At 41.3% G+C, this 128,231-nt stretch overlaps 4 protein-coding genes across 5 annotated transcripts; 3 read left to right on the top strand and 1 right to left on the bottom strand.

The window, feature by feature from the left end:
• Positions 1 to 42,642: 42,642 nt before the first annotated feature.
• Positions 42,643 to 43,111, top strand: LOC308133264 (hepcidin-like; the record flags this gene model as incomplete). Its single annotated transcript, XM_080500567.1, has 3 exons — positions 42,643 to 42,729; positions 42,817 to 42,891; positions 43,016 to 43,111. The coding sequence occupies 3 exons, from the start codon at positions 42,643 to 42,645 to the stop codon at positions 43,109 to 43,111; spliced, it is 258 nt and encodes an 85-aa protein (XP_080356693.1).
• Positions 43,112 to 45,086: 1,975 nt separating this feature from the next.
• On the top strand, positions 45,087 to 45,555 carry LOC308133262 (hepcidin-like; the record flags this gene model as incomplete). The annotated part of the gene is made up of 3 exons (XM_080500563.1): positions 45,087 to 45,173; positions 45,261 to 45,335; positions 45,460 to 45,555. 3 exons carry the CDS (start codon positions 45,087 to 45,089, stop codon positions 45,553 to 45,555), a joined length of 258 nt encoding a protein of 85 aa, XP_080356689.1.
• Positions 45,556 to 48,392: 2,837 nt separating this feature from the next.
• On the top strand, positions 48,393 to 48,863 carry LOC308133261 (hepcidin-like; the record flags this gene model as incomplete). Its single annotated transcript, XM_080500562.1, has 3 exons — positions 48,393 to 48,479; positions 48,569 to 48,643; positions 48,768 to 48,863. 3 exons carry the CDS (start codon positions 48,393 to 48,395, stop codon positions 48,861 to 48,863), a joined length of 258 nt encoding a protein of 85 aa, XP_080356688.1.
• An 11,337-nt stretch (positions 48,864 to 60,200) lies between these two features.
• Positions 60,201 to 125,041, bottom strand: rspo2 (R-spondin 2). Of its 2 annotated transcripts, none has more exons than XM_080501409.1 (5): positions 124,795 to 125,041; positions 98,129 to 98,317; positions 87,852 to 87,995; positions 87,376 to 87,573; positions 60,201 to 60,782 (listed from the first exon to the last, which is right to left on the bottom strand). In XM_080501409.1, the coding sequence occupies exons 1-5, from the start codon at positions 124,892 to 124,894 to the stop codon at positions 60,667 to 60,669; spliced, it is 747 nt and encodes a 248-aa protein (XP_080357535.1). In that variant the 5' UTR covers positions 124,895 to 125,041; the 3' UTR covers positions 60,201 to 60,666. The 2 variants fall into 2 exon arrangements, with proteins under 2 accessions (XP_080357535.1, XP_080357536.1); XM_080501410.1 differs by having other exon boundaries at positions 87,385 to 87,573.
• Between the last annotated feature and the right edge of the window lie 3,190 nt (positions 125,042 to 128,231).

Genomic DNA, 128,231 nt, shown 5'->3' with positions numbered 1-128,231 from the left:
TTTTCTTAAAGTAAACCTGAATAAGCAATGCAAGGTTTCTGTCAAAAAACCACAAGACTCTGCAAAGTCTTTGCAGATTTACCAAAGTGCAGGTAGAGAGTAAATATTCCATCATTCCCGATTAATTTAAAAATGCTCAGTCAATGCTTCCTACCAGACGTAATCTCACATGAATACACCCGCCCTGATCGTGCCGCAGTAACGCGCGCCAGCTGGTAGCTGTTGCGTTTCTGCCCGTCTCAAGAAAGTTGAGGCCTGCGGCGCGATGAATACATTTAAAGCCAGGGCAGACATGTCCTTGACATCCAAAGGGAGCATCAGCAGCCGGGGCAGCCACTGAATATTCAACAACTGCCCCCGACCGGCCGAGCCGGTGACAACCCAGACACAAAGAAATTATAGTTTAGGGGAGGAATTTTTTTTTTAAAGGATTCGGCGTCACATCGAAAAACTTCATTGGATATTTTGAATACGTGTAGCTGCTTGATTGTTGTGTCAATATATAAAAAAAATTGTGCGCTGATTAATAAATCTGCAGAATGTAAATTGATTCGAAGACTCCTGCTGGTTTCAGTGTTAGTCACGTCTAATAACGAAGATGTATTGTGGCCACAGATTGGATTTAGCCAGAATTAAACTATGAGGACAAGCCTCATAAAAAATTATGAGTGAAATGAAGCCATATTGCTCCTGAACCGTTTCCACTCTGCATAGGAGAGTGTTGTAGCCCTGCAGCAGTGATCCGATGTGGGAAAAGGAAAATCCCTGCAGCTTAGCCCTGCTCTCAGACGTTTCTTTGGCTACGGCTGATCTGACACCAGCCAGGACACTTTCCTGAAAGGAAACATGATAAGTCCACTCCAAACTCAATGTTGTTCTGGCTGCTGCAGGAGTGAGTGTGTTCATATCTGCATACTCCCTCCAACAGGAAACTTCAGTAGAAACCATGGCAGATACTAACTCGTGTACTGTAGCTTCTTTATGTGTTCTTAAGAGAGAAGTGCACAAGAAACTTTCCACATAATGTTTGTTTTGTCCAATTTCATTTTAATCTAGTTAACTGAAATACGTGGGGAAAACAACAGTTTTAGATCAAATTATTCTACATTTGCACGGTCAACATTAACTCGAAGCGACAAATCACCAAGTTGCAATTTTGGGATGAAAGCAAAACTGTACAAACAATCTTATTAAAACGAAAAAGCTTGAGATGTTTAAGTTCAAGTAAAAATGAATGTGATAACTTAAAATGTCATGCAGACAGCAAAACAAGAAAAACCTTTTTTTTAAATAAATGTTTTAGGCACACTGACAGCAGAGGCTTTCAAAACCCTGTAATGTTGAGGACCTACAGATCAACAATTGATAATTCCAATTATTAAAAAAAAGAAGAAATATTGCGTGTACCAACTGTACATGAGTTTAGGTGATTCTGCAGAAGTGGAGGTAAACGTACCATCAGGTGATCAGGAGATCACAGAAGAATCAAAAGGATGATTTGAATCAGTTTGATTGTGTAAAGACAGACAGACAGAAAACTGATTTTAGTAAATGGACCGTTGCACCTTTCCAACACGAAAAGATCCAAATAAGAATATGTGGTCAATTTATTTTTAAATTTTTTTGTTAATATTACTTAATTGTTTTGTCTCTTAGTTCAATGGTTCCCAAACTTTTTCTTGAGAGACACACATTTCTACCATCGTAAACTTAAGTGATCCAACCCCCAAATCAAACTCTGTGCAATAACAAATAAAAGTTGAAGGAGCCTCATAGTGTGTGAACAGCTTCGGAGAAATATTTTGTAACGATGAGTTCCTTTTCTTTGAGGATAAGCTTGCAGGTTTTCTTCCTTCACAAAAGAATAATTTAGCTCTATTTTTTATCCGTTGCTTCTATGAAACCATAATATTCCCTCTTTTTTCCCTCTCAGTTCATGTTTTTCTTTAGCCCTTTTTCTTGAGTTTTTTTTTCTTAAATTTTTTCTCCCACTGCTTCTGCTTCTAACGTACACATCAAAAACATTCCATACCCCTTAAAAGCCAGAGGGCTTCGTGACCTCACAATACATCTTTGTCATAACCCCATTGGGCTTGGGAATCACCGCCTTAGAGGACCAATTCTAAGGCAAAATGGTAAAACCCTTAAAATGTTTTCCTTTAGAATTTTTGCAACTTCCAAATTGTCAAATTTGAAAAGGTACATCAATGTTTAATTTGGAAATGGACACTTTTCAAATACAGAAATTCAACCAGTTGGTTACAAATGCTGCAGCCTACATATCAATGAGCATGACTTTCAATTTCACCTTCAATTAAATTCCAGCCACACAGCTGCTTCATCCAACTTTTCTTGGAGCTGTGCGTCAAAATGAAAGGATCTACTATTTTAAAATGTCGTTTATGCCATTACGTGTGTTGGGGAGTGTGACCAGGGAAATCCTGTGACTTGTGATGCCACCAATCTCCACCCTGAGAAACTGATCCCAAAGACGCAACGGTAAAAATGAGTGTGTGACGGCACAGATCCGCCTGCCAAGCCAAGCACTCAGCAGATGGACCGATCTGTGGTCAGCAAAGCCTCTTCCAAAAGGAAGAATTAGACAGCTAAATGTTTACATATCCAGAGAAATAGGGAGAGGCACAACAAGAGGATGACGTCAGCTGGATTCCAAGAGGAACAACTGTGCAGAGATATAAACAGAAGCAAAAAGAAATGGCTGCTTTCAACACAATGACAAGATTAAATAAAGTGGGGTTAACAATGACCATTAATGTGATGTTTCCCTTAAAATAAAACAACTAATTGAAAAAGATTAACGAAGGTCAAAAAGGCCAATTTAAAGATGCTAAATGTTATTGTCACTTCAGCAATTTTACACAGTGGAACTACTCGTAGTGTTTAGTACTAAACTATTAACACATCACTCTCTATTCACAGTTACGGACACCGAATCTCACAGCCTCACAATGTATACACATTGGGGTGACATTTAAACGACTCAGTGGAAACTTGCCGAGTCATTATAGCCGTCTGCCCTCTCCCAAACAGCCGGACGACCATATCTGTTCTTGTGATCTGTTTGTTTAGTTTAACTGTAACTTTGTATGGACCCTGATCTGTGAGTCCCCAAGAAGACTGACTGTTTACTTCTCGGATCTCATTTAACGATATTCAACAGCTGCAATTAGGAGGTTCGAAAGGCATCATTTGACTTCATATATTCTTCTTAGCAGAACCTGCCATCTGCCAATCTTCTGCCAGTGGATTTTGCTCAGTCATAACCAAGAGTTGGATTGAAGAGAGACCTTTTTTTAGTCCTAACTCACGGCTCAGAACTTTCCGCCCACGTCACTGACAAGGGGACAATTCAAACATTCTCACATGCAGCATCAGGTAGCAACAATGATGACTGGAAATAAATGTCCAGCCTTAAGTTTTTATATCTCTAGAATAAATATCTCAATTAAGCATTACTCTCAGGCCCTATTTACACGTTTTCAAGTAAAAAGAGAAACATTTTACACAAGAGTGCCACTCAAAACACAGCTTTTTATACAGGGCTCCCAATATGGAACTTTGGTGAAAACGCAACATTTCTGAAACACTGCTACTGTGCGCCGCGGCCATAGTAAGTAGTCCGTCTGCACATGCTCAGTCGATGGAAAATAACAATGATTTCATAGTCAAGAGTCACCTGTAATAACAAGCCAATTTTGTGGCCAGTCCATGTGAATATCTGTGTAATTCTTAGAGCGTATTGTTCTCTACGGGCATTTCTGTGTGCGGTTTCATTACAAAAATAAACAGCATCAACTTGTAACCTAACAGTTTTCAGCAATTTTACCGTTTCCATAAACTGACATTTTTTAAAACATTGATAAATGCAAAAACGATGCAGTTTCATTTAAAACATCATGTAAACACGGCCTCAATGTCCATAGCCATACTGTCAGGGACTTTTAACGTCACAATACAATCTTTCCATGTTTAAAATTAAAAGCTTCTCACAACAGACATTGGTTGTACCTTTGAACATCAAGAATATTTAAAAAGTGGCCTACATAAGTTTGAGTTACCTTATCCTCCACACTTGGAAGGTTCAATTACAGCTATTCTCGCATCCAATGAGGTCACTTCCTGGTTATGTCGCATTAGCCTGCCAAGTGTGACGAGGCCCTGGGGTCAGCTTGGGACACGATGGAGAGATTGTATCTTTACAGTGGCATGAGAACGCTTTGGGGTTCCCTCAGGATAAGCTTCAGGAAGTTATGGATGACAGAGATGTCTGGACTTTCCTGCGCTCCATTTTGACATTGTCATGTCGATTATCCATTCATCATGTTTAATCGACGTTATCATTTTGATTAAACATGATAACTGGATGGAAAAGTCAAACTGTTACAAAACCATTATTTTGAGTATTTTGCCCCTGAGAATGAGATACCCTCTTCACAAATCATCAAGCTTGCTACTAATAAAAATCTTACTGCTGATGGAAAAAACTAAAATAATATTTAAAAACAATCACTAAGTGTTTTGTGATAGCCGAAGACCACTGACTCAGCCTTGCTACATTTTAAGTTTACTCTGTCAGTAGGCGCTTTTTCTCTTTCCATATGAGCTCATTTATCACACTTGTAGCTATAAATTGCATGTGTATATGATTAATAGCTCTGTAAATGTCTTTGGTTGGGCATGTAAGTTCTCAAAAGCCCCTCCTGCTGAAATATTTCTCAATGCTATTCCTGAAGGACCCCTGCCCTGAATGTTTTAAGTGTCTCCCTACTCTATCATACCTGATTTGAATGAACGGGACATAAACATGCTATGCAAAAGACTGATAACGGCCTATAACAAGCAATGCTGATAAAACCAGTCTAATGCAACACTAAATGTTACATAAGCAGGGAGCTTCTGGTTTCTCAGCGGTGTTTGCACACAAAGTGAGGAGTGTGAAGCAGCAGAGAGAAAAACATTGTCAGAGATGTTGATGATCATCATCATCATCAGGGTTGATGTTTCAATTCCCCCAGAAATAGAGCGATTCCAGTATGGTGCAATCAGACTGCAACAGTGCAGTAATAATACTATTAATGTGAGTGGCAGTCATTCACAGACACACGCCTGGCTCCCTCTTCTGGAAATCCACAACAGAAACAAATCCCCCAGCAGAGCCACTCATTCTGCCGAAGCTGCTGCGGCGTCTCGACACCGTCCGGTCCCGCCACAAACTCTCCATCACGCCACATTCACACAATGTGAAACTGATGGCGAGGACAGGCATTCCATCCCTGAGAGAGCGTGTAATGATAAAGGGCTCAATAGGTTAAAGCTGTAAACGGGGGGGGAATTGTAGGAATAAAGCTGTTCTGTGTGAAGCATCTTCAATGAGCTGAGGAGCTTTTGTCCAGAGAAATAAGGCGCCACTCTGTAACGTCGGGGACACAACTGATACACTGTTGTCAATGCCATCCGAGACGGCTGTGGGAAATGAGACACATTTTCCAGGAGCAAGTGATTACCCTCCAAGAAGCCGGTTTGATATAAAGCGCCACCTGCTGGGAGAGCCGGTTATTGCACCCCGAGGAAAAGCTCACTTGTGCTCACCAGCACAGATAAATCTACACATTCCACATCGAACATTTAAACGTGAACTAACATCAGCCTCATATTGAGGCAGGCAACACAGGTAGTTAATTTATAGACCTGTAAGTGGGAACACTTAGGGGTCAGAGTTTAATTGTTACCTGTAATAAAACTAACCCCGCAGCATTAAAATCTAACATGTCTTTTTTATAACTCAATTTAAATTCAAATCTATTTAAACAGTACAGCTCACCTACACTATATTTTCACAGGTCATCACTAATTATGGCTAAATAATATTTGATAAATGTGCAACAATGCTTTTGAGCATTGTATAGGCACATTATTTGGAATAAACACAAGCTCTTCAGTACATGATGTTAAACTTCACTCTTCTCAAAATCAAAATTACTAAAATTCACTGACCTGGTTAATTTTCGAACAACACAAATTATGTATAAGGTAATAAACAACCAACTTCCTATAAATATTCAAAACTTGTTTTTTCACAGAAAATGTTATAACCATGTAGATTTCACGCGACACTGACGTAATTTAGTCTTACTGTATGTGGAGTGAGAGGGGAAAGGACTGGACATGGGGCTCAGGTAGTGTGTAAGCATGACTCAATTTAAAAAAACTGTACCATAAAATGTTTTTTATTAAGCACATGGAGGAGGATGGGCTGTTGACACGGCTTAAAGAATGATTATGTCGGTACATAAATAACTACAGGAGTGTTAAGTAATGATGGTTGAGGTGGAGAAGGGGTAGGAGGAATTAAGGTTAAGCTTCGTACGACTCCATTTAGGATAAGTTGGGTCATTATATATTTATTTACAAATGTTTGCTTTTGTTTGTTTTCTTGTTTATATTTTGTTGTTGTTGTTTTGAATAATTTCATTGAATAATTTCATTGGTTCCCACAATGTCCAAACTTTTTCAATGACCAAATTTACACCAGGAATGAAAGACTTTAAATTGATTCTTTTATTATTTGCATTAATTTGCAATACTTTTCTAAATCAATTGTGATGATTCACACGCTTTACGATTGTCTTTTTGAATTTGAGCATGAATGTACAGTGCATAAAAACAATTTATTACAGTTTAGTTTTTTGACATGTGTATATTACGCACATTGCCAATGATGATAAATTGCAATATATTGTGCAGCCGACCCACAGCTACTCATACGATGAAACTTAATATATGTTCCACACTGTTAATGTTGTACAGTTTTCATATTTACTTTGTACTTGATAACAATAGTAACAGTAGAGTTTGTATAACTGTAATGTTGTAATTATTTAAAAATACTGATGGTGACTTATTTCTGATTGTAATATAAAGCGGAATCATTTCTGTCCAATATGGAGACTACACTCAGTTTCTCCATACGAAGTAGATTATTAGAGCTCGGAGCTCAACTTTCTTAGCGATCTGCAATCATTATGATTGAAGTGTGGAGATAGAAAAATAAAGGGGGAGAGAAACATCAGCAGCACTACTTTCTCTGTACATATACTGAGATACCTATTGTCTTCCAATAAGCTCATATAGCATTTTAATTCAAAAGAACTTGTAGAAACAAGTTGTGAATTGAAATTGTGGTCGTACTTTCTATCCTTACACCGTTTTGTCTTTGTCCACTGGTCAGCGTTGCAGATATGGAGGATTTATCGATATATTGCTTCAACAAGCAGTCAAAGCATGCAGTAGGTCTATGTCGCCAGCATGGAGCGAAATGCATGATATGTTCATTAAACCGGCTGTGCATATAAAATGCATGAATAGGGAGTTCATAAAGAAAAGCCGGCATCGTATTGACAATTTTCAACCGTGTGGAATATAATTAGAAACACAAGGACGCTTTCATAACTGAATCAGTTCAGCAGTACAAAACAGACATAATAGAACAACATGTCAATGTATTCCGTTCTAATACTTCCATTAATGCTTTTAATGGCACAGTTATGAAAGCTGTCTGAGGGCGAGTGTCTCCCTCTGTCTCTGTGGAGAAACTGTCAGCGACACTACTGCTGCTTTTGTGCAGGTGATGATTTACACTTTCAGGAGGGTCAACGACTGCTCCTGTCACAACGATGAGTCACATCACTGGTGTTGAATAGAAGCACTTTAAGGAGTCTGTTCATGAAGTAATTTCCACTGTAAAACTCCAATGTGGTGTGTTTGTGAGAGCAACAGCCTGAGTGCAACATCCTCTCAGTGACTGATCATAGCTTCTACGTAATGAATAATTAACTAGCTCTCTGCAGGGATAGTTATAGTTTAAGTACTGCTGCAGCTCTTAAAGCAAACGCTGGAACACACAAGAGTCTTGTACTGTGTGGAGTCGGATTAATGTCATATTAGTTTTATGGATTCAGCTAACATGGGTCCTGTGATTCAATTCAATTTTAAGGTGCGTTTAGAGAGAAACATAAAACAGTTTCACTTGAGCAAACACAGGACAAGGTGGAAAGGAAAAACTCCCGTTTGACAGGAAGACATCTGCAGAACCATACTCAGAGGTACAGATTTTCTACTGTTCCAGTTGGAGTTGGGGGATAGAAGGACAGACAGACAATCATCACTTGCATAGTGGAAAATGTACTTTTTAATGATCCACAATTATCTTTTAGTCTCATGAGTAGTACTGCAGCTTTAACTCACAGTAATCTGTGACAGGACCCTTTTGAGTGAGTTTAAAATGAGGAATAATGAGTTCTTCAGGTGCGAGAGGGAGTTAGCAGCTGACCATCCTTCTCATTGTGCTCCTATCTGGTTTCAACCAATAGTAACAGTTTACCTGTTACTGCTTCTGCTGAGAACAGAAGCAGGTTAACAGATATCAATCATGAAACAGATGAGCAATCATTGCTTGACCCAATGGAAGTATAGTTCCAGTTTAAAAACCTGTGTGATAGAAGTATCATGAGCACAGCCTCGTGCAACATGCAACTGAGGACAATAGAAGTTTATGAATTAAACACAATGTGTGAATTCCTGACAAAGATAATAAAGTCTCCCATGCTATTTCTGCATGATATATAGTGAATATCACATGTATGATGCGAGTGTTTCACAATATATTAAGAAAACCTGCTAAAATCAGTCTTCAGGAAATGTATATGCCTTCGAGTAACTTCGTGAAGCCTCAAGTTTCTCACAAATGCACAAAAGATTCTGTACATTCTCCTGCCTTGCATAAGTCACAACCTTTGACCACTTACTCTTCCCCTATACTGACCCCAATGTCCCCCTGTCCACAGTAAATTTTCTTAATGATCTGCCTGACATCTGCCTGACAAAGTAGTGCTGTACTGAATCATTCAGACTTCTGGGAAATACTTAAAAAAAAACAAAAAAAACAAAAAACAAAAGGAAACCCCATTATAAAACAGGATACATAGATAAATCATTCACAAGACTTACCCTGTTCACTTTCTAAACATCCTAATGTTTCGGGGAGGTAATGAGATCCGCTAGAATTGAAGAGAAACTCCCACTTAACACCTGGCTATAAATAGTCTTCCATCTCGTTTTTCAAAGCTTACTCCCACAAGTGATTTGAAAAGTGCCTAAGCTGCTCTAATGTGTGATTATCAAGATGAAGTCATTAAAAAGCTAATTTGCAGATCTGCAAAGTTGAGCATACTTCAGAGACAGCTGACACGACCCAAATAAAGATGTGTCCCGGGGCAGGCAGAGCTTCTCCATGACAAACACATGGGCCAATTCCTACTGAGTGAAAATATGAAGCAATTTTCAATAAAAGTTGGTTTAATTAATGGAGTGTTAGGAACTATAATGTTCATCAACTGAGTTACTGTCTCAGTTTGTGAACCTCCTCTAAGGAACTATATGCAATGAACATCAACAGTGGTGAGTACACGGACATTCGTAAGGAGAGACGATGTAATCGGATTGTTATTACAGACTGTCAACTATAAAACTGGGAATCATGCAACTCTGGAGGCCACCATTGTTGTTATTGCACATCTACGCCGGCATGTGGAGAAGAACTGTGTTTTGCACGGGCGCTGTAGCTGCATTGAGAAAAGCTGCATTTCAACAGAGACAGAGTCGGAGCATTTTGAAAAAGGTCCACCTTGGGAGCAGTTTTGGTTGGGTTTTTTTTTGTTTTGTTTTTGTTTTTTTTGGGGGGGGAGGGGAGCCTCTTGCGATGGGATAACTTATTGTTTCAAAAAAACTTCATACAATAATTGTCATTTAATGCAGCCTCCAAATAAATAAATCCCAAATAGTACATGCTGCAGGTGTACTGGTCTCAAACGAGCAGCTGCCAACGAATACGGTCAGTGAGTATGAGATGACTTTAGATTTTAAAATACATGTGTTTGCTTTGGCCTGGTGGTTAAATAATGGGCATCATTGTGGTGGAGGTATAGATTTTATCAAACCATAAAAACAATCTATTGGCCAAAGGAAATGTACTAAATATCATTAGAAAATCACAACCTGGCTGTAGCCAGTTTCCGATGAACCAATTGGTATTTTTATTACGCATGTACTAATTAAAAAAAAAAAAGCAATCACCGGCTGTGTTTCTTTTCTTTTCTTCTTTTCTTAGCATCAGAAGCTTAACAAGGTCAGTGATTCTGTAAAATGGTAATGTTGCACTTCAGCAAGCAATCATTTGGTAATTAATATGCACAACTGGGAAGGTGGTAACTAAAATGAAACGATAAATGAAAGCAAACAAGGCTGTCCAAGCTGAGTTTTATCATAATATACTCCAAAGTATTTCAGGTTGGGACAAACTACCATTTCAGTCATCGTATTAAAGGTGTGTAAAGATCGATGGCCTTATTTCTACACCTTAAATACAAACGCTTAAAATAATTTAATTTAATTTAATTAAGACGAGTTTATTCAACTTGAATATCTTGTAAGATTCAGTCTGTTTAATCCAATTGATAAGAATTTAAGTGAGCATATGTGGAATGAGTGATAATTTAACGTCATTGTCAGCCCATCGAGAAACAATCTTTTCCTAAATCTGTAGCCTCCCAATGTCCAACATTAACATTTTGTAGTGATAAAAATGTATGTAATCTTCAATCCAATAAAAAAAACATTTTTTCTTGAAATAATCTGTGATGAACTTTGTAAATATGGCTTAGAAATATCATGTGATAAAAGGAATATTTCATGAACTTGTGTAATGAAGTAAGTCTAGAAAGTTAAAATCCTAATATAGTTCTGTTGCACCTAATCAAATAAATAAAAGCACCTTAATTTATAGATGGCAGGTTTTCATGAACAAGAACTGTGGACATCCACACTTGGAATTGTCCTCCAGCACCAGCTGATTTAAATACAGTCAATGATTCAGTCAGCAGAGCCCACAACAAAAGCTCGGCCTCACCCTCGGGTGCTGACACAGCCTGGCCTGGCCTTCTGACAGACAGAGGAAATGCAGTGCAGGATGTGGACCTATTGTAGGTGCTCAAGTTATCTAAACTTCCTCCTGGCCAGAAGTCCGGCCTTCCAAAACAAACTGAATCAAAGACTTATTGTGGTGAAAGAGGCACGCACATCAGAACATCACGTCTGCTGCGACAGACTGAGAAATATACGTTTCAATGCACGGTTGTAATACTGCAGTTAGATGTAAAAGAGATTGTTTTGTCCTTCTACCCCGACTCCTGTGTGAGTAATGACAGCAAAACCACCAGGAGCGCTTCATTAAATATTAATGTAATGCAGTTCTGTTCTCCATACCCGCTTACACTGATGCTAATATATGTAAGACAATTTCAGCTAACAGCAGCATGCTCAATGGGGCTTTTCTATTTGAGATGACTCTTATACAAGTATGGGTGGATAGGCACCACTACTAAAAGATTTATATGATCAATATTACATTTGATGTTTAAATGTATGTAAATACAAGTACTGTACTTGTGAATGACATATAGTAAGTAATGATTAAGACTAGATGTTTCGAATAAACCTCATGATTTATTTTAGTGCTGCAGTTTCCTTCACTGGTAGTTGTTTCCAACACATTTGTCCTTGGGCAATGAAAACATTACAGCGTTCGCACCGTGATCCCCATAATGGCCATAAATAATGCATTTCCAGCATCACTGCACAGAACTTGGACAAATACCTCAGCTATTGTTCAAGCAAAATAACATTGCTTGGAAAATTCTCGTCTCCTGCCATGCTACTTGCGTTAATGTATAACGCGTACGTCCTGTCAAGCCGAGACGAGCCACTACCAGTCTGCAAGGGGAAAAAAACATACTTGTGTACTGTAAGAGCAAAAACTAAACAAAAAAGCTTTGCTGGGTTTCCTGTTAATTCATACACAAGGTTAATGGGTCCTCAATGGCATGACATTTGGCTGTGCACTTGGCAGCTTAAAAGCATGGAAGGGCTGCAAGATGAGCATCACATCCTGGATGGAATTTAATGACATACAAAGCACACAGGAACTTATACATGTCAGGTTAACCTTAATGCGGAGGCAATGGATGCATGTTGATGAGATGAGTGACGTGCTTTTTCCTATCTTTCCAAGGTAACTGCAACTTTCAGTATCAGTGTTTGAGTATCTTGTCTACCTTGTCTGATCTTGACTGGAGGTACAGCTGAAGACTGTTTTTACTGGGAGTGAGCAGGGTGGAAACTATTCAAATAAGTACATTTGAGGGACACCTCATGCTGAACTGTTTGATGGGAAAGCGAGAAAGACAGTTGAAATGGTTTGTAAATGTTTGTAGCAGGTGTGATGGACATATAGGAAACGTAATGCAGTGGGTGGAGCGGTCTGGCAAGAGAAAAGAAAAGACAATGACAAGTTACTGGATTGAGTGAGGATGAAGTCTGTAGGAGACAGACTTCCTCCCTGTGAAGCTTGGCACACACTACAGGATTATCGGGCCCATTTTAGTCCAGATCTCCCCCTCCAGAGAATCAGCAGCAAAGACCCGATTGTCGGATGTTTGCAAACAACATCGTGTCTGAATTTCCTGTAGAGTGAGGGTGTTGGGAGTGATTTTGTCCGGTCCGATCCGCTCAGAAGGTCTCAGAAGGACTGATCGTAAATAATGAACATGGTCAATATTTGTAAATAGAAATCCTGTAGTGTGGTCTGCTCTGAGAGGAGCCGAGCAACATGATGTGCAACGTCATGTGTACCTGTGTAGTTTTGTATAAGGAACCCAGGTCCATTATCCACTGTGGAATATAGACCCCCCCACAAAAATGTGTTTATATTAAATGCTCTGGACTAAGAAATGGACACCTTAGCAGGATTTATCCCGCTAAGAAGTGAATTTGCTTCACAGTACGGGAAAACCCGGGTTAATCCTGAAGTTATCTCGATAAGAGGAAATCCCGTGTCGGTATATGGGCCTGAGGTTGATTTGTGGCAACATGTTTATGTGTACATGCCATGTTTGTTTACGCTAAAGTCACGTTTGACTACACGAGATTTGGAATATTGAGCGTGAAGAGCCTGATACTCTGCTGAATAATTGGTTTGTGTGCAGTGAGCTCTGTAGTTCACACCGTACACTATGAGATCAGAAGAGAGATCTTTACCTGCGGACCTGCACCAGCAGTGTTTAATGTAGGGCTCCATTATCTACTCAACAACTCTAGTTGTGAATAGACCAGAAGAGGACTTTTATTGTGGTTGTAGTCATAAACAAGTAGGGGTTCAAACCAATCATTTAAAGATAAATTCAGTAACGAGAAACATATAAATGACTTAGGTTGCCAGTGGAGTTCATAGAGTTTGATTGTCAACAGACATGTTGAAACTGCAACTATGTCATCACTCCTTTAACTTGAGAAAATAGACGAATCTAACCAGAAGTCTGTTAATAAATAATTAGGAAACATGGGATGAAATATGAGCTCTTTCAATTCTTGAGAAGACAATGTAACTGAAGTAAATCCCAACAGAAAATTTACAGAGCGTTACGAGTGACGAGCGCTGGCATGTTCACTTCCTGCTGCGTTAGGGATTGGCTGGCCAGCCACGGCACTTCATCAGCCAAGACCGTGAGTCATCCACCTGTCAGTGCGCCTCTTGCATCACAAATCCAAGATTTCACTTTCAAGTACATGCAAGTAGCGTCACATTTTTGAGGTTTATGCTGCTGCTGCTGCTGCTGCTGCTGCTGCTGTTGTTTGATGGTCCTACCTGCGATACGGATCACAGCCCTCTCTGCTGGGTCGAGGACCTCTGTGGAGGCCGACTTCGAGCGTTTCACCCTCTGGATTTTGGACAGGTTCCAGGGCAGCGTGTCTCCGGGAACGCTGGGAACGGCGCTCCTCTCGTCATAACTCTCCTCCGGTGGGTTTTTATCCCTCCGTCTGTCTTGACGAGACGCCATCACCTACTTCAAAAAGGAGAGATTCGTGGACTCAGTTTCAGGTTGATCACCTGAACGACAATGTGCGCGCACACACCCACAAATTAAGGAGGTATTTCAGGTAACAGCACCACCCAAGACTTCACGCCTATCATACGAGCGTTAAGGAGGTGGCTGCATTCATGTTGGAAAATGAAACCGAGCATTGAATTAGAAGTGACCCCCCAAAAAAATTAAGTGTGAATATCAGACGATGCTGCAACAACAGTGAAACCTCACAGCCATTACCTGACTTACTATTGAACAGCAAACTGTTTCATCTGGTTATCAAGACCAGAGGTTGTAAAAGAGAGACACAAGCACGGGTCATCTGTTTTCTGATCTCACTCCTCTAATACTTAACTGCTAAAGAGTACAAGGAGATAAACAGAAGGCCGTAAAATGCAAAACGCAGGACCGGACTGAATTATCAGTGGTGTGTGGAGATGCCTACAGGGAGAGGCTCCATGCCGTTGATAGCAGCTTATATGGTACCTTCATCCACCCATGAAGCAAGGGCGAGTGAAGTAACATACGCAAAGTTACATATACGGAATTAACTCAACTCAGCTGCATTCATTATGGTCTTTAACCTTCAGAGTCATGTCTAAAAGCAATAAAACCAAGATGTATTATGATACATATTTTATAATATTATTACCAATTAGCAGCAGGGCATTTTTAAAAGGAATGCGCCATTACAAGTGGATGTTATGTTGAATATTTACTTGAGGTGTGACCTTTGCCTTGAGGGTAAAAATTCACCAGTGAAGTGAACTGTGAGGTAAAAATAGTGACCGAGCAGAACCAACATTAACTATACTATTACTTAATTAGTTACTATACTTTTTTCAGGGCTAAGAGAAAATAAGGAGCCAGTACACAAATACAGATCATGTTTTTTTTTTCTCAGTTTATTTCAGGACTAATGAGCTGATAGAAATGATCATGGTGTGCCAAAGTTAGGAGGAGATACCTGGTTTAAAATATCCCAGTCTAATATACACACCTTGGTACGTGTCACCAAGTGCAGCAGTAAAGATTTCTTGGTTTTATTTGGCTATATATGATGCCAAATAAAACTAAAATCCAGATTCCAAAGGTGACACCACCTTTCACTTTCCACAACCTCACGACACCACTCCTTTGTTGGTGTGGATACTTCATGAGAATTTGATCGCAGCAGCTTGAACTGTACGTGCGACTGCATTTTGTGAGATATGGATGTGTTTCTGAGGCTGATACTGTGGCAATGACACACCCTCTGAAGGAGATAACGCCCTGTAAGGACCTGCAGTCCGGCTCTGATACAGCAGGTGATAGCCACACCGTGACTCAGGGCTCATCTGTGACAGCTGAGCATGAACGCTGAGGTCGGTGTTCTGTGGAGTTATCAGACTGAGTATGTGAGTTTGTCTCCACCCCCATCAACATTGAGACACCATAGTCATCACATGACAGGGGAAGCCCTCACCAGGTTAACACACATAAATGAGCTGGTGTTGTTATGATCAGGACTCTGATAATTCACTAATTTGTTCCCATGAGAACACAATAAACACTGACCGGAGCTTGTAACTGTTTGACATTTGTTCTATGAAAACGTGGCTGAATACTAAATAGCAGCAAAGGGCAATAGGTAGCCATGAAATGGCTTCGGTAAAACAGCACAAGGCGTGTAGAACTGCTTCACAAGCAAAACACTTTCAAGTAACAACCAAAGATAGCAAGAGTCTAAACATGTGGAGCAATGGTTTTCAAACATAAGGCCCCCGGGCCAATACCAGTCAAGGTATATATATTTTTTGCATTTCTTTTTTAAGAGATACGGTCTCAACACAACATTGAAACTTGAGCTTAGATAACGTGAAATCTAGCGACCTCATTGGTCAAATCCATGCAATCAGGGTTTGTAAAAACATGTATTATGCAACAGCCATGTGAGAAATGTTTGACATTTGACTGCATTTTGCACCAGGAGGTTTCAATAAAAATTTGCATCAAGATTGTCGTTATTTTCTGCAAAAGTTCTTTGGTTGTGAATATATAAAACATTTTCGTCACATACTGTATACTTTGCGTCACCAGAGAAAAACTTCAGTTTAAATTTAAAAGTTGTTACAGCATTTCACTGATTTGGCCCACTGAAGATGAAGTTGGGACTGTGTGTTTGACATCGCTTATGTAGCGGTATTAAAATGCTCTGGCGCTGTTTGTCTCTTCTGTGAGAGCTACATCTTAAGTATGGTCCTTTATTTTTACTGGAAACCTGGGAGAAATGCAAGAGGAACTGACCATCTATCCCCAGAGATACTAAAATTAAATAAAATTTGATACACTGTCCTGCCAAGTAAAATCTTACAATGCAATAAAAAAAAAAGATTTATCTTTCCTTTTTGCAAAATACAGGCATTATGGTTATTGTTAGCCATTTTGTGGACAATATAGGGCACATGTATGTACCTAAATGTATTTCCTCATTGCTTTGTTTTAATGCATTTTATTATATTTCTATTAAATTTGCACTGTGAACTACCTTATGTCTTTGCTATATAAATACATCTGCCACACCTAAAAGAAATTCCTGTATAAACGCAATTACATGGTTAGAACTTTAGAATATCAATATGCACTATAACATCCATGTGTAGTGTTTACAGGAGCAATAAAAATAATATAACTGTAATGAACGTATATGATTTTATGTTAATGACAATCATGGACATTTTTCATTAAAGTCTTTGAATATGAATTGTTATACATTTTCAATCAACAGTACAATATGCTCACAGATCTATATAGAAGAATAGAATGTCTGCATTGTGATGGTGTGTCTATTTAAGTTTGACAGTGTATGTGTGCCAGGTCTATTGTAGCACTGCATCACATACCACTCACAAATTAATTCCCTGTGCTGCAGGACTACAGTATAAGTGATTGTGGCCCTAACACCTTGCTACAACTTGTTCTCGTGGCCAGTGGTGTTGTAGGCCCATATGAGAAAAAGATCCTTGCTGTTATTGGCAAGGGCTGTGTTGTCCCTGTAATTGAAAACATGGTTATAATTGAAAAGGGTTGCTCTCTTTCTGGGAAAAGTCATTCAGGGTTACTGCAGGTGTTTATTGGAGCACCCAAATGTGTCCGGAAACCTAAAAAGCTCCTTCCTCTGCTGGCCTGCATGGCGCACCTGCAATCCACAACACTGTCCAACATTACATGACTCAACTGTCACCGTAAGCCAGCCTACCAGTTTTCCCAGAAGTGTTGAGTCAGGAGCTTTGAGATAATGCACCGTTTTTGTTTTTGTTTTGTTTCTTGTTTTTTTTTTACCTTGCTGCTGTGCTGGATCGGTGCGTAAAAAGCCTGTCAAACAGCCATGGACGCCCGGTGCTTCACGCCGCGTCCTGCAGGAAATCTCCGACAAAAACAAACAATAAAGTGTGCGTGATCCCCGCGAGTGTGACAGCGCGTGTGTGCCGGTCACACTTGAAATAGCCACTCCTTTTCCTTTTTTTTTTTTTTTTTCTTCCACTGGAGGAGGCTGTCGGACAGATACGACCTGCCGCGAAGGATCCGCAGTCATCTGCGGTGCTTCTGCGCTCCCGCTCGGTGTTTCCCCGCCGCCAGCAGCAGCAGCAGCAGCATCCCGATCCCCTGCATGGCGACACCTCTGCATTCAGAGGTCGGGTAAAAAAAAAAAAAAAAAAAAAAGGAAACAAAGCTGCAAAATGCAGCCGATTGTCTTTAATCACTGCAAAGAGGAAGCAGGCGTGTTTTCCTCCCCGGAGGGTCGATGCGCGGGTCGGAGCAACTCGAAAGATCCGAGGCAATTAACGGCGCCTCGGCTCCGGCGCTGCGGTGAAAAGCTGCATGACTCACTGATCGATCTGCCTGCCTGCCCCGGCCCGAGCGTGGCTCTGTCTGTCTGCAGGTTTCTGCACACAGAACGCGAGCACGTTCGCTTTTAGAGAAAGAAGGCATATCAGTTGATTACACAGGGGTCCTGCTGTCCCACTGTTTATTATTTTTTATTTGTGCACTCAAGACATGACTGTCTCAGATGAGAAGTTGTTTCCAATCTGCACTTTGTTTTTATGTTCAAACGCACCTTAACATGTGCTTGTGTTGTATTGTATCAAAATGTGTTTTGTGTTTATGTGTTTGAAATTTAAAATTTAATGAAACAATATTTCAGCACAGGTTTAATTTAAGACCTGCTCTTCTGTTGTGTTTATGTCCAATGCTTAAGACTGCACAATTGTGGACTCCCTACTTAAATTGAACATGTTTTAATATGAATACACGTGCATCCCTACTATCTTGTGTTTGTTTTGGTCTTCTTTTTGTATTGTTTTGTTTGTTCTATGTTTTGTTTTTGTTGTATGTAATGTAAAAACGCTCAACATAAAATAAAGACTTCCCCCCAAAATGTTTCTTTTTTAAAAGAATGGAAGCAAGGAATTTCATCTCAGTGAAGATCCCTGCCCTACATGTCACAATGAAGGAATTCTTATTGGACTTATTGGATTTATGATGCCAAAATGTTTTTAAACAGGTGTTGAAGCTGTTATACATCGAGTACATGCAGGGCAGGGGATCTCCAGGACCACCCCTGCACGAGGGTGACCTGTGGTTTCCACAAAACAAAGATAGTCTGGTTTCCAGGTATGTAAATTATGCTAAAGCAAGATCTAAGTGGCATATTGCCAGACTTCCTTTGAATGAAAGCAAGTCATTGCATTTAGTTTGCATTAATATTTAACATGATATCCAAACTTTTGGGGGAATTGGATGTCAGTTCATGAGCCACATTCATCTCGACTGGGCGGGACATCCTACGAACAGAATTTTCACTTATGAACTAACATCATTAGCTTAACCATATAGAATAGAATGAACTCGACAGCAAATATTGTTTTTAAGATTCAAGTGCCTGCTGATGCTATATATATATATAAGTCGTGTTGCGTTCAGGGATCATATCACTCTTTCACCTCTTCTGGCCAAGGAGAATTCAATAATTCTGTCAGTGACAAATGCCCCTCTCTTCCCCTGCTGCCTGATGTGCAGAGAGATCGCTGTAGTGCCTGTATCTAGAAGCAAGGTGAGCTTGAAAAGGTACGAGTCCCAGAACCTTAAATGAAAGAAGATGAAGTCTTTTTTTCCACTTTTATGTCTTCTCTAATGGCTCGTGCAAAAGCAGACTTTTGACCTATAGAATTGATGCAGAAATATAAAAAGAAAATGAGTAAATTGCATGGCACACTTCACCGCAGCTCTTTATTATTTATTTATTTTTTTTAAATGATGTTCTTTTTCAAAAAGCCAACCTTGACTCGCTCACGGCTCACTAGAAACCATCTGCCATATCCCTCATATCAAGCGCTATTAACTACTAAACACCTGAATGGGTTCCATTATGATCAAGAGAGGCAAACCTTGTTTGGCAAGATCGAAGTGGCATATTGACAGACTTCCTTTGAATGAAAGCAAGTCATTGCATTTAGTTTGCATTAATATTTAACATGATATCCAAACTTTTTGGGGAATTGGGGGTCCCATGTATAAAAAGACCTGAAGCCACAAGACTGAGGCTCAGCCTGGAGTCTCTCTGTTGTCCATTAGGATTCCTCTCCTCTTTGCTCAAGGTCTCCTGGATACTGTGTACGTCTCCTCACTCGCATCCTGCCCAGTCTGGAGTACTTGGCCTCTGACTCTGGTCATCCAGCCAAAACAACAGCAGACCCAAATGGCTTACTTTAACTCTTTCTACTGGCTTGTTGTTGTGCCTGTGCATTAATTAATGTGCAAGAGTTGGCCAGCACGAGGTCTCGTATTAAACCAGCTTTACATTTTCTTTGTATTTTTTAAGTGGTTTGATGTTTATTCCAATATGTAAATCACATATTGGAGGGATCTTTCTGTGCTGCAAACAGCCTGACAGCTGATCACTCTGTCCAAATGGCAGAGGCCCAAAATAGCTCAGTGGTCAGGTGTCATTAGGTTTTCTGAGCTGAATCGTCGTATAACAGTGCTGAACAAGGCGTCATGGGACAGCTGGCAGTTCGAGTCGGAACAGAAAAGGGCTGAGTCAAAGTCACCAATTCTCTCCAACATCATGTTGATTGTCATCTGAATGCCCAGCAACGGTTGCCCGGAAACGGTCTCATGACTGTGAGATGGGTCTTCAATGTATCTTGATAGATACACACAAAATACAACTTAAAAGGCAGATTAACTGCACAGTTTTGTGCATTTTTTGCATTCAGGTTTAGTTCAGATTTCGTAATCCAGTTCTCATAATTTTGTGTTGCTGTAATTTTGAGTCTCCTTGCTTTTGTTCTGTTCTTCTCTGCTTCTTTTTGTTGTTGTTGTTTTTTTTATATATATAATTGATGAAGTTGTGCTTATTTGGCAGTTGTTTGGATCTTGTGTCATCATTTTCTGTCTCCTCAATCTCCATTGGTGTCTCTATTTATTTAATCTGTGACGTGTATGGGTCGGTGCGATATTTCAGTATATCCTGTCGCGATTGAGGTCATTTCACATTTTGCTAATCAGTGAATTTTCTGTGCACTGGGTGTATAGCTTGCCTGTTATTTCATCACTATGTGTGAGTCTGTCTCTCCATGCTCTCTTTTACCTTGTTTCATTAAAGCCTCCTTTGCATCCACCTATACATATGGGTCCTTCTCATAGTTTTGTATTGTTTGTGTGGTTGCTTTGTTTTGTGTTGTGTGCATGTTTCTTTTGTGTTGTTGTGTTTGTATTTGTGCGGTTGTGTTGAGCATAATTTCACTCTTCATCAAAGATGACGTTCTCTTGCGCTCTGATTGTCACTGGGTTAGTTTGAAGTGTTACGTTGGCATCAATGAAATTATATTACAGCAATCTTGTCTTGATTATTCATGTCTTCAATGGCTACATTTCTACGGTATTCGTAATTCATCTTCTCATTTTTTTGTGGTTATTTTGCACCTTGCAATACTTCTTCAGTGACCCTTAATTGTCATTTCATTACAGCTTATGCTTGTCTTTGTGTCATATTTAACTCTCTGCAATTGTATGGTGAATTTTGAGCATTTTTCATGTATCTGTGTCATTTTGTACTTTTTGCACTGTTGCCATTGGTGTCATCTTGTAATCATTTCTCGTTGCTTTTGGCTCCATATCTAGCTCTCCTTGAGTTTGACCCTTTGCATTTGTTTGGATTGATTATACTCTTCAAAACTGTATTTGTGCAATCATATACGCAGTAGCCATCATATTCTTGTGTCATGAAAATGTCTGGTTTTCATAATTTTCCGAAGGATTAATGATCATGTGTTTAAAATTATTGATGCAGAACTTTGTTGCATTTGAAATAATCCCCAAGAGGCCGACATGCAGGCAGCTCTATTGTACTGACAAACGGTGGGAGCAGACATTGTGTTTAATCTACCACTATGTCCTTGGTGAGGCTTTTCTTAGCGTACTTTTCTTTAAATGACATTTTACCGGCAGTATAAATGAACACCAATAGTCATTTATAATCATAAATAAACTTTTTGGTACTTTTTTACATTATAAGGCACATTTTAGTCAACTTTACCAGATGAGTGTCAAACATAAGATCTGTGTGCCATAACCAGCCCGCAAGAGACTGCAAACCGGCCGCCAAATCACCAAGCAAATTGAAAACAAAAAAACAAAAACACATTGCTTTTCAAACACATTTCTCTTAAGAGTAACAGGTGTCATATCACACTGAGACCCAAGCTGAGATATCGGTGTGAAAGCAAGCTGCCTTACGGCTCAGAACCAGGCTGACAGGGTGAGCTGGTAAAAAAACTTGCATAATGGAACAGACATAGGAGAAGTTTTTTAGGACATTTCACCAGATGGTATAATTAAAATTTGCTTTATGTTGAGATTGTAGTAATCCTTGGTACAAATTGTTTGGTTTTGTGTAACTATAGATGTTTTCATCATGTATAATCTGCACCACAACAAAGAAAAACTTAAAAGTTTATATTTAAAGGTTCATATGGCACTATTTTACAACTTAAAATGAAAATGAACTTTATGTGGCAACTGAAATCAAATATGTTTGACATCCCAGCTTGAGATCCAAGGTAATGTCTCATAGTTTGGTTTGACATGTCACGACTAGTTTTGAGAGGTACTTTATGATATGATCCGTTGTTCTAATGAGACGCACTCACCCAGCACACGTTATGCGGCTATGAATTCACCTGCAGCAGTGCAACACTGCCTCCCAGTGGACTGTTGTGTACAATAAAAATGCTCCGTAGTATTGAATTTGGGATCACATTCAAGGTAGGCCATGGGTTATTTGACCAACCTCTCATAACAGTCTTATTAAACCCATTTGAAGAAACAGTTTCATCCACAAAGCCTCAGATGTAACATTTGCCACATCAATGAAGATCTTCTTATTTCCCGAGCACTCAACATTCTCCAGGCATCCTTACCCAACGGAAATACCACCTTAGCCACTGTGAGCCTTTTTCTGTTTAAAGCATCATAAGATTTTTACTTTTTATGTGTTTGTGTGATGGAAAGCACATATTTTCAGGGAGTGATCACACCATTTAAGCCATAAAGTAATGATGGAAAAATCTGGAAGGCGATGGCAAAAGTTATGTTCAAGCCTATATGATTTACATAAACAACAAATGGAAAGACTGATCACTTCTCCGCAATGAGTCACCACTGGAGCAGACTGCATCATGGGAAAACTGGTGCAGGCACTTGGAGGTTTGCACAGAGGTCTGAGAGATCCTCCCTGTAAGGTATGACACAGTATCGGCAATATTAAAGTGGATTTATAATGTGATTATTACTCACTGACACACACACACACACACACACACACACACACACACACACACACACACACACACACACACACACACACACACACACACACACACTCACACACACACACACTCGCTGAGTGCGAAACCACATATACACACACAAGAGCGCTGGCTTGCCATAAACCGCATTCATGCACACACGCACACTCCTGCTGCACATACCTCCTCACTACTGGTCCAGACCCAGACACCGCATGCCAGTGCACCTCGCTCCCTGAGCCACAGGCCGCAGGAGGAGAAGAAGAAACAGATGGGTACCAGCTGTTTGGATGAAAGCCCTGGGTACACAGCTACTGTATTGCACCACACACACACACACACACACACACACACACACACACACACACACACACACACACACACACACACACACACACACACACACACACACACACGCATGCATTCATGCATCCACACGAGAACTCCTTCAAGTTGTTTAACTGCAGCCCAGCCTATACAGTATGTTGTATTTAGTCACACAACTTTTACAAGCGATGTATGGCTACTGCTGAGCTAAACTATTCAGAAGTTCCACAACATGTGTGCTGGAACATAAAGTGTTCTGTTTCGTTTGTAAGCGGCTCCTCTGCTGAGTCCAATGTTGTGTGTCTGTTTATGGGGATTGTAAACACGTTTCATGCAATTTGTCTGTAAAAATCGGTAGATTTAGGAATTTAATCTAAATAAGAAGCATTACAATATGAAAATAGAGTCACAAGAAAGAGATATTGGTTTTGATAAAGTTTGATATATGTATATCTATTCAGGGGTTGTCTCAAAGTAGTACACAAGGTTTAAACAGTAAAAATAACTATGAGGTGAAAGCGGTGATTTTGACGATGTTCACATCCATAATAAAGAGCGCCTGAATGACACAAGGGTTTTTAGGCCAAAATGTGGAGTGCTTATGACTGACCAAGTTAGTCACTCCACTGAACATGTGTTCGACTAAATGAAGAAAAGACTGAAGACAAAACGCCCCTAAAACAAGCAAGAAGAAACCACAGACTTCAGCCAGTGACATTCATCCATCCATCTTCTATGGACACAGGCAGGGTGAACCCCAGGCAGGTCCTACAGAAAACATAGTGAGACACACACATGTTCACACCTACAGATAATTTTAGAGACAAAAATTATAATAACATGTGTTTTTGGACTGACTGGAGGTGAGGATATCCTCCCTGTCAGACGGAACTATTGATAAGTGGTGAAGGAATCTTAGAGCTGCACTAATTCATCCTTTAACTTTGATCCATGTTAAATCTTTGATAAATACAGTAAAAAAGTAGAAATAAAATGTCTTCTATCGCTGTTGCATTATGGGTGTTTTTAGAAACTCACACTGACAGCATGGCTTTTAGGCTAGTTTGGTTGCAATGCGGTAACTTGCTTTCATCACCAATATCTCAACTCAGGTCCCAGTGTGGTGTTGGGCCCATACTGTGAAGACATTTGTTGAAAATAAAGATAATAATAAAAATAGAAACAACACAAATCAATGCATTCTTTGAATTTTTTGCAATTGCTTGGTGGTTTGGCTGGATTGGAGCCTCTTGGAGCTCAGCTGTGGCCCACAGGCCTTATGTTTGAAACATCTGCTGTGGACACACACATGGTCACTGCATCTGCTGTGTAAAACTTTCACAAAATAATCGACCTCAAAAGTTGTTATTGTGGTATTTGTACTTATGTCAAACTGCTTATAACAGAACTGCTTTATGCCATCAATGTTTGGTCCAGAAAGACTCAAACTGAAACTCAGCCATATGAAAGATGTGGTGGTTGTTGCAATACATAGATTAGATTTTGCCTTACTGCTCAAACTCAAGTGGTTTCAGCAATTTATATTGAAGAAAAGTAGATCCAGGCCATGCAGCAGTAAACATTTTTCAGCAGTATAACCTGCGTTCATTACCAGGCTGGAGTTAGTTTGATTTGCAGTTTGTTTGATTGGTTGTTATTTATTTTCAGGCAAACCTGTACCCTTTCTGTCACTGCCAGCAAATCAAACATATTAAATGGATTCTCTCTCAAGTTGCTTGTTTAGCACCAAATGCAAGATTACATATTACATATTGCTCAGACTCTCAACATCTCACTTCCACTATATGTTCATCAAAATGACACACAGCCTTATGCATCAAGCCTGGAAAAAAAAAGATTTTAACATCCATCCATCCTTCTTGTTTTACTGTTTTATCCTCTTGAGGGTCAGGTGACATTGGAATATGGTGTTCTGAAAGACAGAAGAAACAGCACAGACATTTACACAAGGTTATCAAATGGATTTTTCTGTACTTGTTTGTTTTCTCATCATCTGTGACAGCTGGTCCCTGAATAAAAGTCAAGCTAATTCTCCACAACATAACAAGGGGCAGTGAATGTTGTTGATAATTCCTGACTCTCGCCTTCTTTCATCCCTCCCTCATCTCTTTGCGTTTCCTCCATGAACCCAGTAATTTCGGATCCAACCTCAGCTATCAACTTTCTTCCTATGAGTCAACTGAAGTGGTGACTCCTTCAGCTCATTACAACATGACTACCCCAAACCCGAGCGCTCTTTCTTGCTGCCGGAGAAGCATGTTTCCCCAGCCTGAATGCCATTAGTTATAGCCAGTGGTTGTTCCTTCCTATTGCGCTGACTTTGAACACAACCTGTCTCATTAAATAAAAATACAGCATTGTGTCAAGTGTGGCAAAGTTGGAGCATAAGCCACGAGTTTTTGAGGCCGCTGTGACAATCCTGCCACTGCAAACCTCCATTAAACATCACAGAAAGCCATCTGCTTGGCTTACCGGCAGCCCCGAGCAACAGTGCACCAGCTATTGAGCACCATGCAAGGGGAAAAAAAAAAAAAAAAAAATGACAAATGGAAATGGTATTGTGTGTTTGGTTGACCACGGCCGTTCTGTGATTTCCAGCCTTGGTTGCTGATGTGGTCTGGCTGGTGTGGGTTTAGAGGGCAGACCCGAGTAACAGTCGGCTGATTTCGAGTCGTTTTCCTTCTCCAAGCCAACAGGATGTCTTTAATGAACCACAGTGTATGTTTGAACTGTCGCATCCCGTCACACCAGCAGTCCGGGCCTCGTCGCTGGCGTGCACGACATGAAAAGGGAGGCACGGTGAGATGGGAAACGTGGTGCAAAGTTAGAAGATGTATCTAAATCCAGGAAATGCCGCCTTCGAGACAAAGACCACAAATCAAAAGTTGGCCATAATGGAGGGGGAGCGTCTTTGTAATGTATCTTGGAGACTTTCGAGAGACTGAGGCAGCCCTGTTCTTCTCGTCCTCTGACAAGTGTTCTTTTTTTTTTTGTTCCCAGTTGCAAAAGTCAAGTTTGATCCGACCTCAGAATGAGATCGCAGCCAACGTTTTCAGGATGGCTGTAGCTGCTTGGGGATTTATTCTGGGGATTTTAAGGTTGTTGTTTTCCTCAAGGTCCCTTCATAATGGGACCAGCTTGGCCCTGGTGGCTGAGTTTACCCATCACGTCCACAAGATGGTGTTGATGGAGTACCATACGGCCGCAGAGCCAGGATGCCAGTCATTGTGGCAGCAACAAAGGGAAAACAAGCTTCCATCATTTTCAGGATAACTGCAAACTGAGGTGATGGTTCAGTAACTGAGTGTTGATATGAAGCACATTGTTTCAATTACACCAAACTGTTGTTCCAGTCCCTGCCATAGGAGAATGCTCAAAATACTCGGTGTTTGATCTTGTGGGCTCTTGTGAAACTGGAAATGAATGGTGATTAACTATAATGATGATCATCATGGTGAAAGGTTTTGTGCCACAGGTTATTTGACTTTGTGAGCTGGTTTATGAAGAGAGGTCCTGCAAATAGAAGCGTTATCATTTTTAGCAGGATTGTTGAACATGGAGGAGTCTCACTTTCTTTGATATAACAAATACAAAGAGGTTTGCATATGAACTTGTCATCACTTCAATAAAAGAAGTCACACGGTTTTTGTCCGCGGCTTATTACGGTCTGAGACACATAAAGTTTCTTTTTTATTTGTGTGCAAACATGTGCATGTGTGCCGTTGTAGCGGGAGGCTTTGTAGTGCTGGGTGAGGAAGAAGGATATGACTATGATTAAAGCAGGCACTAAAGCAAAGGTGGTAATTGAGATCATAAACACTCACTTTTCCATTTACCCCTCTAATGAAGCGTTCCTGCTTATTCCGAGCGACTGATGAATCAGAGAAATGCAGAATCCACTCTGACTCAGATGAAGACTTTAATGGCCTTCAGATCTGTTTCTATTATTCCAGTGACACGATGAAGAATGTCGACGCATACAGTCGGGTGGATGACACATTGCGAACGGGCAGGAAACATTTGAGTGCAAAAGGATTTGTTGCTTCTCAGGGACGACGAGTTTGGTAATCGCTCGAGCGGACCAAGGCTTGAATACAATGTGACAGTGCGCGCTGCTGAAAGGATCCTCTGGCAAGCCTTTGCCTGATTTCCTGGACACTTGAGGTTGCACATCTATCAAATGATTTCGGGCACTTTTAACTGATGGCTCCAAAGTGGTCCCATACACTGCAATCACACCCAGATAGAATACCCAATGAGAGCAGCTTCCTCTGGGCTGCTGAGGACCTGGTGTCACTGCCATTAGTGTTTTAGTGTTCACTACATCACTATTATGGAGTGTTATTATGGTTGGACCACAACAGGGGGCAAGCTTGTAAATACGGATCTATAAACCTCTAATTGATGCTGATTGAATTAAAAAAGAAAGATTAACCAGTTGGAATTTCTGAGGTGCTGCGAAGTATCGTGGATAACTTCTCATATGGCAAACCACACATGGAATAATGTTTAATTACACATCAGTAATTTGACATAATATCAAATAAAATCAAGAAGAATCCACACGCATCTACAATTATTAGATGCCTCAATCATATGCTGTCCTAATGTTGTCCAGATGAATTGGAAGAGAACTGGACAACAGAGAATGTTTTAAGTAATGGCTTGGTCTAAGTTATAGTCCAAGTATAGTGAAATGCTAGAAGAAAAAAAACCTTGTTGACACAGGGAAATTGTGCACAGAAATGACTCCGGCTTGAAAACCAAATGCAAAATTGAGATGGATTGGTCTTGTTGACAACAAAAGTCCCCAATTAATTAAGATAAGAAATATTGAGAGTAATTACTTTATGGCAGGGTACCACATTGGAACACCTGTTCTGAAAAATGCCAGCCAAATTGAATGTTAGTCCTTGTAGATCATACTTATGTGTTCAGGGACTACATAACAGACGTGTATCAAAAACATACCTGAAAATTGGAATATTTGATATTATCTGTTATAGTCATACACGACTGTGTTATAATAATAACAATACTCATGTTGATACAGTTCATCTCCCGTCATGTCAGATGGTACATTTTCAATATTGTCCAAAAAGTCATATAGTCATACAACTGAGTCCTGCCTAGTGAAAGACCTACCGATGAGTGCAAGTTGAGACTGAGCTCCAGTTTAGATGAGTTTGGTTAAAGATTTCTAAACTCACAGGGAAAGTATCTCAAACAACAGGCCGTTTGGATTTAAGTACTAAAGAACAGATCAGATTTAGATAAAGATCATCTTTTTTCATCTGCAATTTGTATTTTCTTCTTTGCCGTCTGCCTGTTTTAATGATTATGACCTCGAGATCAGGGCCTCGCAACCTGAGGTCATGGACCCCCTTTGGGGAGTGTCAGAGGTCACAGCAGGGGGCCTTAAGCTGTGCTTGCTTAGAGGTTGTCAAAATGTCAATGGAATCTAGAATAAGACACTTTCTACAATCTATAGCAGACCTGTGCTTTTATAACGGAGGCTCCTGCTTTTGTATGCAGATGAGACTGGCGGTGTCCAATAGCATTTCGAGTCAATGGGGTTCATAGGAACATTAACAGAAATTTAAAAGTTACAGAAAAAGAAAAAGATTATAAACTAGTTGAGTGGGTGCTAACCCTACCTCATGTCAATGGGAGGGATTCATTCTATCCAGTTTAAGTGAAAATATCTGAATTATTGGTTCTTCCAGATCGTGAAGCTATAGAGCCAAAACAACTGATAGATCATCAAAATTTCAAGGCATTAGAAGGGAAATTCACTGTTTCCTTTGTGTATGAGTGCATTTAAAATGTTTTCCAACACGTTAAGTGAGTTTTGTCCTCCCACTTCAATATCAGATGGCCCTAAATCCTAAAGAGCTCATCAGCTCTGGATGTATTTTCACTGCTTTGACAGATGTTTTATGATGACTGGAAGTGTTTAACTAAATATTACGCCTGGCCTCTGGCTGCCGAGATTAGGATCAGTTTAACATTAGTCCCTTTCCCTTTCAAGCAGCGACATATATCTATTAGGTCATCTGCGTTTCCAGTTCAAGCCCGCGCTTATTCGTGATTCTTTCTGACTTTGCCCTTCAACCAGCACGAGGAACGCTAAATCAGCCTAATCCTTTGAAGAGTGGACCTGGAGGAAGCTCACCCAGTCAGCGTGCTCTCCAAGTCTAAATGCCGTGTGGCATGTTTGACATAGTGAGTGAAAGGGATAACACAGGTTGTCAGGTAGGAAGGAGCCAGGCAGCGAGGCCGCAGCAATCAGGAAAACTTGGTCCGGCAGAAGGCATGACTTCAATAAAATACCTCCAGTCCTGCTTTTAAAAGCATTAGTCCAGGGCAAATTAAAAAGTAGAGTGCAATTAAAAGAAATCACTGTGTAAATGTTAGCATGTGGAAGTTTTTCTTTTCCTTTCCTACCCAACCCCCCCCCCCCCCCACCACCACCACCACCACCCCCCCACCTCTTCCTCCTAGCTGAACAAAGAATGCCCCGGAGGCAGAGCGCTGCAGCTGCTGAATATTACTACATCCATGTGTTTTAAATAAGACCCCATTATAATCAAAATCATAAAAAAAGAAGTAATGTGGCTCTCCAAAACATTTAAATTTAACTTAACCAATGTAGAGCTGAAGCCTCTGAGGCCGTTTTAGATTTCTTTATTGAATGAATCTCTGGAAGAAACATATTAAGGAACCATCAAAGGAGCCATTATTTGTAGGAAATACACTGCTGCTGAAGTTTTGGAATAAATAGTGCAAGAGACTGGCGGCTATTTGGTAGCAGTTTTTTTTTTCTTTCTTTTTTTTTTATATGTTGTGTTTGCTTTCTGACCAGTGGATTCAGCCAGGGGAACGCCTGCGTTACGCAAGGTTACATGACCGAGTTTACGGAGTGTATTGACTGATACAATCAGCCACAGCACACTGAAAACACGGGGAAATACGTGTGAGGCACTGTGGCTTGTGTTCTCCAACAAACTAACAGGCTTTGTATTTGCCTAATGTAACATGAGAATCATGCGGTACAGTCTGGTGGTCTGGTCCTGTAGTTTCTGTCACCCTAAGAAATTGTGAAGGGAAAGCAATTTCGTGCAAAAACTTCAAATGTAAAGAAAAAAAAGCTAAAAAACTAAAACCAAAAAAACTAAAGAAAAATACTCTTTAATCTCTGAATCTTATGGAAAGTGATAGGAACCCAAGAGAAAAGGGTGAACATGCGAACTGCATTTGCTTTTCTCCTCACTGCGAGATGAGAAAGCAACACATGGGCTTTTTTACTCCCTTTTCTAATGGAATTTAAATGTAAATAATGAGATTAATAAATACTTAAGTTTAATTTGTAGTCTATCAGAGATTATAAAAACCTGGTTGCTGAGCTGTACTTGCTGGGCCCTTCATAGCAGTGATTTCCAACCTGAGCCCGACCCCCAAAGAAGATTCATGAGGTGGTGTGAAACCCTCTTGATTTTAAAGGGGTATAACATTTTCTTATGTCTTGAAAATAAGTGAGTCACATTATTCATTAATGTCGCAAAAAGTAGGGGTTTTTTTTGCCTCTCATTCATGCAAATTAATAATTAATCTCTCAAGGAACATATTTAAGCATGAGGCAGAGGGAGATGTCGGGGCATTGTAAGTAGCCCTTTATGTATAGAGCGAGATTATACAATATAACATAAATGATAAAGCAAAGACAATATAAAAAAAAACACTTCTGGGTTAGGTTAATTGTAATTAACTGTATTATATGAATGTGTGGAGAAAAGCTGTTTTCTTGGTGTGGGCAGGGTCTCACATGGGCAACAAGTCAATTCAATTCAATTCAACTTTATTTAAAGATCACCAAATACATTCCTCGGTGCTTTTAACAGAGAAAATAGAAAAACCCAACAAATCACCAGAGAGCTTTAGGGTAAGTGCAGCTGTAGCAAAAACATGGGGTCAGGTTCACGCATTTTCCAAACAAGGTCATTTTCTTTACATTTTTAAACAGAATTATATTAAAACTAAATAAGTAAATCTAATAGCAAGACATTATATATCATATAATTTATAGCTACATTTTAAGATATTGTGAATTAATTATGTGGGCTAAATATCAGCTTTTATCAAATGTGCACGGCAGATACTTTGTTTTCCAGCCTGGAGAAAATATATTAAAATATTTAATAGCAAATAAATTCACCTGCAGTTTTGCTAATATGTGCTTATGACCAAATACTGGGGGATTTTGTGCCCACATAAAGAAAATAAATATGTTTTCATGTTAAATTCACTTAAATTCATTGACATAATCCACATAACTATAAAGAATATAGTATTGTCAGAGTGTTCACTTTAGAACTCAAATGCACTTCACAAGTTAAAGTTCTGGTGACATAATATCAAGTCATAATTACTTATGGAGCTCATTTTAACTATTTAGTAACCATGGTATTGAGGCATGAGTTGAAAAAGTATAAACGTGCAAATAAATAGTTCCTAAGTCAGTGCTGATTAGACAAATGCCTCACTCCGCGGAGATGTTCTAACCACCACCTTGTTTTGTCCAACCGAGGAAGTGAGAGGCCGAGGGCAAAACCTAACGATGTGTTGTGGTCCGATGACTCATTAGTAAATACACTTTTTTTTTTTCTTTCCTCCCTTTGATTTCTTTTTTTGCTTCATTTTCGGTGAAGTGGCTGACATTATAATAATTTCTCAGCCCAAACTGTCATGGATTTGAACTTGAGAGGCAACAGTAATTTGCAATCAGACTCGGAGTTTCCAACAGAGGAAAAACATAATCAAAAACAAGGGGAAAAAAATGTAAATTCAAGATGACAGACAAAAAGAAGAGTGCAATGAGTACACATTCAAAAGTTAATAACACATGTTTGAATTAAAAAAAACAAAAAAAAACGGCTTTAAGGATCTTCTAACCTGAGATAGTTTAGAGTAAATAGAAGAGAAGGAAACTGGTTCTTAGGCTGTGTTTACGCAACAAGTGAAAACAGAAAAGTGTTGTTGCATGTTGGCTGTCCAGAGGGAGCCACTGAAAACACAAGTTTTGGAAATCAACTTTTTATAGTTTGAGAGTCATGAGTAACAGAGATCCAACTTGGTTCTCTATCCATATGAATGTCGGTGTACTGGCCATTGTTAATATTTATAGCATATTTTCCTCTACAGGCATGTGTGTGTGTGTGTGTGTGTCTCATTGCAAAAACCGCACCCACTATTGGCCCTACATGAAAACTACATCATTTTCAGCATTTCTGCCTTTTGAACATTGTTTTCTAAACGTTGCCATGTAAATGCACAAACTTTCTGAAGCAAAAATGACGAACTTTCACTTGAAACGCTGTCCTGTAAAAGGGGCCTAACCCTGTTGAACTTATTTTGTTGTCCTCTCATAATCCAAAGACATACTAATTAGGTTAATTGGTGACTCTGTGTTGTGTGTATCAAGCAAGTGTAAAGATGGGTGGTTGGAAATTATTTCACTTAGGTGAAGGGTCTGAATACCGTCCAGTTGACAGATGATGTTTTCCAGAGCAACTGATGTTTTCCAGAGCAACAATCAGAAAAGTTCTGAAGATCGGCAAATCAGCTATATAGATCAGAAGTAGTGGAAGCCATGACTAACATTTCTCAAAGGATAGGTCGTGAAAAACCTGAAAAGAAATCACAGGGAAAATATCAAATGGTTTGATTTGAAACCAGCTGACCTTCAGGAGTGTGCAGAATTAATATAAAGTGGATTTAAAATGAATTCATTTCTACAAACCAGAAGACCATGTCACAGATGCCTTTGGAGGGGCCTGCTGGTCTGTAGACGTCTGCTGCGCTCAGCCTTCAAAAGTCGCTGAGGGTGTCGCCTCACACCAGGACAGATGAGTTTCCATGGGAGGAACGAAGATGTCTGGCCAAATCCACTTTTCCCCCTTATTAAAATGGATATTTCCGAGCTGTCAGAGGGTGAAGTCTGGGTTTGCCGAGACTCGTGCTGACTTCTCGCTGACATTGAGCTTCCTTTCCCTCCATACGTTCGGTATCTCCTGTGGCTGGCCCGTCCTCCCTCCCACCCACCCTCCCACCCACCACGCAGTGTAGTGGCTTCTCTACGGGACCCTGAGCCAGGCTCTGGCAAGCTGTTCGCTTTTTGCTTAAGCGGCGTGCGCTAATTTACCGAGACTCGACACTGTTTTCGGGTCCGCGGTGCAATTCTCACGTTCCAGCTGAGAAAATATATCATTAGTCCCTCATCGTGTAATGCTTGCCACGTTACGTTATAAAAGCTGGGTGTAAAGCGACATGGATAAAACAGGAGCAATTTCCAGTGAGCCTCATTTCGACCGCCTGCTTGGAATAAGTGGTGGGCGTTAGGATTTTCAGAAAAAGGGACAAGATGCGGTGTTGAAAAGACCATTTTGCTTACTAAATGCTCCTGGGTGGCTGGAAAACTAAGCATTTCCACTGCAAATGTCTCCTGTAACGTATTCCAGCCATATGAGTTCAGGTCTTTACGAGTCTGCCTTGAAGGTTATATGGATTAATTAACTTTGCGGGCCAATTAAGATTCCCGGTTAATTACAGTCTTGGTCATTTTAATTGGATCTGCAGCGAAGATGGGTAATTCTCCAATGAGTTTGTTCCCCCTGCTGATGTTTACTCTCTGCTAAGGTTAATAAAGAATGAAAACAAGTTAGTTTACCGCTGAGAGTACAGGCTGACATTCGCGGGGCCCGTCGCCGGGAGAAGCTCTGTCATTACAGAGCCAGTGAAGACCCTTTTTTGGCACAAGACCACAGTTTTCTGGGTTTTCTTTCACTTTACAAACATTTTTACAGGCCTGACAAGGCTGTGACCTGGCAGGCTGCGGGAGACAGCCCTCGTCACCTGAAAACAACCACGGCTCGCGTGGGCCACACGAGACAGCTAAATATATCGCCTCCCAAGTGCCAGGAAGTGGCGAAGACGAGAACAATGGCGTCCGTCCATCTCACGGCTTAATTAACAAGCGCAGGTCGCAACCATAGCAAATTACAGGCCCTCCCGAAGACTCCTCCTGCTGCTGCTCTTTTGTAGGCATCATGTCACTTGTCGAGAGCTTACTGCACACCCATGCTGCCTCGTTCTGTGTTTACTCTCTGTTTACCCATCTGCTTAGAGCTCCTACCTATCCATGCCGCTCGCAAGCCGTCCGCTGCCTCTCTTTCCCTTTAGTTTCCTGATCACAAGCGCACAAGTCATTCATGTGGCAGCAATTTGGTTTGGCCGACACCCAGTGGCGAATGTGCCTGACCCCCTCTCTGCCCCCTCGAACCTGCACAGCACCCCTCCTTCTCCTGCCCCAACACCCTCCGGAAAGCCACATCTATCGCTGGAGCTTTCAGGGCCCTGACTGAAAGCTTCAGACCATTAAAGCCAGGCTTGTTGGGATTGTGAGCGAAGGTATTACAAGTTCGAAAACGCTGCCGCTTCAAGGCTACGTGTGATCTAACTCCGTAATGAGCATCTCCTCTACTGCGTTAAATGCTTAAAATGGCTTCAGAAACTCTGTAATCCCATTTAAAGAGCCTCGCCAAGCAATTTTTATAGATGTTTCCAAGCATCCGGGCTATGTCGCAGATTTTAATGAAAGTTATAGGCAACCATGTTACTTAGCAGATGATTAAAACAAATTAAAAGAGCATGCCATGGCACAGGTATCAGTTATTTATATTCTTTATAAGTGGAAAGTGATACAAAGAGCTTAAGTTCAACCACCATTCATAGATGAGTTTATTCCATCCTTGTATTAGGAAACAGAACAGCTATTTTTTTGTTTTTTTTGTTTTTAGTATCTACAGTAGTAGAAAACAGATTTTGTTGGTGCGAGGGCTCCTGTTAAATTGTTTCATAGCCGCAGAAAAGCAGCGCCCTTTGACTCCATGCAGAAGACATCATCCGCTTACAAGCTCTCACAATAAAAAAACACCCTTGTGCCGTAATAAGCCCCACTTTGTTTCTAATACATGCAAGTGAAAACATTTATTGAACTAATTACAACAGCCTCGCGTAGGATTTTCTTCCTGTGTTACACATGCTTTGGCTGAGTTCCCTGTATTGTGTAAAAAAAAAAAAAAAAAAAGTCTCACCACCCCAAAGACCGCCAGTGCCAGGCGCATAAAGGAGGAGAGAAAAGCAAGAGAGTGAAACTAATCTGGAGTCAGGGATTAAGTGTTTGCTCAGTTGAAAATAGTCAAAACATCCCTCCTTCATACACCAGCTTCATTGCCAGTGGAAAGTGAACAAATTAAATATGTTTACAGAGCTGCAGTCTGCTAACTCAAAGTCCACGGCCTATACAAGCCTGAAAAGCACAGTCTGTCAGATGCAATTTACACTTAGAGCACAGGATCGATTGTGTGTGTGTGTGTGTGTGTGTGTGTGTGTGTGTGTGTGTGTGTGTGTGTGTGTGTGTGTGTGTGTGTGTGTGTGTGTGTGTGTGTGTGTGTGTGTGTGTGTGTGTGTGTGTGTGTGTGTGTGTGTGTGTGTGTGTGTGTGTGTGTGTGTGTGTGTGTGTGCGCGTGCGTGCAGAGAAAGGGAAGACAAAACATGACCAGTACTGCTGCCAGGGCCTGATTTTCTGAAGAGACTGAAAACCCTGTGGCCGAGGTTGTGGTGTAAAGAAATGCAGCAGGAGAGGAGGAGGACGGACAGCGGGTGTTTAATGCAATGGGTTTGGTTGCAATTAAGCTGTTGTGCATTTCCTTTCCTCTTTTTTTTTTAAAAGTAATGAATAAAAGCTGTTTGAAATAGAATGAGTGAGTTAAAGTGGAGGACGTTTTATACAGTCATGCATGCATGATGAATCAGAAACGGATAGGGGGACGTGTCAAGTCTTTTGGACGCTCCCTTAGTCTCCATGATTCACTATCACATGTCACAATCATTATGTCTTTCTCCTATAACACTTTCAAAATCATCTGGTCTTATATTTTACAAATGAGAGTATTATCTGGTCATGGGAAAATGAAAGCTAAAATACCTGTGTAATAGTAATGAAGAAAAGAACAAGCCGCATTCCTTACACAATTTGAATAAAATCTATGATTTACCTGGCCTGGTGGCCCAGAGAAGACTGAGGCCTCGTTTACGTAATGCTTTCAAGTGAAAATGTACAGTTGAATTTCAGGGGTCTGATGAAAGCAACTTTTTGAAAATGGCTCCCAAAGTGGAACTTGTTTTGTGGTCTGGTCACATCTAAAGGTTCAGGTAAATTTTTTGTGTATTGGTTGATTTCATATTCCACGTCTCCTTTGTTTGTTCATGTTATATTCGGGTGTTTTGTCATTTCTTCACCCTCCCCCCATGCGTCCTACCTTAACTACTCACCTTGAATGCATCAAGGTTCCCTCTCCATTATGTGTTTAAAGATCTCAAACACTGTTTATATAAGATGGTTTCAAGTGAAAGCAGTTCACTTTGTTGTGTTTAGGTTGTTTGTTTGGTTTTTTGGAGGATCTGAAATTGGCACTTTCAGAAAAATGGTTTCAAAGTGAAAAAACAAAATAAAAAACTGCACTGTTTCTGTCACCATGTAAACAGGGGGAAAACATTGGATACTATTCACACTATTGTTGTGGTCAACAGTGTATCCAGAAATTTGCAAGTGAACTACATTGTCAGAGTGTTTGTGAATTTAATTCCACTGCTTAAACAAAGTCTATATTTACTACGTTTTAATACACCATCATCTGGATTAGTGCAGACGCATACTTCCAGATATACATACAGTATATGGCCTATGCATTGTCCAAGGACAGGTTTGAATGTGCACGCATGTGTCGTTGCATCACCAAAACACGCCACCAAACAGTAACTTGGCATGCATACTGCTGCGTTTTCAAAATTTCCATCATTCCTATGTGTACAATGGTTGTGATGGACACATTGCTGTCTGCAGATGCAACTTTTCTGAAACAAGAACTGAAAACAATTTTCTGCAGATTATTCTCAGTAGCGCGGTCTATCCCCCTGATTGTCTGTTCAGTGCTTCATGTTTCATCCTGATGAGTGTCCAGACCGTGTTCCCTGTCCTATATTTTCCTTAGACTCTTACTGTTCCTTGAGCTTGTTTTGGTATGTTGATTTAAGTCAGTTTTCTTGTTGACATACATGGGAAGATCAGTTTTTTTTTCTCAGAAGCTAATTTCTGTCCCGACACAATGTCACTTTGTAGAAGCAACTATGAACATTTTGATTTCAAAAACATTTTGGAGATGTGTAGAGATCATTTTCATTAAAATTAGTTGCCACAGGCAGGTAGTGTTGGAGTCCTCCGGAACAAAGGCTTCCAGCTCAACCCGGTCTCTGCCTCTTGGTTATGCCTTGATCGTGAGCAGCTCTGGACTTGGTCTGGATTCTGTTTTGGGATAGGTGGTCTTGACCACAATACTTGACCACAGGTATGATAAACGTTTTTTTTTTTAGCACACTTAATAGATCTTCATACAGCCAAAAGGCAGCGTGGATGGAGAATTTCCTTGTGTCAACATCTCTGCTGATCTAACTCAGATTGCAAACATTTCCTCTGAGATGAAGTGACTGAAAGAGGCTGAATCATTTTTTGCCACTTTCATGACCCACTAATTCATTTCAGTTGCTCTGCTACAGAAAACCTCCTGCTCCAGTGCATGTTCTTCAAATGAACAGTAGAAAGCAGGAACTACCCACAGCTGGGGGGAAAGTTTTGCACTGCATACCATCAACAGACCACTAACACCCCTCAGAGACATTCACACTGACAGAAAAATCAACCTCCTCTATCAATATCATAAGCAGAAACACTTTATAAAACCAGAAGACATTCTCATATCTTCACATCTTCATAATGTCCTCTGCTTCTGTGAAAACAACAAAAAATAGATGTTGTCAATGATTGATCAAATTGAACTCCCATTCCCAGCAATACACTGTGAGGGGTGCCAGTCTGTTCCCAGCAATACTACATATTCTGCCAGCCATGAGGCAACAGTGTACCGAGTGAGTATAAATGTCAGCACATCTTGCAGATAAAAACATCGGGCAGGAAAAACTAAAAGGAGCTGAGTAATATTACCAAAAGATCAGAAGATATTGATGAATTTCCATACCTTCCAAACATGAGGCCATTCAGTGTTGCAACTGCTGTAGTGCTTTTGCTTGCATTTCCCTGTTGTATTATGCAACAAAGCTCAGCTACCCCAACCATTCAGGTAAGGGCTTGAGCTAATGTCATGTTTTTTACAAAGGATTTATTAAAAATATAAATTGATCATGTTCATATTAACATCTAATTCACAGGAGCATGACCTGGGAGAAAAACCAGAGAGTCCAGTTGCTGCTCATGAGGAGACCTTCATGAGCCCTGGACAGGTATGTAACTTCACCTGAATGGCTGGCTGAGCACCCAAAAATACATGCTGCTCTGCACTCTATGGTCTGGAGTAGAGAGCATCATCTGAGAGAGTGGTCGTGCTCAATGACAATGCTGAACAACTCATGTCTCTTGGTTTTTACCCAGACGCCGTCTCATAGCAGACAGAAGCGTGGCATGGATTGTCGCTTTTGCTGCAAACCACGTGATTGTTCTGGTGTGTTCTGCACTCCTGGGTTTTGTGGAGTTTGCTGTAGGTTTTGAGGATTTCACCTCAGACTAAAATCATTGCTTCCACTTTTTGTCTCTAATAAAATTGACACCCAGTAAGCTCAAGTTTGCAGTTTGTGGTTTTTGTAGCAACTTGTTTCTTCTGTATTACAAGAAAAGGTACATGTGAAAAATGTAACGACAAATCAGAGTACCAATTGAGAAAGAGAAAAATAAGCTTGATGTCCTGCATTAAAATGGCATCCTGATAAATTGATTTGATTTACACAGGCAATAATTTGATCTACAATTAAAACATTGAAACTGTAATTTTTTTTTTATCTTTAACCTCAACAAAGTACTTTGAATAAATGTTAAAATGTTCTCTTCTCATGAATATAGCAGAAGTAGGATCTGTTATGCCATGTAACTGTACATTTAGATACTAATAATAAAAAAAACCTGCTCAATATGTGAGAAAAATAAACTGTTCAAGGTCACTGTATGACTCCTAATACTTCAGGTTAAGCAAAAGTTCACATTCATGTTTTGAGGGAAACGCTGTAGTGAAAAACACACTGAAAGTTGAACATTCCTCAGGAATTGTTTGCTTTAAGTTGGTTTCTTGCATGATGACACAAGAGTAGGACAGCAGCTCTGACTCAACCAAGCAACACAGATTCAGAAATACATATGAAGAAAGACATATCTTCTGAAAGTGATTTTTTTTGCTGAAAGTACGGGGAAATGACAAGTGTTTCAGAGTAAATGACTCTCTTATAATTATATTTGCTTAACTCTTTCAGTCATTTCTTCCAGGGCATCTAGATAGAAATTCAAATCATCATTAATGCCAGTGTCTAACAAACAAAGTACTGCAACAACTGTTCACCTTTAAAGCCACATGGTGGAAGAGTGATTAGCAGTCAGTGAGAAGATCTGGGTTCAAATAGCTTTATTGGTGACCCTACATTGCCTATAGGTGTGAGAGTGTGTGGTTGTCTCTCTCGCTATTTGCCCGGTGATGTACTGGCGACCTCTTCAGCGTGTACCCCATATCTCCAATTAGCTGGAGTCAGCTCCAGGATCCTGCGACCCTGCACAAGATGAAGTAGTATTGAAGATGGAAGGATGGATGCTCACCCTGAGCTGAAGATAGCTCATGGCAGACTGCTGTTGTTGAACAGATGCTCATCTTCATTCCCAACAAGTAAACAAAAAAAATCCAAATGTCCAAAATAAAGTACAAATGTTCACAGAAGATGACAAATGAGGCACTGGGAGCAGCAAGAACACATGCCCAACTGATGTCACCAAGTGATGTCACGAGATAACCCTAACCCAAACTCAAAACAATCATTTACTTAATAGAAAAACACAAGAAAAGCCATCTCATTTGGTCCCAGAAGCCGTACCGCATCCCAAGTCTGAACAATGTTTTATTTTGAAAAATGACCGAATTCTCTCCGTTACATACGTCTATGACTCACGCTTGTCTCGGTCACGTGATACATTAGCGCGAATATTAAACCGACAAGCGAGCAAAATGAGTAACAAACAGACATCTTTGGAAAGTTTCTTTTCAAAGGGGAAAGGGCCCAGTGAGGAGATAAAAGAATAACCACAGTTTTTGTGTTGGTCATATAATTTTATTTTGTTGTATTTATCCGCCACACCAAAAGGCCGGTCTGTGAAAATATTGTATGAGATTAAGCCGGTCCATGGCGCAAATAAGGTTGTGGTCTGCTGAAGCAGTGTACAACTATGTTGTTTAGTTCAGATATTAGAAATTGCTCCATTTCCAGTTGGCTCAAAAACAAAAGCTGCAGCTCAACTCATTAACAACGCCAGGAACAAACGAGACCAGTAGATGCCTCTGTACATTCTAATACACAACCTGGAGTCTCCTCATTGAATTGGGTGGGATAGTTTTGGTTCACGACACAGAAAAGCAGAAAAAGTAGGTAAAAGCAATAAGCTAAATATAGCAATGTGCCACTTACTGACATGGAGTTTTTTGTTGTTGTTGGTTGTGGGTTTTGTTTTCAATATGAGATGCAACATTGATTTTGTGAGGAACCGATCAGCAATTGCTGATAATGAGTGAGTAAAAATGAAGCGCACAACAAGAAATGTTCCCATTCCCAAGGAATTTCACACCAGGATAATATGAATGTGATTAGAATATTGAGTGTTGCAAGAACAAAACTCAAAATAAGTGCAATTGATGTAATAATTTAATGTTTAGAAGCTGCAATGTTGTTCACATTAAAATCATTTGATTGGCAGGAGCAAAAGCTGGAGGAGCCAATCAGTAGTGAAGTTCAAGCTGCAGCTGAGGAGACATCAGTGGACTCATGGAAGGTGAGGAACTTTAAGAAATGAGTTTGATCAAATAGTCCAAGCTGATTCTTCACCCCATATAATTGCTACAAGTTATTTTCAACAATGAGATGTGCTCTGCTAATGTCTCTCCTCTTTCACACAGACTCTGTACAACACGAGGCAGAAACGTGGCGTCAAGTGTCGTATTTGCTGTGGCTGCTGCACGCCGGGCGTCTGTGGAGTTTACTGTAAATTCTGAGGATTTCTGTTCCAACAACCACTTGAAATTATTGTGATTACTTCAATTGTGGAGTGAAATTTTGCCATTTGAAGTGTGTTGACTGGTTGTGAAATTGAACGTCAATTGTATTGATTGGTTTTAAAATGTACAGTTTGCTCATGCTGGATTTTCTTATCTGTGTCCATCTAATTGTCTTGATACCTGCAATGCATTATAAATAAATGTTAGTAGCAAAAAATAATTGTTTGTTCAAAATTATTTGAGTTTTTATGATCAATTATATTTTCTGTCCATAATGGAATTATCAGCTAGATTTAGTTTTCAGTTGAGGAAGTGGAAAAGTAGATAAACCTAAATCAATCAAATATCTACAAAAAAAACAAAGCACTGACTGTCTTCTTTTTGAGATAAAACAGTCTAATGTAGTTTAATGTGATCAAATGCAGCAACTGTCATGGATTCAACAACAACGAAACTCGACATATTTTATTCAGTGTTAACACTGTTACAGCAGTTCTCTAATCAAAACCAACACTGCCAAATTTTTCCAACTCACAACCAAAATAAGTCAACAAAGCACATGTTGGGCAGCTGTTGTGACAAATTATCTGCATCATAACTTTCACAACATCAAGTGTGTGGGACTCAAAGCAACATAGTGCATGAGAGATATATTGTCAGAGTTACTCATGAGGCATTGTTTGCTGCTGTCATAAGCAACACAGATATTTTTGTATTTGTATATTTTTCACAAAATTCAATATCATTTTGTCACTTTATACTGTCTGGAGACCTGGGCAGAAAAAAGGAATTACTTTTTTCCAAATCCTGGAGCACATAGCAGTGATTGGAAAACAAATTGTTCCAAGGATATTTCGTAGCCAGGTCCAAAAGACATTGGGGTTTTTCTGAATGGGTGTCATCATGAAGTTTGCATTGCATGTTGATTTTTTGGAAGAACTGATCCGTACATATTTACATTGAGGAAATGTTTGAAAAATGTGTGTGCCAATAAAAATGCACAATTAGAACATTATCCAGTCCTTGGGAATTTCCCACCTGGAGCACATAGCAGTGATTGGAATATCGAGTGTTGCAAGGATATTCCTGTAAGCAGGTACAGTGACTGATGAAGCAAGAGTGTCTCAAAGTGTGTATAAATACCAGCAGCGTCTGCTCACTGCAACATCTGACAGAAGATCTCCACAAAGTGAAACCAGTCGTCTCGATCAGAAGAATTCTACTTGCTTCAGGATGAAGACATTCAGTGTTGCAGTTGCAGTGGCAGTCGTGCTCACATTTATTTGTGTTCAACAAACCTCTTCTGTCCAATTCACAGAGGTAAGCAGATGATGTTAACCAATTTTCAAGTAATAACTGAATATTTGAGCTGTGATGTTGTTCATATTATAATCATTTGATTGGCAGGAGCAAGAGCTGGAGGAGCCAATCAGTAGTGAAGTTCAAGCTGCAGCTGAGGAGACATCAGTAGACTCATGGAAGGTGAGGAACTTGGAGAAATGAGTTTGATCAAATAGTTCAAGCTGATTCGTCACACCGTTGAAGTGATATGAGTTATTTTCCTCCATGAGATGTGCTCTGCTAATGTCTCTCCTCTTTCACACAGACTCTGTACAACACGAGGCAGAAACGTGGCGCCAGGTGTCGTATTTGCTGTGGCTGCTGCACGCCGGGCGTCTGTGGACTTTGCTGTAGATTCTGAGGATTTCTGCTCCAACAACAACTGAATATTTACTGTGATTACTTAAATTGTGAAGTGAAATTTAACAGTATGAATTGTATTGACTGGCTACCAAATGTGTGAATTTGCATCATGCTGATTCTGTTGAGCTTTTGATCCATTCTTGCAATGTATAATAATAAATATGAGTAGCAGCAATATATTCGAGTTTGTGTTTTTCAGAAAAAAAGAAAACTTTTTCAAACACCATGACATTTCATCAACCTCAGCATTCTCAAATAATAAATTCCTCAAGATTGAAGAGAAACATCAGTCAAGTTAAACCTAAATCAAACATCTGCAATCCACCAAAAACTCATTGTCTTCTTCATTAGTTACATGTAATCCAATGTGATCAAATATTTCTCTCATTGATTCAACATCAAAGAAAACTGAACTATTTATTCCAAGGTGTTTAATAATCCAATCCAACTCTCTCACAGGGAAATGTTGAACTTCAGACTAAAATATACAAATAAAACCCATGAAGAGCAGCTACTGTCATGTACATTGTGCAACATTACTTCTTCAACAATTCCTACTGATTCAGTCAAATCTTTCTGGGATTTAACCCCATAAGGATATATTTATCCATCTTGCGATATTAGCATCTAACATGTGATTTCTGGTTCAATTTATAGATATCATTTAAAGTGGAGGCCTACAATTGATGAGTGTAATCTTTACAGTCTGATAAGAGATTGATCATTGCTGGCTGTTAGTGCATCACCATTCATCCACCAACCATGATCTAATCTGATGTTGTTCAGCAAATGTAAACACTCTGCAGCCCTGATATGCTCTGTTTGATTGAACCCTGTGGTGTAACAGCAAAAAACTGGAGAAGGTATTCATTTCAATCCAAAAGTCAAATTTTCAGTGCTTGATATTAATGTTTGGGAGCGTCGATGGAGTGGAATGTACATTTTATTTTCACTATTTAGCAGAGTCAGCCAGTCTTGACTTTACATTTTTGTTGAGTCAATAGAGAAATTAGTCACAAGAAATGAGTTGTCGGTTAAAAAAAAAGCCACCAATGTGACCATTAACACATAAAGAGCTGAGTAGGAAATACTTGAACCCTCGGGGGCTCAGGGAAGATGTCAGACCTCAGCAACAACTTAAAAACACAACATGAAACATGAACAAGTACGAAGGAGCAGCCTTACAAAACATGAAACGTGACCAAACAAAGAACAAGGACAGAATCAGACATGAAATCACAACACAACAGGAAAAAAATAAGCAAGTCATAATATACAGAAAGAAACTGCAACTATCTTTTATTAATTACTTGCTATAGGCCACATTTCATAAGCTTAAAACTTCAATTTGAGAATTAATGGGAATTTTATGTTGTGTTCGATGACAGCAAGAGGGTAAAAAATGCTGAAGTGTCTCATGTGGCAAAATACTAAAAATGAAAGTTTTAAAACCAGGGAAAATAAGCCTCTGAAGATATTGTGGGGTTTTACGCTCATTGTCCTGTGATGGACTTGTGAGCGGTTCAGGACGTATCTTGTGATTCACTCCACGGCCCTCAACTGGATAAAGCATCATGAAAAACGTATGGTGGCTGTTTTAATTGTGATGGTAAATAATCTATATTATGAGGAACTGATCACTCATCGCAAATAAAATTATATGTCATGATAAAGTCATAAATCTAAACAATACCAAGGTTAATTCTCAGTTAATGTTTGAAAACTGTGATGAACATGCACACAACAAAGAAAGGCCTCTTCACCGGGGAATTTCCCACCTGGAGCAGATAGCAGTGATTGGAATACCGAGTGTTGCAAGGATATTCCTGTAAGCAGGTACAGTGACTGATGAAGCAAGAGTGTCTCAAAGTGTGTATAAATACCAGCAGCTTCTGCTCACTGCAACATCTGACAGAAGATCTCCACAAAGTGAAACCAGTCGTCTCGATCAGGAGAATTCTACTTGCTTCAGGATGAAGACATTCAGTGTTGCAGTTGCAGTGGCAGTCGTGCTCACATTTATTTGTGTTCAACAAACCTCTTCTTTCCAATTCACAGAGGTAAGCAGTTGAATTTAACCCATTTTGATACAATAATTGAATATTTGAGCTGTGATGTTGTTCATATTATAATCATTTGATTGACAGGAGCAAGAGCTGGAGGAGCCAATCAGTAGTGAAGTTCAAGCTGCAGCTGAGGAGACATCAGTAGACTCATGGAAGGTGAGGAACTTGGAGAAATGAGTTTGATCAAATAGTTCAAGCTGATTCTTCACACCGTTGAAGTGATATGAGTTATTTTCCTCCATGAGATGTGCTCTGCTAATGTCTCTCCTCTTTCACACAGACTCTGTATAACACGAGGCAGAAACGTGGCGCCAGGTGTCGTATTTGCTGTGGCTGCTGCACGCCGGGCGTTTGTGGACTTTGCTGTAGATTCTGAGGATTTCTGCTCCAACAACCACTGAATATTTACTGTGATTACTTAAATTGTGAAGTGAAATTTAACAGTTTGAATTGTATTGACTGGCTATGAAATGTGTGAATTTGCATCATGCTCACTGTTGAGCTTTTGATCCATTCTTGCAATGTATAATAATAAATATGAGTAGCAGCAATATATTCGAGTTTGTGTTTTTCAGAAAAAAAGATATTTTTTTCAAACACCATGATATTTCATCAAACTCAGTATTCTCAGATAATAAATTCCTCAAGATTGAAGAGAAACATCAGTCAAGTTAAACCTAAATCAAACATCTGCAATCCACCAAAAACTCAGTCTTCTTCATTAGTTACATGTAATCCAATGTGATAAAATATTTCTCTCATTGATTCAACCTCAAAGAAAACTGAACTATTTATTTCAAGGTGTTTAATAATCCAATCCAACTCTCTCAGGGGAACATTTAGTCACGGATAGCAGACAGGGCCCAAGTGCAGGACTCTGGAGGCAGGCTGAGTTCAATCAAGTCTTTTATTCACAAGGACAGCACAGACTGACGAATAGCACATTGCTCCTCGACCTGAGGAGCAGAGCAGACCTGACTCCAAAACACTGGACAGGACAGACGAGACATGGATGACTAACAAACCAACAATGAACAAACACAGACAGGACATATATAGGGCAGGGTGATTGCAGAAAGTGGCCACAGGTGTGGTGCTGGACAGCCCAGACCTATGGCCGGCCCACTCTTAAAGTAGACCTCAGCCTACCTCCAGACACATTTTGAACTTCAGACCAAAGTATACAAATAAAACCCATGAAGAGCAGCTACTGTCATGTACATTGTGCAACATTACTTCTTCAACCAATTCCTACTGATTCAGTAACATCTTTCTTCAATGTAATCCCATAAGGATATATTTATCCATTTTGCAATATACACATCTAACATGTGATGTCTGGTTCAATTTATAGATATCATTTAAAGTGGAGGCCTACAATTAATGAGTGTAATCTTTACTGTCTGATAAGAGATTGATCATTGCTGGCTGTTAGTGCATCACCATTCATCCACCAAGCATGATCTAATCTGATGTTGTTCAGCAAATGTAAACACTCTGCAGCCCTGATATGCTCTGTTTGATTGAACCCTGTGGTGTAACAGCAAAAAACTGGAGAAGGTATTCATTTCAAAAGTCTAATTTTCAGTGCTTGATATTAATGTTTGGGAGCGTCGATGGAGTGGAATGTACATTTTATTTTCACTATTTAGCAGAGTCAGCCAGTCTTGACTTTACATTTTTGTTGAGTCAACAGAGAAATTAGTCACAAGAAATGAGTTGTCGGTTAAAAAAAAAAGCCACCAATGTGACTATTTACACATAAAGAGCTGAGTAGGAAATACTTGAACCCTCGGGGGCTCAGGGAAGATGTCAGACCTCAGCAACAACTTAAAAACACAACATGAAGCATGAACAAGGACAAAGGAGCAGCCTTACAAAACATGAAACGTGACCAAACAAAGAACCAGGACAAAATCAGACATGAAATCAAAACACAACAGGAAAAAAAAATAAGCAAGTCATAATACACAAAAAGAAACTGCAACTATCTTTTATTAAGTACTTGCTATAGGCCACATTTCATAAGCTTAAAACTTCAATTTGAGAATTAATGGAAATTTAATTTTGTGTTCAATGACAGCAGGAGAGTAACAAATGCTGAAGTGTCTCATGTGGCAAAAAACAAAAAATGAAAGTTTTAAAACCAGGGAAAATAAGTCTCTGAAGATATTGTGGGGTTTTACGCTCATTTACCTGTGATGAACTTGTGAGCGGTTCAGGACGTATCTTGTGATTCACTCCACGGCCCTCAACTGGATAAAGCATCATGAACAACGTATGGTGGCTGTTTTAATTGTGATGGTAAATTATCTATATTATGAGGAACTGATCATAGCAAATACAATTGTATGTCATGATAAAGTCATAAATATAAACAATACCAAGGTTCATTCTCAGTTAATGTTTAAAAACTGTGATGAACATGCACACAACAAAGAAAGGCCTCTTCCCCGGGGAATTTCCCACCTGGAGCAGATAGCAGTGATTGGAATACCGAGTGTTGCAACGATATTCCCGTAAGCAGAAACCGTGACTCTCTTTTATTAATTACTTGCTATAGGCCACATTTCATAAGCTGAAAACTTCAATTTGAGAATTAATGGGAATTTTGTTTTGTGTTCGATGACAGCAAGAGGGTAAAAAATGCTGAAGTGTCTCATGTGGCAAGATACTAAAAATGAAAGTTTTAAAATCAGGGAAAATAAGCCTCTGAAGATATTGTGGGGTTTTACGCTCATTGTCCTGTGATGGACTTGTGAGCGGTTCAGGGTGTATCTTGTGATTCACTCCACGGCCCTCAACTGGATAAAGCATCATGAAAAACATATGGGGGCTGTTTTATTTGTGATGGCAAATAATCTGTATTATGAGGAACTGATCATAGCAAATACAATTGTATGTCATGATAAAGTCATAAATCTAAACAATACCAAGGTTCATTCTCAGTTAATGTTTGAAAACTGTGATGAACATGCACACAACAAAGAAAGGCCTCTTCCCCGGGGAATTTCCCACCTGGAGCAGATAGCAGTGATTGGAATACCGAGTGTTGCAAGGATATTCCTGTAAGCAGGTACAGTGACTGATGAAGCAAGAGTGTCTCAAAGTGTGTATAAATACCAGCAGCTTCTGCTCACTGCAACATCTGACAGAAGATCTCCACAAAGTGAAACCAGTCGTCTCGATCAGGAGAATTCTACTTGCTTCAGGATGAAGACATTCAGTGTTGCAGTTGCAGTGGCAGTCGTGCTCACATTTATTTGTGTTCAACAAACCTCTTCTGTCCAATTCACAGAGGTAAGCAGTTGAATTTAACCCATTTTGATACAATAATTGAATGTTTGAAAGCTGCAATGTTGTTCATATTATAATCATTTGATTGGCAGGAGCAAGAGCTGGAGGAGCCAATCAGTAGTGAAGTTCAAGCTGCAGCTGAGGAAACATCAGTAGACTCATGGAAGGTGAGGAACTTGGAGAAATGAGTTTGATCAAATAGTTCAAGCTGATTCGTCACACCGTTGAAGTGATATGAGTTATTTTCCTCCATGAGATGTGCTCTGCTAATGTCTCTCCTCTTTCACACAGACTCTGTACAACACGAGGCAGAAACGTGGCGCCAGGTGTCGTATTTGCTGTGGCTGCTGCACGCCGGGCGTCTGTGGACTTTGCTGTAGATTCTGAGATCAAATGCTTAAGATTTCATCATGCAGGGTTGTTTGTTTTTTAGTTTTTTTGATCCATTTGTTTGTCTCGATACTTGCAGTGCATTGGAAACTAATGTGAGTCGCAAACACAATTTGTTGGTTTAACACGTTTTTTTTTTTTAAATTCATTGTATTTTTTAGTTGGAAAGGTAAAACAATTGACTTTTTTTTTTTACTGATTTAAAAACAAGATTTTCTTTTATCTGACAATGTTGTGACTGTATCATACATTTGTACTTCAAATACCTGCAGTGTATGCTGAATAAATGTTTAAAATGAAAGTTTTTAGAGCACCCATTTTCAATTCCTTATGAAGGAATCAAAAAAGCATCAGGGATTCATTTGCAGTTATCATGGGAGGCGACACAAATGCACCTCACCAGTGTAGCAATCATATGAGGATTATTTTTAATCAGACCAAATGTGAAAGTGTGAACACATCCTCTGTTTTTGTTAATGACAATCAGCTGGTTGAAACAGTCAGAACCAACAAAACCACTTATTTAGTGAAGACTAAACTGAATGCAGGGACTTTGTATTTGATTTGATTTTTTTTTTTTTTTTTTTTTTTAACAGACATAGGGCTACAAATGATTATTTTCGTTGGATGTCTGAGAAAAAGAGAGTGATAGAGGTCTATATTTCATCATTTTAACCTTCAAATCACTGACTGGTCGTGCAAACTTATGACCAAATGGGATGTACGTAAATGCTGCAGAAGTAAAAACAAACTAGTAGAAACAATTTTGATTTTCTTCTGAGTTACAGAAAACCAAAGAGGAGAGAAACAACATTTGAAAAGATTGTTTTGATAACTCATTTCATACTGCAACAGAAAAGAAGAACAAGTCATTGAGCTGATATCATTTCATAAAAACTATGATATTAGAATATATTTCCACTGCCAGCCGGGAAGGCTAGATAATAATGTGATTGGAGAATAATGAATACATCTGCACAAAACACACACAATTCAGGACTACCTGAAAACATGCCGTCTGCCTTGTAGCAATGCAATTCATTGGATATAGTGTTATATATGTACTTTTTACATTGTACATGAGGTTGCAGCCACATGGGAGTCATGCACTCAAGGAACATTTTGAACACCCTCTGGAGCTGGTAAGGCCCATGATCTGATTAATTGGTCAACTTTATGATTGGCAAGCACCCCAACCCCCACTCACGAGTTGAAAGTATGGTGGTGACAACAATTTTCTGTCAGGTTTCTAAACTGTCAACACTGTCAAATGTACAGTAAAAAGATAAAATGGGCTTGGATAAGACATTCTTTATCACTCCCACAGACGGTAAATTCCAAATTATTCAGAAGCAAAGAGAAATAGTGCCAAAAAAATACGATGGTCAAGAAAAAAAAGTAGTATCAAGATATGTACACAATTAAGACTGTATATACATAATATAAGATTAAAAACGTTTTTTTTAAATACATCAAATTGCTGTACCCACCACACACACACACACACACACACACACACACGTAATATGACACAAGTATAGAATATCATTTAGATATCTTCACAACTTTAGATAATAACAATCATCATCATCATCATCATCATCATCATCATCATCATTATCATCAATTATATTTGTTTCATCTTTCAGGATGCCAAAAGTCAATGAACATGCACATATAGTATTTAAAAAAGTAAAACAACTAACTAACCAACTAAATAAATAAATACATACATAAATAAACAGTAAAAACATATGGATAATTGCAGTAGAAGTGAGTTTTAAGATAAGATCTACGAGACTCCAGGGATTTAATGTATCTGATGTTGGGTGGGAGTGAGTGCCAGAGGTTGGGCCTGAGTGGCTGAAGGTTTGAGACCCTATGGTGGTCACGCAGACTGGAGGGTACAGAATATATAGTACAAACATTGTATAAACATGATGTAGAAATGTAGTGACAAATGTCATCATAATGGACAACATAATGTATTATTATTGTTGTTGAGTATATTATTGTTCCTATTGTTGCCTTGTGAAATAACTTCATATTTGTTACCATGGAGACCCTTATACTGTGGTGTTTAGGAAGTAAAACCTTCCAAGAAATAACACTTTCATAGGCTGCTTTATGCCAGGGGTGGTCTTTTGTGCAAGTGCAAAACAGGCCCGGCTCTGAGGTGGCTTGTTTTGCACTACAGTACTGTACAGGGAGGTATGGCATCTGGCCATGGTGGTGTGCTTGCTATTGTGTTACTTTCAGCATGGCTGGATCGCGCCTTGCAATTATAATGACCACAAAGGTTGAATACACGGTCTGGCGTAAAATCAGCAAAGGAATGAGAAGGGTGTACACAGCCTCAGATAGACCATGTGATAGAAATGTGAATGATGAAGCAACATACAGAGGGGTCAACATATTGCAAGTGACAGGCGGAACAATGGCCAACCTGTGGTTGCCGTTTAAGCTTGTGTGATTGTAGTTCAGCTATCACGTCACACACAGAAGCTCTTGCACATGCAGAAACACACGTATTCTCTCCCGGTCATACACGCTAAGACTAGTCTGGTGGAGCCTGGCAGACTCCAACACTGATCCCACCCTCATGCAGCCTTGCAGGGGGCTGAGTGCCATGCCAGGCCTGCCTCACGTCCAGACGGATGCCCGTTGAACGCCCCCATGCAACAGAGCCGCTGCCAAACCACACAGGGAGATAGTAAATGAGTGTGCGCGTGCACACACACACACACACACACACACACACACACACACACACACACACACACACACACACACACACCATGTGGTTTACTTTATCTGACTCATAGCCACATACAAAACACAATGCAGGCGGGCAGGCAGGCAGCAATTAGGGGCCTGTTCATCGGTGAACTGCAGTATACTTGCTCTATAAATGTTCACGCTAGTGTTTTTAAGAACAAACCGGAGTTCTCGGGTGGTGAGATGAAGGAATTCACAGGAAGTTGCTGCCGTTGGTCGTTTTTTTTATTAACAGACACTCAGAGCGGATAGCATTGAAGAGGAATAGCCACGACAAGCTTTGAATCTCGGATGAACGACTGAAACGCAAACTCAGGCTAAACCAAATGGTATTGTCAGGGGAGGGGGTTAAGTGATCATCGTTTTCAATTAACACAGCAACATAAAACACGTATGAGTAGAAATGTTGAATTCAAATTATATCATGATGATAGCAGTATATCAGCTGTCATCAAAACTCATCATGACCTAATTGTCAGGATGTTACTGGCGATGTCATCTGTGGATATGACTGTGCCGACATTCATGCATGATGTTTTTACCCCCCCTCAACCCTAACCCTTTAAAAAACAAAAACAAAAATCATGTTTGTATATATGTCTTGACAACAGGGTTTGAAAACTCTTTAGATCACATCTTTGGGTGACCATATATATATATATATATATATATATGCACACACACACACACACACACACACACACACACACACACACACACACACACACACACACATATATATATATATATATATATATATATATATATATATATATATATATATATATATATATATATATATATATATATATACCACATTAAGCTGAACGGTGACACTTGAGCCAAAATTCAGTAGAAATGTCAGAGTACTCCTGCATTATTCAGCTGAAATGGTGTGTTGGTTTGTTTGGTATATATAATTTTGGAAGCAAGTGAAAACTGTACAACTCCTTTATTCATTTATATGTAAACTAGGGTTGTGGGGGGTGGAGCCTTTAAATAGGATGGCGTATAAAGCAGTGTCTCATGGGTGAACAGGTGAATGCAGCTGATCCACAAAATGACACAGCTCTTGTAAGGTTTTAGGTTTTTCAGAATCACAGTGGAGAACAGCCAAAAAAATGAAAGACTGTTATACCATTAAAAAACACAAACAACAGAACTGTCTTTAAACGAAGCACAATTACAGACACACTAATAGCTCACGTGAGGCAATGCTATTGTGTTGCCGGAAACCTACAAAACATTTTAACACACTTGTGTATCGAGAATCAATTACAGTCGGACCGGTGAGTAATACTGTCTTTGGCTTCCTGTTAATGTTCCCGCTGGATTAGATCCAGACAGTAAGATTACAGGAGATAATTTCAGTAATATGTCACTCAACTGCAATTGTTTCAGACTGTTGAAGATTAGTCATCACTTTCTACAGTTAATCACTTAAACCGGCAACAGTAGCGAGCGGACTGTGAACTCAAGGCTTCACCGCAGGTCACACTCCACAGCAAAGGCTGTGAGCCATTCACTCACTACACACACACACACACACACACACACACACACACACACACACACACACACACACACACACACACACACACACACACACACACACACACACACACACACACACACACACACACACACACATTGCTGGGAACCACCACCATGAGGTCAAGACCTCCCCTATAGCTGGGTTGATTAAACACGTTTCTACAACCCACACACTGCTCAGTAAAATCTGCTGCTGTGAGGATGATGTCGGTAGGAGTGTGGCGCTCTCACTGGGAGCATCACTCCCCCCACCCCTGCCCGCAGCAGCTCCACCTCCACCAACCCCCACTCCCACTCCCCATGCCTGCAGGGAGCAATCACACTGGCTTCTTATTAGGAGGATACCGACTGTTTGTACATGTGTATAGATGTATGAATGAATATTTCTTCCACGCAGACCCTCCAAGTGGAGGCAAAGGTTGCTTCTGGAGCATGCTGCTGCATAATCCGTTCCCTGAATGAATGCGGAGTGGGGGGGATAAACATTCCTGGACAATGAAACCCTCCTTTACCCCCTGCTGAATTCATACCCACTTAAAATCTGCTTACCCACAATGCAGCACTTGGCTGAAGCGAATGGCCCCCACTGCCCCGGAAGCGAGTGCAGTGCCACTGCAGAACAAATGTATCCCCACTTGTAGAAGCCTCAAATGTCAGCTATGGCTCAGATACAACCCTTCTGGGCCCTTACTGAGCGTATTACATCCAATTCAAATGGTCTTAATATACTTTAATAAGCCCTGTTTTTGATTAATTCTCCCTTGAAACCAGTAGTAATGCGGCTACTAGGCAGTGGGCACATATAAAAATCGAATGAATGGAGCAGGGCTGCCAAAGAGTCAGGAGGAGGAGGAGGGGGGGAGGGAATCCGTGTGGATTTGTCCTCACCAGCTGGCTCTTGAGCCCAATAATAATGGCTGTGCCCATGGCTCTCGGAGCACTGGTGAGAGGAAACATTTGCCGAGGCTGTAATGTGTTTAAGGTATACCATGTGATTTGTTTTCAGGGGCGGGGGGGGGGGGGGGGGGGGGGGGGGGGTGGGTGGTCATAAAGCCCTTGCGTGTCACATCCTGAGTGCAAGGATAGAACGACTCTGCCTATATTTCCCCTCAAGTGGACAGGGACAATGGCTGTGTGTTGTGTTTGGATCCCTGCAAACCGAGAACCCAAAGCTGAAAAGAAAGGTTCAAAAATGCTAACAGCACTCTGAGGAAATACCAGAGCAGGTCTGTATAGAACAGTCTGCCTGTTGCATGTTATGGATGGTGATTAGGAAAAGGAAAAAAAAACAACATCCTTAACTGCACCTGCTTCAGCGAGACCGAGCTGAAACACAAGCACAGCAAGTGTCTCATAAATATTTTCCATTTGTCATCCAGGAATTGAAATTATGCATTTAATGGAAGCGTGAACGTAGCAATATGAGTGTGCTAAGTCAGCATTCCAGTTCCAGATCTAACCTTCCTGGCCAGCAGGAGAGACGGATGAAAAGGTAAAAATAAGAAAGGAAAAGAAAAGCTCATCATCCAGTGTGTCGACAGTCCAGCTCTGAATCTTTAACAGTTTCCTGTTTCAAAAGTTTCTGCAGCGAAGCGAACGACTGTCACAGACAATTAGGTTTTATTGAAGAATGTATTTATTTTAGGGATTAACTTGTTACCTAGGAACTCCCGATGCAGCCAAATCCAGCACGGAGAGCTGCCTTTGGATGGCATTCTTGCAATTAGGAACCAGTTCAGTAATAAAAGTCACCCGTTAATGCCACCATTTAGCGGGCCTTCGACACGCCATGATGTCTAACATATGGCAAACACCCCCCCCCCTCACCTCAAAAAAAAAAAAAAAAGATCTGCTTGTCCTTTGACACTGCTGTGGTCGTGCCCGGCGCTGTTTCTGCACTCGCCAAAATGCCAGCGCGAATGAAGATTAATGATTCCAGATTTCCCACAACTCAAAAGGGCAGGCAATGGCTCATTATAACAGTTATTAAAAACAGCAAATTATTGCAATTTATTATCCCAGGCAAACTTATGGCCCCACCAATGCCATAACTTCCACTCCCGTGTTGGAACAAATGTGTCAAATGTGCCACAGCAGCACACTCACTCCAGGCCACAGTGTGGAAATGTAGAGCAGAGGTCCCAGTGTCCCTCCTCTAATCCTCACAACTGTCCTGCGAGGTATATACAATATATACTCTCACACGTTTTACCAACCTGCTTTAGGAGCACAGATTGCTATCACTGATCCGACCAGTTTCAAGCCCACTGGGTCATTTCCTGCTGGTGGTTTCACTTGTTGTGCCTTTGAAGCGGGCTTTAATAATAGGACCCAACAGAACTAATGAAAATGCTCTCTGTCAGATTAAAAGGGAGCTTCAGTCTCAGCCACCTAACCACATTCAGCACAAACATTAAAACACGCACACACAAACACACACACAGAGGCAAGCAGGCATACACACAGTTTACAGAAGTGGTTTACACTGGGAGGACCGTTCCTTCTGATGTGTGCATGACTGTTAACCCTCTTAACAACACTGAGAATACCATCAGTGTCTTGTTTCTCACAGTGGTGGGTTGGGGGGGGGGGGGGGCATAAAGCAGCAAAGGGAAAAGATGAATGTGCAAGAAGATGTCTCTTCATCCGAAAATGCGCAACACAATTCTTTGCGCGCCTTCCTTTTATTCTGTTTTAAACACTGGAATGAACGCTTTGGTGGTGGTCTTAATGAATCCACTTCAGTTGAGTTCCTCTCCATAAGCCTTTAGGTTTAATCCTTCAGTCTGGAGCAATGATAGTCTGGCCCAGGGGATGACATCTGTGAATCGTTCATTAACTTGTAACCAGCAGCAGATGTCTTTCGAAACAACATTTACGCCTTCTTCCATCCTCTGCAACAATTCTTTTTACCAGGCTTCGCTAGCCTGAGCGAGCGAAGCCTATAGAAATGGAGCGTTTGTTTTACCATACTCTGGAATTGAGCGTTTGTTTTACCATACTCTCAACGCCAAGTTTTAGAGCTGACAGCTGTCATCCACGGCCTATGCTGAGACAAGTTCTTACAACTGTAGCATGGATGAAGCAGGTCGAGGGATGGATAGGGGGATGAACAGATTGTCTATGTATCCAATCTGATTGGACTGTTGTAATTAGATGCTCTCTTGACTGGACAAACCCTGGTGGTATATGGTGCAAATAAAAACTTGGGATTATTTTGGTTGCTTGGGGATTGAAAACTATTATTTAGTCTATTTGGTGATGTTTTGAAGAGTCTTTTTATCCTCTGTGATTACGTTACAGGTAAGAGCTAAATCACTAGTTTGGGGTTAGCCTTGTTTCGTAGTGGGTAATGGTCTTTGAAGGGAGAGGGTGGTTTGTTTATGATGTGTCTGACTGCCACCCTCACCACTTGCCGCAGGTCCTTCCTGGTCACCGCACAGTGCAGCTGTAGCTCAGGAGGCTCTCTCTGGCCCCACAGTCAGCAAGGGAAGACGCTTGATTAATTTTCTTGAGGAGGTACAGTCTGCTGGGTAAAGACAACAAGATACAAAACTAAAATCAGATAAGGAGTTCATGAATTAGATTTGAAAGATTTTAATACAAAAAGAAGCCTATTGGAGCATGTTACCCTTTTGTGATTTTTGCATAACCTTCTGGTTTACTTCAGACAAACGATTATAATAATTTATATATTTATATAAAATTATGAAATTGTTCTGCTCAACAATTTAGATAGGCCGCTGTTTATGAGTTCATGTTCTCGGCTATGACAAGCGTCCAGGGCGAAGTATGTCCATGCCGAACTGCCGAAAATGTGTCATTGCCGTATGGTGCACAAACGCGTTCCGGCTCACTAATGATTGTGTCAGTCATATTTGAATCATGTTCAGCATGTAGCCTCACGACTGTATGCGCCCTGCAGCTGCCATTACCATGTAGCAAATGTTGGAGTTCCATGATGCACCTGAATGCATCGCTGAGGGCCCTCAGCTCCTGCAGTTAAAACCTGCAATTAAAACCAGGCCTCCCATTTTGCCTGTCGCCTTCAGGCACAATGGGAGATAATAAAACTGTATACAAAAAACGTTAAACAATACAAGCAATTTCCTAATACTTCTGGTTGTAAACACTGCAAATTCAAATACAATAGATCAATTATTATATGCATTAAAAAACCCTTCACCAATTGGCCCCATGACCCCTAAAGATGTATCACCATAAATGCTTTTGAAAATGAAAAAAAGAAGAGGCTACAATTTCTAGAAGCTGATTGAAACACATTTGTTTAGAAAAGAAATCTGCTCTGGAAGAACTATTTAGATTAATTCAAACTATAAAATCAGCACAATGGAAGAGAGTAAGAGTTATAATTGTAAGCTTCAAATTGCTATGTCCACAAAAACAAACAAATCCTATACTTATCTACAAACCACAAATGCTGAGAATACTATCATTCAGCTTGACTGTTGCTTCAACTCTAATAGGAAGACTTGCAATCTACAAAAACTTACCCATTACTTTGTTTGAGAAAAAAAGGCTTGGATCAAACTTACCTGTAATTACTGAAACACTGCAGCTCTGTTGGGTATGATACATGTCATATGCACTTTGACCAAACAAAATCTAATGCTGCTTTTTGTAGTGTAAACAGTATCAATAATGGTTAATGTCAATCTGTGACTACTAGCATTTTTTATTTTCTATTGGCCCAATTAAAAAAGAAAAATCATGAACTAAATCATGTATAATTTAATCAAAGAAATTATATTCATCAGTGCACAGAAAAGCACTGAGAGTCTGTGATTATTATTACCAGGGCACGAACAGGAAACAAATCAATTATGGTCCATGATCTCAATATTTTGATTCTGAAGTCAACAGGTTGACTCATAATCCTAATTTCTGGACATATTTTTATGGTCTAGTAATTGCTTTGCATTCATACATACATAATGATCCACAGAAGACACGAGTAGTGCATGTATCATGTTGTCATGAAAGTAGACAATGGAAATTTTGAGTTTCTACTTATGATCTCTACTCTTACTGAAACAGTGTGACCACAGTAAACTATCGTTTATTGAAGATTAAAGTAGGTCAGACTCCGAGCTGATGGACTCCTCTTCAGTGCTGAGTGTGGTCAGCAGGCCATATGTTTGACATCCCTTTGTCATACAATGAAAATAAATAGCCTATTGAACAAGTGTGAGGGAAAACTTCAGTGAAACAAAAAAAAGGATCTCCTGTGCAACTCTGAACACTCATGAAAGATGTTCAGGCACTTAAAAGCTGCAGCATGAGGCCTCAGCGATGGACATGAAGCACATAAAGAGTGTGGTATTTCAACACTGACAGCCTCCCTATGGAAATATCATGTGTGATTTCAGTGGGGGGGGTGGGGTTGACCAGAGCAGGAAGGCTGTGGTCTGTTTCTCCCAGGATGATATATAAATGTGACACTGTGTGATTCATCCGCTACTGTGCACCCATAAGCTCTCTGGCAGATTTGGGATTTTTTTTTTTCTTCCCCTCGTCTTTTGGGACAGTGATTGCACCGTGTGGATGTTGGGTTAAATTAGCCATGACTTGTCATTAAAACATTCCCCCCGTTGCATATAAAACAGAAAGCTGTAGCATCAACATAAAAGAAAATGTGTTTATTTGATGTTTTGAAGATCAGATATTGGGATTGATTTTGGACTGCGTGAATGGCAAATATGTTGTCTCATAGACGCTGTTGTGGCATTTGAAGTACAATGGTGCCAAGCGATGACGCGCTGCTTTTGTGTCATTCATGAGGACACGTCATAGTTAATTACAAACCCTTAATGCCGTCATGCTGCTAAGGCCCAATTGACCATAACCAATCGTTTGGCAGGAGGCAGCACTTGTGTCACACAGCGCGACATGATGGATTTCACAAATGTTTTTTAAATCACAAAACTGCGATCAGGAGCGAAACAAGGAAACGAACTTAGCCGCATGTATTAAAGCCACATATAATGACAAAAGGCTTCGGCGTACAGTCACATGAAATGTATTTTAATAAAACACAATGTACACATATGCAGTCCTATGACCATACATTTGCTGGAATCTAATTAATAAACCTAGAATATGTCAAAGCATAGTTTTATTTGTTGTGTTTTTCTTCTTTAAAACATCAAAATCAGTAGATGAGGTCAAATGAATGTAATACAACACTTTGCGTGACAGACAAAAACCTTTTCCACGTGTTAAAGATATGCACTGTTATAAAGAAACTCAAAGAATATTCAGCATATAAGAGTAACAGTATGAGGCAAAAGAAAGAATCTCACCGAACAAAAAAGTACAAAACATAATTAATAAATAAATCAAATATATACCATATAAATGAAATAGCTATGTGGTGGCTATGGGTATTATCTGTTTTTTGATCATTTTATTCTGTAGCTTGTATTACAACCTTGTTTGTAATCTCTAAAACATTTATAACGATGAACGAGTCAATACTGAAAATACAGTAATAAGCTTTTCATAATTAGATCAACTATGTACACGAGTCTGTTGCCATGCTAGTCAAACAACTAAATTTCTTCTTTTTTTTTATCCACACTATACAGTTAGAGCATAAAGCGGTCTGAAACGTAAACAGTTTGTGCTGAGAATAAAATATTTTGCAACTATGCATGGTAATTTCTTTTAATATTACTCTCAAAAATGTACATAACATAAAGGCCACGCATGGGAAACGTCTCCATTCAGAAGGGAAGGTGAGGGTAGTGTTGACATAAATATAGGAACAAAAAAACAGTCTCTCTTGGTTCAAGATGCCATTTTCTTGTCCATCAGCATCATTTGCCCCAACCGAACCGCCTCACTTTGCTTCTCCGTCCTCAGTGTTCATTCCATCCTTTCACAACACCCCCCCCACCCCACCCCCCGAGCAGTTCAGCATGCCAACTCCCCTCATTACCTCACCTATCCGTCCCCCCCCTTGCTCTCTCCAGTGCACTCCGCCCCACCACGGTCTCTGGTTTCCCCTCCTCTGGTCTTCCGTCACCCTGGTCGGGAGTGACATAGCTCATGATTGGAAGTGATGACTTCAGTGATATCAGCTGTGAAGGTCCAATGAGGCAACGCAAAGGGATGGGGGTTGTTGGGTGGGTGGGTAGGGAGGAGAGGGTGGAGTTACCTGGCTGGTCAGTGCGGCAAGAGGGCGGAGACTTGTGTTTAGCATATTGGTGCTAACAATGCACGTTGTAGAGCATATTTTCTTTTCGTCTTTTGACTGTTGTGTTTTTTTTCCTTTGGACCGTGAGTTGTGGCTGTGTCCTGAAGGGTCGAGGCTGACGTCAAGGGAGGGCCAGGAGGCAATTGGGGGAGGGTGGAGAGATTGGTGATAGTCGTCAGTCAGAATGTGGGTGCAGCAGCGGCTAGCAGCTTCGCGTTGGTTCTTTGTTTAAATGGATAGTTTCAGTTCTCACTGGCTGGAGCGCGCGGAGGCCAAGTGGTCGCTGTGCTGGTTCTGGGCCCGAAACCGCAGCCTTTGCTTGTTCTTCTTCTTTGGTTCTTTGGTTCGGTGTTTCCCTGAACCACCTAGGTACAAAAAGAGAGAAACAAAAAAAAACTGCTTAGTCCGATTGATAATTACTACCTATAGCTGTAATATTGTTCAAGTAACAGCTATCTTGTGTTTCAGGTGACTTTGTGCCAAAGACTTGCACCATGGTTTCTTTTTGCAGCTCATATTTCCAGGCCTGAAAGAGCATCGAACATTTCTGCAAACCACAGATATATTGAGTAGTGGTCTTTAGGGAACGACAATCCATTTATATTAATAAGAAAGTGGAGTTGCCCTCTGGTGGCCTTACTAAACACAATAGGACCAATGAAGAAATTGAGACTTGGGGTATTATAAAGTCGTCACACAGCAGCTGTTTGTTGGACATAAAACCACAGAATATTTTTACATGAAGTTGCTCTGTCTATCTTAAGAACATGTACATGTCAAGTAACTTTAGTGACTTATATTGTGTTACTCTGACCATTAAAGGTATGGTACGTCAGGCACTTTTAAAAGCGTAGCTATCAAATGTAGGTCTTGGCTCCGAATCATTACGTTCAACATATCCACACTTTGCAAAAGCCCAACATTCCCACTGGAGGCTGACTTGGTTTAGTTTGCAGGTCTCACACGAAGGCCGGATTACCCGCTGAGCAACACATCATTCGCCCTGAGACACCCAACCCTCAAGCGGCCAAAAGCTCATTTGAGCATCAATTACTTTTTTTGGTAACTTGCTTTGCAAGTGATTTACTTTGGAAGAACGTGTTACTGAAATATTAAAAGCTGAATGGCAAATATGCTTAAAAGTCCCTCTGTATTTTCAGTTTAAGATGTTGTGCCTCAGTAGTTAGGGTGTACATCTCTTTTTCTTTGAATCAGCACAAGTCTGGTTCATTTCTACCTTGGGGCCAAACACAACCTGATTGCGGTCCTGCTTTTGATCAAGAAAAGTACATTTTCTGCAAATATGTAAACTCCTCATTATAGCCTGTTCAAAAAAAACTCGAAGGAGTTACTGGAAATAGAGTCAAAAAGGAACAATGTATCAGAGTTTTTTTGTTTGACATGGGAAAAATACATGAAATTCATCAATATATTCTTTCTATCTCTTAGGTAATGTACTTGGTGTTTTCTCCATTTGTATACAGTAACTTTAAGTTCCCCAGTCACTCACTGAATATTCATTGAAACTCAATATCAGGATGATTTCTTTTATTGGGTTTGTGAAGTTCATCTGTTTGGAGTATCACAGTTTTTCCAGCACATTGTACGTTGGAGCAGCATTTAGTTGGTGTGGACTAAAGATTAAGCACCAGATTGCAAATTGAATGGAATCTGTTTATTCTGGGCTTGAGATGACAGTCAACAGGATTACATTAGGTAACTCAAATTGTACTGAATGATTAAGATTTTTAAAATCTACTGATATCTTACACTCCACATCTGTGCAATAATGAAATAACAACATTTGGCTGCTCTGTTCTTGGGTTGCACAAGAGCACAACAATGCCCTTCCTGACACTATCCTCAGTAGTATAACCCCACCTTCCACTGGTCTAACCTTGAGGCTGCTTGTTCCAGTGAAGTGATATTTGATTTATAAAAAGTAAATCTTTAGTGAGATGGCATTCCATATCTGGTCTTAGCTCACCACAATCCTCAGAACTGAAGCCCGGTTATAAACAGATCAACACAATGATTTTTACTATTTTTACTGTCACTGCAAACGCGAGGGGGAGATAAGTATGGGGAGCTGCATAACCATCTTTCCAAGTTGGAAAGGTCCCCCTGCCCAGGGTTAATCCATCCCAGGTTTCACTGGGATGGGGCAAGGCATGCTGGGAGCTGACTTCCTGCTCTCGTGGAGGCTTGTGTGGTAGAGACTCTGCACCCACGGCTCTCTGTGACAGAGAAAACTCAGGCTACCGAACCACAAGGCAACAATCCGGCTGCCAAGGCCACAAATAAGATAACGAGGTGTGTGTGCGAGATGTATGTGCGCGAGGGGGGAGTGAGTGTGAGGGAATTTAAGGGAAAAGAAAATCTAATGGGGGGAAAAGTGGAGTAAGGCTTGGATGATGAGACCCTATCTGAAGCCTGATCTAGCGCACAAAGGACCAAGCCAGGCTATGGTTCGCTGAGGGGGGAAGCACAGGAAAGCGCTGCAGAAAAACACGTTTTTTCAGTGCAAAACTTCACTACCTCTTTCTGAGCTTTATTAATGCACTTGTCCAAGCCATTTTTCTCTCCCAAAGAAATAGGTAACAGTGTGTAAAATGCAGCCTTGTCTCTAATTGCCTTCTCATATTTGCTTGAATTGCGGTGGCCTTTCCGCTACCCCAGCGAAGGACCTTTCCCACTCTCATGACTGCACCGTGAGGTAGATTTCAAAATATTCACTCGTTTAAGCTGACACGCATGAGGAAGCAAGACATTGCTGTGCTAATAGGGTCTCCCAATGAATAATACAGATGCATGCAAACATCAAACATCTCGGAGGTATTTCCTGCAATTAATCTAATCTTGGTATTTTGAGTCACATTGCCAATTCTGGGCCATGGCAATAAAGTTTCTCGCAGACAGCTCCTAGTTAAAATATCCCTTTGAAAACAGCTTTCACATCTCTTCCATCATACTCTCATGCCCTTCACTTTAAAAATATTGGACTTTATACACTTGCTTAGCTGATGCCACTTTAGATTTCTTTGTATGGCTTACTGTACAATAATGTTTGTAAAAGTCACTCTGGAGCTCAAAGGCATTTGGCCTATAGGTTCATTTTCCTAATTGCTTTTAAAGGGGTAATTTTCATTCAAAACAGCGTTGCTAGGTGCCTGATAAACACGGCTTTCGCTGCAATCAACTCAAGATGAATTACATTTGACGGCAATAAAGCACACGGTGCAGCATTAAACTCCCTCTATAATGGGCAAAGCCCTCTTGGGCCATTCCTTGGACGCAAGGCTGCATTTAAAGTGAAAAAGCCTGCATTTACAGCAATTGCTTGAAACACAAATAAATATGTGAGAGTTGAGTTTAAAAAGTATTTTTCCTGGCTGGTTCAGAGCTGGGCATGAGATCTGTACTCTGAAGAGTTTTACACATTCACACGATCACAAGTATCCAGCCACGCTTTTGCAAACCAAGTAACCAAAGTATGAACAAAACAAATGTATTTCACTGGTTCAAAGACCAATGATGTTTGCGTGATAAGTTGCATTTTTATTAGCGTTCTGACTGAAATTTGGCTTTTATGTGCCTTCTTTCCTTCCTTTTACAAGATTTAGTGGTAAAATGTGTAAACACAAATGTATATAATCTACAGAGGCAAAAATACTGTGAAAACAAGCAATTTTTTCCCTCCAATATCTTAGATAGTCTATTTGACGTGTTTTTGACTGCATTCATCCATCTATTGACTTTCTTTGATGGCTTAACGCTAAAAGGTGGGGTACACTCCGGACAGAACAAAAACAAAGAATACTAATGCTAATACTGCTCCTAAGTGAAAATAAAAGAAGAAGGGAAAAATCCACGCAAAATGTCCAATGCCTCAGTCATTTATTTATTTGTTTATGTGTTTGTTTGTTTGTTTGTTTGTTGTGTTTTAAGTGTGACATTCTTCAGTCCATTTGTTATCAAATATGTTTGTTGATTTGGGAAAAAAACCCAAAACAACAACTGTATTTTCAAAGTATTTTAAGGCATATTCCATGAATTTTTAATGATACTCCGAAGACTGTATTATATGGGTAAAGTATCAATGTCTATTCTCTTCATCGTTACTGCCCTCATTGTGGAGCAGGATTTCTTTTCACAAGTTCTTCAGTGGTTTTGTCTCTCATTGTAGGATGTTGATGCCTGTCAACACAGAGCACTGAGCCAGAATCATCTTACACATGTTATAAACAAAACACTGAGGGTACAATGTCTATATTTAGAACAGACTCTGAAAGCTGATACATGCTTTTCAGAGTTCCCAATCAAAACTGTAGCGGTCTAAAAACACATTTAGAGCATACAGTGATGGATTTTACTGCAGCAATGCTGAGCAGAAAGCATTAAACCTGTACCAGTCATGATGGCTTGGAACATATAGTTATGTTTAACAAATATTATCAAACTGACTTTTCTGAGCCATTTTATGGAGAGTTGCATCTCTCTTCAACCCTGTTATCAAACGGCTCACTCAAAATGAACTCATGGAACTTTATGAAGTCAATACTGATGCAAATGAAGACAATATTTCATAACCAAGTCTCAATGCTGACAGCTAGAGGGCAACCAATCCCCACAGAAGCCCCTTCCCCCTGTATCTGTCTGTATCAGCCTGTATGAGAGGGTTCATCATATCTACCCAAGAACTCCTATTTAGCCTTTCCTCAGGGCACAACGCAGTCTCAGCTCTGAGCTTTCATCATCTCATATTTACGACCAATGTAATCACTTAAGCTGATTACCAGGGTTCACGGAGGAAACAGTTTAATTTGCTTCAATTGCTTTCAAAACCAAGAACAAATTCATAAATCTTGGGGCATGTAAAGATAATTTTGTCTTGGAAGGCACAGCAGGTTTCAAATCGTTTTCTGTTTTTGTTTAGCGACGCAACTGGCAAATGAAGGACCAAATCAAATGAGGCCAACTCTTTATCAGGAAACTAGAATTCCCATGTCTCCTTTACTTTCCGTTCTGGCTCCCTCTCACGATCACTCCAGCAAAACCACAGTTTCACCAATGTTTGGTTTTCCTCCATAGATACGATCTTTTCCTGCCAGCTTGACGTTTGCCTTTGAGTTTGAACTGAGAAGTTAATCAAACAAACAAACAAGCAAAACAAAACAAAAATCTCGAGAGCGAATCAAAAAGTTTTGTGTGTCACAATCAGAAGCAGAAGCCTGTGGTGGTTCTTGTTGTTTACCGCTGTCAAAACTGACCTTTGTGGAATTCTTTCACGCATTTGAGCGTGTGCGAGTGCATGTGCGAGTGATAAACGTGCCCTTTGTGTCTGTGTGCCAGGCATTGTGAACTGCCGTATCACCTATGTAAGCTTGAGAAGTACTTAGCGTCATGTCCAATCCTTTCAGCTGCCAAACCAGCAAGCAGAGAAATACTAAACTCCTCCACACGCACACTGTGGTGGAGGTTCCTCAATGACCTCTTGAAGAGATTCCGGATATACTGCCTTTTCTTTTCTTTCCCCGTCTCCCCCACCCCTCTCCACGTCCCATCGTTCCTCATTTGAGGCCCTCAGCTACAACTGGGACGACGGCATGGTAAAGGTCCAACTAAGAGCGAAGCGACATTGGACATATCATATTATTAGGCTTGCACTCCAGAATAATATCTCCTTGTGAAATGGCAATATGACTACTTGTCCAACTGATGCACTGAGAGATAATCAGTCAATTCTATATCCAAAGGGAGCAAGAAGCCAAAGCCAGAGCGTTCTTCATCTGTATCAGAGCTAATATCTTTGTTTTGGAAAGGAGAATCAAATTTAAGAATATGTATGAGTTTACATGAGGAAATGCCTGCATCATGCAACAGGATTGTATTTCTCCAAACTTGTGCTTTTCTTTGCTTTTTATCACCAGACAGTGTTTCTGAGATGCTAATAACTCAGTTAAAAAGGAATTGGATTTTCTCTTTGCAGGATCTCAGGCTACAGTGAGGGGCATCTTAAGCATTACCCTATAATCACAGGAGGCCATGACCCGCTAAAAAAGAGCAATGCACCGACTCTTGGCACATGTCAAGTGACTTCATCCACTAACGGCTCCAGCGGCAGCATAGGAATCGAAGGCCTAATCTTATCTCCATTGCTTTGCGGTTTGAGAAAAATCAATGGCTGACCTCGAGAAGGCATTAGGACATACAGTAAATGGGATCCTATGCTCACTGAAGACTCAGCCCCTGCTCTTGTTTTACCCCCCCACCCCTCCACTCGACGCAGGCAGTCAATTAATAACTTTTCTAAGAAACAGAGGTGGGATGACAGAGACCAAACCATGGGAAAAATTAATATCCAAACAATTTTGAAGAAGATATGTGTGGCCTGAGAAGGTAAATCTGGAATTTTTCGGCACCTCGTCTTTTTCATAAATAGGCCAAAGCAGAGGCCATTATTTGTGAAGGAAGGAGAGAACTACTGGCGCCAGTAAGATTTGATTTCAGTGGCAGAAATTGGATTAGCAGCCATTAAGGGCCTCCTCACACATACATTTATAATGCTGTGAAGGGGAAAGGATCTGTACCCAGCCTGTGATCTCCTTACTCACACGCCGACAACTCCTCTGTCTGGGAAAAGGTTATGAACGCTGACACTGCCCTGTACTGCCGCTGAACTTAGTTTGCAGTTGATTTATAGGTGGGACACAGCAGCATGACCTGAAGCGACCCATCGTTCATTAAGGCGTGGGCCGGCGGTAACGTTTTAATGTCGTTTTGTCTTCTTGTCAGAGTCCAGGGTCGATTTGACCTTTGAGCCAAAAGAAAGCACAGTTGTGATGAAAACAGGCAGAAATGTTTAACAGATACAAATGTAGAAAGCTGCAAGATTTGAGAGGAAACTTCTGCAGCTGAGACAAATAGAGAGAAAAAAAAAAAAGAAATCAGTCTTTTGACAGAGAGGACAATCATTTACAAGAAGCTCGTCTTGCCAACCAACTGACAAGAGGCTTTCTGCACAGCGTCACTTAGTCCTAACAAGGTTACTCTGGATCACACTCTTTCATTCACTCTTTCGTTTTGTCCTTCCCTTTCCCCCCATGCTCTGCTTCCTATCACCGTGCTGCTCGGCGAGAATGATTTAAAACATACGCATTCCGATTTAAAAAGCTAATGTTGGGATTAGGTCGCTCATTATTTTCTCATCTGTGACCCAGTGGAGGATCTGTGAGGAGATTTAAAAAAAAAATAGCAGGTTAGCTCGGCTCTTTGATGCCTCGTTTCACTGACAGTAACTTAAAGGGAAAACCCGACTCGGAGATTAACGTCTCAAAGCAGAGAAGTACCAGCAAAAAAACATGCATGACTGACATGGTGATTAATACACCCGACGGTCAGTGCGGACAGCGTGTTTTTTCCCCTTCGGAGAAGGTCGATCACACCAGCAAGAAGCCGACACAAACCTGCCCTGAGAAGGCTACAGAACCGACAATGACCTCGAGCATTAAAGTTCCTCTCCATCAGTCCTCTCAGAGTTCAGTCATGCTCCACTGCTTTGCACAATATGGTAACAGTTCCCTTGTGCTCTTTGGGTTACCACCGCTGGCTCAAGCACGTGGAGGTAGGTTATCAAGTTGAAGCCTTCCATGACAGATGTTAAATTAGGCCAGCTTCCAAAAAGCTCAAAAGTGAGTTTTTGCTTTCCAGAGCTATTTCCTCCTCTAAACCATCATTTAAACACTTACGACGTGTTTCAGAAATGTTGGAAAGTTAGAAATCTCCTCCACTGGGGAAAAACACAGTGGACTGATTTGCTGGGTCAGATTTCCAAGTTGTTAACTTGGAAATGTATTTCGTCAAGTTTCGTAAACTTGCTTAACATGACAGCATAATTGAAAAATGACATTGTTTTATTAATATAAAAAAAAACCACAAATCATGCACTATAATATCTTACAACAGCCACAATGTCGATGCTGCATTTTAGGATGTACATAGAGTATGGTACATATGAATCACTTTAAGAAAAGATTTGCAATCAAATTGATGATTCAGCCTATTTATAGCATAAGAAACCAAGTTAATATAATAATATTAAACCCTCCTCCTGGACAAACACACTACTGAAACAGATAACTATAAACAAAGCGTCTATGTCATGTGACATTAAAGATTATGTGGACAGGAGCCTGCTGACGCTTGTAAAAGCAAAGGTAAACATAATGACGTTCAAACTTATTGAAACTAGTAAATAAGTGCTGAACATCAAAACCAGACTGATAGACGAGAGCATAATTTGCAAGACAATGTTTTCAATTAAAAACTGAAAAATGTATTGCGTAGTGGGTGTGCGTTTACACAATAGCGGTGCTGGGGGCTACTGAAAATGGCTCCCTAGGTGGACCTTTTGGATAACGATCCGACTCTCTCTGTGTAGATGGAGGAAAATGTATCTTTTTTTTAAACCCTGATGCTGCACATGGGCATCACGGCCGTGGTAAATAGTTTTGCTCCGCATGCAAACAATAACACCAACGTTTGCCTCCAGAGTGTCATGACTCTCAGTCCATATTCTCCTGGGACTTGGTAGTTTTATAGAGAATCACCTGTAATAACAATCCAACTTGGTCGTCTTTCAATATGGATGTCTGTGGACTCCCATTGTTAATGTTCTCTGCTGCATGTGTGTGTGGTTTCAATACAAACCCAAACAACAGCAACAACTCGTGGCCCAACATGCTCACTACCTTTTTGTCTAGTAAATGGGGCCTAGATGCGATATTTACCACCAAATCCATTAAAAGTGGCAGATACTGGGTCTGGCTCCCATTTTTTTCTGTGATTCTTCAAAGGTTTTCCAATGCATCACGACGGAATCATTCAGAGGCATTTTTATAATCTTTGTGGAGCAAATTTATGGTCTTCAACCTTGAAAAGAATGCAGTTTTCTGATCTTGCTATGGGGCTTAACAAAAGCAGACATAGGTATGGCGGACCAAGTTGACTGATACGATCAGTCATCAGGAATTCCAATTCAAAACAGGTTAAAATGAAATATGAAAAGTGCAGTGAGCTGCCATGCGAACCCTTCTTGCACTTTAAACATTGTGCCTACTGGGGCACAAACGCTTAAGACTGAGTACTTGTACAGAGGACCAGATGGTGTTTTACCAAACCAAGTAGCATTTAGCTGGTTAAAGCAGCAGTCAGAGGAAACACACCTGGCTTCTAAGGCTGTATTAATAACACAAATTCTTAACTGGTGGTATCCTATCAAAGCGTGAGATTATCAGGCTGAGATCAACTTTACATCAGTAGCACTTACCATACACAGAAACGGCTTTCTTTTTATAGCCTTGCAAAAACTGAAATTCTAAACTGTAATAATGAGCAAATACCTCATTTGAAGACAACTGGACACAGTAACAGAGGCAAGATTTCCTCATCCTGAGCAGTAAAACTGAGGTAAAGTGGTTCAGTCATTATTTCTAATCATTTGGTGGAGGTACCAGACACAAAAAAGAAGAAATTAGGGCTGAGGAGTTAAATCACATGACGTAATCTGGTTTTTGGTCTATGACATCCTGCCAACTGTTACGGTTTTCCCACTTCCACTTGAAGCTGCCAAAACATAAAAAAAAAAAAAAAGAAATTGAAAAAAAGAAATCTGTTGCACTGTCGCCACCTGCAGCAAACAGAGGCAATCTGAATGAAACACATTGGTTTTTGTGACTCAACTTACTATTTTTTTTTTTGTGACAATAAAATAGCAAGTGATGAACAACACTCACACTTGATATTTTAGCTTTGATGTTCAGTGTTTGCTTCAGAAGGACACCGGTATCATAAACGTAAGCATCCAGGCAGCAAGCAGGCATCATGACCCCACCACTGCCCCAACCCCCAACCCCCAACCCCACCCCCCCCCACCCTGAGCCTGATGCGCCTCAAAACCACAGAACTCCGAGAGAACTGAACAGCCTCCTCTGTGGTCTGCTATCTCCACACTGACTCATCGACACATCTGGGCCTAAGTATACGGGGGCTCTCCTGCCCCATAGGCACTTGGGCAAATGAAGGATAATTAGCTTTAGTTGACTTTAATGAATGGCTTAATGTTGTGTTTCATTTCTGACAAGAAAAAATATAAAGATCAGGATTATAAGGGGGGGGGTCGGCCCTGCACCAGTGGACTTGAAGGCTCGCCGCAGGCATGGGTTTGTTTGTCTTTGCATTCGTTGTGCACTCGGGGGAAAAGCACATGGAGCTGAAGATAGCTGTAGCGTATGAGTGTGACCACAAATCCAAAGATCAGGAAACCTGCTGGCATACGCAGTAGCAAATTCAGCCTGCGAGCTAGTAAGTTACTACAGATGTGAACTGTGTTTGTCTCTAGTCAAATACAGACGAAACCATAGCACTCCACTTTATTTCCATGTCTTCTCCATCAAGACAAGATTTCTATAAAGCATTTGATCCGTCATATAATTCCCACATGCCGTGATATAAAGCAGGATATGTCCTGCAGAGTTACGATAGTCATCCATCTTACTTTCCAATAAGTGCACTGCATTGCATTGATCAAATGGACACGAGATCCACTCCGTATTTATTTGCTCCATTCGGTCCTTGAAAACAACCTTGCATGATATTACTCTCTTTATACTCGCGTACACATTTTACAAAGCCATTTGATACCGTAGCTCAGTAGAGTCCATTATCTTTGCTGTGCCATTAGGGAGTAAAAGCTAATAAAAGCTGGACTTGGCAGCTCACTTTAGTGTTCCTTCACACACTGTACCTTCTTTCTTTTTACAACAGATCAGGGTTGGCATCTATTGACTAAAAGAATGAAACATGCTCATTCCAGAGGACCTCACCCATCGTGCTCTCCATCTGCATTTAGCAGCCGCCAGTATTTCGTGTGAACTTTTAAAAGCACCGTCATACTGATGCTGGATTACAGCAAGAAAAGCTCATCCCACTGATATTACACAAATATTTAGAACATATATTGTTTGTCTGAGGAGGGAGAAATCAGAATTTCTAGGATCTTGAGTATAATCTACACCTGGAGCAACATGGTAGACCCCCAATGGATGGCGTGTGGATTTTCCTGGCTCAGCCACTTCCCATGAACCTCTAAGCATCCACCAAGAATCTCTCCGCGTAACAGCACTCTGGCCTACTTTATGGAGACAAATAACATAGTTGTTAACACAAACATGTGGAGGCAAGCAATAAGGTGTACCAAGACTAGGGAGCTTTCTTCTCCCTGATGGGGCTCAATGTGTAAGTCAGAATAATGCAGGAGGGTTTTGCTGCTCATCAAAGCATGGTAGGCTGTACCTCAATGTGTAACTGGATACACGTGCAGATTTATACAATTGATTATGTGCTCAGCATAAGTGAACTGATCAGTCGTTGAGCAATCATGAGTCGGAATGGCAGGTCCATCAATAGTGAGCCAGAGGCTAATAAATTGTTAGCACAGTAGCTACAGTGTAAGGAGACTTCAGTCAATAGTATGGCCAGCTCATGGACCTAGTGCTCTACAGCATTAGGACCTGTGCATATTGAAGGCTCAACACAAAAAATACTATTCTAAATAAGGAAAATATACAACAAAAAGAGTGGAGACTGTTAATGTAACCTCATCGCTCTCATAGAATAATGCTTGTTATGCTTGCCCCATTTTTTGGCAATCTGATTTAATTGTGTCTATTTGACAGATCAGATTGCCCCATTTACATGAACACTGAATAAAGCGATCAGATTAATATCCCAGTTTGTATGAACTAAGACTATTATCTGATTCGGTAAGTAGATCAATCTCATAATGCTTTGGATGGTGACATCCACTTTTACTTGCATGCCAGGCAGTATTGAAGACAGATTTGTCAGATTGACAAAGCAATCTTTTGAAAATGCAACAGGAAAGGGCGATCATACTTCTTCAGAGGGGATCAGAAAAAGATGATTATATGTCGGAAAGCATCGCTGTCATCCAGTCATGCTTTAAAAGTGAAATTTTTCTTTAGCATGCATGAAACATCACATGGTGAGATTCATAACAAACATGGGCAGGATGGATAATTCAACCCCAACAAGCGAGGCATGATCATTACGAGTGCATACATGGACTTGATTCGAATTAAACACCTTGTCTTTCGGAAATACATCTCTTTCCGAATGCACCGTCAGATCACAATGTCCAATTTACATATTCACATGAAGCATTTTCAGTCTGATCACTTATGTCTGGGAAACACATAGTGACTGACCGTTTATCTCATTGTCATCTTCTAAAAGATAAAGACATTTTGGTTACAATAAATGGTAATCCATCCATTGATGCACACAATCACACATCGATGGTCAAGATGCTTGACCTCACTTAGGAACAACGTGGTGTTCTTTATTTTGGCCAAGGACAATTGAAAAGAGAAATTAAACCACTGACAGTTCAAAAATTCAAAAATGACAAGCCTGCAATCTGCTTTTTACTTAGTATAACACACTTCTGGAGAGGTGAGTCCTTTCCGTTCAAGACTATATTTTCATTGAATGATTCCTTACTTATTGACTACAGCTCTTTTTATGCTGAGCAGATCCACTGTGAGGATGCTCAGAGATAATTTGGTTAAGTCTAAAAAAAACATCAAGTATGGAAAGTGTAAATGTCTAAATATGAAACTCAAGATGACTTTTCACTTTTCTACAATGTACAGTCATAGTACACAAATTACTTCACCGCTCATTTTGGTTTCACATTGAGATAACCCACCACAGTGGAAGTACTGATCAAGATAGGGATTCCTAAGACATTACCTCTGCTGCAGGTGGCTAACATCTTATTCAGATACAAAAAACAGATATTCAAAATGATTCACTCAAAAAATTGTGAGGCATGATAAAGTATAGGATCTTTTTAAGTCTCATCAACCTGAAAAGAATAGGAGTAAATAACTTTATATGGCAATTCAAGGTGCAAACATGGATCACTGTCTGCCACTACTATCATTGTAAACTGTTTTCTATTGTCGAAAGAACAGAACGTTTGCAGGTATTGCAACAGCAAGTTCAAAGCCATGGCTATATTGAGATATAAGGTGACCAAATCTGAAACAACATAGTTGCCACCTCCACTACGTGAGCAAGTAACTATGTGTTTTTGAGCCTCTGTGTTCACATGAATTCTCTAATTCCACCTGGCCTGTATCCTCCCGCTCTCAGTGGGTTTGTGAGGGAATGGAGGAGGATATAGGAGGAAATTGTCCAGCATGATTCCCTCTTTATATCTCATTTCTGCACAAGTCCTTTCATCCCCTCGTCTCTCTACTGGGAAACTCCGGGAGGAAATCCCTCACATGTTTGGACGCCGCGCACAACTGTCCCAAAACGGGACCAGACCTTAACGAGTGGGGAGCCAAGCTAAGTCAGACGGGCTTAGTCACTAAAACAGAGACAGGGGCCATCAGGATCATGCCGCAATCCCCATGCAATGGCCGGTGATGAGCGAATCAAGCCTGGCTGGCGCTTTTTTGTTTTCTTTGATTGTCCTGCTAACTCTCGAAGGGTGCTGTTGTTCAGCCTCCTCTGATGATCCAACAGACAGCGCATAGTTCTTGATAAAAATAGTTCATTAGTTCACAGCGGAGGAGAGGGAGGGGAAATATGTTTGATGTGTTCACAGGGCTCCTGTTGCACAGGGGAGAGAGGTAAAGCCAATTCAGGAAGGACTTGATCCTCTAAGGCCTGTGCTGCATCAAACACTTGTCAAACACCACGCAGACGGACAGCTGAGTGGCTCTGACAGATCTGATCACAGACACGGGCAATAAGAGCCACCACTCGCTCAGCTCCTCCGGCCAGGCACCGCTCACGCTCTTGTCAATAATCCCCCTTCAACTCACGGGAACACAAACAGAGGGCTTTGAGGCATATGGCAGACATTTTCTTGTTGTTTTTAGCTGCGTATGATTACAGTGCAATTTCAACGGTCATTTCAGGGTCTCACCTCGCCGACGAGAGGAGGTTTGTGTACTCCAGAAGGCAGCGGCATCTGTCAGAGATGCATCAGGCAGAAGGAGAATGAAATCAAATCAAAGGGAGACTTAAGCTCCCGCTAATCCGAAAGAACTGTCTCAAGGCCTGTTGGGATCACGGTCCTGAACCTTGCCACCCAGTAGGAAGGAACGTTTACGTTCGAGGGGATTTGATATGGTACCTGCAGTGGGTTGAGTTTCGTGACACCGACCACTCAATCATGCCTGGAGATTTTCCTTGAAGAGTCATCATGCGCTGGGCTCTGGGAAGGCCAATGTAGGGGGATGTCTTGCATGACAAGATATTCAAAATGATTTAATCCTTAGACATGATTTATTTAATATAGTGGCTTATATAAGATATTTTACATAGATTGTGAGGAGGCCAAAAGCAAATGTTGAACATTAGAATGTTGGCTACCGTTGTAAGAAGAAAAAAACAACAAAAAAAATCTGTATTTCTATGATTTAACTTCGTTACATCAAAGTGTGTGCTACTTTTTTTTTTTTTTTTTTATCCCAAAAGCATTTCGCATCACTGTATTTACAACTGATTTCTGGTTTAAATGTGTTAAAAATGACTTCCTTCCTCCAATCATCTGTATTTATTTTAGTAAATTGGCCTGTGGGCCACAGAAACAGTGATGGGGGCCACATGTGGCCCGCAAACCAAAAGTTTCCTCAATCTGCTGGAGACAGTGCAAATGTTGTTACAATTCAGAATGGCATATTTTTTACAAATTACATTATAAGAAATTTGTGAAACAATTCATGGGCTATACACAACAACAAATACACCTAAAGCGGTGTATATACTATGAATTTTCTACATTAGTGTCAACATGTGAATATGCGATCTGGCTGCACTTAATAGCAGCTGCAGAACCGGAAAGAGCTTGTGTTTATTGGGCGATGAAATACTAAAGTCTGGATGGAAGGAAATGTTGCTTGAATTGCAGGCTAACACAGTAGCCAATTCCACTTTAATGGGGTAACAATAAGTCTGTGTTTTGCTCACAGCTTGATTTAGTGTCGCCCAAGTGGCGTAAAATAATAAAAAATTCCATAGAGCACATCAAATTGTTTCAGCATGAAAACTGTCATTCGCTTTAAACCATTTTGTTTTGTTTTGTTTTTCCTACAGCTCACTCATGGTTACTTTCTGACCTCAAGCAGCCATACGAAACCTAGTTGTGCTGATAAAAAACAAACCCTGGTCACTTGTGTGCTGATATATTTGCTCATGTAAAGGGAATCCAATTGCTTGTTTCAAAAACACATCATACATAATGAAAATAACTGCTGAAAGCCTTTAAAAAGAGGAAACTATGTGGTCCCAAAATCTGGAAACCTTTGAACAGCTTTTTGTGTTCAGCATTGAGGCAGAACGACAGAGACTGAAGAAGGTCTTTACCCTTGTATGACGAGCATGGCTCTATTTAATGCCTTGCACCTCGACATTAGTAACCTTATATTACCTGATACTTCCAAATGAACAGTGTCATCATGTTTTTTATCATCCATAGCAAGTGACCAACAATTATTTCATATTCCTGCATGTGCTGATGGTATATTTACAGTTACTAAGCCCATTACAAACTGAGTAAGTCTTTTCATTGACTTCCAGTAAAATCTACAATGGATTTAAAATGATTTACTCAAATCTTATCCTCCATACCATTGAATCAGAAAATGTGGTGCTAAAGTGCTACTTAATGACAGTTCCGAGAGTTTTCAGTTATCACACTCCTTTCTTGTACAAGCAACGTCCATGAAATCTCAAGCTTAAACTTTTCCTATTTGATAAAAACATATTGTTCATGCAAGCTTATGTCGCCCTGAACGTTTGCCCATGAGAAAACTTTGTAGTTTTCTCTTGTCTTCAACCCCGATTACATTCACATACACATACATTCATTATACATGTCATTGACTTTTTATGTCCACACTGTAACTTCCTGTAGGGTGTCTGACGGTGAGGCTGGACTTGCGTGATGTGTGCCTCCTACTCCCATCAGTTTGCAATGTGTGAATCGCCTTGCTGTCTGATGTTTGTGTGATGATTCTCCTCTCACCCCAACCGGTGCGAACAGAAAACCACCACATCTGTGTCTGGATCTGCTGGAACATTTTTCTTGGTGAATGAGAGCTTTTCCTTTCTATGTTTGACTATGCTTGCTTCTGCAGAATTATTGGCCTTTTCATGTACAGTTCATGGCTCAGTTGGTAGGCTTGCGTAGCCTCAGCCTCCATTGGTGCGTAAATGTGTGTGCGAATGGGTGAATGTTATTAACAGTGCAAAGCGGTTTGGGACAGCTCACACAGTTGAAAAGGGCTATATAAGTGAAGTCCATTTACCAAAGTTTATCTGAAAGTGATATGCCAGGAGATTCATTTAAATTAATGAATGCCTAAACAAAAATCTAGTGTTTCAATTATATATGACCAAATATTTTGGGGGAAAAAGTGGCTCAAATGAGTTTCTGGTTTTCAGACCATAATATTTAATATTCAATGGAAGCACTACATTCCCAGTTCTGTAACTATTGAAATAGTCTGTTCTTCATTGTCCGTAAAGTGCCAATTCCCAAACACATATTTATAAGTGGTTTCCGCACACTGTAAGATGACACCACTAACCTGTGACATCACCTTGGAGTTGTGCTTTTCAACCTTGATCTGTTGGCTCTTGGCTTCTACTTACCATTGTAATGGCTGCGCTTTTATGTCTGTGCCTCCTCCCGTTTGTCCCTCCTGTATTTGCCACAGTTTGTTCACATGCAGAAACGCCTCGTTGTACACACAGCCCAGCGATGGCAGACCTGTACTTAGGACTGCGCGTCTTTGTTGTGTCTACATGTCTATGCACTGGGTCCTCGCTCGCGGGCATGAGTGGGTCTGAAACCCCAGCCTCTTTCTGAAAAACCAGCTCTAATTAAAAGCTATGATGCCTCTGTGAAGACACCCGCCAGAGAGGCATTTGGGAGAAGGACACGAGAGGCAAGGAAGGGAGAGGAGAGGGGGTCCTGGTGGTTGAGGCGGTGCAACTGTGCACCAGATGTTCTCAGGCTCCCCCCCGTTCGACTCCTCGCCTTCCTTCTTTTCTCCAGACCACTCAAGAGGGAGGACTGCAGCACACACGGCGCTCCTCAGAAACAATGCGCCACGCGAACCCATCCTCCACTGTGACATGCACATTGTTCCCAGAGCCAGTCACTGAGATATGCGATACACCAGCGAGAGCGTGTCATTCGAGTGCGAGACAGGAACAGAGAATGGAAACAGGGACGAGGAAAATAGTAGATAATGCGGTGACTTGTTCTGCCTGTGAGGTCTGTTTTACTGTTTGTCGGTGTCTATTACATGTTTCTCACACTCTGCCATTGCAAACTGCATCTGTGTGTGCGTGTGTGTGTGTGTGTGTGTGTGTGTGTGTGTGTGTGTGTGTGTGTGTGTGTGTGTGTGTGTGTGTGTGTGTGTGTGTGTGTGTGTGTGTGTGTGTGTGTGTGTGTGTTTGCATCCTCATGGTGTGTTAGAGATGAAAGAGTTTTCAGGCCCCCCGGGGAGCTGGCAGCGACAGTAGGCTAGCAGACAGAGGAGGAGGTGAGTGGCAGATCCCACTCTGACCAGCTTGGTTAAATGTTGGCTGACAAACTCAAAAGCTGAGGTCTGCTTTATATTATCAAAAAAAGAAAAAGAAAATGCCAATAGATGTAAAAACAAGTGTATATGTTTGTTGATCTTTGGTCCTGTTTATATAATATTTTCAATTGAGAACAGATCTTTCTTTTTTTGCATTTTTGGTGTCTGTTAACACCACGATGGTGCTCAGGACCACTGAAAATGCAACTTTTAGAAAATTTGCCCTGAGTGGGGAACACTACGTCCTTTTCAGCGTTTTCTGCCATTTCCATGGAAACAGACATTGTTTTAAAAATGTTGCCATGTAAACACAAATCTTTTCTAAAATGAAAACGCAAAAATGGACATTTGTTTATCTGTAGTTTATTCCTTCTATAAAACCAGTTTAGTAGATAGAGCCACTTAAAATGGTATTTTGGATCACTGTGAAACACTGCAAGTCCATTATAAATTGCTTTAAACAGGGTTAGGAAGTTTTATCACCAGTTTTATAGATTGCCACCCTTGAAACAGTTCTGTAAAATGCTTGTTATATTTTTCCATGATCAGCAATGTGAAAATGTTCATCACATTAAAATCCTATATCAAGAAATCACATCTGTCCTCACTTGTTTTATAAAACGCCATGAAAGAAGAGTATGAGTTGAGCCCAACATCAAAGATCTCATCCCAAGCTGTTGCCATCCATCCTTGTAAAGACTATGTCTCGACAGCTGTAAAAAAATCACAGGGTGTAACAGCAACAACTGCCCCATCCAAAGGGAGCGTTCACCGAGGAGTTCGCTTTACGACCCCCGACTGTGTCATGGGCAATATCAGCCAATATACTGCACAGTGGGGGGAAATAGCTCCCGTTTGTGGGGCATGAGAACATAAAAATATTCCACTTCTGTACAGTATCTCACTCTTTTCCTCCTTCTCCTCCTCTCCTCTTCCTCTTTCCCCCCCTTACCACTTGCTGCCACTTTGTTTGTTTGTGTACGTCTGTTTTTGATGGGGCTGTTCATGTCGGCCCCATATGCCTCACTTCTTCCATCAGGAGACGACAACGGAAGCCTCCCCACTGGGTCGCCTCGAAACGCACACTTGGATCTACACATATTTCAGAGATTGATTTAGTCTCTGATTTCAATCAAATGTGGATCACAGTCACAGTCACAGAGGAGCTAAAAAGGTTTGTACATTACCTAGCTTGGACAGAAACACAAATGCACACCTCCAAGCGAGGCAAGTCTTACTGCTAAAGGGTACGACTGTGTATCTAATGTGTGTACACGAGCCTACAAAAGGCAGTTTACCAGAAACCACAATTCAACTGGGCCAAAAAGTGTGAAAAAAAAAAAAAACATGAACCCTACACTCACACCCCTCCTCTTTCTTCCTGCTTGGAAAAGACCAGATGACAATAATGTGGAGTATGGAGCCCCAGTCAGTGCTGCCGCTGACCCCTCCTCTTCTACCGCTCTCCCTCCATCCCTCCACCCCCTGGTCTTTGAAAGGCCTCCACATGTTTATGGCTCATGCCTGTGGTATGACGATGGATTCTCCATATAAAAGCCAGCAGGATCATGGGGTGTTTCAAATATTGCTCTCTGAAGACAGTTGCTGACAAAAAGACAGCAGCCATATTTATTTTGGTCAGAGAGTAGGGGCACTTAGTGGGGAGTTAATCAGAGACACCCCCCTCCTCCCTTCTACTTCCCCAACAGCTTCCAGCATCACCAACTGCCCTCCTCCTCCCCCGTCAAATAAAGAATGTACCCAGGCCAGAGAAGTCCCAGACTACTGGAAATGACTTTCTCCCGCAATGGAAGATTTAACACTGCTAAACTGCACAAGTGATAGAAAAATAAACTCAAAAGCTTGGTTTGAGATCACTGACATAAAGTACGTGTTGATTGCCCGTCTAGACTTGCGACTATATAATTAATTTTAGAGAGATATGAAACATGAGCTTTGTGAGTGAGGCAGACATCAAGTAATTATCTATGACAGAGATGTTCGGATACGAGATAGCTGAAGCAGGACTTATGTTAATTTTGAGTGTGACCACAGGGGTGACCATAACTGGAATTGGCACAGTGAAGGTGGAGGCCCGGCCAAGTTAGTGACAGGTTGATGTGTCTATCCTCTTCACCCATGCTCTTATTCACAGCACAGTGTAAAGCTCCCAAAATCCCCTCCGGCATCTCAGCGCCTTAGCCATGTGTACGGTGCAAGAAAACCATCAATGAGTTATTCCATTTGTTTTTGCAGTTTTGGCACAATTTAATAAAATCAATGAATGATGTGAGTTTTGTGTGGTGGCTGGTTGGAGGAGGGCCATCTGCCCAGTGAGACACCAACCCAGACCTTGTGTCCGGAGCCAAAGCCATCAATACCCTCCAAAGGAGACAGAGGGCTATCAAAGCCTCCTCACCCGCTACTGTGTCAGCCCCCGTGGAGCGGTCTTATTAAATGAAGATTAAGCCATGGCTCCACCAGTCACAACAGGCTACACTGTGAGGCACAAATACTAACTATGACAGGATGGCTGCCAATTAGTGCTCTCCTTCTGTCCTGGGAAAGCGTTCCTCACCCCACTCCCGCTGGCGGGAAGAATTGATCTGGATTGTCTGTAATATCACAAGGCCAGAGATCAACACTGATCATCACCTGGCCTTTCTGCAGCTTCAGTAATCAGAGCATGATTTGTCATCCAACTCTCTCGTCCAAATGTCAAGACTTCCTGTAGAGCACGCCCGGCGAACATTAATTGGAGTAATGAGTTAAGCACACAATAGAGCTGAAGTGCAAACCTGGATTCTCAAAGACTTTAGAGTGGTTGCATGAGGAGAGCGCTGTCGCCGCTTGATTAGGACAAACTGTGAAGAAGAACATGCACCATCAATTAGGGCCATGTTGAAGGTGTGCATCTGTTTCAGAAAGCAACAGCTGGCCTGCTAGAAGAGGGCTGCATTTGACAAAAACATCCAGAAATGTGTTTGGATATTTGGTTTCCAAGTGAAATACAGGCCAGGCTTAGATGTGATCATGCTGAGTGTGTAACTAAGTGTTCAGAAGTGAATGGCAACTTTTGCCAGGTTCAACCCCTTGGCACAGTGAGTGTAAACACAAAAATTGTGTGTCACCCGCCTAAATGCATGCATGTGCGTTAAATGCTCCTTTGCACAAAACTACTGCCAGGAACCAGAACAGTTTTGGTGGTTCGTGCACTGATATAGCAATTGAGCTTCCTCCAGCAGGGATTTGGGGCAATCACCGGTGCTTGGTGCATCGTTTTACATGAGCAGGGACTTTGGAGCAGATGGCTCACAGACAGTGAGGACTTGGAGGTCTATGGCACAGTGGGTTCACCACAGAATGACACAAAACCTGGAATGAATGTCACGAGTCAACCAAATCCTCTTGGGATCTGCTCGATTTGGGGTAGAGCTGGGTTCATTTGGGTCCCCTGTACCAGACTGTAGGTGTCTTTGTGGTAGTGTAAACAAATGCCCGCCATCCTGTCATGTACAGTGACCTCAAATACCAACAAAGCCATTGTGGTCCTTTAGTAGTCACTCAGTTGAGGAGTGATGAGGTGGTAGACTGGGTTTAGGTAGGTTTATCCTCTTCTGCACCCCACCATTAGTGATGAGAAACCCGACTTCTTGAACGGACTCACGGGTTTTTGAGTCGTTCATCCAAGTGAACCGGTTGTCTGAGTCATTTGAGTTTATTTGATTTATTTGCGCATGCGCACTATTTCCACACGCTCCTGGACCTGGAGGCTCAGCCGAACTACGACATGAACCACGGGGGAGCATCATGTATTCATCGTAAAATGCTGAAACACTTCTGAGAAAAATAAAAAATAAGTACACATTAGTTTTTAGTGGCCCTGGTCTCCTTATTCTCGATATACAGTATATATTAATATATACATATGATTTTACTTTTTTTTTCCTTCCAACGTTCTAGTTTTCTTTTTTTCTTAGTATCAATAAATAACGTGACGTTCATAGGGCAGAACTTAGTATAGGGGACAATATTAAATGTAACACAATATCTGCTACAGTTGTATCTTAACATTGTTTATTGTGTATTTATTCATGTATTTATCTCTACAAGCTTTGTGAAACAAACAACATGTGTTTTTTTTTCTCCGCCATCACTCAGAAACTTTCTGAGCGGAGCGCAGCTGCAGATTTTCAAGGGAGGGAGGGGCGGAGGGCTCACCGCTCACCGCTCATGAGGTGAATGACAGTGGAAGTGCTACTGACCGATTCATTGCAAGACTCTTTCGAGTTTCGAGGTGACTCGCACATTGGAGCTGAACGACTGAAGCGAGCTGACTCGGGCATGTGAGCTGAACGATTGAAGCGAGCTGACTCGGGCATGTGAGCTAAACGACGGAAACGAGGTGAGTCGGTCATTCGTGCTGAACTACACCTACAAGCTGACTCGAGCGTGCTGAAAGCCTAATGTGAATGTAAGGAGCCGGAAGCTGCTGTGCTTAGCAGCTAGCATTAGCGGCTCAGCTACAAGCTGCTTTTAGCAGCTCTTTTAGCATTACAGCTGCTTTTCTCACAGGGCGACTAAAGTGAGTAATGGAGTTAGACGAGCTGCAGAACAATAACATTTATATTTTCCTCTCTGCGGCTGGAGGCTGTAGCAAGAATGACTCAGTGAAGGAGTTAATGAATGTGATAACTCGTGAGTCACCGTTCAGTAAGTGACTCGTGGGTTTTGAGCGATTCGTTCAAATTCGATCATCGCTACCCACCATAGAATGCAAAACCGAACTCCCAAAGTTCAAATTGATGACATTGAGATGAAACTGAGCAGATGAAGAAGTCATCACAGTTACAGTATAAATATAAACTGCTCTGAGAGGTTATGTCAGACAGTAGAAGTGGTGGCTATCCAGGCAGTCGAATGACTGATGGAATGGATGGCTTGGCCTCAATTGAGCGCGACAGCAGAAAATGTTTCCATGGTTTCGGACACAGAAGATCAATATACTCCCAGAAAGACCTCTAGCTCACTATAATACAGGTACATAACCCAATGGCCAAATATTATCATTATATGCTCCTTCTCTCGTAATCTCTCTCTGTCTGTAACCCCCCCCCCCCCCCCCCCCCATTTGTTTCCATGAAGTCAGCTCAAGGAATAGCAGTTAGAAGCAGTTTCAGTAATTGAACTGCACTGTTCTGGAAGGCAAAGTCTAATGAGGTCCAAAATTTGGTATGCTCTAAGTTTTTAGTGTTCCATAACTTGTTATAGCAAAACAGCTCTTGTTATTGCATTAACTTTGGTTTTAGTTGCCTCCTTATACTAACAAATCCAATCCATCGAAATTACCTTCACCAACAAATAGCGCAAGCACGGCTGCAGAAATGTCACTCCTGCTGGCTCCCTTTAAGACTTTGTGCTGTCTGAGATTCTGAAAGCCGATTTGGAGGGACTGTGGACAATTAGCCGACCAGTTGCAAGGGTGTGTTTTTGTTGGACTTTAGTCCGTCGTAATCCCAAATCAGGGATTACCTTATGATCCTTATTTGGGAGTTTGAAAGTTGTTTACACAACATCTAATATTACTGACACGGCAGACATAGCCATTGCTTTAAGATAATTGAAAGTATAGAAAATAAAAAGGTGCATCAATGAGGGTCATGTCATACGTCTGTTCGTGCGCCAGTAAATCTCGTGAGAGGGCCTGTAGGGAATTCCTTGAAGGCATCAATACCAAACAGCCGGGAAGCCACGATGGTGTTATCACTCTGCTCAATACAGTACAGGGGAGGAGAGAAGGGGAGGGACCGGTTCTGTCAATGAAGAGGACTGGGGAAAGCTATTAATAAAGCATCTTCATTGTTTGGAGGCTGTTAGGAACACCACTCTGCTGACCCAGAGGATGGTCCCCAGAGTGGTACAGCGCATGCATTTCATCTCATTGGTACAGTGTATACATTCAGTTTGCAGGTTAGCCAATAAGCCATGAGACCAGACCTCTGTATTCTTCCGGGGAATGTCTTGCATTGTCTCTGTAATGTAAAAAATGTTTCTATGAAATTAAAATTAATATTTAGAAGGAAAAAAAATTCTAGTTACATGGAACCCAATTCCGTATAAGCTGCTATATTGTGTAAAATATCCACAATGCAATGGTGTGTGAACCATTGTGGACTGGAAAAATAGAGTCATATTGCTGCATCCTGAGCGTCTTTGCTTTTTTATGGTCAGAGTTATATTTCTTGTGCAATCATTTGAGCACACACTACTTCATAGAGAGATAAACCTCTTTCCATCTAAACTTTGGAAACACTCAGCTTTTGTGGAATTTCCTTTTTATGAGCAGTTATGTTATTGAATTATAGCTAACTGAACTCAAATGTGTTCAAATTTTTAAGTAGTTGTTTTGGGATTTTCCTGTCCAAACCAAACACGTCTCTGGAGATTGTTGATGAAAAACTACATCCCATTTTCACTATATTGTAAAACAATCACACAATATTTAGTTATTCAGATCGTCTCAATAAATTTTTGTTATGTCTTTATATTCTATATTGCCATGCAGTACATATACTTTAACTGTGCAGCAATGACAGCTATCAATCATTTAAAAGTCACTGCAGTTCATTGGAAACCAGTAACAATGCTGATATATTTCTGTCAACTTTCAAAAGTTTCCTTAAAATGTTCTTTTCAGCTCAACCAAAATATTGTTGTTGGGTTGTTTTTTTTTACAGCAAACAAGCGCACATTTGCACACACCAAACAATTGCTCCCCCATGGCATTTTGTAAGATGATAACACAGTGTGTTATCAAGACACCGCTGTTCTGGAAAAACACCGATGGAGATCAGCAAATTAAGCCAAGCAATACAAGTGATATATGGTGTTTACTCTGATCAGCAAGTTGCAGGGAACAAATTAAACACGGTTTATCCAAATCGTCATGTCGGCTGTGAAAATGCCTCGCCTCTTGACAACTTCTGGGCTTTACTTTCGCTGCCCAAGTGGATGTTTAACAGAGGGATTAAACCGTCTCAGACACAGAAGGACAAGAAGAAGATCATTGTCTTCATGCTAAGCTGAGAGACAAGGATATGTCAATGACGTCCACTGTAATTTAAATACATAGATATGTAGAAATGCAAGCCAGGGTGATCAGATAAGCATTGCCATAAATAGTGTATAGATACATTCTGCTCCTCTTATTTCCTGTCTCCATTTAATCCACAGCATCTTTACGGCCTGCGGTTACATAATCCTGAGCTTATCCTAAACATTGGTGTCTGGTATCGAGTGAGTGGAGCTGATAAAAAAAAAAAAAAATTCATTTTTAGATTGCCTTAAGCTCTAAATGATTATTCAGAAGACTGGACATTTTATTTTCAATTTAATAGCCACATATGGAGGTTATAGGTTTCCTAATTCAGTTTAAGCCCCAACAAAAACTAATACCACTGTGCAGCTCTCGTGATTTTTAAGTACCTCTTGAGGCCTATAGCTTCCACAGTGTTTAAGGTCACCAAGCAAAGCACTTGATAATGAACACAGCAATTCTTCCACGAGTCTGAGACCACTCTCACCTCACCTGTGTTTCAGAGCGCGGCCTCTCATCACGCCAGGGCATGCTTTATTATCACTCGTGGAAAGTGATTATTTTACAATGTCAGACGGCCGAGCTCCTATCCGACAGCACTGGTGTTTCTCCTCCAATTCGACTTGAGCCGTTTACAATTTTTACATTGTATTTATTTGAACTTTGGAGTGTTGCATTTCACTGCTTTTTGCCAAGTGGGGACTTTTCACTAGCAGTGGGGAATTAACAACACATGCCCAAGGCTGAAATTTGCCTTTATTAAACTGGCCACCGCAGCACTTCACGAGCCCGGAGAGCCCTAAGATGCACACGTGGTGACACTTTTACGTGCCCTTTGTAAACCACCAGAGACGTAACTCAGTTGCTGGAGAAGGGCCTGCACTGAGAGGTTTACAATGACCACATTGCTGGGGACCACTAGCTTCGAGTATGACGAACTTGGGAGGGGGGGGGCTGAAGGACTTAAGAAAAAAAACGGCCTCTGCTGGGCACTTAGTTTCTACTTCACAACAACTTCTCAGCAGTGACTTCACGGATAGTTGACAGCCGTAACCATGGTCAGCAATGCCAAATTTTAATTAAAGAAGGCCATAAAGTTTGGAAAAGGTCAAGCAGGCAAGATGGAGTCACCCAGAGGTATGTGGGGGTTGGGGAGAAATTTCCCCAACAAACAGGATGAGGGTTCAGGAACTAAATGTGTCACAGAATCACAGTTTCCAACCCAAACAGAAGCCCCTGCTTTGGAAGTGATGAAATATGAGGAACTATCAGGGTTTATTTCAAGTTTATTTACTCTTTCACCACTTCACTCAAGGACTCTCCTATTCAGCACTCCAGGCCAAAAATGGAGAAAAATCCTCGAGGTTAGAATATTTCCTTCTTTCTGTTAAACAATGTTTTTCTTTTTTTTTTGACAGGCTAAATGATATTTGCCACTGTAATTGCTTCCTTATTTGGAGAATTAAATATTTACACTTGCCCTATCCTAATCCAAAGTTTATGAGAGAAGTAAAAGTGCATTAGGGAAAAGACATTTATTTTAAAAGCACTGCTAACTGAGGCCGTCACCCCAAATGGTGTGTTTGGATGGTCTGAGAGAAAATGGTTTACTCTGAAAAAAAACATTTCCCTTAGCTGCATTCGCGCACGGAGAAATTCCAGATTTGACTTCTCATTTAATGGGCTGACATACATGCTGTGCGCACCGCAAATATCTCTCAAGTTGACAGGAGGAAACAGAGACAGCCATTGAGGAAAACCTGCAGCTAGCACTTTGAAGAATTCCACTGAGGAGACCAAGAGGGGATTGAAGAGAAGGGGCAAGGAAGGACTGGGGTGGTGGGAGGAAATATATCTCAGAAAAGGAGCTGGCTGGAACAAGGCTGCCATGGAAAAATACTGATATTTCATGCAAGGAAACGCCATCGTGCACCTCGAAAACACAGACGGTGTAAAAACAAGGCCGAGTGCGAGGTACAAGGGTTACATGAGACAGGTGGAACACTGGGAGGGGGAGAAGGGGGGGCAGTTTTCCTGAGGGATACAGGGGCTGTTTTCTTTAATATTTTCCAGAGCAGCGCAGTGTAAACTTTAAAGTGAATGTGAATGGACTTCAGACTGACTGACAGAGGGTCTCTCTCTCACACAACTCAGCATATGGTGACATACCATCCTTACCTCTCCTGCAGTGCCTCATGGCCATCTTGCACATCCTGGACTCGGCAATGGTTGGACAGGGTATCGTGTCTTTAGGTGGTTTCTTTACAATGTGCCGCGTCCGGGTTTCCAGACCCCACTTATAGCCACAGGTTTTGTTTCTCCTGGTGCATGCTCCCCATTCGCTCCACTGACCCACCTCACAGCCCTCTGCAAAGAAGTAGAGAGAGACCAAAATGGCAGTGGTGCTGTGAAAAGGTAGAGCAGTAACATTTAGGGGTAACACAAAGACCTCAGATGAAGCTTCAATAAAGGTTGAAGGAGCTTTACTGGGATGCTGTAACTTCTCTGTGTGTGGTCGAGTATGAGTGTCTTGTTTTTAACCCAAATGAGAAGTTATTGAGGTAAAAGTTGGTGTGAAAAAAAAAGAAGAAAAAGACAGGTGATTTACATGCATTTTACTTACATATTTGTTTTGTTTCACATACCTCCACACTCCATGGTGTCTTCCAGTGGGGCAAAGCCCTCGGGGCACTTGTCAAAGCAGCGCCCTTTGTGTAGGTAAAAACCTGACTTGCACTTGGTACAGAAGTCTTTACTGAAGCAGGACTCGCAGTTTTCTATCCTGCACCCTGGAGGAGAGAGCAGAGAAAGAGAAGAGTCATCCGGGTCTGAACAACCCTCTCATCTGGAGTTGATTGAGGTCTAAGGAGTTTGGGGATGGGGTTCTTGAAAGGATTACACTGTCTTCCACCAAAAAAAAAGAAAGAAAAAAAAGAGTTGATGATGCCCTGCAAATCGTTTCTCTTTGGGGACTCAAGTGCATTTCAGAAAAGCTGCTTTTTTTCTGACAGCAGTTTTTCCTTTTCATCATTCTCATGTTCTGAGTGAGAAAATCAACACAGCAGACATGGTGGGGAATTATTCTCCCCTGACCTCTTTCAACAGACTGAACCAACATCCAGTGATCTGGATGCAAACACAGGCTCACATGTTTTCAACTAAGTGGTGCGCTGCAACAGGAAGAAAACATCCCACTGGAGCACTTAATAGTGTCCTTAATATGCCGTCATATCACTCCGCAGTGCTCCGAACGGTGTCTGTTTCCATAAGTGCAGATTATTGGGGAGTCAGGTTTTCATTAAAGTGTGAATGATGGCTCACGATCACAAAGCTTGGCCAGCTGCGTGGAACCTGAAAATGTTGGCGATGATCTAGCAAAGGGGGGAGGTGGGTTGGCGAGGAGGAAGACAGGAGAGTGACGACGACATTTAGCACGGCCACGCCAGATAATATGCCAAAGGTTTTTGTCAGCACGTACACACACACACACACACACACACACACACACACACACACACACACACACACACACACACACACACACACACACACACACACACACACACACACACACACACACACACACACACACACACAAAATGGTGCACTTATCCTCCCACGGCACACCCCAACTGCCTCTACTTGACACAGAACATGCTGCTTACAAAAAGAAAGGCATGGCAATGTGTCATCAAGCTCACTGCAAATAGCACGTCAGGCAAGGCAAAATTACAACAACTACACCAACGGGGCGACGCACAGGCCCACATGATTAAAAGGAGCCTCCCAACGCTGTCTAATTTACGTTGTTCCTCTGAAACTCTCTGTAGCCCCGTTGTTCAATAAGCTTCAACTACCGCGGAACCGCAATCTATAAGCTGCAGCCACTGTCGCAGGTAGGTCAGCGTCCCACCCCCCTGTGTGTGTCTTGCACTTGGGGATAGCATTTGTGCGTACGTCTGTGGCATGCTTCGCTCATTTGTCGCCTTGATATCCACATGTGAGAAAAACGGAGGCCAAGGGCTGCTGTTTTATCTGTGACCCTTGCAGGGCCTGGGGAAGGGAAGGTTCTCACAATCACACCCCTTAATTACCCCATCTCCAGCTAACCATCAGGCCTCCTCCTCGACATTCCTTCAAAACAAGGGGGTCCCTCCCCGCTTCACTTTGAACCCTAAAGTATGGCCTCTGCCCACTCACTCTGGTCTCACGCTTCCCCGACCAGTCTAAACAAACCACACACACGCACACACAAATATGCACAAGCATGCACAGATATGATTTGCGATAGACCCAGTCCACAATAAAAGCTGTATAGTGCTGTAATCTACATGCATGGGCAATCATAAAATCTTAATTTCCCTAGTTATTTCCCATGATCTCACATAAGATATCCGTAATCAGTTTAATGATTTGATTTTATGACTTTATCTATCCTTCCCCTGTCTTCATTTCCCTCTTCCCCAACCTGCAAAGAAACTAATGCATCATATAAATGTATTTTGCAATGCTTTTCCATTTATTTGAGTCTCTTCCAGTCCAGACAGCATGAAAATACCTCAGCACAGCTTGATTTTGATGCAGAACAAGCCCAATACAGGGAGCAAGCTAATAAATCACAAAACTAATTGGAAAGCACAAAGCTGTCTTTTACCATGTGCACTTCCCAGGCCTGTCATCACCTGAGAGAATTTTAGTTCTCAAACAAAACAACGAAAAAAATTAAGTGAGAGGAGAAACAAGAACATCTGGCGGCACTCTCCAGCACTGAGCTCTTGTGCAATATTTGGTTATTGACAGTAAATATGAGCAACACAGATGTGCCGGACTATTGTGTCCTTGCAGCACCAGTAGCACTTGACTAGATTTCTGATTAAAACATCAGTCTTGATTTCAGTTTCAGGAGTGGCTGGGCCATGGCATAAATGGCAGAAAATCTTGTTTTCCAAGTAGAAGATAAGCAATAATGGCATCCCAAGAGATGGATGAGGTGGATGAGCAATAAATGTGGCACCATGGGAGTTACAGAATGTGGGGAGGCAGGGGTCATAGGTCATCAGCGAGCTGGGGTAGGTAGGAAGGGATTATACTCAGTGTAGCTATCAGCCAAAAGACTATCTGGGACAGCGAGAGCTATCTGTGACACTAAAGGAGCTTCTGCATTGACCGCTGGCCAAGTCAACAGTCAGTCCAGCAGTTCCAGAAACAGATACGGGGGAGCGGGTTCATTCTCCTTCTGGGATTAACCTCTGGACCACCTTTAAAGTCTTCTTGTAGGTGCCTCAGGGAGACTAATGAGGAATAATGAGGTCATCAGATCCCATTGAAGGCCTGGTGTTCCTGGGACTTAAACGTATTATCATCATTATCTCCCGGCCTGCCTCTGACCATGAGTTATAGTTTGAACACAACAGGGAAAAGGCATTCAGCTCTGAGCGGAACTGCAAAACCAGTGAGAAAAGGGGGTTGAAAGAGATGTCATCAGTGACCATCTCGCTGTTACATATTTTGGGGGGTGGTGGTTATTTTGCACTTAGAGTTTATGTGGTTTGCGTGTCAAGTGCATTTGAAGTAAAGAGATGAGTCACCAAGTGTCACTTGTGATCTAATAGCACACGCTTGGCAGAAGTCAGCCCCTCAGCTGTGGTCTGGATGGGGAACCCGCTGATTTTATCACGGACACTCAAAGCCTCATGTCAAGTGCTGTTCCTGGTCCTTCGCAGGCTGTGATGCGCAAATAAGCCGTTCATTGATGTGAATATTAAAAGGGGGTAAGAAGGTTTTGGAATCATTCGGCATGGACCAATTATTTTTGTTTGTTCTGAGTCTTAAATGCTATCGGGGCGGGAGTTCTCCGACAACTCATCAGTCCACCAACAGAGCCTCATCCACAAAGCAGACTTGATGCAGTGCAGCAGGAGTGTCCATGTCGTAAAAAGGCCTGGCAGTGCTCGGGGGAAAATAAGCCCCATTTTTCCATTCTTTTCCTCCAAGCTTAGTCGAACAGCTCTGACCTACTCTCGAGGCCCCAAGTTTGGCTGACATGGAAGCTTTGGCTTGCTCGTTGCTACCCAGCCATGTCGTTCAGGGGTTGCGGATGGCAGGAGTTCATGGTGACGACCGGAACAGCTGCCATGTTCTTCTCCGACTCCCTCCATACTGTTTTTTCCACATGGGTGCTCTTCCACACGCTGGCATGGAGCAAGGTGAAGCCGAGGTGGTGTTCCCGTCAATCAGCATCCCCCAGAGAGCAATAGAAGATGACAGATGTGGCAGTGGCTGTCCTAGCTTCTTCACTCCAGGAAACACAGCGTGTGATACTATAGGATCTGTTATTGTACTCTGCTCAAGCAAGCTCCAGCATACACACAGCCACACACACAGCAAAAGCTTCAGGCTGTGGCCCTGCACAGACAGCTTTTCCACTTAAACTATAGTATCCACAATTACAGCATTTCAAGAAAAAAAAAAGTTAACTCTGCATCTGGCTGCAAAGTATCGGGAGCAGTTCTTGGTTTGGTGGGTCCATTGTATTTTGTCTGGCAAATCTGAGAATGTGGTTTGTAAATCTGTGATGTTTAAAGTTCCCTTGGTGAAGTTTAAAGGCCAAAAGCAACTGGTCTATTTGTTAGTTAGACTGTACAGTGGAAATACCAGGCAGCTCAGGATTATAGTGAGAAATGGGGAGTTTGAGAGCTGCCAGTGCCACCAAGTGTGGGTTGCAAAATCCGTCTTAGCGCCTTTACACAGCCCTGGTACCCTTTTGGGTGAGGTCCACGGTGCAAGGTTCTTATCCGCCTTAAAAAAAAGTCTCCAGTGATGTTCAACCCATGCATTGAGCCTTAATTAGATGTGGCAAAGAGACAATGGGATTTGGTAACTATTTTTTTTCTCAGGCAAGAAACCCTGGACAGACAGAGTCTCTCAGGACACAGTGGGTTGGCATTGAAAGAGTTATGATATTTAAAACCTGCTTTCAGGGTATTGGCAATCACAGGCCCTGATCAGAATCCTTCTGGCTGGCAGTGAATTCAGCTGTGGTTGTAAAGTCACTGCAGTGGGCTAAGGCAATATGGTTGGTGGCAAGAGTGTATGTATGAATGCCTAGCAGTGGGGGGTCCGTAAAACACCCCAAGGGAGGATGTCATGAATGCAGCCTTGCTCTCATGCTGACCTTCTCAACGCTTGGTCTCTTACAGAAGACAGCTCTGATAGTCGCCTTTCAGCCCATAATTCTTTCAGCCAGGGAGCTCATTTGTGATACAAAGTGACAGAATATGCTTTGGCTTGGGAATGTACTGTATGTTAAAAACCAAAGTATTATGAAATGTGACTTAGACGAGAGCATGACCGCACCGCATTCACGCAGATTTGGCTGTACATAAAGCAACACACTGTGTGACCATTGCTACAAATCTTGCTTGTGGGGCAGTGGGTTGACACCCACAGACACTGGTGTGGGGCCTCTTCTGGGCAGCTGATAAGAACCCCTGTGGATAGCAGTGGAGTGACTGCTTATAGTTTATGGCTGCTATCAACCCATCCATTAGCTGCTGAAAGGAGTTCCAGCAAAGAGGCCTGGGAACATAATATATGGTCATCCAGAAAGGTATTATGCAACAAAAAGGCATTGCTAATGAACCACCTACATCTCAATACTGGCATTTAACATTGTGGCTGACATGTCTCGAGCCTCTTTGGAATGCAGCTGAAGGGTATCTCTGAAGGGGCTTACAATTGTGTTATGTTGTTCTGTGTAGTTTCCGAGCTGTGTCTGAGCATGACCATGGTGTTTGTACATCTGCAATGACATGGAACGCCATGGCATCTTTTTTTAAGTAGTCCAGAGAAATTATTCTTTGTCTATCGTGTACCTAATGATTTAAAATACCAAATACCAAACATGTTAACCATCCAACAATATAAAGGATATATATTAGTCATTTTATTCATTTAAAGTTAATTCATCAAACAAATTACCACCATATGCTGGCGACTACTACAAGGTGGCATGTACCTGTTGATGCCAGATATTTTTCATGTCTTCATTAGCGATAACACTAATCTAAATGGTAAATGGATTTAGACCCAAAGCGCCCTTTCACACATACTTTCACACATCAGCAGAGGCTGCTGCCGTGGCTGCTGAGAATCACTCGTAATAGCTATCCAACTTTGTCGTCTGTCTGTACAAATGTCTGTGTAATCTATTGTTAATGTTTATAATGTATTGTTCTGCATATGTGTGGTTTCAGTACAAAAACAAACAGCACATACTAGTAGCCCAACATTAAAACTACATAATTTGTGCTGTTTCTGTGTAAATGTTAAATGCAAAACTTCTCTGAAATAAAACTGAAAAAACAAAGCATTTTCATTTGAAACATCATGTAAACGGGGCCTTAAAATCATATGTGTAATATTTAGACAAGATGTACCTAGTTGAAACAAGAAAATATTACGACAAATTATAATAAAGGGCGGGCGAAGCTTTGTTGGTAGAGAAATTGTCTCACAATGAGAAGGTTGCAGGTTTGATTCCTTATTCCATATGTGGAATAGAGCAAAGCACAGAATACCAAACTAATCCCAATAGATCGATGAAGCACCTTGAATGCCAGCCGCCTTTAATAGTGTGTGAATGTGTGTGTGAATGGATGAATGTGATTCAGCAATGTAAAGCACTTTGGAGCTGCAGTGAAACAAAGTCATCACAATAATTCAAGAATTATATCCTCTGAAAAGTGTGACCCATTAATGTTGACCTTAAGAGAAACAGAAGCTCACCATCACCCACTGCATTAACAGTCTTCATCCACCAACAGCCATCAGTGCACAGTTCTAAGTAGGAACTCTCAAACTTTAACATCTTTCTGCTTCTTAAATCATTGTAGAACATAAAGTCATGTGTGCTGGACAAGTGCTCTTTTATCATTTCAGCTTTAATATGTGTAGATTTCCTTGCTTCGTATTGCATCACGTTGTTAGCCCACACAGTAGAAGTTGGATCTACTCCCTTCTCTCCAGCCGCACTTCTTTGTGTCACATGGTTGTGAATTGTCCAGGGCGCTTTCAGGAAAACTAGACGTGAGGTTTCAGCTAGCAAGTGGCCAAGTATACAAGTCTCTTACTTGTCTAGCTCTTGTTTTCCTTCACCCAAGCAATCCACAAAAAAAAAGAAAAAAAAAATCTTGAATGAGATAAGATCACAGAGACAAACTCTGGTGTAATAATAAGCAGCTGTTCCCTAAGTGATTTCAGAGGCTGTTTAAAAAGCTCATGATAACAGAGACATAATGCCACATTCCCGACCCCTTTGGAAAGCCAAGAGCCCCCTGACCACAGTGAAGAACCCTCCGCTGTCATTTGTCCGCCGCGCCCTTGCTTATACCAGTCGCCGTATCAGCTCACAAATATCAACTTCCAACCCAATAAAATTCCCATTTACTCAGGTTGGATGTGACCTGTTTAGTGAAAATGGCACGCGGAGCACAGCTGAGAATGAGGGTCAAATAGGAAACTGGATTAGAAAGCCATGACTGAAGCGGCGATCAGATCAAAGGGGGTCCGACTCTGAGACGTGATACTACGTGACAATACGAGATGTTGCTCTACGAGCACTTTGTACGGAGAGCGATTCAGATTAACTTGCCACATATCAGGATCAGTTAAAGTCAAAACTCACCCACTTTGGGGATACAGCGGTTAGGTTAGCAAGGGTTGAAGTAAAAAAAAAAAAAAAAAAAAAAGGGGAAAAATAGTCTTTATCCCCAGAAAACAACATGTCTTTCTCTTCCAATTTGTCTGAGTTATGAAAATAGGGTGAAATGACTGAGTCTTTAAGACTTTGTCTCTAATGTGGGAAGATTTGACGAACGAGCATGTGTGGGTGTATATGAGCATGCGGAGAGCGAGTGTGTTTTGTTTTGAGGTATCCAATCGATACCAGCAGTACACTGACAGTTTCAATGTCTGAAACAGCAGCAGATAAGACATTTCTCTGCAAAACTGCTATGATCTCATCGCCCTAAATAACAGAGAGACGCTGCAATAACCTCATCTTGACAAAAAGCATTTTAAATCGTGCTTGTTTGCTAAAAGTAAATCATCTGGTATTGAGTGATAGTGGCACTCTTTCAAATGCAAAACAAAGCCATAATTCAGATTCAGTGTAATCGTCCCCATTTGTGTACAAAGAAGTTACTGAATTAATCGTCACTGTTTACCATTATTCGAAGGAAAATATTTTCACTTGTATTTCTGTAATGACTAAGATACTGAGCCCATGTTTTGACTTGCTGATGGATAATTTCCCAGATTGTCATTTTTATTTTATTTTATTTCCAAATTTGGATTTATTTATTGCAACACTGTGGTGTGTTTGATAAATTTTTCCACCAACAAGTCCAACTCCATGGTATCACAGTACTTTCTTTTCTCGTGAGACTCAGCACTCCAGCCAATTACGGGCGATTACAACCTATGAAACTATACCACTCCCAGCAGATCGAGCTCATGTAACCAAGGTTGAAACCCTCATTTAAATACTCCTGTTTGTGTGTGATGTCACTCACGCTACTTTTGTGAATATGCAATTTAGCAATCGGCTTAGTAAATTGGCCACTAACTGTTTTGTCTGGAGGTGGACTAAAAGCATTTAGTTGAAGTTTGTTGCCTAAAGCGTAGTGATAATCACGACCCTCTCATATGACCGGTCGGGTCTTTTTTAAATAACGTACCCACACTCCAACCACAAGTTGTTGTTTTTTTGTTGTTGTTGTTGTTATATTTGTATCTAGCAGTACCATGGCAGTGTTTTTGTTCTCAGAAGTAAATGGTGTGAGAGTAGATACAGTTTATGACATTTCCAAGTTCTGTAAGTCTTAATGACCTATTTGAAGATGCTACTAAATACTAACCGTCTATCAGGACTAATTGTTTTGATACATTCACGGTATTACTAAAGCATCCTGAAATGTCAATGAAGGTTCATATACAATATACTGCTTATACATGTAAAGTAGTCAGGCTACAGCATGATATTATTACCGAAAGACATATCTCATGTTGTGCTTGGGAGGACTGCATTGCTTGAGTTTAATAAAGAAGGAGCGAGCCATTGAGCTAGGAGTTTATTGAAAGTGTGAGTATTATTAAGAGCAAACAGAATATACTACTAGAAGAAGCATTGCATTGGGCATTAGATTGTATTTACTTTATGAAGCTTTGTTCCAAATGCTGGTATTACATTAATATGCAGTCTCAATAACCTAGAAATAGAATTTTTTGAATATTAGGCCTATCCAGAGTATAGAGCATTTTCCTCAACTGATCAGTCACCAGACTGACCTGCACAGAGGCGACTGATCAGCTAATGTGTAAAAACAAAGCTAAGAAGACATACAGAGAGGCCCAATTGTCCTAATCAGAGGTATAATGGGAATTTGTAAAATAGCTCCACTCCATTGTGAAGACAAAAACACACAGAGTAATACTATCGTAAATAACCTGCAAAGCACTGCTTTAGAGAAATGAAAACTACTAATCAATTATCTTTGATGAAAAACAGGCCATATTCAGATTTTTCTGAATGATTTTTGAACATTGATCTTGTGTTTTTCTACAAACAACAACTACTGTTGAAGCTTTTTCATTTCCATAATCAAAAAGAGCCAGGGGATTGGATTTGCATCTCCGTCTGCAGTGACTGTGTGAACAGAACATAGGTCCTTTTCTCTTCTTGCGGTTGGTGTATGTTCATATGATTGGGTCCGAACACCCTCCTCTGGGACTTCATTTTAGTGCGTCTGTCAGGAGCTTGGCTTGGAGAACCGAACGGGTTCAAGTTCCTCTCTGTTTTTATATGAAACACTCAGCCAACACCTCAGGCTCCATGTAAACCCATAAAAACCCACATTCGCATATTCAATGTTAAAATAAGGTGAGGCGATCAGGGTACTACATAGGAAGGAAAAAGAGGAAACATTGCAGTAATTATATTTAAATGTGATCTTTTTTCATAATCAGAACTATATGATTATCTATCACTATTATATGGTTATAAGTAGCTCTAAACATGCGCCTGGCCAAAGGTCATCTTGAGTTTGAAGAAACATGAGTAAGAACAAAGGGACTCTTTGCATCATTGATCCCTCCCCTCTTGATTACAATGACGATTATCTTAAAAAGTTGAAGCTGCTTTCAATGTTGACTTTCTCTTAATCAAACTTCTATCAACGTGCAGTTCTTACTGGAGGATCTGGACAATTCAGTTGGAGCTGGCTCTCTGTTCAAAGGCAACAACAAAAAAATAAATTTGCTTCAGCTGCCAAAAAATTACACTGTCTGGTGAAAGTCTCAATCCACAAGGCCCTGCACACAGCCGATTGTCTCCAATATATAATCATCTTTGTAGCAGATATTGAATGACATCTCCAAAAGGAGTTTTTTTTTTGTTTTTTTTAACTGCCGCTAATGTGACGTCGGAGCAGTTTGTTTGCGCCGCCGCCGCATCTTGGTTGCATTTGCACCTGGATTTCATGCCTTCAGACATCCTCATGACTACAGGATGTTTGGTAATGCAGGTGTAAAAGGGAGTGTTAAAGAGAAATGAAAACCAGCGCACATCCTATGGCCACGGTTCATCGTTTAAATCCCGAGGGACGACGCTGCGAAGACGAGGCCTCGCTACACACATCCACCTGTGTGAATAGATGAGGCGTTCAAATCGCGAGGTATGTGTGTCTCCTCTGGATAACTGACGATAAATCATGTGCTGTGGGAACATGGGAAGTCAAAGACGCATGAGGGTGTGTGTGTGTGTGTGTGTGTGTGTGTGTGTGTGTGTCGGGAGAAAAAAAAACCACGGTGGTGGGGGAGTTTGAGCAGTAAAGGTGGAGTAGTGGGGGGTAGGAGGACTCACTGGAGCACATGTTGAGATCGGGGCTGCGCATGCCGTAGTATCCGGCCGGACAGTCGTGAAGACACTCCCCGTACTGCCTCATCCTCTCCCGCCGCAGGAACAGGAAGAGCTTGGGCTGGCAGTTTACACAGCCATTATCTCTGGAGCACACCGAGCAGCCTTTACAGATGGGGTACGCCCCATAGCTAGCTGCAGGATAAACACAAGAGGAGAGGAAATGGTGATCAGTCAGATGCATGAAACACAAGTGTCAGCATAGATCTGTCGGTGAGGTTGCAGGATGACTTCAGCCAGTTATACTTCGGTTTTTAAAATCTGTCTTTGAATTTCTAACCTCTAATGAATGTGTTGTTAAAAAGCTGAGTGCAGGTTACTATGTTGAGAGTACAGAGTTGTGGCTTGGGCATGTGACAACTTTAAGTTGCACAAATATACATGTAACGGCTGATTTAGTAACTAGATACATTGGGCATTAAGTCAGACAGGTAATCCATTATCCATTATCCATTTATATTTTCCTTCATGAATATGGAGTATCGGGAGTGTATTCCAGATCATGAAAAGTTCTGGGAGGAGTTTCTATTGACATTCAGTCAAAATCTGCGTTAACTTACTCAAAATGAATGGTGTTACTGTGCTAAAAGGCATTTACTCAGTTACTTTAATTTAACATTATTCCTGTGCTCTACTCATTTTTAAGTGTTTCAATTGTTTGTGAATCTCAACTATTTTTTTTGTTCTTCCCACAGCTCTGAGTTGAGACATAATAACACCTCTAGTATTATGTTTCCCCCCCTCAAATTCAGATTAATTGGGCTGTACCACTATGATTGATAACTTAACCAACACATTCAAATCAATCAAGCAATCAATCAATCAATCAACTTTGTTCATAGAGCACTTTTTATACACTCAATGTAATGCAAAGTGCTTAACATGATATAAAAACAGTTCAAAGACAGAATACATATAAAGAAGCAAATACACACACACACACACACACCCTTTTGCAGACATGCCTGGTGGTATGAAATCAATGGCATCTCATTTATTGTGTGCTTGTTTTCTTGTGTACTCATTGGTGAATGCAGGTTAGGGTTTACGATGCAATTTCCAGCAGATCATTCCGTTAAGGCACACTAAATTTTAATTTGAAAGTTCTTCGTGTCATGTATGGTGTTTTTTTGACCATTTGCAAAAATCAATGAGGTCCTAAGTGTAGCGCTACAGGTTTTATTAAAGTGTCCTCAAAGATGAGCTGGAACAAGTAGCTGCTGTTGTCAAGTGTTGTTAAAAACTGTTTTTACTGACAAGTTTGAGCATAAATCCACTCCATAAGAAAAAACAAAACAAAGCAAAAAAACAAAAACATTCATTACCTGTTATTGACTCTCAACCAAGCATCAAATGTTTCTGCTGGCAGGTTTTTTGCTTATATAACCTGAAGCATTTATAAACTTGTTGTTAGCCAATAGTTGACCATTTGTTAAGGTATGTAGCTGTTAATATTAATGGCCGTCTGAAAAAGCACTCCTGGTGAAACCGGGCCTTTCCTGAAAGACAGTCCATGAGTTTTCCGCTACGCCAGACAAAATGCTATGAGGACACGAGACCCTATTAATCACTGGAATGGATGATTATTGTCAATGCCTCCTTATGAATGTAGCATTGTTTAAGTCTGGGGTTGGCGCAGCTGTTAGCTTTTGCTACAGCGGCATTGGAAGACGCGTCTACAATGGTGGCTCAGACGGCTGTTTATTCTGTACGAGAACCAGGTATTTTCCTTCTGATCGGTGTGCCATTACTCTTCTGTGGATGCCCCAAAATTCACCCAATGACAAGGACAAAGCTAAAGGCTGGACTGCGGGAGGGCTGACCAGTAGAATACAATCCAAGTACAAGAATGAAACCAAAACAGACATAATAGATATATCAGTAGGATATTCTTTAATTCATCCTAAATATGTCCAATTCTCCAATTTGTCATTCATGCAATTCCTGGTTCCCCTCTCGCCATTCAAACACTGATTGGTTATGAATGTGAATATTACATTAATTCTGGTCAGAGCTGGCCTCCTAAACGATTGTGTTGAGACAGCCGATGAAAGCCCCCAAAAACCACAGTGACTCTGGCCTCGGCTCCAGTTGCCTGAGGAAAACAAAGGAGCCAGTAACAAGACAGTCTGTTCCACAATAAGTGACTTTCAATGTAAACTCCTTAGCGTCCCGTTTACAGGAAAATGTCCTTGGGCGAATCCAAATGCGAGACACTTCAGTTGATCTTAGCCAAGTCTTAAATATCATAAGCAGCGACCGGGTAACAACGGCGCTCGTACTGAACGACCTACCACAACACTTAGTAAAACACTGTGCGGCAAGATGTACAAAGCCTGAGAGACAGAGCAGAGCATGCCTGCGTTACTGGCCATAGATCTGTGTATTAGATTTCTCTGAACAGATTCACCCAGACAAAAGTGAGCGCTAAGTGGGTCCCGTGCAAGCATCGGTTTGTAATCATGTGAAAATCAGTCAGCGGATGTCAGTGGCTGCCTTGGACTCATCTTTTTTTTTTTGTTTTCTTTTGTTGGAGCATTGGGAGAGAACGTATTCAGAGAGGTGCGTCGCCTCTGCCAAACTGAATTCATTCTCCTGAAGCTGGGGTGGATGGAAGTAAGATTAAGTGCTAATCAGAATGTGTCTCTGCTGGTCTTTCGGGATGAGGTTTAGAGCGACACCCCATCGATCAGAGCTGCGCCGGGACGTGCGCTCCAAGCCTATTCATCACGCACACTAGTGATGGTTGATCTCCAGTCGGTGCTTACTCGGTAAGATATAGAGAAGGAACGAAAACCCCAAATTATAACTAGTTTCAGCTCTTCCGATTCTCAGATGGAAAATTGCATCTTGTGCTGAACTGTTAATCCGAGGAATTATAAGCTCGTATTTCAGTTGGACAATGCAGGTTGTTCTCGGTTTGTGTAAAATGATTGTATAGGGGTTAGCACTCTCACCTCACAGTGAGAATGCTTGTTTCAGGGAATTTCTGTGCAGGGTTTGCATGTTCTGCCTGGCAATGTGTTTTCACTTAGTATTAGAAGTCAGCAGGAAGGAAGATGGATAGATGCCTCATGCAATGGTATGGCTGTATGAATCACTGAAACAGACATAGCTTCTCACAAATGGCAACAGTTGCCAAATTGCCAAGAGCTGAAAAAGTGCTAATAGTTCTATGAGCGACTTTATTGTATTTTATCTGTCCTACCTGACACAGATCTATTCTTTAGTCTGGAGTAATTTCCATGAATACACAGGTGCTGAAATATCACATATAAGAACTATAAGGGTCAATTCTGTAAAAAACTCAAGTGACAAACACACTTTATCTATTTTGGAACCCATACTTGAAATTTACACAAACTTTTCTCAGGTATTTTCCTGATGGTGGGTTGTAGTTTACTCTATGCCGCAGAGGAAGAAGTAAAATAGCAAGCATGTATTAAAATCTTGATAGGCTGTCACAATTTTACATTTTTACATGCATGCAAGTAAAAGTCCCTATGTTAAATAAAACAAAACAAGAAAAGAGACCCAAATCATAGTAATTGTCAGCTTTATTTTTAAAGAAAATTGTTGCAGCTGTAATATAAGTTTGTCTACTTCCCATCAGGTAACGCCACAGTCCTATTTTCTCACATATATCTCAGATTTCATTCTGTCAATCCTTCCATTCTGTAAAACTAAACTGCAACATTAAACCGAACCTCAATACTCAACCATATATTTCTGTAGAATACACAGTCTGGCTGTGTTTACAGCAAACTGACATTCACATTAACTTGGTCAAATTTACTCCCGCCGCCCACGCCAAAACTTGAACACAACACTGACAGAAATCGAAAGCCAACTTGGCAAAAGTGACGAACTACGAGGCTGGGAAGCGTATTTCCTCAGCCCACTTTGAGAAGACTCAGCTCTGAAACTATTAATGGCGTGCTAACGACAGTATCCTAACAAGAAGGCAAGAAAAACACCATCGAGGCCTGTGGTTGTCTTAGATCACTGGTCAGTCAATCAGCAGGCAAATTAGAGTCACTGAAAAGGCTCTTTAAGATCGTGGCTCGAAGATCCCACTCACTCTTTGTTGTCAAACCTTTGTTTTGCTGGTTGCTAATCTCGCAATGTACACTGATTGAGGATAATATAACCGCACGCCATTGAACGCAGCACATCCCACATCCTGGAATTACAAGCACACGGGGGGAAAGAGAAGAGAAAAGGAGGCTGTGTATGGTGAAGAGAGACTCTTTTGGTGCTGATCTTGGGAGATTAGCTTGTGTGTCTATGGAAAGGTTTGGAGGTTCAGGCCACAGGTATGTCAGGAAAGAGGCCACAATTCACAACGTCTAGAGCGGCGCTGTCCAACTCACGTCCCACACTACCAGCATAATGGCCAACGCGCTTTACATCAATCTGTCGACTGCCAGCAGGTCTCAGCCATTCTTAACGAAAACACTCATTTATATGAATCTGAATATATTTTTTTCAGAGCAAGAAAGCGAGGAGGATGAATTGAAGCCTATATATCGCTGCATCTTAACCTGATTTGGCAGGAACATAAAACTGTATGTTTAGTACGTCGGGGAATGTGTTCCCAGTTATGGATGTGGTCTTTGTTTTTGCATACTGTGTCTCAGACTGCAGGTCCACTCCAAGCCAGTCTATCTGAACGCCGTGTGTTTTGACACATGTTTAATGGCTCTCTACGCCTTCTTTTTCCCCCCACAAATCATGTCATGCCTCGGCTCTTCTAGCGTTTCTTCCGTCAATCACGGTAAAACCGAGGTGACCCAGACATATAGCAAAAAAAAAACACACAGAGAGTAACCATTGTAAAATTATGGATACCAGGCTTGACATGCATGTATTTCCAGACTGAAAATTATTCGAGGTGCCACTCTTAGTGTGTGATGAACTGATGTCGTAGTATAGTTTCAACCACAGGGCACATATTACGTAAAACAAAACAAATCCACAGTTCCCACTTCTGATAGCCGAGCGAAAATCCTTCTGGGTTTTGAGTATTAGATTTACAAAAGCCAGAGTCCTTCTGAACATGACTGAGGAAAACCTCCAAAAGGAGATTTTAATCCAAAGACTTAATAGGAGCCTCAGTGTGTCATGTCTACAAGACAGAGAGCTGGTAAAGAGCTGCTTCACTTCAACAGGAACCACATGAAGGATCCTTCACATATCCTCTTCCTCAGCAATATGCTGCCACAGCTGGTGACACCAAACAGAAAAGCACACTGTATTCATTAGCGTTTATGTAGGAAAATCTACATAAACTGTAAGTTTGAAAGAGGAATTTGGTATTTTAATGAGATGAAAGTGTCTCTGTATTTGTTGATAATGCTGAAGAGTTAGTGGCTTACAGTGGCTTAGTTTAGGTTAACCTAACTACAAAGACACTGAGTCCAGATTTTTTTTATTGTTTTAGCTCAGTGGTAGTATTTTGATAAGCTACTTGGTGAACGTACCAATACAACAATGGGGGGAGGGGGGGGGATCCCTATTTGCACATTTTTCAGGAGAAAATGGATAAACTTTCACTGTGTTTAAAAACTACACAGCTCCATTTCCAAGTAGACAGAAGAAAATGCAACATTTCTAAAATGCCAGCTACTAGATGGACAATAACAACAATGGTGGCCTCTAAAGTCTCATGACTCCCAGCCCGTATTCTCCTGAGACTTGGTGGTTTTATAGCTGAGAGTCAAATGGAGTAGCAAACCAACCTTACTGTCCATACGAATGTTCATGCACTAGCCATTGTTGATATTTATTTATAGCAAATTGGTCTCTGCATGCATGTGTGTAGTTTCAATTACAAAAACAAATAACACCCACTAGTGGCACGACATGCAAACTACATTGCTTTTGACATTTCTACCAATTCCATAAACGTTTTCAAAACATTTCCATGGAAACATGAAACTTTTCTGATAGGAAAATACAAACACTATGTGTTTTCATTTGAAACTCGATCTCGGTTACGAGTAAAAGTAGGCTCCCTAGTAACCGTATAATAAAACATATTTTATTCAATGGATGCATGTTAGCTAGTTTTCTAAAATACAGAGGTGCCCAAACTACAACCTAATCATGGTGCATGCAGACAATCCTAAAACCTGGCTCAAAAATGAAAACTGCACTTGACTTTGTTGCACTATTGAGTTTTAGCACCATGCAGAATAATGGTGCTCTGCAATAAAATGGGGCTAATTGGAAAACGTTGTCGGTGTTGGTGACCAAAAATGGCAAAACCAAGGTGATGCAAGATTGCGGAGCTGTTAACAACTTGTAGCCACATGACGTCTCTTGACTGAATACTGCTTTTAAAAGAAGTAGTATAATGTGTTTCACAATTTCATATTATTTCAAAGCTTTACTTATGAAAATAAATGTCACTTCTCACCCCTGGTATCGATTAAATGTGTCGATGTGTGGATTTTAAAGGTGGTAATAGGCAAAATGTGTTAACTTTGGACAGACTCATGCACTTCAATTCTGTGCCAAAGTAAGCAAACTTGATCCAAGCCCCAACTCCATATTTATAGCTGTATAGTAATCTTATCTACTTCTTCATAAGAGGGGTGTTGAGAAAGGGGTGACACAACCGTGGTGTCTAAAGTGACCTGGACACATAAGAATATGCTTAAACCAACCGTGGTGTAGTTCATCCCTTTGCTGAATACAGATACAATTAGTTGCTCATTAATTTTAAAATATAGCCAAGACAAATAGAATGGCATATTGGGCAGGTTTGACTCCAGTAAAGTTTCTTGTGACAAGACAGCCCAGTTCCAGTGGTGCGCGAGGACCTGGCCTCATACCATTGCTTGGCAGAGCATGTGAAGTTCTATATAAAATTCCCAAATCATGCAGAACAATTATTACCCAGATGAAAAAAAAACCCAACAAAAATGGCATCCCTGGAAATGTTCTTCCTTCATTCATATGAGAATGTCACAGGAACACGATAAGGAATGGCAGCATGTTTGAAGTGCTGCAGCTTCAGTTGTACCACAATGTCCTCGCTGGGAGGTTTACTCTGAGTACAACTCACAAATAATTAGGCCACAGCGAGATCAGGCAGAAACTCAAGCTCTGTCTCAGGTAGGATTTTATGAGCCCAAAGGCAGTGTGACAGACTGCTCTCGGTGTTGCCAAAACCAGCCACATACACATGAGCTTCCACCCACGACTGGCTAACTTCCTGCCGTCCACTCACCTACCGTTACCCATGAGATCCTTCACTTTGACCCATTCCAACTCTCTGCAATCTGAAACCCTAACAAGGCAAATTGCACATAATTTTTGTGTTTCTTTTAGAGCCCCGAGCCAAATGTTGAGAACAAGAGGGCAATCTTGTGCGCAGGGTGTATTGATGTGGGTCTTTTTGCGGGTCGACTTTGATAGAAACGCAGAAAACCGAGACTCGCTAATCATTTTCAGGCCTTTATATTTGACAAATTTCCCGGTAATGCTTACCAAAATAGATAAAACAGAGATGGACAATACAGAGTAGACTTTGTATGATTTCTACTGTTTTATTTTTATCTTACAAGCAGACGTAATAATTTCTGTAGTCTGCCACAGCTGCATAAAAAGACTTTCAACGAGACGGTTTCATGCCTGTTTCCCATCTTTTGGCTGCTCCTTCCAATCAGAGAATTGCTTCAACAAGCAGGGATGATTATTTTCTTTAAAAGCAAACACCACTGTCATCTTTCTGACATTAAAACACTACATTTAAGGGGTTACTGACTTTTTAGGCCCCTGTCACTCATTGTTAAATTTCACGCTCAAAAAGTGAATTAGGAGCTGATGACGTCGGGCACCAAGCTACACAACGGGGACTCATTGGGATGCTGTTTTGATTGGACCCTTGTCCAACCCGATGTTAAACCAACAGCGGCAGCATCGGATGGCTGCGATTAACTGCGGAGGTGATGTAGAAACACAGCAGACTTGTGTCAATATCATAACGTGGCAGCAAATTCCAAAACGCAGCAAATAGAAAGAAGAGAGGAGCTTATATTAAAACACAACTGTTCCTATTCTAACAGTTCACCGCCATTTCTCCGAGGGCCCCTGGTATGTAAATCTAATAACGCAGGCTGTGAATGTGACTATCCAGCGGCTATGCTGTCCATTGTTTGGAAAAAGGCTTTTACAGTACGGTACCCACCAGAAATGTTAGGCGTCATCAAGTAACACAACAAAAAAGTAATTCACTCGATCTATATTGTCCATAAATGTTGTACGGTGAAGAGAAAACCTCAGGTTGTGGAGCAGCTGCAGGTCAGGAAGGCTTGTGCTCTCATGTGGAAAGCATCACACTCACCAGCAGAATTATACGCTTTCCTCGTGGCACTGAGACAATTATTGTTTATTGTCCACCTCACTTGTTCCCCTCAAATGATGGTATAAGCTTACCGCTGCTCCACTTAAGAGGAAGAAGAGAAAGCTTGAAGAGAGAAGGAGAGAGAGGGGGCAGATACAGGACAGCACCGCACTGCAGCCTCCGGCCTAATGGAAGAAGCAAAACAGCCGTCTTCTGGATCTCCTCAAACCACCGAACCAGCCGGGCTAAAGCTGCGAGTGTCGCTCGTCACACCCAAAGTTCGCCAGCCACTGTCCCGTCTCAAATGTACACAGCATCAAACCAGCTGTGACTTTATTTGTCGTAGACCTGGAAGTCGCATTCGGCTTTCAAGTATTACAGAGAAAAAGCAGAAAGGGTAAGAGAGGGGGTTGCATTGTGTCTGTGTGCTGAAGGCACCTTTCTCCGCCAATTCAGCAGAAAATGTGTTGGGCTTGTCTACAGCTTTTTTCCAGCTGGAAATAGTCAGTTTGAAAGATCTATGTTGTTGTTTGTTTTGTTTTTTTTTTGTTTTTTTAATCCTCCCAGAGTTTAAGACTTTAACAGATCTTACTGTAAGCACATGTTTATGATTTAGGACAGTCCTGCTTCTGCACCAAGAGACCGAGCAAACACATTTGCTGTCAGACGTCTGAGTTCAGCCAAAGTGATACACAGGACAAGCCGGGCCTGGTGGGTCTGAGCACTCGCTTGAAAGGGCGGCAGTTATTGTAGCGATGAATGAATGGGTAAAACAGGCAGCGACTTTTCAAACGGGCAACTGGAAAATGGCAACACCAAAGCAACCCTTTTTTAGTGCACAATAAAACGAGTTGAGCTAATTTCATTTGGTGTGACTCAACAGGTTGCACCGAGCCGCCATGCAGGTGACAAAAACTAGACCTGAGGCTTTGCATGATCACGGAGCTCTCGTATAAAGTAAATGTCATTCATGCAATAAATTGAAATTTTAGCATTTTCGGAAATACGCTCATCGATTTTTATTTTATTTTTTTCCCCTTCTTTTTGAAGCTCAATGAGGAGATTGGGACAACTTTCACACTATTGAGCTCAATAAGTAAAGTGGCAATAAGATTTTGGAAAGCTTCTGCCAAGTGAGTGGGTGGGGTTTAGATGGAATAGAGGGAACTGTAAGGCAGCCAGCCACCAGGAGGCGACTTCATTCTGTGTAGCTTAGACCCGTTAATTTACCTGTATCATATTCTGAAGCCACTGGCTGGCGTACACATCTATTCTGACTAACATACAACAGTGTTTGCAATCTTTACAACCGCAAAGCCTCTTCCTGTGATCTCTGGCACCATTCCCAGTTTAAAAACCACTGATCTAAGCACTCCAGTAATGTTTTTCTGTCATTACAATTAGAATAATAATGTTGTTTGCTCACATTGTGTATGCATGAAAATATGTATGCATTTGTATGTATTGTGTATGCATTGTGAAAGAAAGGGATCAACCACATTTTAAATAACGTCTCCAAATTTAAGGCCAGTGTCAAATGACATGGATTTCTTAAAGAATCACGTAAAGATGTAACCCTAGCCCTACAAAAACAACCAACAGCACCCACTCGTGGTCCAACATAAAAACTACTTTGCTGTTTCGGTGTCGATGGACATATTTTTGGCACTTTTCAGAAACAAAAAGGCAGAAATGTTGCGTTTTCACAAGAAACGTCATGTAAATGATACCTTAATGGCACTTCTCAGTTTCATATTGATAATTTGATAATTGTGATGCAAAGCTGAGACATAAGACTGCTAGTGTTGGGTAAAAATGATAAGCTAATCCAACAGAATAATTTATTGCAAGTGATCATCTAAAGAAGTCTTTGAATCCTTAATTGAACTGTTTCAAAGAGCAGTTCACATAGAACAATAGGATTTAACAAAACAGGTTTTAACCATAAAAAATGTGAGTAATGGTGCAACTGCATGAGAAACAAAAAGCTATTATTCTTTTAAAATAGCAATGTCATCTCTTGACACCTTTCATTTTTATTGCCAAAGCAACATTTTAAAGCCATTCCAACACACGCGGAACATCAACCTGTGAAAGATAGAGATAACCGTGTTTCTTCCCGTGCAGCTGGTCAGATGGAGACATCGACAAGAGTCGGGGTTGATCTGGAAACACTCTCTGCACCTTTTGCCCATCTGTCCAGCTGATGTCAGCACGGCATGCAGGTTGCCCCTCAGGTCAATACAGAGTAATTCATCGAATTGCACCCTTGCACTCTTCCAAAGCCTTTACTTCCTTATTAATATCTTTACAATGGAATATGGCTTAAGACTGATGTCCCGGTTCGAACCCGACATCTGGATGCATTGATGTCGGAGAGGCCTCGTGATTCCTTTTTGGAAAGTTCATGGTAAAATGTGACCTCGCTCACCTGATCCCACAGCGTTGTGCTGCAGAGTTTAAACCCCGCTGCAACGCCGATGGACACTCAAACCAGTGATCCATAGTCGCCACGTCACTGTCATGGAAAGCTCTGGAGTCATCCACGAAGGGGGAAAAAAAAAAGAAAAAAGATTGACCTTGATGTGGTGGTCAAGTGACAGCATCGCCTCTTCATTGTGGGTTGTGGTCCCATAAAATATTTTACAGTTTGTCCAACCCTCGAAAACAACAGGATATCTGTCCACAGTCAGTGTCAAGATTATTAAAACACTGCAGTGAAACAATGCAAACCTCTAATCTGATTCAACTTCAGTTCCAGTGGGGGGAAAAAACATAAAAAGAGGTTTGACACATCAAAAATTAGCTGTCAGGGATAATACTTTTCTGAGTGGGTTTTATTTTTGGTGGATGTATATTTACAGCACGGCTTTAAAGTGGTTTCAACCAAGAATAGTGCAATTTGCACCACTTGTGTTCATGGAACATATTTCAGGTCTTCCTTGACGCAGAAACCAAAGGACGTGTCTTCTATTTGCATTGGCCTTTTAAAGGAAAATCAAAGTGGCAGCTCCCACTGAGTGTCACAGTTCATCACTCAGCATCTGCCTCTCGTTCTCTTGACGGCGATACCCCCTTTATACGCCACGGTGGGTGAAAGCAGGTGCAGAGGGACTTTATGACGCCGAGCACCGTGGGGCTTTATCGATGACTCACGAAGATTGACTTTATCACCCTCTGGAAAGGCACCAGAGGACGAGCATGTGGTTCTTGTTTCTTTCCAGCTCTTCTTGTTCTTCGCCATTTTTATTCACTCCTCCTTCCAGAGGAAGTACGAGCTTGATGTGAAACGGGCCTGTAATTTCAAGTAATTTCCACCGCATTGATAGTGTTGCGCCACAGATGTATGATCTATGATCTGTATCGGCAAAGATGGAACATTTATGGCCCTGCTGGTTAAAAAAAATATAGGATGAAAATTTGCTCAGATGATGGATTGTGAAACTTTGCAGTATTTCTGAAGACAGAATAAAATTAATTACATCTCTCGTTGCTTATTTGAGCCAAGAACTCTTTGGCCTTTAGTTACAAAATTATATGGATGGCAATAAATACTTTTATAGCTTTCATTTCGCTAAGTCCAGGAGGTGGTGCATGTCACTTTTGGGGCTGATTAATGGTCCAACAGGTGCAAAATGAAAGATAGACAGTATTTGAGGAACCGAGCATAGAAATCCAGGATTCAAACATGTCCACAATGAAACAACAGGTGTTGTTTATGTTCTAAACATTGATGCAATAGCAATAAGATGATAAATGATCTGAGACAGATACGGCTGCAAAAATGAGGGGCTCTCAGTGAAAATTATGACAGGAAAACCAATAAATTAAGAAAGAGGTTCAGACGATTTCCCATATAAATGCAGTACAAACTGTAGATGAAAAACAAGCGGCGCATGGTAAGAAATGAGCCATAAGAAGAAGTGCGGCTGTTTCGAATTTGAATATTTCAATATTTACACTCCTTCAAATTCACTCAAGCTGTGGGAGAAATGTGTTGTCGAAGGAAAAAACGGCTAAGAGGAAAGGGGTGGGCGGAGGAAGAAAAAAAAAGGTGGCGTGGCTCTGATTAGCCCACATGTTGGTAATTTATCACACATAAACCTCACACCTAATTTTCACACCTGTAGCTCAATGTGAGGCGAGACTAGTAATTCATTCACTCTCTCTCTCTCTCTCACACACACACACACAAACTCATATATATACACACACACATGTGCTGCTAACTGGGAATCCGATGTGGGTTTTTTTCTTGTCTTGCCATATGAAGGGATTGAAGACATCGCAGAGGAGGAGGAATAGGAGGAGACGGCTGGCATGCCTGCCATATTTGCACCCCATGCGGCACCGCAGCGTCTCTCCCGCCCTAACCCGGGTTTGCCCCGATCGCCCGGATTGTCATCACTTGACCAAACTTATCCCCACTTCCAGCTCACACATCTGAAAAGCAAGAGGAGTTGGATGTGGGGGTTTTTTTCCCACTTGCCAAAGAGCACAGCATATCTGAAAATCCAGATGGGGTAGATAGTCATCTTTTCGCTGAGGTGTCACGCAAAAGCAGATTGTAAACTCTGCAACACGAAACAATGTTTTGTTTCTGCTTATCCCCAACGACAACACTGGGGAAAAGACAGCAAATCTTCTACATAGACAAAGCTGGATGGATCGTTGAAGTGAAAACGAAGAAACGAAAACAGTGAGAAATGTCACTCACTAAAAGACCTGAAGCGCCATGAACTTGCTCGCCTTCGAGACTGGATGCAACAGTTGTGTGTGCTTTTTTCCCCCCTTTCAAAGTGCGCATGTGATTTTGTCGTTCCCCACGTGCTTTTCATCGGTCACGGGTGTAGAAAACGATGGCATCGTCCAAAACGTGCTCGTGTCCCATCCAGCTTTGGAAAAGAGAACCGCTGCAGGTCGTTCCAGGATTTTTACTTCACATCACCTCATTCAGCTGCCGTATATATATTTAGCCCACACTCACATTGTTAGTAGCAGTATTTAGATGGGTTAAAATGTTGATTGTGAGAGCTGCGGAATCACCCAAGTGTCAAGAGTGTTGCTCTCATTATGCATTACGTTCAAATATTTCTTAAACCACTATCACTGCTGGATAATTCTGTATTTATTGAGCAGGATTTATAATATAAGCCTCTGATAATGTTGCAACTGATCCTGCTTTATGTATTAAATATTAAATATTTTGCTGTTGTTCCCTTTTTATACAATTCATAACCCATTCGTTTTTATTGGTTTTGTATTGGTGTTAATACTAATCTAAGAGTTTGGGTCAAGAAAAGTGATGCAGAAAAGGGCAGATTAGCACAGAATGAAGTATTGTAAAGATAAATCCACTCTCTCAGGTCACCCATTTACTCATTGAATTTTGAAAGCAAAAGTTTTTCCTACATTTTGTCACTGTGGAAATAAGATTGTTGTTTTTACAGCTTAATGCTAACTGTGCGTACACTTTTTATATAAGCTTTTTTTTTCTTCAATTGAGATAAAATGATCCAGTTTAGACAATAAAGTAATCAGACTGATGTGTGGGGATATAATTCCATCTGATTCAGTCAGTGTATCTATGCCATAATGCCTTGCACTTTTACATCTGTAATACATGCACATGACCTCACACTCTGTTTTGCCTATACATTGGCCAGTATGGATTTGTTCAGTCAATTAAATGAAGTTGTTACTTCTTTGCAGAAAAAACTCTGTCATTTGAGTGGGTGAGGCATCACTTTGTGAATTATATAACAGACACGTATCACTGGGAACGAATCTGATGCTTTTTTTTTTATATGGAGCATGACTGAATCATAACCAGACACCTCCTTCAATCCCATCGTCATTTCAATTTGGTATGGTCAACCTTATTGCATTTACATGATGACATTTTAATTAAATAGGTGTTTAATCTGATTACTTGTGGTCCAAAATAACTACAGCAAGCCATAATCTTATGTACCCAGTGTATTTATGACACAGAGTGACCTAAGGCTCCGAAGAAATTCACAGAAATATAATGAACTGAAATTCTCATCTTTGTTTTGTTGACTCGAGTGAAAGTTGAAAATAGAAAGTGAAAGGAACATGGAGGGAAATGCAGCAGTCAGTAAAAGTGGGTCTGAGGTTGAGGAGATGAGTGAACTCACTTTACACATTACTTTCAACTGCTGCCTGCCAATCGCAGGAACTCAAATGATTCATGTAGTAACGAAAAGATTTAACATTTGCAGCACTCAATGCCTCGCAGACTGGTAAGCTCAGCCTATGCTGACGTTTTCCTTTTTAAAAAAGGGTAGCAAGGTAGCAAGGCAGTTAATTTAGATTTCACCGGAGGGGTATAGAACACAGTATATAATGAAGACCAAACTCAAAAGAAAAACAAAAACTCAATACCTTTTTCTTAAAAAAAACAAAGCCACCGTGCTCTCACACTTCATACCGATCTCCACGTCTGTTGCTGAGTTCTACCTCATTAACCTTTTAACAAGATACAACCTTGCGCCTCCTCGTCACCCGCTGAGGCCAGTGGGGAGATCTGAGGTGATCACCAGGGTCAAAAGTGGAGTGCACCACGGGGGACAGATGGCAAAGACCTGGTCTCGCTTTCAATTCTGGTGCCTGACACTGAAAACCAAAAAAACCTCCTAAACATCAAAGCTTCATTCCTCCTCCCCCCCCCCCTCCAAAAAAAGAAAAGGAAAAAAAAAAAAAAAACTGGGCTGGATCCAATATCGACATCACGTCTTTCACGGGAAAATCCCATAACCTTGCCTGTTTTCTCGCCTCACTGAAGTCTGCTTCTTAGTGTGGAAACGGCAACACCATTATTTGATCTTTTTTTTTTTTTTTTTTTCCTTCAAATGAAGCTGCCAGAAGCCAGTGTGTTGCGAACTTGTCATGATTAACAACTGAAGTGGCGGCGCACACACAAAGACGACTTTAAAGAGAAGTTCATCTGAGGTATTTCGTGGCCCCTGTTTGTTTAGACGTTTCCAGCCGCCTCTTCCTGCAGCAGGTGCCTGGGTTACATCTGGCCACATGTTCTCACACCGCCACAAAGCTGCACCTGAATGGTTGGCACCGCACAGGCCTCTTAACAGGAACCGGCTCGCGGTGGCTCTCAGAGGCCAGGCTCAGCCCTCGGGAGGGCATGTTTCATTTCGACGGTGCCCTTTGAGAGAAACTTGGAATAAACGCTCCCATAAAATACAAGCCATGAGCATAATTCACCAAAATAGGGTGCATACGTAAAGCAAAATGAATAAAATTAATTTCCTTTTAGCACAAGATGTGCTTCTGTGAGGTTGAAACCCGCCAAAATAATAAAGGGAGCCTGTAATGAAAGCGCTACAATGAATATGGGGGGGGGGGGTTCACATCCAAAATCCCTGGGTGGCATGAGGTCGTCGAATGTATCATTACATGGAGGCAGCAGAGGCGGACGCATGGAGACAGTAGCGCTCATGTGCCAACACGCCGCCCTGTTGACAGCAGAGCAGCCAGATCCGGTGGTCGTGTATTGGATGCTGTTACAACAATGCTCCGAGGTGCAGTCGTGCCAACGAACCCACCGTAGGAGAAGTCTCCTCTTGTCAGTAAAAAAATAAATGTCTGAGATGCGATCCCTAACAACCCCTTCAACTTTGGCGCTCTTATTTTCAGAACAACCCCCTCCGGGCGCTCGTATGCGAACACATGCATGTTTAGTCGCTGGTGCTGGCCAGTCCCGTTCCTTGCCACGCCGAGGCCGTGCCATCTCTGAGACCATTGGCCGGTAAACATGTAAACTACACGTGACCCCTGTCTACAGATACCTATTAGTTATGACTCCTGCTGGTGACAGATGTTTACACAGCGAAGGCCGCCGCTCCTGAGACATGGCCCCAGTCCAAATAAAATAATATCCAGTTAAGGAGAAGTCAGCCAAGCTGTAACACAAGTGTATAACTAGAGGGGGAGAAAAAGAGTGAAGGAATCTGAGAAATGTAAATGGGTTTCTTTTTTTTTTTCTTTCTTTCTTTTTTTCTTTTAAAGCTTTATGCTTCTCGGGCGAGTATTTGTCTCTACCGCAGCATTGTTTTGTTGTCTGGATCCCAGCGCAAAATCAGCAAGAGACACTAATGGATAAAGGGAAGGCCTTTAATGCAATTGCTCAAAAGGTCTACAAAAGAAGGTCCAGTTAAAATCTTAACATGGAGTGCTGCTTTTCAACATAAATAGACTTTAGCCTGTTCTTTTTACAGTCTGTGTGAGTGTGAAGCCAGTGTGACATATACAAACATAGATTATTGATGCTCAGTTATTGGCCCCGTCTTCACAATGTTTCAAGTGAAAATGCATCGTTTTTCTATTTTCAATTCAGAAAAATGTTATGTTTACATGGCAAGGTTTTCAACATTTACACAGCAACAGCAAAAAACACTGAAAACAATGGAGTTTTCATTTTCGGGCACGGGAAGGTGCTCTTGGTTATATTTTTGTAATGAAACCATACGTGTGAAACAACACACTGAAATCATTAACAATGGCAAATACACAACTATTGTTGGAGCTGGAGCATTTTAAAAAGTTCCACCTTGGGAGCCATTTTCAAAAAATTGCATTCTCAGTGACTCCAATTACCATTGTCACAGAACCCCCAAAACATAACAAAGTTTTGCATTTTGAGTTGAAAATGTTGTGTCTTCGAGTGAACAACAGTGAACACAGCTGGAGAGAAAAGTTCAGAAACTGAAACACTTTCTCCCGCTATTTTTCATCGTGTAAAGTACTGATATGGTGGTAGTTAGTGGCACTATTTATTCCTTTTCTCAAATTCCTGGAGTGGATGTATGATGTATGAAATGGTCATTTTCAATCATACTTGAACTGTACAATTTTTTTGTAGCCTTCTCTGGTTGAACCTAACAAAACTCAAAGTGAACAGCACCAGTGATTATTAAGATATCAATCTTACGTACGATACATACAGGCTGATTATGAGAAATGTCGGAAAGGAAGTCATTCGATCCAGACTCATTTTAAACAAAATATAATCAAATAATAATCCGACAGGCGGATTCAAAGATTCAACATATAACAGTACTAATTTTAGGAAACCCTTTAGTCAAAACAATGTATCATTATCTACATGTAACTTGACGAAGAGTTTCTTGGAGTGTTGAAGCCATAGCGAATCAGCCAAATCCCAGAGCTGGGTGTTGTTAGAAATGAACTTTCTCACTGAAGATTTGCCTCAACTCTCATTCTTTGGTATCTGTGGTATTAAACCAGTGGCACAGGGTCTGACGGGATAATTATGATAGACATTTACATGACACAAAATTGCTTGTTCTATATATATTAGCATGGCTGTAACCCCAGGAACAGTTTTATTAGCCAACATTTTCATATACAGGCAAATAATCTGATACCCTTACACTCATCTACATCGTTTCTTCTTTTGTCTGGTCTGTCTTTTCCATACATTTTCAGCTGTATATTTATTGTATAAACAAGAGAAAAAGAAGACTGAGATTGTGAGGTTTCCCTTTGCCCATGTTGAAAGATGTGAGTAAAAAATATCAAACGTTTGCTGCACCAGACGGACTATTTAAGTATGTATTTCCTGTTCTTAAATGTTGACAATGAATGAAAGATAGAGGTCAATTTCGTAAAAAGGGAAAAAAGAAATTCAGAACAGTTAATTTGCATAAATTGCATCAAAAACATGAATAAAAATAAAGTATCATGTCTGTCACATGGCCAGAATCTTAACTATGGGTAGTTGCTCATGCTACTTTTTAAACTGTTGATATGCAGCATTGTTAATTCTTCAGTTAAGGGACATGCCCGGAACACCTCCCTGGGGAGGCTTCCATCCGAAACAGATGCCCGAGCCACCTCAGCTGGTTCCTCTCGCTGTGGAGGAGCAGTGGCTCTACTCCGAGCTCCTCCCTGGTGGCTGAGCTCCTCACCCTATCTCTAAGGGTGCGCCCAGACACCCTACGGACGAAGCTCATTTCAGCCACTTGTATCCGGGATCTTGTTCTTTCGTGGTCATGGTCATGACCCAGAGCCCATGACCATAGGTGAGGGTAGGAACGAAGATCAACCGGTAAATCGAGAGCTTCGCCTTTTGGCTCAGCTCCTTCTTCACCACGACGGACCGATACGACATCCGCATACTTGGGACAAGAGCTCTTCACCGACCTGAAGGGGGCAAGCCACCTTTTTCCGGGTTACTGTGTTATTACAAATTGTGTAATTAACTAAAAAAAAAAAAAAAACTGATTGTTATTTGGAAGAAGAAATAATGAAGCAGAGACATTAACAACATCTTTTAAGTGTGTTTACATTCAGAACAACTGATATTGTTATTAAGTGTTTATCGCAGAAATATGCGATGCCTCAAAAAGAATTAACTATTTATCTCATAATCTAAATGTAAATGGTATGTCATTGTTGGAAGCAAATCTAATTACAAAATCAATGAATTCATGACTTCCTCCATTTGATTGGTTGAGGAAGTGAAACTAAACAAGGACCGGAAAGAGCCGAGAAAGAGTTAATAAAGAGTTAATATGCACACAGCTTGACAAGTAAGATACTAAACAGTCGGCTGTGGTTTGAAAGTAGGCGGAGGTGCTCTATCATCTCAGAGGTAATTACAAAACTCCATCAAAGTGAGCGGCAGGTATGGGGGGGGGGGGGGTGCAGGACTGGAACAGCCTGTGTCCTGGGGGAGGGAATTCCAGTGCTCCCTTCAGGCCAAATATCATGCGATGCTGCTTTACGTTACAAGATTGATCTTCAATCCCACTGCTCTGCTCTGATAACAGACAGATGCATGTCTCATTCAATCACTCCTCTGTGTCCTCTCTGTTCCTTCCTCTCTGCTTCTTCTATTCTGACCTCCTAAGTTCACAGTGGATAACCCCCGAAGACCTCTTTAAATCTGACATGCACGCTACGTTGCCCTCACTGTACACCCCCCCCCTTCTCCCCACTCTCTCCACAAAGAAGGACTCACAGAGACAATGAGCTAAGCATCAAGGCCCACTAATGACTCCCAGCCTTACTCCTGATTAAAAACACACCGGGTGCTTCTGCACTCCGCAGGCCGCCATGAGGCCTTTCCCTCCTCACACCACAGAGCTTGAGCTCCTGGAGATAGTGGCTCAGCCCCGACACAGGAAAAAAAAAAAATCCCCCAAAGAAATCCAGTGTGAGCCTGACACGTCGGATCATCCGAAAGCTCATTCAAAGTCTTATGATGCTCATTCACTTAAATCCAACCCAAAACTCAAACCAAACTAATTACAGATGCCGATTGGAGTCACTTGCGATAATACGTCAAGGGGCGGGGCAAATAGTATTCTTTTCTAAGGCTTTCATTTCAAAGTGTGCCGGCTTTCTCTTTCACAAATCATGATCAGCACGGTGAGAAAAGCCTATTTTATGAAGCATTTAAAGCATATTAAGCAGGCAGTAACTCCACAGTCGGTAATATAGTCAGGCGACAGTGGGGGCTGCACCACCTTTACCTTTACTTCTCCACGTCCATGCCAAATTACAGGCGAGCTCCGCGGAGAGGCGCTTTATTGCATCTGACCAGCTCACTTCCTTTCCCATACCAAAGGCATTGCATGCTGAGCTTTATTTTGATGTGGCGTGTAAGCGTAATTAGAGGTCCCATAAAAGCAGGGATGGCGGGGGTGGGGGGGCAAGGATTCTTGTCCATCTGTCGAGTGTTAAGAGGTGGGCATGGGGGTAGCAAACGCAGCCCCCGCTTGTTAGAGCCATTCAATCAGGCCCTGATGCAAGCCACCAGCATGCCCCATGTTGATGCTAGTGTGTGTGTGTGTGTGTGTGTGTGTGTGTGTGTGTGTGTGTGTGTGTGTGTGTGTGTGTGTGTGTGTGTGTGTGTGTGTGTGTGTGTGTGTGTGTTTTCTCAAGAGGCCCTCCTTGAGTTTCAGATTTCCAGGCTTCGCAGATCGATGCGAAGTAGGTACAAGTCAACACAGAGGGGCACAATGACATAGCAAACACGAGCAGATACAAAGCGAGGCTTTTTTTTTTTTTCAAGAAACACGAGACTTTGAGCATCCTTCCAAGGACTTTTGTGTCGTAAAATTTGTTCAGAGCTTTGTCACCTTCAAGACAGGTGGAACTTTTCAGGCCCACCTACCAGGCAGTAGCCTTAAAACCCTGCTTTCCCCTTTTAAGTGGAAGATATTTTCCCAAAGATACCTTTGAATGACTTCATCCATTATTTGATGCCTGTAGCATATCTGCACACGAAATAAGAATCAAGCATAAAGAGAAGCTTAATGAATTCATTTAATTCATGTGCATTCATGAGTAACTGGGAAGATGCAAAAACACAGCGAACAAAAAAAAGGTGGAATATTTTGGCTGTTTCTTTCAGACTGTGAGTTAAATGAAAAAAATAGAAAGTAAAATTTCTGTATATGCATATTAAGCAATAATTTTTTAGCTTAGCACAAATATAATAAAAGACAAAATTGTGCAAAACTAACTTATTTTGTTAATAATTTATATAAATGTCATGTTAAGCTAATTTGACAGATTTTTGCCACTTTAGGAAGAATCAGGCTACTTGTTTTCAGTGGTTACCTTAAACACCACCATCAAAGATTTTACAAGTTTCTGCATCTAAATTCGAACAAGAAAGTGAATCAAAATGACTAACAAATAATTACTCACAGTGTGCAATTCTGTACTTAATGCTGGAGCTGTCTATTGTAATCCGTGAAGGGGAAATGGGCCGTTTTAACAATCCCCATGGTTACATTCATTGAGAGAGAAAAAAAAAACAACACAATGGATGCCTATTGTGTTGACGCCATTACATCTAAACAGCTCTTCGCTGAATTCTTTTAGAGGTGTGTATTAGTAATGTGAGAGGTAAGCAGTCTGGAAGTGCATTTCGGTGCATGCCTGAGGGGCTCCATCTCCGGCTCTGGGCAGCTCTCCTACCTGTGAAGCACTGCTATGAGTCATTTATAGAAAAAAAAAAGGGGGAAAAAAGGAAAAAACTCCTTTTGTGTTGTTGTTTTATGTGTGGCACTTCGAAATGATTCCCAACATTAGAATCTTTACGGCCCAATAAACTTGAGAGAATCGGACCAAATTGGCTGGTCGTATTTGGTAGCTTTATAAGGAAACGTATTAAGGTGTAATTGCTGTGGGGGAGTGTGCAACTGAGGCAGTGGGCATAGGTGAGGGTTGCAAAATCGCACTCCCGAGGGGACGCTACCATTTTTGTCTGCTGTTCGGGAGTTTCCGATTAGCATGAGGAAATATGGAGTGTATTACAATATTCCTTTTTTTTTTTCTTTTCTTTTTTTTTTTTATGATAAGTTCACTTTATTTCACATTTCCGAAAAAATGAACTTTTACAGTGTGGTAAAACATGGCCTGAAATGAAAACATCTGTTTGGCATTTAGCTTTGCCAGCACATGGGATCCTCTGATGACAGTGATTGAGGGTGGAAGAGAAGATCCCCTCGTGTATTTCCCCCCAACCCAATACACACACCCTCTCCACACTGAATAATAGAGAGGGAGAAAAAGTCTTTGCACAATAAATGTTTTCTCACTGCGATGTGATAAATGTGCAGAAGTGTTACAGAACAAGATTTCTCATCACAGTGAAATGAATATCCTGCAACATTCGGGGAGTAGAAAAATCACTTCTCCTCCCATTGCCCAACCTGACAGGTCCTTCATAAAATAAATATGGGATAAAAGAACACCCAGTTAAATTTATCCATTTGGGTTACTTGAACTTTTTCAGACAAGACCACTGTTTCTCCCAAAGGGAGACCAATAAAACAGTGAAACATCATCCTATTTTGTCACATGGTGTCACTAAAGAATCTCTTCGTGTCTTTCTCTGGAGAAGAAAGTTCATGCCACTGCATGTTTTTATCCTTCTCTTTGGGATGTTGTTTTTTTTCCCGGCAGTGTAGCGTGGCACGAGTGCACTGAGGAGCCTTTCTCCAGCTTCACCTGATACCGCTGTGACTCTGAGCAGGAGCTGCGCTCACAGGTCGGGATCGACATGCGGGTCGAACAAGGAGCTAGTCTTTCCACGGAGTTCGGAGGCTGGGTCAGACTAATGTGATTTATCAATACACTGCATAAGTGGATCATTGTCCTTGATGGCCACAATAATTCCCCGGGTTGTGATTGGTTGAGAGGCTGTGGGTGTGTGAAGGCGACGAGAGCGTTGCTCTTTTTTTTGGGGGGGGGGGGGTAATTTCTTGAGGGGGGGAATGCACCTGCACGGCGTCTGTGTATCTCCCGGTATTTTGTCACACACACACACACACACACACACACACACACACACACACACACACACACACACACACACACACACACACACACACACACACACACACACACACACACACACACACAGATTTAAACTTCTGGAAGCTTGGCTGATGGGGCCTGGGAGAGAAAAGACAGAGCTCTGTTCCTTGACGCTGGAGCTCGGGCTCAGGTCAAGACTCAGCTCGCTGTAATCCCTCTCAGGTGATGCTGTTCACATTCAGCCTTTTCCAGCTGATCTGCTTAAATATGCCTTCCTCTTTCCCCTAAAACATCCCCCCCCCCCCTCCTCCTCCTCCTTCTCCTCTTGACCAGCAGAACCTCTGAGGACGGTGAGAAAGGAGAGACGCAGAGTGTCTTCCACTGTCGAAATCACATCAAATCTGGTGCCTTGCATGAATTAAATGTACAAATTCTGTTTTAAACTTGGAGTAAGAAGAAAGGTTTTGGGTGCTGGGCTCGAACATCACCTGGATTAGTGAGGCATCGTGTGAACAAAAAAAAAAATATGAAGCCTGTTGCTAACAGACGTGCCATCTGCTGGGCCTCTTTTTTTCCCCTTCAACTTTTTCCAAAAAAGCAAGAGTGGCAAGGCTGGTCTGAAAGCAGCTTCTTGGAGCACTCCCTCTCATCCCCCTTAGGCACTTAATCAACATATTATATTGCGCTGAAGCACCGGGTTCCAACATTAACACTTACACCCACAAACCTGGGAGCTTTGCGAGAGCTTTCAAACACACACAGGCCCGATTTCCAGAGCTTAGAAAGAGAGGCCACAATGCTTGAGTGGCTTAACTGCATCCAAAGATGCAATACTTTTTTTTTTTTTTTAACATCTATACAGCCAAGAGCTGCATACACTCACAAACAGTTCACAAATTGTGTTGCTTTTCATTTTTCTGAGTCAGACACCTTTTTGCACAGTCTCGGCGTGATATTTTGTGGAAAGATGGGCTCTCTCCACTACAAATCATGAACCCTTTCTGTGGATTTCTGGCATCGAAAACATGCCAACACACAACTCTTGTTGCTCGACCATCGGTGGCAGTTCAAAAGGCATCTCTGACCTCATTCCCTATGCCCTGCTGTACTCGCACTGCTTTCAGCCATTCACTTTTTGTCCTTCAGAAAACATCTGGGAACGCAGTTGAGTAACAGATTACACAGCTGAATATGATCCGAAACACACAGTGGCCCACTGGGAATTCAGATCGGGGGTTTCAGGGGTGGATGTGGAAGGGGTTAACGGTATCACATGGCAACTTTTCACCACTCTCCGCTGCCATTACCTATTCATTACCTGTTTAAACGGCTTAGGGCCCCACTGTGCATCTCTGTTCCTTCAGGCAGCACTTGGTACTCCAGCCTGATTTTTATGTAGTCAGCAGGTGGCATCATTAGCCAGAGAATAAAAATGAAAAGTAATACCCTTGTGTCTAGCTATGATATCATAGCAGGGCTCATTGGCATAATTTTCCTCTCTCTAGTGGGCAGGACGGGGTCTAAGGAGGTGTAAATTTAATCTGTTTTGTCATCTGTTTTACATTTTTAAAAAAATGTATATGTACCATTACCAGAGCCAAACAGGAGGGTGGGTCACGCCATGCAGTGTGTGTGGGTTTGTGCGTGAGGCCAGGCAAGACAAGATCGGCCCAGAAAACCGCACAAAGATTCTAATCTTGGCAGAACCCAGAGTCATACGTAATGGTTGTTTTACGCCTCAACGTCCCCTGGCTGTGATGACATCTCTGATCCTCACATCTCACTGAATGACGCCGGTTCGCGCAGGCTGCGTATCAATGGCAAAACTTCATTTCAGTCCACGGATATTGAAAGAGAGAAAATAAAATACATAACAGAAGAAGAAAATATTTGTTAAATTATGCAGGATGTGTTTTGTTACGCATGAAGGGGTTACGCCTGGGGAGAGGAGTGTGGCGAGAGTGAGTCTGAGATGTGTCTGGGTCTCAACACTCCTGAACGGTTTGGATAGCTCCCTGTGCATGCCAGACAGGCTGTATATAAAGCTGTCACAGGAACCTTGAGGGCTAGAAAAATATTCAAGCATTTCTGGGCCTATTGGACAATGATCTCTTACACATGCTTCTTTCAATATAACCGTGATAAATAAAGGAAGGAAGCAAATACCAAAAAGTTGGCCGGTTGCCACTGCTTCCTTAGAATGGCACTTTTGGCCCAAAGTGCTACCCCAACCTCACAATCCCACATCCATGCAAACCCACACATACACACACACACTGAACCATACTGTAAAGGCAAAGACCTGAACATATTTGCATGGGATTAGTTTGACAAATGTAACATTGGTTGTGAGAGCTGGCGGCAACAATGTGTGGCTTATAATACTTCAGCCTAAAGCTGTTCTGCAGGTCAAATGTGTAAGTTAACCTTTTGATCTCATCCCCACTGGTTAGGCCACCAACACCACCCCCTTACGTCTTCCCTCTAGCTCAAACACACACACTACAAAAGATAAAGAAGCACCTAAAACCATGTGCAGAAGGCATTCTCCGGTTCACCATACCCCCGCAGATTTAAGCAAAGAAAAAAGATAGACCATGCAGAGTAAATGACACTGTATCTCCTGCATGTGAAAGATCACACAGTGCACAGAGAGAGAGAAATACACAAGAGGAGCTGAAAAACTTGTGTGTGCCAGTACCCCGCAGTGATTGCCTGATTATTTGCAGATGGGCAGTGGAGGGCTTGCAAGAGTGTGGAGGTTCCCCCTGGCACGCAGCGCATATGATTAAATCTGTGATTGCCTTACAATTTACAAGGCCCCCAGAACGCCACCACCCCTCTGTCTTGACTTTAAATTAGTTTTTTTTTTCCCCCGACCTGTTCCGCGCTACCTCCGGACGCGGGGTCGTCAGCGCTGCGTGATCACAAACGTGCGCAATTTTGGAGCTAATAAATCTGCTCTCACCCCCGAGGATCTTTGGTGCACGGTGTTATGTCACAGGTCTGAGAATGGCTCCGCGGGGGCCACTTCCCTAATCCGACTGTCTCCTTCATTCATTCAGAGCATAGAGTAGTATTTACAAAGGGGCTGATCCCCTCCTCAACCCCCTGCGCCTCCGCTGAGCGATTGTTATGCGGAGTTTCCTACCAACAGTTCAAAGTGGCTATGAGATCAATTAAAACCAGATTAGGAGGATTGGAGTGGAGATGTCCGATTCGCAAGTCTTGGGATAGAGATTCTGAACCTGGTCAGCGAATTACTCCCCGCCGATCAACCGACCTGTACCAACTGGTTTTTATGTATTTATTTTTTATTTAATTATTATTATGTATTTTTATTTTTTTTGGGGGGAGGGGGTACCAACTTCATAACTTCCATAATAACGTCAAGAGTCCTTTGTTGGGGAGGGCACAACCCGGTCAGACAGTGTATTGTAAACGCGATCAGCCAATCCACAAAACGCAACTTTTAATAAAGCCTACTAATTTGGATAAGACGCGTGCGGTCAACTTTGCGCATCTTTTACGCACTGCTCACCGGCTCGACAAACGTTACATGCAATGGAAAATGCTCTTTCTTGAGGTGCACAAGTAACATCAGATCGTGGAATGTTAATTTGCAGTCGAGAAAACATTTTGTTTTGTTTGTATATCTAGAGAACTTCTGCATCTTGATACGATCGGTCAACTCTCACCTGCGAGTTTTATATGTTCTTGCATGTTTCCTGACTTTTCGACTCACTGTTCACGCACTCCTCTCTGCTTTAGAAACGATGTTCACGGACAGGCAGAGGATTGAGGTCTAAACGGTTGTTTGGGACGCTTTCCCGTGCCTCCCGTTACTCGCGCATCTGTGAAAAGTCGCGCCCTGGATGCTCTCCTAAAGAGACCTGTAGGTTACGCGTCCGCTTGTTACCTCTTTTGCTTCTCCTCCAGCGTTGCGACGGCGCCTGACAGTTGCTGTACTCCATACAGTTCAATACGATCAGGGCAAATGAGAAGAGTCGAAACTGCATCTGGACGGCGGTCTGTTGTTCGGACTCCAGTAAAAACGCTCAAGCTGGGCTCGGGATGGATTCTCTGACTTTGCAACGTCCTCCTCCAGTTTCTTTAGCCGGTCCTCCAATGTGTCAAACATCAGACGAGATGCGACAGGGTATCACGTCGCCGACAGGAGTCATTTTATGGTGCGCGCTGATCCTTCCACTCACTTAAAGTGTCCGATTTGTTGCGCTGCGGGGAGAATGACAAAAAAAGGAGGTTAACTGTGATAACAGCGTAAAAGAAATCAACACTATCTGAAACAATGATGAGCGAGGATGGAACGAGAGCGAGGTGGGTCGGAATAAAGGCTGAAAAGCGCTTCTGTGTGTTAATGTGTTGGGACAATCGCAAATTCAATGCGCACTGCTCAGACGTTCCACTTTCAAACAAAAAAAAGAGTTAAAAACGTGCGTAATAGTCGCCAAAAAACACTCCGTGGGATGTTTGTATACCTTGGATAAGCTTGAGAGTAATTCCGCTTTTTTAGGTTCCCTCTGTGTGCAAGTGCGGCTCGAGGACGTTCAGCATCCCCCTCTCAGTGTGTGAGAAACTTGTGTCTCCAGAAGAGAGAACAGAGGTCCGAGGAGGAGAAAAAGGTGGTAACGGTGAAGGGAGGGGGATTTCCTTTCCTCCTCTCTGTTAAAAAAAAAGGGAAAAAATGCCTGGATTCCGTTTACCTGCGTTTCCTCACTCCAGCTTTGTGTCCTGCGAAAGTAGCAGAAACAAACTCACATGTGTTGCTCGTCATAAAAAGCGGAAAATGAGAGCAGCCGGCGAGTGAGTCTGCCTTTTTGCGCGCACAGCTGAGGTGGAGCGATGACTGACTCCCGACTGGTCCTGATGCTTGCTGCTCCTTTTACTCATATAGAGCCGTGTCGCTGTCACGTGTGGATATCTCCGGTTGTGAGTTTCTCCTTATTTAAGATTTTGAAGATGACATTTCGTGTAGTCCGCCCCCCCTCCCCTCCCTCTGCGAGCATCCAACCACACTGACCAATAAGAGGTTGCCTCTGGGTCCTAGCGAGCGTGAAAAGGATGAAACATCATATAGTAAATAAGTTAATGAAGGCATTATTTTTTTGAAGGGAAATGGTTTTTAGTCTGTGGCATGAACATTGTTGAATAATTGTTTCTGTTGGGGTTTTTTTTAAACTTTGAATGCTGAACGAGGGATCCGAACCATTCCCAATTACGCACGCGGTTTAATGAGATTCAAATGAGAATGCAATGACCCTTTCAGCTGAAGATCAAAAGTGGTTAATGTAATTGCTACACAGCCAATATACTCACCATTTCAGTTCAATAATTAGTGGTTCGCCACTTCCAAATGAGAAAAAAGCAATTCTCTCCAAAATATGCGTAATGACACAAGGTCCACAAGTTACGCATCCTGCAAGCTTTTCTCTGAAAATCTTAATAATCGTTAGTGTGTGGATGTTGAGCATGAATAAATTACGCAATAAATTGGGAGGATTTTTCCATCATCCCTAATAACAAGACCTTTTCATTCATTCAGTCACTCACTCACACGCTGACCACTATGACCTCAATCAAGGGGAGACATCTGCAGCCAGAACCTTCATACCTCGTTGGAGGGAAAGAGACACACGAGGGTGGATGGTTGGCTCTCATCCACTACCTCTGTGACATTCAGACACCTGGCTGCTCGTCAACATCCCCGATCATAGCTTAACATTATTACGCACGAGTTATGAAACGGCTGGTCCAGTGGAAGTCGTCGGCCCCCAGAAGAGACCGAGGGGAACGATGCGTAATTGCGCCCCGACTACAAACTATAAGAGGCGGGCGTTTCTATTGTTAATTTATCACCTCCTTGGAATACCAAGATGTGAATGTTCTACCCCATTCAGCCACTAGGTGTGGCACTTAATCTTTTATTTATTTCAGGGAATTATTGCCACCTTCCACACTGTGGTTGTGCCAGTGTGAGGTCAAAAAAAAAAAGAAAAGAAAAAGAAAGTACCACGAAGAAAAATATACTAGTAAAATGTAGCCATGAACAGAAGTGGCAGTTCCATGATTAAGGGAAATCTAAAGTTATGTGTGGCTGCCCTGCTGAGATCACATATACATCCTATCCTGGTATAACAAGCTTTCATGCATGCTGATTTTTTAACAGCAGAGAATCCAGCTTCAGGCAATAAAACACACTCAAGTCCAAGTTTCCATCTCGTCACCGGAAGTGAAAAAAAGAAACACGTGTGGGAGGAAAACTTATGGACCAAAAAAAAAAAACCTAAAAGCTGACCAAAACCTATAGTGACCTTTGTCCTGACTTTGTTTATTTATTTATCCGGAGAGCAGTGGCAGACATTGTGGTGAGCAGGGCTGAGAGCCGCAGGCAGTGCCGCTGGTTTGGATTCTTCTCTAAAACAACACAGTTAAAGGTGGATGTGATAATTTAGGCCCCTGGACACTTTTATTTTCATGATGTGTCACTGAGGGGGGATGAGGGGGGGGGGGGCAGGTAAACCAATCACTTTATTCTCTCCATCCCTCCTCATCACCTTCCTCCTCCTCCTCCTCAATGCAGTGCACAGTGGAGGTGACGTCAGCATTTGGATGGCCTGGCTCTGAGCCCTCAGTGCCATAACAGCAATGAGGGGAGCTGCTTGTACACCCTGTTCGTCGGAGACCCATGTATTCATGGTGGCTTTTTGTCACAAATGAGAGAGAGAAAAAAAGAAACACACAATACAGAAAAAGCCACAGTGGTCATCTTAAAGTCAGAATCCCCCAAATGTCAAGGGCAGGATGAGAGTGAGGCAAACTGAGAAAGTTCAAGCCACATTTTGTTGCAACTCTCCATGTTTGTGGCTCCAAAAAGGAAAGAGGGAAAACTCCAATATCCCAAAATAATCTGACATGACATTCACAAATAAATCTGTAACACCAAAGTCCACATGTACAAACGAAAGGGGTTTTCTGCTTGCTGGAACTCTAGAGGTGTCCCTTTCTTCATTGGGATTTTAAAGACCTTAATTTTACAGGATTCACAAGCTTGAGGACGGAGATTAAAAAGCACTTTAAGTGAAACTGAATTAGTAAGCCAAAAGTCAAATAATGACCATTAATTGATGTAAAACAAGCCATTAGCAAGGGAGGCCATATAGGCGGTGGCATAATTTTGAAATAACTACAGAAAATGGAGGGTGAACTCCAATTTTAATCATAAAGCAACTGTTTCACACATTTTATGAACCAATGTCAGAACATGTTAGTGAATTTTCACAAGAAAAATTGGGATTTAAATATCACTAGTCTTACAAGGGGTTTAATGTGCCAGTC

This window comes from Blennius ocellaris (genome assembly GCF_963422515.1).
Source record: "Blennius ocellaris genome assembly, chromosome: 8".
Lineage (NCBI taxonomy): Eukaryota > Metazoa > Chordata > Actinopteri > Blenniiformes > Blenniidae > Blennius > Blennius ocellaris.
Note: the sequence above shows the minus strand (reverse complement) of the source record. Positions and strands in the feature narration are given on the sequence as shown.

Excerpts from the sequence above, each read along its gene's own strand:
- rspo2 (XM_080501409.1), bottom strand. The coding sequence starts at position 124,894 with ATGCAGTTTCGACTCTTCTCATTTGCCCTGATCGTATTGAACTGTATG. Across the intron at positions 87,996-98,128 it reads CGATCTCAACATGTGCTCCA|GGTGCAGGATAGAAAACTGC; the intron begins GTGAGTCCTCCT and ends TCTCTCCTCCAG. Across the intron at positions 60,783-87,375 it reads CTGCAGGAGAGGTAAGGATG|GTGGTTCAGGGAAACACCGA; the intron begins GTATGTCACCAT and ends TTTTGTACCTAG.